The sequence below is a fragment of the Carlito syrichta genome, unplaced genomic scaffold (assembly GCF_000164805.1).
Source record: "Carlito syrichta isolate Samal-C Ts95f unplaced genomic scaffold, Tarsius_syrichta-2.0.1 Scaffold302375, whole genome shotgun sequence".
NCBI classification, from domain to species: Eukaryota; Metazoa; Chordata; class Mammalia; order Primates; family Tarsiidae; genus Carlito; species Carlito syrichta.
Window position 1 is genome coordinate 171,804 of NW_007246471.1, and position 126,936 is coordinate 298,739.

The following is a 126,936-nucleotide window of genomic DNA, read 5'->3' on the forward strand; positions in this document are numbered from 1 at the left end:
TAAGTCCATTCAAGAGCAACCCCACTTTAAGTATATACCCAAAAGATTTGCAATCAGAATGTCAGAAAGACTTCTGCACTCCCATGTTTATTACAACACTATTTACAACAGCCAAGATGTGGAATCAACCTAAGTGCTTCAATGGATATAGAAAATGTAGCTGGCTGGGTGCAGTGGCACACACCTGTAATCCCAACAATTTGGAAGGCTGAGGCAAAAAGGTTCCTTGAGTCCAGGAGTTTGAGAACAGCCTGGGAAACATAGTAAGACCTCACCTCTTAAAAAAAATTATAATTTAATTTAATTTAGTAAAAGAAAATGTGATATATACAATGGAATACTATTCAGTCATAAAATGAAGGAAATTCCAACATTTGTGACAACATGGATGAACCCGGAAAACATTATGCTAAGTGAAATAAGCTAGGAATAGAAAAACAAATCTGTCCCATTCTCACTTATGTGTGGAATCTAACTAAGTTGAACTCAAAACAGCAGAGGATAGAATGGTGATTACCAGAGGCTGAGGTTGGGGGAATGGAGAGATGATGACCAAGTGGTACAGACCTCAATTAGACAAGAGGAATAAGGATTTTTTTTTCTTACAGATGTATTGCACACAATGGTGAATATAGTAAACAATAATGCACATTTCAAAATCACCAAAAAAGCAAATTTCGAATGTTCTCATCACAAAAAAATAAGTATTTGAGGTAATGGATATGTTCATTAGCTTGATATAATACTTCACATTGTATTCATAAATCACAACATCACTTTGCACTCCACAAATTCATTCAACTGAAATTTGTTTATTAACAATTTAAAAATTATACATAAAATAAAATAATTCATCCCTGTTTAAGAAATTTTTTTAGAAATGTTAATTATGCAAAATATAGCTGAAAACTTGATAAAAAGACAAAATATAATTTAAAATTTTAAAGCTGTTGTAATACAAAAGGGATATCAAAAATCTTTGCACTAAAATTTACATACATTATTTTTAGTTAGAATTTCACCCAGAACCTACTTCAGATACTTTTAACATGTTACATCAAACCCTTAACTAGTTTGTCAGTTTATAGCAGCTAAGATACAACAACTTAGGAAAGTTTTGCTGCTAGGCACTGGAATACTAATAGATTTAATGAGTTAAAACCAACATTGAGAGTACAGAGTTTAAAAATGAGAAAATTTACACTTGCCCGTTAAAGTATATAAGCATGGGCAGGCGAGACCTCATCTTTACAAATAAATCAAAAAATTAGCTGGGCATGGTAGCGCACGCCTGTAATTCAGGCTACTCGGAAGGCTGAGGCGGAAGGATCGCCAGAGCCCAGCAGGCCGAGGCTGCGGTGGCCGGGAGCAGCCACTGCATTCCAGTCTGGGCGACAGAGTGAGACTCCAACTCAAAAAAAAAAAAAAAAAGTATATAAGCATACAGCTACTTGAATCTAAAATTATTGTAATTATAACAAAGTAATTTACATTCCTAATGACCTTGCATCATGAAGAAAATATAAAATTACATAACATTAACCTATTTAAGAAGTCCTTAAAAAGATTACTATCAAGAATAATTTTTTAAAAAAACTTTTGGACTTAAAAGGGAAATATTCTATTTATCTAAATAATTCCATAATTATTCTAAATAAATAATAAACTATTATCATTAGCATAGGAAAATTCTATATTACAGTGATATTTTAAAATTAGAAAAATTAAGATAAATAATAAAATACAAAAGAACATAAAAGTAACATAAAATAAATGAAAAGTTACAATTACATTAAAAGTTCAATATGGTCCTAATTACAACCTGTAGAAACATCTGAAATATAAGTACACAATCACAGAAATCACTATTTTGACAGGTTTTTAATACTACTTATTCAGAATGCTGACACATTTTAAAAGAGGGCTCACTATTGAATCAATTTATCTTTTTGGCAAAAAGTTAAATCATCAGTTGAAATGTGATGGGTACAAAATAATTGGGGGGGTATGATAAAATCATTATTCCTCTTTTTTTTTTTTTTGAGTTGAAGTCTCACTCCATCTCCTAGGCTGGAGTACAGTGGCACACTCACGGACATCCCAGCGTCCACCTGCTGTGCTCCGGAGATCCTTCCACCTCAGCCCTCCAGGAATCGTGAACTACAGGCACACGCTACCACACCCGGCTAATTTTTTGATTTACCCTAGAGATGAGGTCTAGCCAAGTAGCCCAGGCTGTTCTCAAACCCTAGGCCTCAGGCAATCCTCTCACCTCGGCCCCCCAAAGTGCTGGGATTACAGGCTTGAGCCACTGCGCCTGGCCCATTATGCCTCTTAATAAGTTTCATTCCAGATAGAAATCCAGGTTAACAAAAGCCAAACAGGAAAAACAAAAATTTTAAAAGTTGACTATAAGAAGAGAAATACTAATTGAAATATTTTGGCAACTATTTTATGCTTTGTGACTCTGGACATTTAATTTTTCTTGCTTAGACTCTCTCTTTCAGTAATTCTTTTTTCTGATATTCATCCTTTCCCAAAGAAGCCCAAGGTCTCTGAAGGAAAAGGACCTTTTCCCTAGCTGTAGGAGGAGACACTGGATCAAACCACAGCAGAAGCTCTCCTACCACTGGATCTTTCAATTACGAAAGCCAATACACTCCTTTCATTGTTTATGTTTTTTGAACTGAGTTTTATTTCATTAAAAAAATTAAATCATATCATACAGATTGTGTATGAAATATGTATATATAGTTAAAACAGTAATAACAAAATGAATACTCATGTACCAGACACACAGCTTAAGAATGAAAACATCAATGCGTCAGAGGCCCCTAAGTGCCCTATCTTTTGATAACCGGCTCCCACCCAACCCTCAGAGGTAAGACACCATCCTGAATTTCTGGTTTATCCTCCCCCTGCTTTTCTGTATCATTTTAGTTCCCATGTATGCCTCCCTATACAAAACTATTCTCAAAATTACACTAAAATGTTATTTGCCTTTTTCATTTTCATTCTCTTATAAGTGAAGAGTGGAGTTTTCCCGACTCTATATGGCATGAGATATTGCAACAGATCGAATACAGAAATGAGATTCCACTTGTCTTCTATTAAGTCAGACTTTAAAGAGATTTGCAAAATGTAAAACATATCACTTTTCTCACTTTCTGTTTTAGAAAATAGTTATTTTTCATAAAAATATATTATTTATGTTAATATGCAATTTGTCTATTGCTATTTTAAAATGAAATCGATAATTTTTAAATTTCTTAAGTTTAATTTCTAAGACAGTAAATATTTATAGAATATAAATTTTTCAATAATTTTTGAGGGTGCAAATAGGTTTTGAGACAAAAATACATAAGGCATATAACAGGAAAAGTATTGCTGGACTGAATACATGGACATGTTTTTGATCATTTTCTTTTCGGATTGCTGCTGTTTTTTATTAACTTGCTGAAGTTTTACTTTTGGAAACTATTTTCTTACATATATTGCAAACGTCTTTTCACAAAGCGACTAATTATTTTTAGTCTTTCTATGGTGTCTTATGATTATAAAGAGCTTTTAATTTTAATGTCAAATGGATAAATATTTTCCTCTATTGGTTTACATTCTTTCATGTGCCTTAATAGATCTATTCATACTCAAGTGACACGAAGATATTTTCTTATTTTTCTCCTTTGAAGTCATTTTTCAGTGTTTTCAAGTTTCCTTTCCATAATAAGTCTTTCATTTTCCTAGAACTGATTTTTGTGGGATAAAATACAGTTTCATTTTTTTCATAAATTATTTTCACAAATCAACATAAATAATAGTCTTTCCTTCCCACGGACGTATAAGTTCTTCTCTGTCATAAATCAAACTCTCTATACCTGAGTTTGTTTTTTTATTTTTAAAAAATATTTCATTGAGGTAAAATATACATATATGAGTATAGCTTATCATCGTTATCATTTTTAAGTATACAATTCAGTGGTAATAAAAATAATTATATATTTTTTTCTTCATCTCCACCCTCCATCTTCCTAGCCTCTGGTAAACACCAGTCTACTCACTATCCTTATGAGATCTACCTTTTCAGAAACCATGCAATATTTGTCTTCCTGTGCTTGGCTTATTTCACTTAACATAATAGCTTACAGTTCCAACCATGTTGCTGCAAATTGCAGGATTTCATTATTTTTTATGGCTCAGTAATAGTCCATAGTGCATACAATACCCCATTTTATTTATCCATTGGGGCACTTAGATTGATTCCACATCTTGGCTATTGTGAGTAGATCTTTATTGCAATAAACATGGGAATACAGATCTCTCTTTGACACACTGATTTCAATTCCTTTGGGTATATATCCAGTAGTAGTTGGATTGCTGGGTTATATGATAATTTTATTTTTAGTTTGCTGAGGAACCTCCACACTGTTCTCTATGGTGGCTGTATTACTTTACATTCCCACCAATAGTTTCCCTTTCTCCACATCTTCGCCAGCCTCTGTTATTGTGCCTGGGTCAATTTTAATGCTCTCTAAGCTGTTCCTGTGGTCTGTTTGACTCTGCTATATCACTTTTATAGCTGTATAGTTAGTCTTGATATCTGGGAGGGTAAATCATCCTGTACTTTTCTTCTTCTCTGGAAATTAAGTGACTATTCTTGACCTCTTGCTCTTCCATGTCAATTTTACAATGTAGATTGTAATAGTGATAGTGATAGAGAGCATTTTTGTCCTGTTCCTTATTTAAGGATGTGCATTCAACATTGCATCAGGAATTGTGAAGTATTCTGTAAGATTGTTTTGCAGACCTGGTAGCAAGTTAAGAAAGTTTCTTGCCTGAGCCCGCAGGTTCGAGATCAGCCCGGGCAACTTGGCGAGACTCTGTCTCTACAAAAAAAAAAAAAAAATCAAAAAATTACTTGAAAGGCTGAGGCGGAAGGATTGCTGGAACCCAGCAGGTTGATACTGGGGTGACCAGGAGCATGCGTGCTACTGCATTCCGGCCTGGGCAACAGGGTGAGACTCCAACTCAAAAACAAAAACAGAAAGTTTCCTCTTATTCATAGTTTACTAAGTATTTCTTTTATAGATGGAGATATGGAGAATGCTTTTCCTGCATATATTGAGATCATATGATCTCCTTTAAGCTGTTGCTATAGTGAGTTATGTTAATATATTTTCTAATGTTAAGTCATTGGCACTTTTTTGTAATAAACTTAGCCACTACATTTTTTTTGCATATATACAGGTTAAAATTCTGCCATTTATTACATTACCTTAACCAAAAACTTTAATGTCTTGGTAATTCAATATCCTCCTCTGTGAAATGACACCAGTCTACATTCTTTTTTTTTTAATTTATATTTTATTTTAAAGATGTGTGGTACAATTCAGGATTAGGTATACAAATGGAAATCTCACAGGTAAAGTTTGGACCTCCCTTTGGTCCCCGCCACTACATATTTTTTAATGGATAGATTGCATTTGTTAATTTTTTTTTAACTTTTGATGTTCAAAAAGAAAATTGTGTTTTTTTAATCTAAACTTCATATCAAGGTGATGCAAGCTTCACAAAATGAGTTAAAGAACATTCTCTCTCTCTCTCTCTCTCTCTCTCTCTCTCTCTCTCTCTCTCTCTCTCTCTTTTCTTTTTCTTTTTCTTTTTTTTTTCATTTTTGAGTAGGAGTCTCACTCACTCTGTGCTCAGGCTGGAGTGAAGTGGCACAATCACAACTCACCATAACTTCGATATCCTGGGCTCGGGCAATCCTCCTATCTCAGCCTCCCAAGCAGCTGGGACTACAGATGCACACCACCATGTCTATGTCTATTTTTTTTTTTGGTAAAATTGAAGTCTCATTATGTTGCCTAGGCTGGTCTCTGACTCCTGGGCTCAAGTAATCCCCCCACCTCCACCTTCCAAAATGCTGGGATTACAGGCATGAGCCACCACACCTGGCCCGTACTGGGTGCTGAAAGAGTTTGTGTTACTCTGGATTAGTCTGTTTATTAATATTGGATAACTTACCTTTAAAGCCGCCTAAGCTTGAATTTGCTTGTTGGTTATACATATAATAAAATCTTGGAAAGATTTTAATTAAAGATTCAATTTATGTACTGGTTATAAGATTTTTTTCCTTGAGCCAGGTTGAGTAAATTATGTTCTTTTTTAATCCACTTATCCAGGTTTGGAAATGTAGTCACAAAAAAATTACTCATAATATTGTCTCATTATTGGTTGATCTTTAAAATATCTATAGTTATATCCATTCTTTCATTCCAAAAAGTTGCTAATTTTAACTCTTTTCTTGATTAAACTTGCTGAAGTTTCAACTGCGTTACTAGTCTTCAACTAATGAATTCTGTTTTTGTTAATCCTCTCTAAAATGACTTTTCCATTTCATTAAATTCAGATTTGATATCTATTATTGTATAGTTTCCACTTTCTTTAGGTCTATTCTACTGTTATTTTTGTTTGTTGATGTGTTAATAATTGAATGTTTAGGTCATTAATTTTCTGCCTTTCTTCTTTTCTAATTAAGCTTGTATGGCTTAAACATCATGCACAAATTTGTATTATTCTCAATATCATTCAATTCTAGATATCTTCTCATTTTCATTATAATTTCTTTCCTGATACAGTAGGGTTTTAGAAGTGTAATCTTTATTTGTTTTTAGTTTTTAGACATATGGAAGCTTTTAGTTGTATTTTTATATCAATTACTAACTTAAATTGATTTTAAATTGGTTTGATCAGAGAATGTGGACTATAAGATATTAGGTACGATTATATAGTTTACCATTAATTTTAATAAATGTATCATATGTATGTAAATAGATATGTCTTTTCTAATGTGAGGATTCAATGTTGAAAATATATATGCATTAGTTTAAGCTTATTAATGATGCTGATTAACTCTACAACTTCACTGATTTTTGGTCTGCTCGACATATTAATGTCTCAAAAAAATGTGTTAAAATCTTTCTATGGTGGTAGACTTTTTTTAAAAATCTAGGCCGGGCTCAGTGGCTCAGCCTGTAATCCTACGCTTTGGGAGGCCAAGGTGAGTGAGTTGCCTGAGCCCGCGGGTTTGAGACCTGCCTGGGCAACTTGACGAGACCTCATCTCAACAATAAATCAAAAATTAGCCAAGTGTGGTAGCGCGCGCCTGTAGTTCCAGCTACTTGGAAGGCTGAGGCGGAAGGATTGCCAGAACCCACCGGGTGGAGGCTGCAGTGGCTGGGAGCGGCCACTGCACTCCAGTCTGGGCGACTGAGTGAGACTTCAACTCATAAAACAATAATAATAAATAAATAAATCGACTTGTAGGATAGAGGATTAAGATGGCTAACATGAGGCAATTAGAGTGAGTTTCTCCTACAGAATAAACCAAGATAGAGTTTCCTCAACACCCAGAGAAGATAGGATCAAGCAGCACACCCCACAGGTCTCCAAAAGGGACTAACCACTCAGAGCAAAGACGAAGAAAAAAAATCCACCAACTTGGACTGGAACTGGCCGGACCACCACAGTCTACCATAACCTCCAGATGCAGTAGGGAATGTAAGTGAGGGGAATTCAGGAGTTCTGTGTTCCTGCAGGGCCCCCTGAGCCTTGTGGAACCCCATTTCCTCAGGAAAATGCCTGACCCACAGCCATGCTCTGCCATGGAGTGGTGCAGGAAAAAAGCCTTGAGCAGCTCCAGCCACCATTTCCCAGGAACTCAACCTTTGCAGTTGCAGACAGTTCCTGGCTGCAGACAGTTCTTGGCTGGGTGGGTTGCCTGAGAACACCTGAGGCTCTGAGGCAGCTGCTCCTTGATATTCAGATCACAGATTGCCTGAGGCTAAGGTGGGAGCCCAGTGGGACAAGTTGTCATAGCCACCTCTCATTACCCTTGTGAATATTTGTATGCCTGCTGGGCACAACAGCATTACCCCAGTGGTCTGGGATGCCCTCCTAATCCTCACTAGGGCAGCTAAGAGCACACACTTGCAGGGTGCCTCAGCTCCTTTCCCTTGCACTCCCCTTGAAGGCCCAAAACAGGCAGAAAACTTGGGAAATCCCGAGTCCTGCCCTTGGTCTAGGCTGGCTGGGCATTTCCTTGGAGCAACACTCACCAAGGAGGAACCCCACAGCCACCATTTTAGCCAGCTTTCTCCCACAAGCACCACTTCCTGGCGAGAGATCAACAGTACAGCCTACCATATCAAATGCAATACCTAAGCTCTGGAGAAGGCCTGATCCCAAACACCATCTAACAACATTTTCCAAGTTGCTCAGGCCACTCAGGATGCCCGTGAGCCAGTGCAAGTACACAGCACAGAACTGCCACATCTGGCAATTGAGAAACTCACCACACCAAGGCTATATATCTCCAAGGGAACACTACAATGCCTACATCAGTCCATTGCCAACCTCGAATAAAAAGAAATCATCTACCCAAATGAGAAGGAACCAGAAAAATAATTCTGAATATATGAAAAAAATAGTTCTCCAGCACCCTTAAAAGACTACACCAACTCTTCAGCAACAAACCTCAACCAAAATGAAATTTTTGAAATTCCAGACATAGAATTCAAAAGGTTGATGATAAATTTGGTGAATGAACTTCAGGAGAAAATTGAAAACCAACATAAAGAAATGTAAAAAAACTATTCAGGACATAGATGAAAAATTCTCCAAATAGATAGACACCTTTAAAAAAAAACAAGCTGAAATTCTGGAAATGAAAGAAGCATTTAGAGAAGTAAACAATGCAGTGGAAAGTTGTAACAGTAGAATAGAACAAGCAGAAGAAGGGATCTCAAAATGTGAAGAAAAGGCTTTTGAATTAATCCAATCAGACAACAATAAAGAAAAAAGAATCTAGAGAATGAAACAAAATATCCAAGAAATGTGGGATTATGTAAAATCCTACCCAATGGCCTTGCTCCAACTATTCTCTATTCTGCATTATCATTCCTGTGCTCTCTACTGGATCTTTCCCCTAAGCATACTTATAGGGTTTTTCCCATCTTAAAATATCTCCTTCTCTGGACCCTACCCTCTCCTTTAGCCACCCTCCATTTCTCTTCTTCACTTTACAATGAAATTCTTAAGAGTTGTCTGTACTTATTATCTAGAATTTCTGTTCTCCCATTCGCTGAACCAATTCCTATCAGGCAATTTACCAATGATCTTCATACTTTAAATCGTATTCTCATTTCTCAACCTACTCAGTCACTCAAAAGCATTCAGTAGGCCCAATTGCTCAGGAGGTTAAGGCAGGAGGCTCATTTGACCCCTGGATAACATAGCAAGAACTCATCTCTAAAATAAATAAATAAACAAAAGAATTTGACACAACTGATCACTCCTCTTTCCTTGAAATATTATTTTTACTTGGCTTATAGGACACTCAATTATCCTGCTTATTCTCTTACCTCATATGTAATTTTTTTAGTTCCCTTTACCCCTTACTTCGTATTTCTTTCATCACCAAACATTGGAATGCTCCCAAGCTCAATTCTTGGAATTCCTCTTTTCTAACTAATCTTACTCCATTGGTGACATCATAGTTTGAATATTTTACATGCCAATAACTTTAGATTAATATCTCTAAACTAGACTTCTCCTCTGAACCCCAGACTCAAACATCCAACTCCCCACTTCCCATCTTCAACATAACAGTCCCAAAACTGGCTTTTGGGCAAGATGGCAACAGAACAGGTTGGAAAGTGAGAGTCTCCACAAAAACGAGTATCCATAAAGACTCTCTGCATGAGTGGGTGTGTGCCAGTGGGTGAGTTAATGTCCATCTGAGGGGAAACTCAGGTTCATTCACCTGGGCTCTCCTCTGGAGGTGACTGCAACCCACCACTGCCCTGAGATTGGAGACCTGGTTGCACAGAATTGTCTGCTGCTCTCAGGGCTCTCTTGAGAATAGGCAGCAGAGAACAGCCACTCCTCACCACCTGGCACCCAGCCCACACCATCACCTGCAGCAGCAGAACAGGCACAAGCAGGAGGAACCATGGAGAAGGCAGCTCATGGAATTCTGGGAAAAAACTCCAATGCTTGCAATGAGATCCCAACGGATGCCATCTTCTCAGTCCCAGGAGCAGGCAGAGACCTGCATTGCTCCATCCAGCTCCACCCAGCCTCCATCTTGGGGCCCAGAGGTTACCTCTCATTGAACATGGAGAGACAGATGTCACTCTTCCAAGCTGGAACAGGTACAGATATGTCAGATCTGAGTGGGAGACTTGACAGCAGCAGCAGTAAGTAGGGTGAGTCTGGATCTGGTCCATCCTCCTCCCACAGTAGTCCATGAGGCATCTGACCCATGCTGACAGCAACTTTATCAACCTGTGCTGAGAGTGGAGGGGAGGAGCTGGAGACCAAAGCTGCTCCCTATGACAGAGGCAGCAGAAAGAAACCTGGAGTTACAGAAATGGCCACAGAACCAGTTTTTTTTCCCCTCTCTCTTACTTCTTGTTTGCTTTTCTTTTAGCATTTGCTCTTTTTCTCTCTCTTTCTTTCTATTTTGTTACATTTTTATTTCTGTTATTTTAATTTTTTTTTTTAGATTTTCTGTCTGTGTATGGGTATTTTTGAGGGAGAGTACACCAATGGAGGGGGTTGTTTGTTTGTATGAGTGTCTGTATATTTTTGTCTTTTCTGTCTTTGTTTGTTTCTCTGTTTATTCATTGGTTGGTACACCTGTCTGTTTTCTCTCTTCTTCTCTCTCTGCACCTTTTTGTCATCTTTCTCCTTCCTTTTTTCCATTCTATTCCTTTTTGTTATCTCCTTTTGCTTTTGGGGGCATGGACAGGTTGTTAGGTAGTGGGAAGTGGGTTTCAGGGGGCCCTGTCAGTGGATACCGGGTTCTGCTGATAGCCTCTGAATCACAGCTCCACCCTTAATTAAATCTCAAAACTGCAAAAAGCACAGACCCCCACCCCAAGTCCAGTTTCATAATTGAGCAAAATCAGAGGCTCTACATAAGGAAGAATAGGAGATTGAGCAAACAGAATTTAAAGCTATCCTCCCATCAGTGAACAACAGAATTAAAGAAGAGGTAAACAAAAAAAGGGGGGGGGGCACAAATGAACAAAAAACAAAATAAGAATATGAGTCACACACAGACCCCTGGGAGGTCAGTCACTGAGAATACAGACTTTGAAACTCAAACAATGAAGAGAACAGAATGACTGGTCTCAGACTACAAACCCAGATATCAAGTTATTAATAGAGAGAATAAATAGAAATGAGGTGAGATAGGAGGTAAGAATGATGGAGTTGATAACTGAAATAACAGCAATATAGAATGTAGTAAATGAAATAAACAACAAACTGATAAGTATGGAAAACAGAATTAACCAAACAGAAGAAACAATCTCAGAGCTTGAGGACCAAAATATAGAACTAGCCCAGACTGTTAAAAACATAGAAAAGAAACTTTAAAAAAAGAACAAAACCTCCAAGAGATGAGAAATTATTTCAAGAGACTGAACCTAAGACTAATTGGAATCCCTAAGGCAGACAGAGAGACAGAGGCCACCCTGGAACAAACATTCCATGAAATTATCCCAGAAAACTTCCCTCATCTCATCAGTGCCACAACCTTTTAAACACACGAGATTCAGAGAACCTCTGTAAGAAAACAAATGAGAAGACCAACTCCTAGACACATAGTAATTCACCTACATAAAGTAGGAATAAAAGAAAAAATCCTAAAAGCAGAAACAGAGAAAGGTCAACTACCAACCGGAAAGACCAATTAGAACTGCAGACTTATCTACAGAAACACTTCAGGCTAGGAGAGCTTGGAGCCCAATCTTCAAAGTTCTAAAAGAGAAACAATTTGAAACAAGAATTATCTATCCAGCTAAGCTAAGTTTCCTCAGTGATGGGGAATTAAAATCTTTCCCATTCAATCCCTAAGAATTTATGCTGCCTCCAGATCAGCTCTACAAGAAACACTTAAGAAAGTATTAAACACAGAAGAAAGAAAAAAAAGAATGACAATACCCTTCACAAGAATGCAGGAAAAAGACTGAAAACACACATGAATCAACACCAAAATCAAAAGAAAGACAACAAACAAATAAACAGCAGCAGCAATAATAAACTCTATAAGAACCTCATGACAGGAATAAGTTCTCAAATCTCAATAATTAGCCTGAATGTGAATGGACTAAATGTACCACTAAAAAGACATAGAATGTCAAGTTGGATAAAATATCATGAAGCAACAATATATTGTCTCCAAGAGTCTCTTCTCACCAGAAAGGACATTCACAGACTCAGAGTAAGAAGATGGGAAATGGCCAGGCTTGGTGGCTCAGCCTGTAATCCCAGCACTTTGGGAGGCCGAGGCAAGTGGATTGCCTGAGCCCATGGGTTCCAGACTCGCCCAAGTAACTTGGCGAGACACTGTCTCTACAATAAATAAAAAATTAGCCAGGCACAGTAGTGTACACCTGTAGTTCTGGCTACTCGGAAGGCTGAGGTGGGAGGATCACCTAAGCCCAGCAAGTTGAGGCTGAAGTGGCCAGGAGCATGCTACTGCACTCCAGTCTGGGTGACAGAGTGAGACTCCAACACAAAACAAACAAGCAAAAAAAAAAAGAAGATGGGAAACAAAATTTCAAGTGAACGGAACACAAAAGAAAGTAAGAGTTGCATTCTTTTTTTTATTTTTTTATTTTTGAGTTGGAGTCTCACTCTGTCGCCCAGACTGGAGTGCAGCAGCCGCTCCCGACCATCGCAGCCTCGACCTGCTGGGCTCCGGCGATTCTTCTGCCTCAGCCTTCCAAGTAGCTGGAACTACAGGTGCGTGCTACCACACCCGGCTAATTTTTTGATTTAATGTAGAGATAAGGTCTCTCCAAGTTGCCCAGGTGGATCTCAAACCTGTGGGCTCAGGCAATCCACTCACCTCAACCTCCCAAGGTGCAGGATTACAGGCTGAGCCACTGAGCCCGGCAGGAGTTGTATTCTTAATATCAGACAAAATACTCTTTAAGCTTTCAAAAATATAAAAATATACAGAAGATCACTACATAATTACAAAAGGTTCAATCTATCCTAAACATGCATGCCCCCAACATTGGAGCAACAACTTTCATAAGGCAGCTTCTGGGTAAACTAAAAACAGATATTGACTCTAACACTATCATAGATGGGGACTTAAACACTCCACTAACAACTCTAGACACATCATCAAGACAAAAAGGCAACAAGGAGATCTGGAACCTCAACATGATGCTTGACCAAATGGACTTAATTGATACCTACAGAACACCACCCAACAACCACAGAATATACATTCTACTCATCACCACACAAATAGTACTCTAAGATCAATCAAATCCTTGGCCATAAATCAAGCATAAACAAATTCCGTATCACTGAAATTCTACCATGCACCTTCTAGGACCACAGCAGAATAAAAATAAATATCAACACCAACAAAAATCCCCCCAAACCCACAAAGATATGGATGCTAAACAGCATGATGCTGAACAAGTTCTGAGTGAACACAGAAATCAAAACAGAGATTAAAAGATACCTGGAAACAAATGAAAATAAAGAGACATCTTACCAAAATCTCTGGGATGCCATGAAAGCAGTACAAAGAGGAAAATTCATATCTCTAAAACACACATGAATAAAATGGAAACATTCCAAATTAACAGCCTAACAAATCACCTAAAGAAGCTGGAAAAACAAGACCACCAAAACCCTAACTTTGGCAGAAGAATCCAGATCACCAAAATAAAAGCCCAAATTCAGAATATAGAAGACAAAAATTTAATATAAAAAATAATTGAAACTAAAAACTGGTTTTTTGAAAGGATAAACAAGATTGATGGACACCTAGCTTGACTTATCAAGAAAAAGAGATAAAAAGTCCAGATAAACACAATCAGAAATGCAAAAGATGAAGTCACAACTGACCCCAAAGAAATACAAAAGTTATCAGAGATTACTATGTATTCCTGTATGGAAACAAACTCGAAAACCTGAATGAAATGGCGGACTTTCTTATATCACACAACCTCACCAGGTTGAAACAAAAAGAAATTGAGACCCTAAATAGGACCAGTAAAAACCCAGGAAATCAAATATGTCATAAGAAAACTACCTACAAAAAAAAGCCCTGGAACGAATGACTTTCCAGCAGAATTCTACAAAACATACAAAAAGGAGCTGATACAATCCTATTGAAAGTATTTTGAGCCAGGCTTGGTGGCTCAGCCTGTAATCCTGCACCTTTGGGAGGCTGAGGTGAGTGGATTGACTGAGCCCGCGGGTTCGAGACCCGCCTGGGCAACTTGACGAGACCTCATCTCTACAATAAATCAAAAAATCAGCCGGGCATGATGGCGCACACCTGTAGTTTTGGCTACTTGGAAGGCTGAGGCGGAAGGATTGCCAGAACCCAGCAGGTCGAGGCTGCGGTGGCCGGGAGTGGCCATTGCACTCCAGTCTGGGCGATGGAGTGAGACTCCAACTCAAAAAAATAAATAAATAAAGTATTCCAGGCAATCAAGAAAGATGGAACCCTCCCCAAATCATTTTATGAAGCTAACATCATATTGATATCCAAACTGGGTAAAGATCAAACAAAAAAATAGAACTACAGGCCAATATTCTTGATGAGCATTGATGCTAAAATTCTCAACAAGATTCGCAAACCAGATCCAGTAACACATCTTAAAAATCATTCAATACGGCCAAGTAGGCTTCATCCCTGGAATGCAGGGATGGTTTAACATCCACAAGACCATAAATACAATCAAATGCATCAACAGATGAAAAGACAAAAACTGCATGATTATATTATTAGATGCAGAAAAAGCTTTTGATAAAATTCAGCATCCCTTCTTTATCCCTTGAACATCTAGGCATAGATACCTCAAGATTTTAGGAGCCATCTACTAGAAGCCCATAGCCAACATATTCCTAAACAGAAAGAAATTGGAAGCATTTCTCCTGAAAACCTGAACAAGACAAGGAGGCCTATTCTCGCTCCTGTTCAAGATAGCATTGGAAGTCGTAACTAGAGCAATCAGACAAGAGAAGGAAATCAGGGGTATCCAAACAGGAAAAGAGGAAGTCAAGTTATCTCTCTTTGCAGACGACATGATTCCATACCTCAAAAACCCAAGAGAATCTGTCACCTTCTTGCACTGATAAAGGACTTTGGCCAAGTCTCAGGGTATAAAATAAATGTGCAAAAGACAGTCGCATTCCTACACACCAACAATAAACAAACAGAAACCCAAATAAAAAGCACAATCCCATTCACAATAGCCACACAAAAAATGAAATACCTTAGCATCTTCTTAACCAGAGACCCCAACGACCTTGACAATGAAGACTACAAAACACTGCTCAAAGAAATCAAACACAACACCAAAAAATGGAAAAATATTCCATGCTCATGGATTGGAAGAATCAACACTATTAAGATGTCCATCCTACCCAAGGCAATCTACAGATTTAATGCAATACCCATTAAGTTACCAGCAGCATTCTTCTCAGATCAGGAAATGACAAAACAGGCATTCATATGGAAACATAAACAACCACGAATAGACAAAATAATCATCTGCAAAAAAAAAAAAGCAGGAGGAATCATGCTCCCAGACTTTAAGCTTTATTATAAGGCTACAATAATCAAAACAACCTGGTATTGGTATAAGAACCGGCATATAGACCAATGGAACAGGGTAGAGATTCCAGAAGCAAAACCTCAATTTCTCAACCAATTCATCTTCGACAAAGCCCCCACCATCAACCACTGGGGAGAAGAGAACCTATTCGGTAAATGGTGCTGGGAAAACTGGCTTACCATATACAGAAGATGAAAACAAGACCCCTACTTATCACTGAGATGGGAGATAGCTAGAGAAAGGTTAGGCAGGCAGACAGACAGCTGAGTCCTCTGGTAACAATGTAGTGAACTCCTGGCAGGCCTCTCAGGCTCACATAGGTAAACAAGCTCCCTGCAAGCCTCTCAAGCTAGAGCTAAAGTCCTCACTGCTGGGACTGAAAAGCAACCAATCAGAACAGCAACAGCACACAGTTAGTGCTAACCAATTGGCTTAGACTTAGGGCTATATAAGCACCAGGTTTTGGGCCCCAGATGGGTAACCCCTTCAGGCCCCCTCCCACTGTGGGAGTTTTTCTGTCCTCAATAAATCCTGCTTTCTCACTTTCTGGCTGTCCATGTCCCTCTTTCGTCCTGGGCATGAGACAAGAACCTCCACCCTGAAGAGCTGCAACCTAAAGAGGGGCAGATCATTGGAGTCAAAAAGCCATGCACCCCAGAGGCTGGCTTGCCAGCTGACAGAGCCAGCTGAACCAGGTGAGCTAACTGAGGAAGACGAGACTCCAAAGCTGAGACACCTCAGGGGCTAGGTTTGCCAGCCCACCAAACTAGCAACACTCTCAGGGCTTGGCTTGCCAGCCCATTAGAGCTGACACTTGTGGGGTTAGGCTTACCAGTATGCCATGACCCTCTCTGGGGCTTGTCTGGCCAACGCATTGAGCTGATACTCTTGAAGCCCAGGCTGACCTGAAAAATCTGCGTCATCACCGTACACAAATATTAACTCTAAGTGGATCAGAGACTGAAAATTAAAACCTCAAACTATAAGAACCTTAGAAAACGCAGGAGACACTCTTATGGAAACTGGAACTGGTAACCAATTCCTGATCAAAACCCCAAGTTCCCATACCATAAGAGAGAAGATAGACAAGTGGGACCTCATCAAACTGACAGACTTCTGCAAAGCCAAAGAAACTATTGAGAGAGCAGGGAGACAGCCCACAGTCTGGGAAAATATATTTGCCAACTTATATCTGACAAAGGCCTAACATCTAGAATCTACAAGGAACTCAAACTTGCTGAAAAGAAAAAAACAGACAGCTCCATTACAAAGTGGGCAAACGATATGAATAGACACTTCTCAAAAGAAGATATACAAATAGCCAACAGATATGTGAAAAAATGTTCAGTCTCACTAGTCATCAAAGAAATGCAAATTAAAATCACACTGAGATACCACCTAACTCCAATCAGGATGACCATCATCAGTAACTAAAAAAACAACAGATACTGGACAGGATGTGGCAAAAAAGGGCACACGTCTACACTGTTGGTGGGAGTGTAAACTAGTACATTTTCTGTGGAAAACAGTGTGGTGATTCCTAAAAGATCTAACAATTGACCTCCCATATGACCCCACATTCCCCCTACTGGGAATATACCTAGAGGAACTCAAATCACTCTGTGAAAAAGATACCTGCACACACATTTATTGTAGCATTATTTGCAACAGCAAAAACATGGAAGCAATCATGCTGCCTATCGAAAGAGGACTAGATTTTAAAAAGTGGTACATATACATGATAAATATTATGCAGCCATGAAGAAGGACAAAATTATGAACTTTGCAGCAACTTGGATGGGCTTAGAGGCTATAATACTAAGTGATCTATCACAGAAACAAAGAACTGAGTATCACATGTTCTCACTCATAAGTGGACCTTGAACAACTATCGTAATACTATAAGAAAGGGAGTGACAGTAGTAGGAAACTGCCAGTGGAGGATGGGGCAGGATTGGCAGTAGTGGGAAGTTGCCAGGGGAGGGGGGAGACACACTTCATCAACAAGGGTACCTGCATAATGAACATTTGTATACCTAACCCTGAATTGTACCCCACATATTCAAATTTTTTAAAAAAGTCCCAAAACTGCACTCCTGATATATTCTCCATCTTAAACTGGTTTGACACAATCTCCACCTTCTCAGCGAATAGCAGCTCCAGTCCTCCTGCTAATCAGGTCTAAAACTTTGGCATTGTCCTTGACTCCTCTCTTTTTTCAGATCTCACATACAACCTATCAAGTTCTGTTGGTTTTTCCTATAGAATATAAGAGAACCCCACATTTCCCCTTACTCCACTCCTACCACCTTAGGCTGTTCCACCATCATCTTTCACCTGTATTGTTACATTAGTCCCCTGACTAGTTTCCCTGCTTCCATCCTTGTTTTCCTTCAATATATTTTCAAACACTGTAGCCACAGTTAGTCTGTTAAAATGTAAATCAGATTCTATCACACTCACTTAAAATACTCCAAGGTTGTTTCTCATCTCCTTCTGCATAAAAGCTAAATTCCTGACATTCTCCTGCAATGCCCTCAACAAACACAGTTCACCTACATCCTCACATCCCAGTCTTTATTCAAGCTCTCAGACGTCACTTTCCACTGGTTGTTCTCATTTAACTTGCTCCTGCCAAGCTGACTGCTCACTGGATATGGCTCCTGTCTTGCCTCAGGATCTTCCCACTTGATTTCACCCCTACCGGGACATTTTTCCAAGGTAGCTACATGGCCCACTTAGACATCTCTCACTTTTTGCTAAAATGTGACCGTGAAGGCTTTCCCTGACTGCATTGCCTATTTCTCTTTCTTAGTTTATTGTTCCTGCAACATTTATCATCATCAAACATACTTTTTATGTATGTATATATGTATTTACCTCACTGGGTCAGAAAAAAACCAGTATTAAATGGCAATACCAATTAATTTTTTTTAATTTAAAAAGTGGCAATACTGCAAGGAGTGCAAACTTTGGCTTTTGAAAATTCACAGAAATGTTTGTGCTCTACCCCCTTATGTTTCTTTTCCTTACATGCTTAGGTAGGGAGAAATTATTGGCTAAGTTGATCAAGGGGACCTGTGAAACAGCAGCTAAGTAAAATTCCAGGTAAAAATGGGATCCTCAATTTCTGAAGAACTTTTGAAATGGCCCATGGAACACTTGGCTGCTCTCTCACACCACCAATAAGAGTAAAGAGCTGGGAACTGGGAAGAAAGAAGTTTATTTTTGAATTTGGAATTCAGGGAGACAAGTCAGGATAGATACCAAGGCCAGTTCAGCTCCTAAAATTTTACAGTCTGTATTTGTAAGGATAAGCATTGGAGTTTGCTAATTGATTAACATCAAACTACATAACTTACAATACATTCTGTAAGATTCCAACTACAATTGTGTTTCCTCAGTAACACTCATTGTTTGCATATTCTTGGTACCCGTTACTGGGAACCTGTCATTTTTGTTTATCAGTAACTCTAAGCAAAGGAGTTAGCAGAATTTACTATACACTAAAACATTATTTATTGTGATACATCATTAGCAAATGAGTACAACAAAACAAAAGAGTGTACTGGTTATGGTAACAAGATTAATATTATTGTATTTCTAACTTTAACTATTGAGCATAGAAATGAATAACAGTCTATTTTGCTAACGTGAATGCAACCATGTGGTCAGTGACTCATTCTCTTCCAGGAAGAGTCAGCACAGTCTTATAATTCTAAGGAATGCAGGAGCATGCAGGGCAGTAGCCCTAAGCAACCAAACATTATAACAATCATGAATTAGTAGTAGTGGGCCTCTTCATTGCTTTCTTATAGAAATGACAAAATCTTACAAAAGCTAATTTAAAATTACAATGGAACATTCTGAATGAACAACATGGCATTTTAGGAAGTGCATTTGAAAATGAAGATTCACAAATTAGTCTTATCTAAAGATGCCTCTTGCTGTGCAGAAGTTTCAAAAAGATTAGCTTAAGTGACTACTACCTTATAAGAAAAAGTATATCTTTTAACCTTTTGGTTCAGTTAGTCTCCTGCTCCTAAGGCAAAAAGAAAGCTATCCTGGATAAAATTTCTATAAACTGTAGGCCGGCAGATAGAGTTTTTTTCTTTTCCAGATCTATCCATGCTGAGTCCAGGCATAGAGAATGCTTTCTTTGCCCTATTCCTTAATAGACTCCACCCTGAACTCAGTGATTTTAGCTAAGAAACAGCAGCTAAGTTAAAAAGATGCCCAATCTAAAACACCCCAACTGGCTAGTTCAAAATCTTTTTGTAAAAGAAACGTGAATCTATAAAGGAAGTTTCCATGTGTAAGGGTGTTCTGAGAGGAAGGACTTAGTCACTAGAAACTCTCAACTTTGTTTTAAATTAAAACCACTTTGTTTTACATTAATACTGCCATCTCATCAAACTGAGCCTTTATGTACATTTTTTCCTATGGTTTGAACAAATGATGATACAACATTTAGGCCTAAACTCTTAGCTCAATGCTTTTGAGATATAAACTGTTTATCTTGTTTCACCTATGGGTTGTCCCTTTAGAAATGCAAATTTAGAGTTACCCAGATAACAACTGCCTAGGACAATAAGATAATTGGAAGATTGATAGTCTAAATGGTGAAAGAAAAAAAATAAAAGCCTACAAATAAAAAATCCTTGATCTGCTTTTGTCTGTGTGTCTGTATGTGCACAGGTGGGAGTGCTGGGTAGACTTAAGGCCCAGACTTCTTCACCACTATACAATGTAACCATGTAACCAAAAACTATTTGTACCCCCAAAGATATTTAAATTAAAAAAAAATTTTAAGATGTAGACAAAACTAAAATATAAAAAGTTTAAACAAAGAACAAAGAGTGTGTAAGAGACACTATAAAAGATTTGTGTAAATCTAGTGTGGTTAAAAGATGACCGAGATTGAATGAATTTGTTTATAAGACTTTATTAAAATTAGCTTTAGACCGGGCACGGTGGCTCATGCCTATAATCCCAGCACTTTGGGAGACCAAAGTGGGAGGATTGCCTGAGCTCATGGGTTCGAGATCCGTCTGGGCAACTTGGCAAGACCTCATCTCTACAATACATTGAGAAAAGTTAGCCAGGTGTGACGGCACATGCCTGTAGATCTAGCTACCCAGCTACTTGGAAGGCTGAGGCGGAAGGATCAACTGAGCCCTGCAGGTCAAGGCAGCAGTGACTGTGAGCGTGCCACTGCACTCCAGCCTGGGCGACAGAATGAGACTCCACCTAAAAAAAATAAAAAAAAAAAATTAGCTTTAGTATTGATAATATATACAAAAGTCAAATTTATTTTTCTCTTTTGAACAAAAATCTCATGTGGTATTAATAAAACAGTGAAATATTTTTGTTCATCTTTTGAGTCAGTTGCAAAAAATAAAAGACATTCTGTCTCATGCTGTCTTTGTCAGATCTTTTGATTGTTTGAAAAACTGAGTCTCCTCTCTATCAAAAATAAAAGTTTTTGATTTTTAAAATATTTGGATTGTCACTTTGGCTAAACAAATGAACTGTGATCCAATTTTGATCAAGTGTTATAAACCTTTGACATATTTGACAGACTTGCCAAAATCAAATTTCAACTTCAAAATTAATTCTTCTTTTTTTAGCTCCTAACTTTAAGATGCTACAGAAGTCCCTACAGCATCCAAAAGAGAAATAAACAAAACTGTTTGATACACTAAATTATATAAGAAACATTGTCAAATAAAAAATAATACAACATATGTTCCAAAATGGTATGGGATTTCTAATATGTCTGAATATGCTATCACTCATAATTATATTGTTATGTTAAATTATTGTAGGCCACAAAAATAGCCACATTTCTTTCTCAGTTGTGTCATTATGACCATTTGAAGTCAATTTGAAAGTTAATTGCTTAATTCTGATACTGTTTCTTTTTTTTAATTTCAACAAATATTTATTAAGCATACACCATGTGCACACCAGCACTTGGCTAGGTACAGAGGTAGATTTAAGAAAGCTAAGACAGGACTCTTCTTATATATACATACAACATTTAAAAAGCAATAATAAATGTCATGAAAAAAGAATGCAAATAACATGCAACAAGGTAAGAAGTTATAATTATACTGTTTCTGAAAACTCCTCACAAATAATATTCTAGAGTATTCTGTCTTCAAAGATTATTCATAGAAAGAATGAAAAGAACCCTGATAAGCACTCTTAAATACAAGTTTTTGATGACTTTAGGATCATATCATTTGGACTGGGAAGAATTCCCAGAACTCTAATAAAGAGACTGACTGGTTATAAAACTGCTAACTCAAATGAGACAGAAATTAATTGAATACCAAAAAATACTTTGCCAGCCTTTCATGCTACGTTAGCCAATACTGAAATTATTCACATATGCAATTTTTAATTTTTATTTTTGAGTCAAAGTCTCACTCTGTTGTCCAAGTTGGAGTGCAGTGGCATGTATTGCGACTCACCACAGCCTCAAATAAACAAAATTATTTGATACATTAAATGACATAAGAAGCATTGTCAAATAAAAATACTATTTAACCCTCTTTGAGTTATATATATAAATATATATATATATATATATATATTTTTTTTTTTTTTTTTTTTTGAGTTGGAGTCTTACTCTGTCACCCAAATAAACAAAATTATTTGATACATTAAATGACATAAGAAGCATTGTCAAATAAAAATACTATTTAACCCTCTTTGAGTTATATATATAAATATATATATATATATATATTTTTTTTTTTTTTTTTTTGAGTTGGAGTCTTACTCTGTCACCCAGACTGGAGTGCAATGGCTGCTCCTGGCCACTACAGCCTCGACCTACTGGGCTCCGGCGATCCTTCCGCCTCAGCCTTCCAAGTAGCCGAAATTACAGGTATGCGCTACCACGCCCGGCTGATTTTTTGATTTATTGTAGAGATGAGGTCTCGCTGCCCAGGCGGGTCTCAAACCTGCGGGCTCAGGCAATCCACTCACCTCAGCCTCCCAAAGGCGCGGGATTACAGGCTGAGCCACCGAGCCTGGCTTATATTTTAATAAATATGTCAGTAATATATATTCCAAGTATGGATTCCTAAAATTCTAATATGCCTGAGTATGGTTGTTGTGTTAAGTTATTATTAAGTTAAATCAAATTGTTTGATACGTTAAAATACATGAGAAGCATTGTCAATAATATTTAACCTTGTTTGAGTGATATTTTAATAAATATGTCAGTAATATATGTTCAAAATGGTATGGGATTTCTAAATTCATGCTAAGTCATATAATACTTTTGCCTCAGACTCCTGAGTAACTGAGACTACAGGCGCATGCCATCACACCCGGCTAATTTTTTTGCTTTGTTTTTTTAGAGAAGAGATCTCAGTATGTCGCTTGGGCTGGTCTCAAACTCCTGGGCTGAAACTATCCTCCTGCCTGGCCACCCAGAGTGCTAGGATTCCAAACATGATATACCAAACTGGCCTGGATATTCAATTTGAATGAACTCCATGGTTCAAGTAAAATTACCTCTAATAACCCATCTAATAAACATTATTATACAACTACATTTAAAAAACAAAATTAGTATTTAAAAAGATATGTCCAATATTAAGCATAGACTCAAAAAGAGCTAGGATGGCTGCCTGGTCCTTCTTGAGTCCATAAAGCTTCCATTATTAAAAACTCTACATTCCAAGATTCATCACAGAAGAGATTAACAATCTAAATTTAAAATGTATATATTGGTGTGGTGACTATTCTAAACTGCTAAAATGGCTTATGACCAATATTTGGTTTGTCAAACCCAAATTCTTAGAAGACAATCAAAACTTCAGGTACATTTTTTCTATCTGATGGGTCATTTAAATGTATATAGAGAGATTTCATACAACTGTCATTTTCAATGTGTGTTTTCTGTTTGTGCAAAAACTTTCCCATATAAAAGGGCTAATGTTATAACAGTAACTAAAAAGTTATTAGAAAATGTGTTTTTCTCATGAGAAATTCCTCGTGAAATCTCTGATAATAGAGGTACTGTTTTCACTAGACAAGCCATAAAATAGTTAAATATGATATTATAGATATAGTAACATTAGGCAAAGCTAACTACATTGACTGAATTGCTTTGGTCAAAGGTAATGTAGACTGATGACAATCAGATCCACTTCCAGTGAAAAACATCATTTGATGCCTTATAAAATAGTCACCGAAAGGCCTATACACTTAATAATAAAACCTCATGTATCTTCCACTATTAAACTCTGATAGGACCAAATGCTATAAGGTTTTAATACATTATGCCAAAGTATACTTTCACCAGGTAAACAAAGCTTTTGATCACTGACTGAAGACAATCCCTTCATGATCTAGAATGCTTTTATTAGGTCATATAAAAACAATCACAAAAACAAAACAAAATACCCTAGCCCCACCCACACCAAAGCAAAACTTTGGGGTCTTGAACCTTGGGTTCATAATCTCAAAACTCAAAAGGGCCCTTCCAGACTTTTAGAACTGTACACCCACTAGAGACCTTAAAGCAAAGCTAACCAAAAAAGTTTCTCCCCAGAAACAGATGGCATCCCAGACATGGACAACTTTTATTTATGGAGGATTTGGCTGCCAACTACTTACAATAGACAGTGTTATGCCTCTATCAATAAATGATAAAGAGCCAATATGGGTAAACATTTTAATGTTACACTTATTGTTTCATAATTGGTTAAAACAAAACATTAGTCCACATCTCTTAACCTACATCATAGGTTAAAGAAAACATTGTTAGGAGGGCTTCACTCTTCTAGATGGACATAATTTGTTACGTCTTTTTCTTCACGGTTTAGAGTAAATAAGACAATAAAATTTATTCTTCATAATAAATTCTATAACAGATTCTACTACAAAGGCTATAGTTACACAACAGACTTTAAATTATCTTGCTTAAAGTTGTGATAAATAATAAAATTAAATGACTTACTGGCTAACCAAAAAAGGATCTGTGCAGTTACTGACACAGCTTATTGCACATGGTGGAATACACTGAGTATTACAGAGATTCAGTTGTAGGAGATTAAGAAACAGACTACTAGCCAGGCTCGGTGGCTCAGCCTGTAATCCTGCGCCTTGGGAGGCTGAGGTGAGTGGATTGCCTGAGACCGTGGGTTTGAGACCTGCCTGGGCAACTTGGTGAGACCTCATCTCTACAATAAATCAAAAAATTAGCCGGGTGTGATAGCGCACGCCTGTAGTTCCAGCTACTCGCCGGAGCCTAGCAGTGGCCGGGAGCGGCCACTGCACTCCAGTCTTGGCGACAGAGTGAGACTCCAACTCAAAAAAAAACACAAACAAACAAAAACCAGACTGCTTAGTTAATATGAATCAATTCTTTATCTGACTCATTCTTTGATCGATTTGATTTTAATTGGTTTGGTTCATGGGGACCCTGACTAAAAAATATACACCTAGTTTTGTTTTTTGGTTTTTTTTTTTTTTTTTTGGTCAGAGTCTCACTCTGTCACCCAGGCTGGAGTGCAGTGGCATGCTCACAGCCACAGCAGCCTTGACCTGCTGGGCTCAGGCGACCCTTCCACCTTAGCCTTCCAAGTAACTGGAACTACAGGCATGCACTACCACGCCCAGCTAATTTTTTTTTTTTTTTTTCTGTAAAGATGAGGTCTCGCCAAGTTGTCCAGGCTGGTCTCGAACCCCTGGGCTCAGGCAATCCTCCAGCCTCGGCCTCCCAAAGTGCTGGGATTACAGGCTTGAGCCACTGCACCTGGTACACCTAACCTTTTTTTTTTTTTTTTTTTTGAGAAAGCAGGATTTATTGAGAGAACAGAAAAGCTCCCACAGTGGGAGGGGACCCGAAGGGGTTGTCTCCACACCTAACTTTTAATATGAGCCTCCTAATAGTCATAATAGTAGTCTCCCTGGTGCACTGTATTCTCTCAAAAGTTTTAAATGTTTGCACGTAGCCATCTCTAAAATGCCAAATGGTCTCTCTTCAACTGGAACAACAAAATCTCAACAACAAAAAAAAATGTGGGCCAGGTACAGTGGCTCATGCCTGTAATTCTAGCACCTTGCAAGACTGAGGCGAGAGAATCACTTTGGCCAAATCAAAGGCAGTCAACTGTACAAATGGGTGGAAATAAGACAAACATCAAGTTGTATCTAATATGCCTGTTTCCATACTTCATCTCCTTTGGCCTTGACTATGATGCACTGCAAATTTGAAGAGGTCGTTTGAATGTAAACTCTTCAGTGACTTACTTTGAGAGGATTGCTTGAGACCAACCTGGACAACATAGCAAGGTCTTATCTCCACAGAAAATCAGAAATTAGACAATCATGGTGAAACATGCCTGTACTGAGGTGGAATTACTTGATTTCTTAAAATTAATGAACAGGCTGGGTGCAATGGTTCATTCACTGCTGTAATATCAGTACTTTGGGAGGCCTAGGCCAGAGGATTACAGGCATGAACCACTGCGCCCAGCTCACACTTTTTTTCTGTATTTCACTTTCCTTTTTTTCTGTCCATAAATCTTCTACCACATGACGGCTCTGGATTTGCTAAATCTACTGTAATTCTGGGGACTGCCTGATTCGTGAATCATACTTCGCTCATTTAAACTCTGTTAAATTTAATTTATCTAAAGTTTTTATTTGAACAAACTCCTCAGCCAGGTGCCTTTGGGAAGTATATTATCATACACATGGTTGACAGCCCTAAATAGAATGCATGCTTCATGAAGGTAGAAATATTTTTTGTATGTTTTGCTTGTTGTAGTGTCCCCAGTCCCTTAGAGAGAGGCATACAAACCCTCAATAAATATTTTTAGAATCAATTAATAGTGTGAAAAAATACAGAAAGTAAAAGTTATTACTATTTTAAAATAAAACACGTCTGCTTAACCAAGTGACATAATCCTGGGAAAGATGGCCTTAAAATATTAATGCTGTTCATAAAATATGTAAATTTACTGCTGTAAAACAGCCTAGAAATTAAGATAATAAGGCCCAGTATATATATAAAATATTTGAAAGTCTGGGAATTTATTAAATAATTACATAATAAAAATGAGAAGAGAGGCCAGGTACCGTGGCTCACAACACCTATAATCCCAGCACTTTGGGAGGCTGAGGGGGAGCAATGCTTGAACCCAGGAGTTCAAGATCAGCATGGGCAACATAGTGAGACCTCATCTCTACAAAAGAAATCCAAAAATTAGCTGAGAGTAGTGACTTCCACCAGTAGTTCCAGAAACTTGTGAGGCTGTGTTGGAAGAATCCAGTAGGTGGAAGCTGCAGCAAGCCATGATTATGCCTGGATGACAGAGTGAGACCCTGACTCAAAAAAAAAAATGTTCTTGGCATTTTTAAGTCAATGACCTATTTCTTCTTTTTGCCTTGGTTATGATGCACTGCAAATTTTATTTTTATTTATTTATTTATTTATATTTTAAAAAATTTATTTGAGTTGGAGTCTCACTCCGTCACCCAGACTGGAGTGCAGTGGCCGCTCCCGGCCACCACAGCCTCAACCTGCCGGGCTGCGATCCTTCCACCTCAGCCTTCCAAGTAGCTGGAACTACAGGCATGTACTACCGTGCCTGGCTGATTTTTGATTTATTGTAGAGATGAGGTCTCGCTGCCCAGGCGGGTCTCGAACACGCAGGCTCAGGCAATCCACTCACCTCAGCCTCCCAAAGGCGCGGGATTACAGGCTGAGCTACCGAGCCCGGCACACTGCAAATTTTAAAGGGATCCTCTGAATGTAAACGCTTCAAAGATTTACTTTGAGAGGAAAATACTTGATAGCTTAAAATTAATAAACAGGCTAGGTGCAGTAGCTCACCCATGTAATCTCAGTACTTTGGGAGGCCAAGGTCAGAGGATTGCTTGAGACCAGCCTGGACAACATAGCAAGGTCTTATCTCCACAGAAAATCAGAAATTAAACAATCATGGTGAAACGTGCCTGTACTGAGGTAGAAGGATCACTTTAGACCAGGAGGTCAAGGCTGCAGTGAGCCAGGATCGTGCAACTGCACTCCAACCTGGGCAACAGAGTGAGACTCTGATTCTAAATAAATTAATAAAATTAATTAACAAACGAAAAGAAATTAAAAAGATCGTGGAAATTGTCTCTTTAATGAAACAGTTTTATATCCTCTTTACTAAAATGTTCATTCAATTATTTTGCACATGTATTGAAATGTAAACTTTTGCTTCTTTTCTTAATCTTTAATTCAATTTACAGCAAACTTTTCCCTCAGTTTATGTTTTTTTGTTTTGTTTTGTTTTGTTTTGTTGAGTTGGAGTCTCACTCTGTTGACCAGACTGGAGTGCAGTGGCCACTCCCGGCCACCGCAGCCTCGACCTGCTGGGCTCCGGCGATCCTTCCGCCTCAGCCTTCCGAGTAGCCCGAACTACAGGTGCGCTACCACGCCCGGTTAATTTTTTATTTATTGTCAAGACGAGGTCTAGTCAAGTTGCCCGGGTGCGTCTCGAACCCGTGGGCTTAGGCAATCCACTCGCCTCAACCTCCCCAAGTGCTGGGATTACAGGCTGAGCCACCAAATCCGGCAGTTGATGTTTTAAAAGAATAAAAGGTTGGGCTCCGTGGCTCAGCCTGTAATCCCAACACTTGGGGAGGCCGAGGTGAGTGGACTGCCTGAGCCCATAGGTTCGAGACCAGCCCGGGCAACTTGGTGAGCCCTCCTCTCTACAGTACAATAAAAAATAGCTGGGCGTGGTGGCACGCGTCTGTAGTTCTGGCTACTCCGAAGGCTGAGGTGGAAGAATCGCCGAAGCCCAGCAGGTTGACGCTGGAGTGGCCGTGAGTGTGCATGCCACTGCACTCCAGCCTGGGTGAAGGAGTGAGACTCCAACTTAAAAAAAGGAAAAAAATATATAGAACTTTTCATTTTGTTGAGTCAAAATTATAAATATTAATATTTGAGATTGCGTCCATCTATTCAAGAGTAAGTAGTCTTTTCTCCACCGGAGACATGACAAATATTCATTTCTGTTTTCTCTAATTTTCTTTTTCATGTGACTTTTAAATGTTAACATTTTGACATAAATATAAATTATTTTGGTGTATTATATGAAACTTGGTATTAAAGCACTTTGCTACTTATAAACACTGTGATCAATTATCTTTTTTTTTTTTAATATAAAGGCAGGATCTCACTATGTTGCCCAGGCTGGTCTCAAACTCTAGGCCTCAAGTAATCCTCCTACCTCAGCCTTCCAAGTGCTGGGATTGCAGGCATGAGCCACCATGCTCAACCTCTGTGATAAATTCTTATAACATTTGTTTAGAAATAAATGGCAATCTCTTTTCAGGGATGGTTGGATTTAGAATCATAAAATTCTAACATTTTACAATATATTTCAGTTTTACCTAAATGTGTTTTAAAAATAAATAACTAAAGATATTAAGAGATTAAAATAGACTCCTGTTTTAATATCTTTTCCATTACTAATCCTCTTTGAACTCTTTGCAGTCATGAAGGTCATTTATGTTTACAGAAACAGCAGTTGGGTTTGTTTCTTAAAGCTGGTTTATTCTATCAGTACTTGACAACAGGATTTGTAATGTTGGAGACAACTTGATTACTCCTGAAACCAACAATTTTAAATCAGGCATCAAAAAGATGATGCAATGGTATGAAACCATGAAATAATGTCTTTATGATTTTTTAAAAATAATAAAATAGAGAAGAAAATAGTCTACAGAAAATTGTGTTTATAACTATATCTTAAAAGGTTTTAAACAATACATTTGAAAGACATATAGAATACATATTATTGATCAAAAAATAAAATGAGTATTTTTTGGTCCTTGTTTTGGTTGCCTATCACTGCATAATAAATTGTCCCAAAATCACCAACTTAAAACAATTTATTATTTTTCACAGCTCTGTGAGTTGTCTGACCTCAGTTTGGTGATTCTTACTTAAATACTTTCATACTTTTGCTATTATGGTAGTTGGGGCTGAAGTCAACAGAAGGTTTGATGGTGTTGGACATCCAAAATGACGTCCTCACACACTTAATTTATGCTTCACCTGTGTAGTCTGGAACACCTGAGAGCTGGTCAAGCATCTCTCTCTTCACATAGCCTTTCTATGAGGCAAGATTGGGCTTCCTCACATCACCAGTCTTAGATTAATTTCTCACGTAGCTACTTGCTTCCTCCAGTAGACCAAGGCAGAACCTGCAAGTCTTCTTGTGATCTATCCTTGGAAGTCACATGGTATCATCACTGCCACACTCCATTTGTCATATGAGGCCAACCCAGATACAGTATAGGAGGAGACAATACAAGGGCATGAATTCCAGAAGGTGTAATTCACTAGGAGGGCATCTTTGGAGATATACTGCCACTGTGCTTTCTACAGCATTTCTATGTACAGGCTGGTCAAGAGGGTGTCCAAAATGGCATCAAAAGAATATGACAGGTTGGAAAAGGTGAAGATGAACACAGCAATAACTCTATAATACTGTGCAGCCAAATGTGAATTTTCTAGTTGATTTTAAAATCTGTAGATAATCAGTCTCACTAAACATCAAAGGTGCAAATTAAAACCACACTAAGATACCACCTAATTCCAGTCAGGATGGCCATCATCAATAGCTCAAAAAACAACAGATGCTGGAGAGGATACAGGGAAAAGGGAACACTTCTACACTGTTGATGGGAGTGTGAACTAGTACAGCCTCTGTGGAAAACAGTGTGGCGATTCCTAAAAGATCTAAAAATTAACCTCCCATAAGATGCTGAAATTCCCCTACTGGGAATATACCCAGAGGAACTCAAATCACTCTATGAAAAAAGATACCTACACACATATGTTTATTGCAGCATTATTTACAATAGCAAAGATGTGGAACCAACCGTGCTGCCCATAAAAAATGTGGTACATATACATGATGGAATATTATGTAGCCATAAAGAAGGACAAAATTATGAACTTCGCAGCAACTTGGATGGAATTAGAGACTATAATACTGAGTGATCTATGACAGAAACAAAGAACCGAGTATCACATGTTCTCACTCATAAGTGGACCTTGAACAACTATCATAATACTATAAGAAAGGGATTAGCAGTAGTGGGAAACTGCCAGGGGAGGAGGAGGCACATCTCATCAACAAGGGTACCTGCATAATGAACACTTATATACCTAACCCTGAATTGTACCCTGCATCTTTAAAATTAAAAATTAAAAAAAGATCTGTAGATAATCCCAATATTATCTACTTCTGACCATATTTCCTTCTTCTACTTTGGGAAATTTAACTGTACATTCAAACTGATCCAGAGAATAAGAAGCAATAATAAGATGAGTGGATTGCCTGAGCCCGTGGGTTCGAGACCAGCCCAGACAACTTGGTGAGACCTCATCTCTACAATAAATCAAAAATTAGTTGGTTGTGGTAGCATGCGCCTGTAGTTCAGATTACTTGGAAGGTTGAGGTGAAGGGATCGCAGGAGCCCAGCAGGTCGACACTGGGGTGGCTGTGAGCATGCCATGGCATTCCAGCCTGGGTGACAGAGTGAGACTCCAACTCAAAAAAAAAAAAGATTATTTGACCATTTTTAAATTGGGTTGTGTTTTTATTATTTATCTCATTAAGTTTTGACAGGATGATACTTCTAGGCAGCAATGCAATGATAAATGTAAAAATCATGGGCTATGAAACTGACTGGTTGTACTAGTTACAAGATGGTCATCCATGAGATTCAGAAACAAATTGGCTTATGTGGATTTTTAAAAAATTATTTGCTAATTTTGTATCTGACAAAAGCCTAACATGCAGGATCTACAAGGAACATAAACAAGCCAAAAAGAAAAAAAACAGAGACCTATTAAAAAATGGGCAGAGACCATGAATAGACACTTCTCAAAAACACATAAGCAGCCAATAGATATATGAAAAAATGCTCAGCCTCACTAATCATCAGGGAAATGCAAATCAAAACTACACTGAGATACCACCTTTCCTAGTAAGGATGGCCATCATTAGTAAATAAAAAAAAAATAGATGCTGGTACAGATGTAGAGAAAAGGAACGCTTCTACACTGTTGATGGGAGTACAGACTAGTCCAACCTCTATGGAAAATTGTGTGATGGTATCTAAAGGAACTAGAAATTGACTTTCCATATGATCCAGCAATCCCCCTCCGGGAATATACCCAGAGGAACACAAATCATTCTACAAAAAAGATACCTGCACACTCAAGTGTATTGCTGCGCTCTTCACAATAGCAAAAACATGAAACCAACCCTACTGCCCATCGAAAGTAGACTGGATAAAGAAAATGTGGTACATATACATGAGAGAATATTACACAGCCATAAAGAAGGACAAAATCATGGACTTCACAGCAAATAGATGGAGATGGAAACAATCATTCTTAGTGATCTATCACAGAAACAAAGAACAGAATACTACATGTTCTCACTCATAAGTGAGACCTGAATATTAATCACATTAGCACAAGGCAGGGATTGGAAGTCATGGGACATTGCAGCGGTGGGGGGAATGCAACACATAACAACACAAAGGGTACCTAGTCCTAAACTGGGGAAAGTGAGGGTCAGTTGGAGGCCCAAACTTCATCGGCACATACATTACTTATGTACCTAATCCTAACTTATACCCCACATCTTTATAATAAAATGAAGTAAATTTTTAAAAATACACAATTCAAAGATTTGGGGTTTTTTTGTTTGTTTTTGAGTCAGAGACTCTGTCACCCAGGAGTGCAGTTGCATGCTCATGACCACAGCCACCACGACCTGCTGGGCTCAAGCGATCCTTCTGCCTCAGAATTCCAAGTATCTGGGACTACAGGACCGTGTCATCATGGCTGGATTATTTTTTTATTTATTGAAGAGACGAGGTATGGCCAAGTTGCCATGGCTGGTCTCAAATCCCTGGGCTCAGGCAGTTTTCTCACCCTGGCCTCCCAAATTGCTGGGATTATAGGCGCAAACCACAGTGCCAGGCCAGATAGAGAATTTTAATATCCTCAAGAATACCTACAGTTTAAACACAGTTCTTTGCATAGACTAAATCCTTACCAATAGGCATAATGAGCTGAGTGTCCTTTGAGGGATGAAATAGGATTTACTAGTGTTCAAAGATTTAAACTCAGTGTATGAAGGTATTTTGTGATACCAGGATATGATTATATTTTTATATTTAAGGAGAGTCTGTCGTCTCATTATCACCAGAAAAAAACTTTATAAAAATGGCTGCCAATATCCATGAATTCTATCCAGGTCATCAAATGTTGGAAGTACATGAGTCAAGCTGACTACCACTATATTTTTTTGCTTACTTTAAAGCTGTGAAGAAATTCAGAGCCCTGCTGAGATATTCAACCCTGATTTATTGCCTTTGAATGCTTGGAAAGTTTTTCTTTCCTGCGGGGATCACCCAAACATGGTCATCCTTACACCACAGCTCTATTCAAATTTTGGCTCCTCTTTCTAACATTGTTCATCAGTCAATTCTGCTGGTCTACACCAATTCCAGATCTACAGCCAATGCTTATATTTTTACTTTTATGTTATTTGTACAGATGATAGTTTCATTATGTTGCCCAGGCTAGTCTCAAACTCCTATCCTCGAGCAATCCTTTCTCTTGCGCGTCCCAAAGTGCTAGGATTACAGACATGAGGCACAGTGCCCACCTTATCTTGACTTTTCTGCATTGTTATAATTTAAGATATTTAATTACCACAAAATTAGTTTAGAAGTATCCATAGAGGAGAAGCATATTGGGAGGGAAATACCTTTAAGGTTCTTTGTGGATTTATGGACTAAAGCTACCCAAACTTCTTCAGATATTTTTGCTGTTTCCTAGGGTAAGTTTAAATTATACACATTTTAAAGCTTCCTTAGTCAACTTTAATTAATATAAATAATACTCAGTACCAATGAGATATTGAATCTAAAAAGATAAAAGTATACACATATTTTTATAATAATTTTTCAAGTGTGTGGAAAGATGGAAATATATAGCCAGAAATATAAAATTTCTTTTAATTTAGTAAGCCCACATTTCAAATTATATCCCAAGGAAATATTCCTTTCACTTAATATTCCAAAGAGTAATCTGTTCAAAGTGATTAAGGCTGTGTTACTCATAATAGTAAAAGAATTAGAAACCGGGCACAGTGGCTCAAGCCTGTAATCCCAGCACTTTGGGAGGCTAAGGTGTGAGGATTACCTGAGCCCAGGAGTTCAAGAGCAGCCTGGGTAACTTGGCAAGACCGCGTCTCTACAATAAATTAAAAAATTAGCTGGGCATAGTAGCACATGCCTGTAGTTCCAACAACTTGGACGACTGAGGCAGAAGGATCGCCTGAGCCCAGTAGGTCGAGGCTGCAGTGGCTGTGAGGGTGCTACTGCACTCCAGCCTGGTTGACAGAGTGAGACTTCAACTCAAAAAAAAAAAAAAAAGAATTAGAAAATAGATTTTCCTGAAGCTCAAGGTTAAGAAAAATATTCTATGCCAATATTAGGAACTATATAGCCATTAAGAATTATAAGAATTTAGCAGAGCACAGTGGTTCAGGCCTGTAATCCCAGCACTTTGGGAGGCAGAAGTGAGAGAGTTGTCTGAGCTCAGGGGTTCAAAACGAGCCTGGGCAACTTGGTGAGACCTCATCTCCACAGAAATAAAAAAAAATTTAACTGGGCATGGTAGCGCACATCTGTAGTTCCAGCTACTTGGAAGGCTGAGGCAGAAGGATCGCCTAAGCCCAGCAGGTCAAGGCTGCAGTGGTCATGAATGTGCCACTGCACTCCAGCCTGGGTGACAGACTGAAATTATGACTTTAAAGAAAAAAAGGTATTATAAAAATTTGAACCATGTTGATAAATGGAAATATGCTTATGAAACAATGCTAATTATAAAATATATGCTTTTTTCAGATGTACCTTCATGTCTTTTAATAGATTTATAAATGTTCCTATGTCATTTCAAACAGATTATTTGTACATGTATAAATCTATTGAAGTATATATATGTACATTGACAAATAAATGTAAGGTAATGTTAACAGGATTTTATGTTTATTGAATCTTTGGTTTCAAAAAATAGCATTTCACAAAATCATTCTATTTTATTATAAGCACTGATCACAAACAGATGTGTTCAAAACAAATTTGGGGTTTTGGGAAATGGATTAAGTAAATGTCTTTACAGTAGAAATTCTCAGATCCTTTCATTCATTAATATTCATGTGGATCTCTAAAATGAAGAGATTCCTCTTATTATTTATCTCAAAGTCTATTGTTTTCATCATGATTTACACTTATTTTATTTGTGTAAGTAAATCTGTATAAATCTTATTTGTACTTGCTTACAGTTTGTCTTCCTCACCAAACTATAAATTCAGGTAACTAGATCTGAATTCCACCATTATTCCTAGAGCTCTAGCCAGGGCATTTAGAAGGCACTCAGTAGATGTTGTTGTAGTGAATGAACTACCAGCAGAGCATTGGGCAAACTACTGCTTAATGCTATTTTGGAAACTACCTATTGCTAAAGATTCAATTGTATAATAACTTCAAAGAAAAAAATTGTGTTAATACCTCTAGGCCACTAGAGATTCATTTAATAAATTATTGCTGCACTTTAGTTGAATCAATTACTATTTCAGGGAACTGAAGAGGTTTCTCAGGGAGCACCTCATGACCTGGAAAAGTCTTGCAAAATCATTTTTACACTCTGGAACACTAACTGAAAAATAATGGTAAAAATTACAGTTAACATGGAATGAACTGCATATGTTTTATACAATAATTTATTGCTTTAGAAGTTAGAAAATGCTGTATCTTTTAATAACTTTTGTGGAAGTTACATAATACCATTGTCTAAAAAAATAGGGAAAAGTTAGATACTTTTTATTAACGACTAAGATTCATGCATTTCCTCCACAAGTTCTTCAGAAGTGCTAGAAAAAAAATAGGTTAATTTCATTATTTGACAGTTGTGTTGAAAAGAAATAATAAAACTTGCTATAAAATATGATTTTTTTCCAGTTTCCAAAATGGAAAGTATTTTATTAGCTGTCAATGCCCTTACACTCTAACACATCACTAAAACCTTAGCTTATGCTTAAACTTTAACCCTTAACAAATTTGGCGGTAGGGGAGAGGTTACTTTTCAAGACAAACAAAGGATGTATTTCCAAAGCAGCATTTGCAAAGGTTAATCTGTGTATGGACTACAAAGGGGAAAGTGCAGTGCCCCAATGATCGAACCAAGACCCCCTCTCGTTTTTGTTTTTTGTTTTTTTCCCCTGGTTAATATACCACTGGAAGGGATAATTTTTAAACTTAATTTGTTGAAATAGGACTCTACTAATGTATGAAAACAATTTCCCCAAATCTGAGAATTTGTGGTAAATTGACTCTATGTTCTAGAATTAGGATCTCTTGCTTCTACTGACACCTTCTGCACAAAAGAAAAAGGGTAACTTACTAGGAAATCTGCATGGAGAAATTTTACAGAATCCCAGAGCCGAAGGTGCCCTTACAGCTCAGAGATTCCCAGAAACATTCAAAGCCACCGCAGCCCCAGAAGGTAAGTGGCTTTCCCAGAAAGTCTCCTGACTCCCGGCCTAACCTTCCTTTCCCCTAGACCAAAGCTCACACGGCATCGGGCTAGCATGAAGGTCAAAGTCGACAGACGAATCCCAGCAATCCACTCTCTGTGAGGGTCTCCCTATCCGAGTTTTAAAATGTGGTTCGTGAAAGGGCAGTTCCTAACATTTTATTCCTAGGACACAGTCCAGTCAAAAGACAGTTAGGGCGGGTAAAAATGTGGTAAAGAACATGCACAGAAGAGAAAGCGCAGTTTCTAGGAGGCTTCTGAGAAAGTAAGACAAGGGAGATGGGAACCCGGGCGCGTGGTGGGGGAGGGAGCGTAATAAAAGCAGTGTCTGGCGCGGAGGGCGACCACACAGAACAAAAGAAATGGAGTAGAAAAGTGGGCTTGACTGTCTCGCGCTGCTTCAAAAGGCATCATCGGAGACCACCGGGAGGGAGCCCCCGGGTGGGCCCAGGCCGAGGGCGGATACATACTCAGCCGCCCGCAGCGCAGAAGCGCGCGCAACTGCGGACCGCGCGGCCGGGGCTCCCCGGGCACCCACTGCTCGCGCCCATAGGTGCTCTTGGTCCTCCCCAGCTCCCCCCACCCCGCGGAGCTCCCCCACTCGCTGCGCCCCACGACTCTTCCCCACTCCGGCAGGCGTCCCCGGCCCTCTCCGCGGTCCTCGTCCTCGGGCGCGCAGCCCCTAGCGGCGCGTCACTGCGAGGCCGGCCTGCGCGCCTCCCTCTCCCCTCCTCCCGCTCGACGCGATCCGCTCGGGGAGGCGGGGAAGCAGCCGGAGCGCGACCGCCGCGGAGCCACCCTGCAGCCGCCAGTCGGAGGTGCAGTCCGCAGGCCCTGGAGCTCGGGCGGGCCCTCGGGGAGTCGGCGCCGCTCCCGGGGAGCTGCGAGGCTCGCCTCTGTCCGGCGCGGGGGGGCGCGGAGGTGAGCGGGTCGGGGAACACCGCCGGAGGAGCTGGCGGCGGGGGAGTTGAGGGTCGGGATGCAGTCGGCGCCACGCGCTGCTTCCATCCTCCCCGGATTCCGCGCCCTCTGCGGGCGTCTGCCCTGAGCCGGGGTCCCTGATCCCCGGGCACCTTGAGGTGGGGAGTGAGAAGGGTGGAAAAGGGTATGGGTTCCGCTGAGTTCGACCCCTACTCCTTGGTCTTCCGCGAGCTCTAGGGAAGTCCTGAGGTCGGGCCCGGGAGAATGAAGGCCAGGAGAGACATCGTCCCAGGTAGGATGTGTCCCAAAAGGAAAAAAAAAAAAAAGATTACTTTCGCCTCCCTGAGTCTACCTGCCACTCTGGGTTGATGCAGGACGTCTCGTTGAGATCATGCAGTGCTGCTTTGCGGACAGGCAGGTATTTCTAGTAGTCATTTTGTTTACTACCCAGTAATGTAATCGTAGCGTGTTTAGGCCATTTTGTGTTGGGAAGTAGTTGGCCTCTACTTTGCGTGTCCTAAATTATCTTTGAGCCCTGTGTTCAGCCTCAGCCAAAACTTGTTGAAAATTATGCCCTAAAAATCTTGCTCTTAAAATAGAGCAGAGACATATAGAGAATTTTTGTCAGGAGATTTCCATTTGTTATACCCCCACCCTGTGGAGAAGGATTGGTGTCCTCGGGCAGTTAGTTTCATAGATGGAAAAACTTATTCCATGGTTAATTATCGCACATCACCATGGGAGAAATAGAATTCAGACTCCTGCCGACCCCTACCCCCCAACCTCATGACTTTAGATTAGATTCCAGTCTTGTTAGCGGCCCCAATGCTTGGAACATTTTTAGTTCTCCAAACCACAACCTCATCCTTTCTCTCCCACCTTTAGTATTTCTTCATTTTGTTGGTCTCTGTTTATTTTTTATTTTCCCTAACACTACTTTTTTTACTCTGCATCTTGCTGTTGGTTTAAAGCTTAGAGGTTATTTAATGAAAAAAAATACTCATCTAGATATTTTGCAGTATGTTTAGAAACATGAGAGGAATTATATATGCTGCCATTGGGATAGCTGTGCTTTCTGCCTCTTAGCTAGTCAAGTTTGTCAGGGTATAGGGAAATGAGACTTTTTTTTTTTTTTTGAGTTGAAGTCTCACTCTGTCGCCCACACTGGAGTGCAGTGGCCGCTCCCGGCCCGCAGCCTCGACCTGCTGGGCTCCGGTGATCCTTCCGCCTCAGCCTTCCGAGTATCCGGAATTACAGGTGCGCGCTACCACGCCCGGCTGATTTTTTGATTTATTGTAAAGATGAGTCTCGCCTTCCCAGGCAGGTCTCGAACCCGCGGGCTCAGGCAATCCACTCACCTCAGCCTCCCAAAGGCACGGGATTACAGGCTGAGCCACCGAGCCCGGCAACAATATTAATAATACATTGAGCTAACTGTGCAGGAAGGAAATGAAAACTTTATCCAAGTCACTTTTTATTGTATAGGTGCAATGGAAAATGCACTTGTAGTGAATGAACAAAATTGTATTTTTTTTGTAATCGGGGTCTCAGGATGTCTCCTAGGCACGATCATGGCTCACCACAACCTCAACCTCCTGGGCTCAGACAATACTCCTGCCTCCGCCTCCCAAGTTGCTGGGACAACAGGCATGCACCACCTTGCCCAGCACATTTGTTGATTTTTCTTTTTTTGTAGAGACGGGGTCTCACTTTGTTGCCCAGACTGATCTCGAACTTCCAGGCTCAAGCAGTCCTTCCACTTGGGGCTCCCACAGTGCTGGGATTACAGGTGTGAGCCATTGTGCCCAGCCCCATAATTGAATTTTAATACTAAAGAGATTGCACAGATGAAGACAATTTTTTAAAGAAAAGATTATACATGAATTAGAAAAGTGAGAAAGAAACACCAAAAGCTTGAAGGATGAGGATGGCAGCGGTGATAAAGGACACAGTCAGTACACCAGGAGATGTATTTATCCCTGCTGGACCAGTAACCATGACATTGAGGTAATCAAGACATTGACATAACCATGACATTGACAAATCACCTACCTCTTTGGAGCCCACATGTCTTAATCAGCAAAAGAGAAGTCTAACCTACAGAACGATTACATCTTTTTTAGTCCTAACATTTTTGATGCATTTAATAACAAAGAGTATTGCATCCTTAGTTACACTGCCAACAGTGTGGAGGTAATAATGGACAAGACAAACATGGACTGCCCTCATGGAGCTTATTGTTTGGTAGGGAAGATAGTAAACAGAAAAGAAACAATTATATAAAATAATTACAAAGGAAATTAACAAGGGCTGAGCAAATCATTCTACTAAAGAGACAGAACAGCATATGCACAACTCCCAAGGTGCAAAAAGTGGCCCTTTCTCCATCTAGAAAAGGGTGCTGTGGCTGGACAATGGGAAATAAGAGTCATTCAGGATGAGACTAGAGAGGTGAGCAGAAGCTACCTCATTCAGGTGACTCTAGTTCTAAGTATAACCAGAAGCCACCAATTTTTTTTTTGAACTGGAGTCTTGTACCGTTACCTAGGCTGGAGTGCAGTGGCACACTCACAGCCACCCCAGCGTCGACCTGCCCTGCTGGGTTCCAGGGATCCTTCCGCCTCAGCCTTCCAAGTAGCCGGAACTACAGGTGCACGCTACCACGCCTGGCTAATTTTAAAAATTATTATTGTTGTAGAGATGAGGTCTCACCAAGTTGCCTGGGCTGGTCTCGAACCCCCAGGCCCAGGTAATCCACTCACCTCAGCCTCCCAAAGTGCTGGAATTACAAACTGAGCCACCAAGCCTGGCCGAAGCCACTGACTTTAAAGAGGGAAGAGACATTTTATGACAATAGCTGTCTTTAAACCATTTTAGGTGCTATGTGGAGAATGGTTTGGAAAGGAGCAAAGGAGAAAGTAGGCTGGTCCATTAGGAAATGTTTACAAAGTTTGGTGAGAAACGATAGATGCTTGGACTAGGCTGGTGTCAGTGGAGAGGGATTTAAGAAATATTTTGTAGGAGTTAGTGTAGGATTTTATGTCAAGGGTGAGGGAAAGCAAGGACTCAAGAATAATTCCCAGATTTCTGACTTGAGCAACTGGTGGGTAATAGTGCCATTTACTGAGATAAAGAGATTTTGAGGTGAATTGGAACAGGTCTGGGTGGAGAATGTTCAGTTATGAACCTGTTAAGTTTGAGATGTCACTGAGGTCATAACCATAACCTCTTGGAAGGGAAAAGGGGTGGTTTCCAGGACAGAAGTAGATGAACGGCCTTTTGATAGGTGAAGTTGCTGATCATGAATCTAAGGTGAAACTAATAAACTCAGTTGTCTGATTTTTCTTCAGCAACCATCACCAACTTGGATACAAATACAGAGAGAATAGATAGCCAGGTTCTTCCAGACTAGAGTTTTGCCAAGTGAACATGATGGAGAGTAGGAGAGGCGAGTATCTTTTCAAGGGAGTGACTATAAATATATATTATGAAGTCCACACTGGGCTTAAAAAGAAATCAGAGTAGGTTGATGGAGAATGGAGGACGTTAAACAGTTAGAAAGGTAGAGGTCAATGGATCAGATTTATTTTGCTGTCTAGATATATCAGTGTGATTATTTAAACTAAGATGATGGAAGTCTAGGAGATAGTGCTTGGAGATTCCCAGAAGTGAGTGACTGAGGTAAAGTAGGGGCAAAGATCCATTGCCTTCGATGAATATGTGAAGGAAATAAAGCTGAAGTTGAATGGTTTATCCACTAGAATGATGAAGTTCTGAAGAAAGATGACCACTGCGTAGGTACTGGGGGCCAAAGTGTAGTCATACGGGATAAGTTAGAAGTCAGTGGATGACAGCAGTGAGGATAGGTAGAGGATATGATAGGTGCCATGAGTCTCAAAGGATCTGGGTGTTTGCAGGAGAGATAAAGAAGAAGAGATGGTCAGATGTGGGCTTAGAAAGTCAAGAATACACCTACCCCACTTCATGGCCCTGGAGGATTACATTTTCTTTGTAACCTATCCAACTCAGCAGATTGTGAATGCCATCAAAACCTCTGGGGGCAGCCCTTTAAGAGTTACTGTCACCCAGTAATTAATGCCCTAGATGTTTATGTGAGAAACAAATTAGATTGTTTTTCAAAATGAACGTAGCACAATAGCTACCATTCAGCTACAGGAATGTCCAAGAAATTCTTCTAAACTGAAAACCTTAGAAGGCCATATAGCTGAGTATAATTGAATTTCTAACCATGAGAATATTTAAATGCATACAAGTCAAATACCCATTCAAGAAAACTGTGACCCTGAAATTTCAAGGAGCCCTTGGGTTACTTGAATCACACATTAGGTTGAGCTCCCAAAGTTAAATTGTTAAATATAAGGTGTTTATATTACCATTACTACATAACTTCAAGACTTAGAGACACAAGAATTTTAGTGTTGGGAAGGACCACCGCAGTCAAGTACCCCTTTGTTTTCCATTTAACAAAGGAAAGTGAGACAGAGAATCAGGATGATTTCAGGAGCTTAGGTTGCTCTTTTGCCTTGACACCACAAAAACAAAACTTTCTATAAATGACATAGTTTTATCAATTATTTAACTTGAACCTGTGAATAACATAAGGTGAAAAGGCAGACAGATTCTAGGATTTTTTTTTAATCAAAAGTGAGGCCCAGCTCTGTGGGTATCACCTGGGAGCTTGTGAAAACTACAGAATATCTAACCTCACCCCAGACCTAAAAATCTAAATGTGGGTGAGGTGTGGTGGCTCACGCCTGTAATCCCAGCACTTTGGGAGGCTGAGGTGGGAGGATTGCTTGAGCCCAGAAGTTTGAGATCAGCCTAGGAAACAGCGAGATCCTCTCTCTACAAAAAATTAACAAATTAGCTGGGCATGGTGGGGCGCCTATCGTCCCAACTGCTCAAGAGGCTGAGGTGGGAGGAGGATTGCTTGAGCCCAAGAGTTCCAGGTTGTGGTGAACAGTGATCAAAAAAAAAAAAAAAGAATCTGAATTGTGCATTTTATTTTATTATTTATTTATTTATTTATTTTTTCCCACTCAGTCAGGATCAGTATCAGAAGGTCCAGTCACTATTTTGCAATTTCCTCTCTTCAGTTTCTGGGAAGGGCAATGCCATTCCTTAAAATGTGTCATCCCACTGCTCAGCACTCTTTGTTCCTGTTGTTTTATAACATTCAAAATTCAGAATGCTCTGATGATAGTGTCTCTTCTTTCTGTCCTACAAGGGGCTCCTGTCCTCAGTTCTCCAGGCATCATAGGTGCTGCTGACCTGAGCAGACCAGAGTTTGCAAGTAGACTGACCTGCTAAAAACAGCACTTGTCAAACTCTGATGCATATGTGATCATCCAGGATCTTGATAAAATGCACAGGATCTTATTAATATGCCACAAGCATATTCTTCATCTTCAAGGGTAACTCCTATCTCTTAATAGTGTAATTTTCCATTATTACAAACAACAATGTAGAAATAAACATAAGTGAGGGTCAAAAAAGCCATATCTGCCCTTGCTAAATACCAAACAAATATTAGTTTGAATCTTAAATCTTTTAGTAGAATTGTTTTTAGACTTACAAAAACACCTGATAATCTTTTAAAAATTCAGGCCAGGTACAGTGGCTTATGCTCGTAATCTCAGCACTTTGGGAGGCTAAGGAGGGAGCATCACTTGAGTCCAGGAGTTTGAAACCAGCCTAGGCAACATAGCGAGACCTCCTCTCTACAAAAAAATTTTTAAAATAGCCAGGCATGGCAGTGCGTGCCTGTAGTCACAGCTACTCAGGGGGCTGAGGCAGAAGGATCACCTGAGCCCAGGAGATCAAGGCTGCAGTGAACCTCGGCTCTTCCATGATAGTACCACTGCACTCTAGCCTGGGTGACAGAGCGAGACCCCAGCTCAAAAAATAAAAAAGATGTTGATGCCCAGGCTGATTCCCAGACTAATTAAATAAAAAAACTTGGGGGCTAGGAGGAAGTAACTGGAGATCACTGTGTTTTAAAGCTCCCCAGGTCACTATAGAATACAGCTAGGGTTGAGAACCACTGCTTTAGTAGTGGTCATTCAAGACCCTTATAGGAAGAGGCAGCTCTGAGATTGCAGTTCTGCCTCTCTGTGTGGCAAAGCAGTGAAGCTCTCCATCGCTATCATAGCACAGCACCATGCTAAGTGAAGAAAGTCAGGATGCATGCTTGCTGGCCTGTGGGGTTTTCAGAACGTTGAGGGAGGTGTGATTTTTTTTTTTAGAGAGTGTACCCTTAGCTAGTTTTTTAAAAATTTGAGTCATAACAGTTACTGTTGATGAAAAGGTTCTACATTGGATTGTGGTGATGGTTGCATAACTGTAAATTTACTGAAAGTTATTAATTTGCAAATTTAAAATGGGTAAAATTTATGATATGCAAATTACACCTCAATAAGGTATTTTTTTAAAGTTGCTTTGTATGCTTTAACATTTATAATTTCATCAAACTGATTAGATAACCAGGAAGCCAATGCTTGTTTTGTGTCATTGGCTCATCAGCACCTAACCCAATACCTAGTGGATAGGGTTCAGTAAGATGTGTCATAGATGAGTGGATGGGGGTTGATGGATGGATGAATGGTTGAGTATCTTTACAATCTGTGATAGTGGACTGATTCCTAAATTGATGTCAACCACCAGAGGTCCCTAAAGTGATAGTGTTTGGTGGGCATTGGTGCTGTTTCTAACCACAGACATTTGTAACCTATTATATGATACAACATTTAAATGAAGGAGACAGATTTGCATAAAGGATAGGATGCCAGGTCTTTCACAGAAGATTGTTTATTTACAAGTGAATTACTGCAACACAGAAAAATTTGTATTTGCTAGCCAATAAATATTCTAATCACAAAATACCATCTGCAACAAAGTTATCAGCTGGGGAAATTATTTCAGCCATGTTATGACATGCTACTCCCAGCTTCATTTTAGACATGCCTTCTGGTCATGTCAACTCGCAGTGTTATGAAAGCCCAGCTAAGCACACGGCACATGTTCTGCCTGAGATAGAATGGTACACTGTGAGGTGGGTGGATGGATATATACACATTCTTCTTTGTTCCATACATAGAGGAAAAATGGGTGAGTAGGCAATGGGGGAATGTTGTTATTTTAATTTTTTGAAGAGGATTCTAAAATGTTATTAGCTGAAGGTCTTGGGGGAAAAATTTTTTTTAACTAAATTTCTGGACTAGTCTAGATCTAATCAGAAAACTTTCTTGTTTAGCATACATCAGAATCATTTGAAGGGCCCGTTAAAACACAGATTGCTGGGCTTCATCTCTGATTGTGAGTGTCTGAGGTAGGGCCTGAGAATTTACTTTTGTTTTTTGTCAGAGTCTTACTCCGTCACCCAGGCTGGAGTGCAGTGGCACATTCGTGGCCACCCCGGCATTGACCCGCTAGGCTCCAGAGATCCTTCCGCCCCAGCCTTACAATTCTAAGTTCCCAGGTAACACTGATACTGTTGGGAACCTCACTGTGATAACCACTACATTAGAAAATTACACTATTTCAAGCAGAATTGTAGCTTTACTTTTGGGGCTTTCTAAAATGCTTTAGAACTTCCTCCAAAAAAATTTGTTTTTCTCCTAAAGAGACTCTTTATTATCATAGATATGAATAGTTGGGTTTTGTTTGTATACATAAAAACCAAGAGATTAGAGATTACCTTACTTCAGCCCAAAGGTTGATAGTAAAAATCACCATCTAGTTACAGAAAATTCAACTGGGATATTTGATATTTCATCTTCAGAATGTCCCCCTACCCTCTGAGTATTAGGGAAATGTCCCCAGTTGATAGGGACTTGCTTGAGTACCTTCCTCTCCTCTTCTGAAAGATTTTCCCTCCAGCAGGCTGAAGAAGCACTTTCACGGAGAACTTCCTAATGTCTAGGAAAGCAATAGTCTTGTAAATAGACTTGTAAATTTTACAGACCAGTGAAATAAAAAGGAGGAAAGGGATCTATACAGGATTGCCAATTCAAACAATTGTAATTATCACTATCCTTTTATGAAAAAAGGACACTTTGACTCCAAAAGTAGGAAAGACATAGTCTCTGAATAAAAGACAATTCTTTAAGTTAAATAATTTTATGAAAAATTCCCTACTCTATGTATTTATTAATTGCTATTTGGGAACTTGTACCCTAGCACTTTCAAGGTAAGGTCAAAGAAAGCCAAATTTATTTATTTATTTTTTTTGAGTTGGAGTCTCACTGTGTCACCCAGGCTGGAGTGCAGCAACATGCTCATGGCTACCACATCCTCGACCTGCTGGGCTCAGGGGATCCTTTCGCCTCAGCCTTCCAAGTACGTAGAATTACAGACATGTGCCACCATGCCTGGCTAATTTTTTGATTTATTGTAAAGACGAGGTCTCGCCATGTTGCCCAGGCTGGTTTCAAACCTGTGGAATGAGGCAACCCTTTCACCTTTGCCTCCCAAAGTGCTGGGATTACAGGCATGACCCACCACACCTGGTTTGCCAAATTTAATTTTAGGGCCTTCTAGTTTTAAGCTATAATGAATTTATAGTGCTACTGATATCAAATTGATTTGTGGAAGTTCTGTGTGAACTAGAAATTATTTTGTGGATACAATTTTAATACCTCTTTTAATGTCATTAAAGAATGACTTGATATAAGGGAACAAACACCATGTGATACTCTCTTCTCTGAGTTTCTAGACTAATTATGCCCTGATCAAACAATCTGTTTTTTTGTTGTTTGATTTGTTTTGTTTCGTTTTGTTTTTTTGAGTTGAAGTCTCACTGTCACCCATACTGGAGTGTAATGGCATGCTCCTGCTACCGCAGCCTCGACCTGCTGGGCTCCAGCGATCCTTCCGCCTCAACCTTCCAAGTAGCTGGAACTATAGAGGTGTGCTACCACACCTGGCTAATTTTTGATTTGTTGTAGAGATGAGGTCTTGCCAAGTTGCCCAGATGGGTCTTGAACCTGCGGGCTCAGGCGGCAATCCATTCACCTCGACCTCCCAAAGTGCTGGGATTACAGGCTGAGCTACCGAGCCAGGCTTGTTTTTTTAATTATATGCTTGACATAAGGTTTTTCGTACTCTGTACTACAAGTAAATCCTGTCTCTTCCTAACTAGAATAGTCTACTATTGCCCTTTATCGCTTACGTACAAAGCATGCAGTGGCCTGAATAAATTCATATTGGGCCACAGCAGGGTAGATCTGTCTTTAGATTGTAGTTGCATCATTCCTTGTCAATGGATATGTACAATATAAGGTTTTCAGTATTTTTTTTTTTTTTTGAGTTGTGTTCTTGCCCTATCACCCAGGCTGGAGTGCAGTGGCACACTCATGGCCACTGCAGCCTTGACCTGCTGGGCTCAGGCGATCCTTCCGCCTCAGCCTTCCAAGTAGCCAAAACTACAGTCGCACACTACCACACTTGGCTAATTTATTATTATTATTATTGTAGAGACGCGGTCTCACCAAGTTGCCCGGGCTGGCCTTGAACCTGTGGTCTCAGGCAATCCACCGCCTCGGCCTCTCAAAGTAACGGGATTACAGGCTGAGCCACTAGGCCTGGCCTTTTTTTTTTTGTAACTATGTAAACCTCCTTTATTTTCATGGCTATCCCAGGTGTTAATTTCAGCTCAGCCGTTAACCGCATGACCCAAAATAGTAGATTAGCAGATTATAATTAGCAGATTAGAGATTTTGCTCCAGTGTCTCAGCACTAGATAGTTACTTACAGCTTGTGGGATAAGGATTGCTCTTATATCTGGGCATGGGTGAGTCCAGCGTGATATGGACACACATCTTGGCCATTTTTTCCTTCCCCACAAATGGTGGCTACAGAGTTTCCAGAAGACATATGAGCTGCTATCTGAGATTCTTTCAGAGTTACACAGCAACCAATCATATTTTGTTTTATAGTATTAGTACATTTAGATCTTCTTTGGATTTGACCCCAAAATAGGGATTATTTCAACCATATTTTATCATTTTATAGCTAGAATTCCTGAGTGTTATAGCTTTGGATTTCTCTAAAACTATCCTAAAGTTTTATATTTTATCTGAGCCCGTGGGTTCGAGACCAGCCTGGGCAACTTGGCAAGACCTCGTCTCTACAATAAATCAAAAAATTAGCCAGGAGTGGTGGCGCACACCTGTAGTTCCAGCTACTTGGAAGGCTGAGGCAGAAGGATCACCTGAGCCCAGCCGATCGAGGCTACCATGGCCATGAGTGTGCCACTGCACTCCAGCCTGGGCAACAGAGTAAGACTCCTATGCAATCAATCAATAAAAATAAAAATAAAGTTAGTATTGTTTTTAGAAAGCATAGTTATGGATGATATCTGGTGATGTTAAGGCATTTTGAGTTAAGTATCCCCAAATAATGTTTGCACTGCAGTTTAAGAATAGGTATAGGTTGGAAGCATAGGTTTGAATCCTGGTGTGTCATTACAAACTACACTGTAGGCAAATCGCTAAAGTTCTCTGAGCCTCTGTTTCATCATCTTCAAGATGGGCATAATATACTCCACAGCTGGTTGAAAATTAAACAAGATAATTAAACAAGATAAAACAAGAATTAAACATTCTATGAACTATGAAATAGCACACAAGCATATGGTATTATATGCTTTCAGCAATAAACAAGTAATTCATCTCTCAGGCCCATAAAAGTTTTTGCTTTTTTTGTTCTAGCTCATGAATGTTTTTATATTCCTTAAAGCTGTAATGAAAATGGTCTTATTTATTAGGCCAACTTCTATTCATAGCCACAGCCACATTATTAAAGGGGTCAGTTAAAACTTGTCATTAAAAATACTAGGTGACTAAGGCCCAAACATGTTAAACTAGAAACGCAAGGTCTAATGAGGGCCCCATAGGTGACATTATTAGATCCTAGTGTATTTTTACCTGTTCACATTCTCAATTACAGAAGAGGTTTAATTTTGCTTTGTGAAATAAGCAGATAACTGATATTGTCTTTAGTTTTTAGTTTGAAAAGGTCTAGGCCATTATGATCATTAGATTTGAAGATTTTGCAATTCTTATATTTTGGGAACACCACAGAATATACTCAGAAGAACCCTGGAGTGGGATATAGGAAACTTGGATCCCTGTGTATGTATCTAATAAACTTTTTTTACCCTTAGATAATGCATGTGATCACCCTTAATTTTCAAACGAAATGAGCATGGATCTTATTACTTCTGCTTCCATTATTTAATTGCTCCTGATTCCCAGCTTTTCCAGTAACATCTCTAAGAGGATGTTGACAGTTTTGTACTGCCCTGGTGTCTCTGGCCCCTGCAAGCCCTTCTGAGTGCATGTGACCACTCCAAGGGAAAGCAGATAATTACAACCCCTTCTATCTTGAAAGGTGTGAAATGAAATGTATAGTAGATTTTAAAACATTATGTTTTTTCCACTTCCAGGATCTAAGTTAGATCTTAAGACCATTAGGTAATGCTGAGGAGCAGTGACATGGCCAAAAAAACAAAACAAAAAAAAGGAATAAGGTACTAATATGAGCATAGCCATAATTCTTCCATCTTGACCCCCATCTATCCCCCAAAATTGCCTCTCTTAAATTCCATACATGCATCCAAATGAAACAGTCCTTAGCTGGACTGCCTGGGTTCTAATTCTGGCTTTTCCGCCTTCTCTCTTATGATCTTGGACAAATTAATTATCCTCTGAATGTTCCAGTTTCCTCATTTGCAAAATGGACATGACAATATTAATACTTGGTTTGGGGGAATTCAGTTCGTTAATATATGTAAAGCACAAGACAGCTGAAACATAGTATGTCCTATGTGAGTATTAGGTAACATCACTATCATCATTGTCTTTCTAAAGTTTAATTTACTGATGTATTTGGTGTCATTTGTAGGTTAAAAAATGTGAGTTTTCCTGGCTCTACTAATTTCAAATTCCACTTAATAACCCAAAAAACCTCAAAAATGTTTTGAAACGTTCCACCTGTGCCTGTAAAGTCCATTAAATCCTCTGGAGTGATCCACATCTGCTGTTAGCATAAAAGCAATTATGCAATGGAAATAGATGAGTATTTTTCATTCAGACCCGACAGTGACACTAATTCAGGGCAATCTGATTTGTATTCTTGAGCAAGTTATTACAAATATGATCATTTCAGATGTTAGTCTCTTAATTAAAAAATAACTTGACAAATTTTTCTAGGAAGAATAACTGCATCATAGTCTATGCAGCCAATTAATAAAAGGGGAAGAAAAAGATTTCATAAGTATTATGTAATTTGAGACTAAAACCAGATTACTAACCCCTTTTCCATTATCTTTCTCAATAAGTTATAAGATGGAGGCTGAATAATAGAAGTCTTTCTAATTTAATTAATCCTTTATTATATTTTGATGCCTACTTTCCTTACAATATTATTTAAGTGCCAAGGTTTATTTTTTATTAGCTAATTTCTTTCATTTAATGATAAAGTCAGCAGGTGCTAGGCGCTGAGGTGTATAGAGCAGTTTATAGCCTCTACCCAGAGTGACTCTAGACAGTTTTGGTTCAACTGGCTTTTTTTTTTAAGTGGTTTATCTGTCTTCTGTTGTTTTGTGAGCCATCGCTTAGTATTATAGTCATGTCTGCCCCCAGCAACATTTCTGATTTGCTGCCTCTAATTTGCTGAGAAACTGGATAATCATACTTGCTAGAAGTGTGTGTTTTTGGTTTTTTTTTAAGTTCTGAGTGAAAACTCCAGTCTCTTTCTTCATGTATTCTGGTGCCTTGCTATTCACAGAGGAGTCTGCAGACAGCATCAGCATTACCTTTGTTAGAATGCAGAATCTTGGGTCTCCCTCCAGACCTACTCAAACAGAATCTACAGTTTAACAAGATTCCCGGGTGATCTGTGTGCATGTTAAAATGTGAGAATCCCTACTTTAGCACATCACCCTTGTGATAGTTAATTTTCCTGTTGAGAGATGCTTTTTTTTTTTAAAGGCGAGAGATTTATACGATCTGAACAGAAACCACAGTAAAGATCCATTTTTAGCTTACAAATTGTATTTTGGGCCAGGCGCGGTATCCCATGCCTATAATGTCAGCACTTTGGGAGGCTGAGGTGGGAGGATTGCTTGAGCCACAGGAGTTCAAGACCAGCATGGGCAATATAGCAAGACTTTGTCTCTAACTTCTTTTAAAAATTACAATTAAAATAAAAACAAATTGTGTTTTGCTGTTTCCTGAGTTACATAGCACACTAAAATATTTTATCTCCAGAAATGTAGGATGTTATTATAACATCTAGAAGTGTTTTAATGTTTCATAGTATGTAATTGATGAACATTTTATTTTCTCTCCTCTAGGATATTCCTGGTGATCTCTGAAGAGTTCATATCATGGAATCGATCTCTATGATGGGAAGCCCTAAAAGCCTTAGTGAAACGTTTTTGCCTAATGGCATAAATGGTATCAAAGATGCAAGGAAGGTCACTGTAGGTGTAATTGGAAGTGGGGATTTTGCTAAATCCTTGACCATTAGACTTATTAGATGTGGCTACCATGTGGTCATAGGAAGTAGAAATCCTAAGTTTGCTTCTGAGTTTTTTCCTCATGTGGTAGATGTCACCCATCATGAAGATGCTCTAACAAAAACAAATATTATATTTGTTGCTATACATAGAGAACATTACACATCCCTGTGGGACCTAAGACATCTGCTTGTGGGTAAAATTCTGATTGATGTGAGCAATAACATGAGGATAAACCAGTACCCAGAATCCAATGCTGAATATTTGGCTTCATTATTCCCGGATTCCTTAATTGTCAAAGGATTTAATGTTGTCTCCGCTTGGGCACTCCAGTTGGGACCAAAGGACGCCAGCCGGCAGGTATTAAATTCTATCCTATTTATCTGGTATTCTGTAGACAGTTAATCAAATATCAGACATTTAAAAACCAAATTCTTTTTTTTTGTAATTTTAATTTTTTTATTTTAAAGATGTGGGGTACAATTCAGGGTTAGGTATATAAGTAGTCATCATGCAGGTGAAGTTTGGGCCTCCTATTGATCCTCACTTCACCTGGTTTGGGATCAGGTAATCTTATTAGTGTTATGTGGACCCCTCCAAACCTTCCCTGGAAATGATCCACTACTGCCAATTCCTTTCACGTAGTATTATGGTAAATGTTCAGGGTTCACTTATGAGTGAGAGCATGTGGTACTCAGTTCTTTGTAAAAACCAAATTCTGATACTCGAATGACTATCATTTTGAAAACGAAATGTGAGCACCTGAAGATTAATGTCCTGATCTTGTAAGGGCACATTTCTATTCCCAAAATGATGTGGAGAGTTTGAAACATAACTTGGGCTATTCTGTCCTAACCAGTTAATTAAAGAAAAGGTGAGATTGGCTTGGCTGATGAATAATGTGACACATTACATTGGGTCTCTCCTGTCTTCCTCAAAAACAGGGGCAATAACAAACAAGTATTTTTTCCTCTTCCTTCCCTCTGACCCTTGTTCTTTCTTCTTCTCTTCCTTCCTTGCAGCAATTTAGTACCACAGTATCCCATCTCTGAGTGAAATAATATTTAATATGATCCTCAAGAAGAATGCATTAGAAGTACCTTTTTATTTTACATGGATTTAATATTCATAGAATTTAAAGTAGTACACTTTATTTTAAATGTATATTTTAATCAGCCTGCAAAAGGTAGTGGCAGACTGCATTTCTTGAATTCTCTATTGGCATTTAAGTCTATGGATTAATGTTTTATCTAGTTTAATTTGAGAATAAAGCAGATGGGGAGTTCTGTTCATGCCATTGTGGAATGAAAGCTTTTGTAAGTAAACATATACAATAGTGCACTTCAAAAATCCTTTAGGCTGGGCACGGTGGTTCACGCCTGTAATCCCAGCACTTTGGAAGGCTGAGACAGGATTGCTTGAGCCCAGGAGTTTGAGATCAGCCTGGGCAATATAGTGAGATCCTGTCTCTGCAAAAAAATTAAAATTGGTCGGATGTGGTGTCAGGCACATGTAGTCCCAGGTATTCAGAAGGCTGAGGTGGAAGGGTCACCCAAGCCCAGGAGGTCAATGCTGTAGTGAGCAGTAATTGTGCCATAGCACTCCAGCCTAGGTGACAGAGTAAGACCTCAACTAAAAAAATAAAATATTTTTAAAGTGTGTTTATGTATTATAAGTAAGCATGATGATAATTACTTTTTTCCATAGAAACAATTTATTAGATTCTTTAGAAATAAGTATTGTGTCATATGCTGCATATCAGAGTCATGATAACCCTTCACTCTCTTTTTTTTTTGAGCTGGGGGGGGGTCTCACTGTGTTTCCAAGACTGGAGTGCAGTGGTATGATCACAGCTCACTGTAGCCTCGACCTCCTGGGCTCAGACAATCTTTCCACCTCAGCCTCCTGAGTAGCTGACATGAGCCTCTACATCTGCTAAATTTTTGATTTTTGTAGAGACAAGGTTTAGCTATGTCATCTAAGCTTATCTCAAACTCCTAGGCTCAGGAGTTTGGTATAATGACTTCTTTTAAAAGTTCACCAATATTTGTGTAGTAATAAAGAATTTCTCATTCATCTGGCTAATGATGACTGAGACTAATAATCCAAAGAGCTCTATTATTTTGTAAATAGGTTAACATGGAATATTTCAGTGTGGTCTGTTTCAGAGTCCTTATACAAACATCCTTGAGGATATGTTTAGGAATTTATTTTCCCCAAACATTACTTGGAGACATTATAGCAAAATTTTTCTAGCCCTAAGTGAGTGATAGTAGCTCACTCCAGTAATTAACTTGGTGTTCAACAAATAATTGTTGATTTCAACTGTATTACAATCTCTAAGAGGTTTTGGTAGTTTGAAAGCCTACACCACACATAACATCATTAGAGTTCCTATAAAAGTAATATGTTATTCTTAGAAAGTGGCAGTTGCTATTCTATTTAAATTAACCTAGTTTTATGATAAATTATATATGGTAAATTCATAATTTTTCCTTGCTAGGTATATCTTCATTGTTTGAAGATTAAAGAATTTCATATACTGACAAATGAAATAATATACCTGAGATTATTATTTGATGTATTGGTTTCCAATCCTAAAGATAAATTTTATCAAAAGTGTAGTATCATGACATGAAGTAGAGGTTTTAATTGCAAATGCCATCTAGAGCCCATGCTTATCCTGCTAAATATCTGTAAAAGGCACTGTTTGCCATCACACTAGGCAGAATTGCTGCAGTCCTAGAACTAAATATTATCCATGACTGCAACCAATCCCACAGTGTCTTCTCTGAGAGACAGAGAACCAAAGTGGTCAAGGGCATGGCCAGCAGCTCAGACTCCGCCTAGACCCCTTACCTGGCTGCTGCTACTGAGCCACATGGCTTAGAAAAGTACACCTTTCTTCCTACCTGTCTCCTTTTCCCTGAGGACTTCCCTCTGAGGATCCCAGGTTACAGCTAGATTTTACTGCATTTTATTTTCATGTCATCGTAGATGACAAGGACTTTGTGTTTTTATGACACTACTTACAATCTATTAATAATAGTTAATATATGCTTTATCGCCTTGACTTTAATCATCTGTGTCACTCAAGGTTGTCACAAGTTATGCTCCATAGGTTAAGTGGTGCATGTGATTGTTGCCATTTTTATAAACAGTAGTAATGATTCATCTTTTTGTTTTTTCCACAGGTTTATATATGCAGCAACAATATTCAAGCTCGACAGCAGGTTATTGAACTTGCTCGCCAGCTGAATTTCATTCCCGTTGACTTGGGATCTTTATCTTCAGCTAGAGAGATTGAAAATTTACCCCTACGACTATTTACTCTCTGGAGAGGGCCAGTGGTGGTAGCCATAAGCTTGGCCACGTTTTTCTTCCTTTATTCCTTTGTCAGAGATGTGATACATCCATATGCAAGAAACCAGCAGAGTGACTTTTACAAGATTCCTATTGAGATTGTGAATAAAACCTTACCTATAGTTGCCATTACTTTACTATCCCTGGTATACCTAGCAGGTCTCCTGGCAGCTGCCTATCAGCTCTATTATGGCACTAAGTATAGAAGATTTCCACCTTGGTTGGAAACCTGGCTACAGTGTAGAAAACAGCTCGGATTACTAAGTTTTTTCTTTGCTGTGGTCCATGTTGCCTACAGCCTCTGCTTGCCGATGAGGAGGTCAGAGAGATACTTGTTTCTCAACATGGCTTATCAACAGGTACTGAATATGCTTGTTATTTATCTGACTCTAGTAAAACACTTTATTAGTATAAATTGTAAAACAAAATTTTACATGACTCGTAATGGAACCTTTCTTTTGATAAACAATGTTTAAGCAATCTTTTTGCATAAGAATATATGGTAAATTCAAAATTATTTTGGGGTAAAAGTGGCTACCATCCCTTTCTTTGCAGAATTAAAGCAGAAAAGTGTTTCCCTCTTTTTTTACATGTTATAATTGCAATTATTGCTTTCAGCATTGAACAAGTAATTATTTTAATGTATTGTAATTGGCCATGCTGCACAAAATGAGGCAATTCTCAGTAAATATATATAATAAAATTAGAGCTAGTGAAAACATAAAACAGAACAGGAAGTCAAGATCAGGAGAAAAAAGTAGAAAACACCTCTGCTGGCTAAGAGTGTCTACACAGCTTCTATTTTGGCTTTGAGATTTCTAATATGATGATAAAGGAGACAGTGTTGCTTACAAGGCACTTGTTATCCAAAAGCAGAAAAGATACTAGTTCCATGGGTGAAGCTTTTTTAGCTCCGGTTCTCCAAAAAAAGTCAGGGAGAGTTTCATGGAAGGGGTTTGAGGATGAGGTAGACTAATTTTCCCCAATAATTCCCATTCCACAAATATAACATAAAGGGTTTCAATGAAGCTCTTTAGTGTGCTAACCTTTCAAGAGGTGCTAACCTCTTGAAAGCTAAGGACATTGCACCAAAATACATGTGTAAAAAGCATTTGTTTTATATGGATCCAAGGCATTGTGATCCAAGTATGTAACATCTAATACTCAAGCTTGTTTTCACAATAAAACCTAAAATAATTTTGTAAAAGTTAATGGATTGCTGTGTTAAGCCATTCATCTCTAAAAATACCATTTCCCTTAACTGGACACTAAGGCTTTCATAGTTGCTCTGCCAACTCCCTCACCTCCTTGTAGTCACCTTCATATCCCCATGTCAGATACCACTTTAAATGGGGCTCCCTGCCCTCAACTCAACCCCAGTATTCCTAGTCCCTCCGACTCACTTGCTCTACTTTTTTTTTTTTCAATAGCACTTACCATCTTCTAACACACTTTGTTTTCTTTGTTGTCTGCCTTATTATGTCAGAATGTAAGTTCATGAGAGGAGGGATCTTTGTCCATGTTGTTCAGGATATATGTCCAATGCCTAGAACTGTGCCTAGACATAGTAGACACTCAATCCAGTGTATCTGTGGGATGACTAAATGAACTGGGAGGGCAGATACATCCATGTGGTAGTTTCTGAGCATACCTGGGTATGCTGTTAGTCTGTATTCTATAGATATTGAACAAGAAGATGGTAAGAGCCTTTTTCAACAAAGGAGTTTTACGGTCTCTATCAGGATGTGGCTATGATTGCTTCAGGGAACTAATGACTAGGAAGCAGCTTTTTTTTTTTTTTATTTCAAGTGTGTTTTGTTAACTGCAAATGGACAAAGTTAAACTGGTGTTAAGTTAGCATCTGTTTTCCATGAATAGAGCCTTATTTAAGTCAAAACTTCAGCTGAAGGAGTCCATCCTTTGATTTATACAAATTATTGTTTATGTGTAAATAGAACTAAAAATAGTACCTATGCAAAACACCACAAATTCAGAGTCAACTGTCTTGACTTGATTTTATACACATTATCAATGTAAGGAAAAGACATGTGGAAACATACTATATATGAATGAGGCAACCGGATAGTTGGAAAAGCGTATTGAAGAGGCAATTCAAATGGATGAGTTTTTGAGTTCCATAGGGCTTTATGGTCAGGGAAATCACAGCTTTCCCTGAAGGTGAGAAGAAAGAGATAAAGTGACACAGATAAATCCTTCATGTGAGGGAGGAAGGTACAGAAGTAGTTTAGAAATTCCTTACCTGCATCTGAGTTGCACTAATACCAGAATATATCTCAAATATTCAAGTTTAAACCAGCTTGTAAAAGTATCTCAAAACTAAGTCTAATTGCCAGTAACTTCTTTTTTGTCACTATGGAACCAACTACTTGGCATTTCGTGGTCTTGAACACTGGAGTCCCTGTAATGATGATATATTACAAACAAGATGGCAAAGATTTGTCCCATCTTGCATATATGCAAGGAAGGAGAAAGTCTTAGTCATCTTTTTTATTCACTCTCCCTTTCCTTTCCCTTACACCTGGAACAATATCACTCAGTAATAGGTTCTCTGTAATGGTTTGTTAAATTTAAGTTGAATTAAGACAATTTAAATATATCCATATATTACCTGGTTCTTATGTCAAGAGTGAAATCTATGCTGAATCAGTTAATGTTCTACCAAATAAAGGAAATTCATGTTTGCTTTCTTGTTAGGTTCGTGCAAATATTGAAAACTCTTGGAATGAGGAAGAAGTTTGGAGAATTGAAATGTATATCTCCTTTGGCATAATGAGCCTTGGCTTACTTTCCCTCCTGGCAGTCACTTCCATTCCTTCAGTGAGCAATGCTTTAAACTGGAGAGAATTCAGTTTTATTCAGGTATGTGAGGTTTTGTTTGGTGAGGAATTTGGCAGCATAGAATACTTGTTATGTAGAGTTGAATTGTTTCTTATAAAGAGTGCCTTTGGGGGCCATATTATGCACCTAATTACCCATTGCTAGAGGCCAGTCTAGGATCAAGATAAGTAAGTGAAAGAGCAATACATGATTGTACATGTAGCACTGCCTATGATGTTAAGTATGAAAACAAATGAAAGTGAGGGAAGAGTGACCTTAGATAAAATTTAATGTTGAAAGTCAATTTATTATTAGCCAAATGAATGAAAAATTATTTTGTTTTCAGTATTGATCTGTCCAGAAAAATCTTGATAATTTGAATTCAAGTGAGAAGGTCAGTGTGAATATTACAAAGGAATGTGTGTGTATACACATGCAAATATACACAGTGGCAAACTAGGTAACTAGGTTAATGGATTATAACAAGCAATCAGTCTTATAAATCTTGTTAGTACATGTGTGTAGTATATCAGTCATATATTAATGTATATGAGTTTCTGTACAGGCATTTCAAAGCACCATTGTGTTATTTAATGAGTTCAACATTCACCTCCAATAATATGTAACTAATACATTTGCATATTTTAAATATGTATAATTCAAACTTAGACCCATCTGTATTTTCACAAAATCTATATTGGTTGTATCCAAATGGTTTACAGCACAATATACAGATCCTTTGGTGATACACATGTTTTGTTTCATTTCTTTTCTTATTTACTTGAGGGTTTTTTTTTTTAAGTCGTAAAAATCTCATTCAAATTAAGGACATAACCCTTGTCTAAATTCATTTTTTTCTTTTTGGAAAAAAAATGAATGTGAACACTTTTCCAACAGCTAGTTAATTCACACTTGAAAATAAATAGAAAGCCCTCTGCTAGAAGGTTCTAGACAGGTGCAAATTGTCATACATTTAGATGAGTAATTGCAGGTATTTTGCTTGCTAAAGAATTGATATTTTCCCAGTGGAGTTAGACATTACATCACTTTACTGATGTATTATTACTTTTATGTAACATAGAACATGTCTCAAAGTAAGCAATTTTAAACATAATAATTAAGGGAACCAAAGAATGCTGATCTTTGAGTGATTTAACCTGTAAACTGCCCAACTGAAGTACTCTTAATAGTCTCATTTACTGTGGTCAATAAAGCCATATGTTTGAGTTGCTATTTTTATTACATATTAATACTATAGGGTTTTTTATACTTACCTATTAACTGGTATGTATATATATGTGTGTATGTATGTATGCCCATGAGGATGTCCTTCAGTATTTTGTTTTATCAAACGTGTTTATGTATTTACAGTCGTGCATCACTTAACAACAGGGATACATTCTGAGAAGTGCATTGTTAGGTGATTTCATCATGCGAACATCACAGTTAGTGTACACAAACCACTGCCAATTGCTCCTAGGCTGCAAGCATGTATAGCATGTTACTGTACTGAATACTGCAAGCAATTGAAACACAGTGATAAATATTTGTGTATCTAAACATATGCAAACATAGAAAAGTACAGTAAAAATATGGTATTGTAATCTTACGGGATGACCAATGTATATATGGTCCATCATTAACCAAAACATCCTTATGCAGACCATGACTGTATACACACACACACACACACACACACACACACACACACACACTCACACACACACACTCACACAGTTTTTAATACACAACTGGTGGGAATATGGATAACTTTTAAAAGAAGAGTTTAGCAGTCTGTGTCAACACTCTTAAGGAAAAGCTGGATGCTTTGACCAATAATACTTTCGTTAAAAAATCAGTTCTAAGAAGATAAACCAAAAAGAGGTTTAGCCTAGTATGACATTTATAGTTGAGAAAAGTTGGAAACAGTAAATTACCAACAAAAAGTAATGGTTTCATAAATTATGTACATTCATTCAATAGAATATTATATAGTATTAATGTCATTTTCATATTTAATGATATGACCAAAATGTTCTTGATATAATATGTAAAATAATCAGAATACTTGTACTATATGCAGTATGGCATTATTGGCATAAAATAAAGTGTAATATTAAAATTGTTCAATTCAGTAGAGGACAAAGAATAGTTCAATTATTTAAACAAAATAGTTTTATCAAAATATAAACAAAGTATATCTGGATGGGTTAATTTATGGGTTTGAATTATTTGTTTCTCACTCTTTGTTTTTTTTCTTCCTCCTTGCCCCAAGTCTACACTTGGATATGTTGCTCTGCTCATAAGTACTTTCCATGTTCTAATTTATGGATGGAAACGAGCTTTTGAAGAAGAGTACTACAGATTTTATACACCACCAAACTTTGTTCTTGCTCTTGTTTTGCCCTCAATTGTAATTCTGGGTAAGATAATTTTACTGCTTCCATGTATAAGCCGAAAGTTAAAACGAATTAAAAAAGGCTGGGAAAAGAGCCAATTTTTAGAAGAAGGTATTGGAGGAACAATTCCTCATCTCTCCCCAGAGAGGGTCACAGTAATGTGATAATAAATGGTGCTCACAGATGCCATATAAAGTTCTACTCATGCCATTATTTTTATGACTTCTATGTTCAGTTGCAAGTGTGCTGTCAAATTACTGTGGGTTGAAACTTGTTAAATGAGAGTTCAGCTGAATTAGTGACAGGATTTTTTTCAAGTTTCACAGATGTCATGTTTTGCCAATATAAACTTTTGTAGTCAACATATTGTTAAAATTTAGATATTTTTTGTTTTGTTTTGCACAGCCAAAACACTATTGTTATTTTAACTATGTTTCATAATCAGGCAAAAAATACTTATAGTTAATAATATAGATATACTGTTTAAAGCAATTTGCCAACCTCAGAATTTTAGGCTTTTAAAATAACTCAGTGGGTATATTTTTTTTTCTGAAGCTTCAGTAAGGTTTTATAATACAACCTAAGAAATAGAAATGCATAATCATACATTATTTTTAAGAAAGGATACATTACATTAGCATCTAGGTAAGGGTGCATGGTAACCTTCCTCTGTTTGTCACAAGATAGGATTTGAAGAAGGTAATTAATTGCATGAGGCAATGTGATTATGTGAACAAACACATATTAAAAAGACAAATTAAACTTAAAATTATATTTAAAATACATTGGAGACATGAAATACATACTGATAATGCATACCTCATGAAAGCTTTTATTCTTTATCATATTACAGAACAATTTCATTTTCATATTAATATGGGAGAGAACTCAGTAATATTTGGCCTCCAAAACTGCTATCTCTAATACAGTACCAATCCTGGGAATGGTATAATTATTCCTTGTTAGAGCAAAAGTATCAAGTATACAAGTAGTTGTTTGTCAGCTGATCTATGTTGTTGCCCCTTAGCCAGTCACTACTCTCTCTGGCAGGGGATTTTACTGGTGTTCATTGAGGAATTGTGACATGCCAGGCATAGTTCTAAGCACTTTACTTGTATTATCCCGTTTAATACTTAGAACAAACCCTACTGTGAGATAGGTAGTTATTATCCTAATTTTACATTTGAGAAACTGGAGGATAGAAAAGAAATGTTCCCAAAGTCTCACATTTAGTAAGTGGCAGGGTGAGCAGGTAGTCATATTCCAGAGGCTGTATAACCCTGGCTCCATCCTCATGCTCTATGTTCATAATGTCAATCTCGATGCTTTCTCCTTTGTTTAAAGGCATTGACATTCTTTAGAGTGAGTTGTGTACAAGAAGATATATAAAAATATTATAGTTATAAATTTATTATTGCTTATGGGATAATTCATAGTACTTACCCCAGTCTGGCCTAGGACATGAGCCTGGAGAGTCTTGGCATTCCATTCAGTGAAGCAGAGAGAAGACCATAGCAGTGTTCATGAATTACTGAGGTCCTACAGAATCTTTAAAAAATCTCTGTAGAGCTGCTCATCTCTGTTTATCTTCCTGAGAAGTCCTCTGCCTGAATAACCATTCATTAGGGAACATTTATAAGCACGAATGATACTAGAATAAGTATTAATTATAAATTTACTCTAGAGATTTATAAACATACAGATTATTCATAAAATTTTTTAGTAGTGGCATTCCACATTTAAATTGCATTTTGTTCAAACCTTAGTTAGAATGCTCTACATTTTCCCCCCACTTACTCTTAAATAGAAAGTTGCAGACAAGATATGATTACATGCATTCCTTTTCCTGAAATTATAACATTTCTAAGCCTGTTCACAGAGGTACTATTAACTACAGCTGCCAAAAATAAAAGGACTTTAGTGGAGGCTACCTTTCCCACCAATGGCTTTTTTCCTACTACCGCATTGTCAGTTTGGTAAATTATTCATGATTCTCTGATGTTCTCTTTTTGATCCATTTTAATATCTTGTACTTTCTAATTGAGCTCTCCATATTCTTTAATTTTGTTTCTTCCCTCTTGATAACCACTTTTAGTTCTTAGTAGGAATTCAGTTGAGTGATAACTTTCAAAGGTTATCCTAATACCTAAACATACTATTATAATTTATTAGTGAAAATAACAGCATTTTTTTTTTTTGAGTTGGAGTCTCACTCTGTCACCCAGACTGGAGTGCAGTGGTTGCTCCCGGCCACCGCAGCCTCGACCTGCTGGGCTCCGGCGATCCTTCCACCTCATCCTTCCAAGTAGCTGGAACTACAGGCGCGCGCTACCATGCCTGGCTAATTTTTTAATTTATTGTAGAGATGAGGTCTCGCCAAGTTGCCCAGGTGGGTCTCGAACCCACGGGCTCAGGCAATCCACTCACCTCAGCCTCCCAAAGTGCTAGGATTACAGGTTGAGCCACCGAGCCCAGCTAATAGCATATTTTCAGTATTTTCTTATTCCTTAAATTTCACTCCCTTTAACCATTTACTGTAAAAATACAGTAAAATACTTCCAAAAGTTAGATGACTATTGAAGTATATATTGTTGCACATATATAATAAGTAGCCAATAATATAAATAAAATTATCACTATTACAGATAAATGGAATATGAGCAAATATGAAAATATGAGCAAACATTTGAAAATATGAGCAAACATTTATGAAAATGTATAAAAGATGCATCTCTTGCTTAAAAAGTCCTACAAAAATTGAGTAATTTTGAAGTTTTAGAATAAACATAATATATTCATTATAATTCTAAATGTTTAAAAGCCTTTCTAAAAATGCAAAACTATTGATTGACTTCTAGTTGCTTTATTTTACTTCTTATGTGATTATTTTTCTTAGTTGTTATTTTTCAAAATCATGATTTTTCTGAATGAGTCTTCTGGCTTCAGAATTCTGAATTCTGCCACTGTTGGATGTGAGAAAGTGGTGGTGGGAACTTTAGAACAGTGAACCAAGATTTGTTGCCTGATCTGTTGTTTTGAGAAGTGACCCTTAGAAAATTATAAGAATGTAGGAAAGATACCCAGTCTTAATCCTATGCAAAAAAAAGAAAAAAATCAAGTAATTTTTTTCCTGTGAGGAAAATAACCATGAGCTGTATCATGCTACTAAGGTTTTGTGTACAAATTTCATATGTCTCCTCTATTATGAATATTTAAAATCACATTTAAATATGAATATATACATGCTAACATTATTTTTCAAAACAGTTAGCCCAGATTGTCTACATTTGAAATTTTTATTTAAATTTTAAAATATTTAAAGTGTGAATAAATTATATTTATAAGTATTTATTGGAGATAATTATTTTGTGCTACATACAGGTTGGCTAATGAGCTCTAGTGTTAAACTACCTGATTAATTTCTTATAAGTCAGTGTAATCTTGGCTTGATTAAGAAATTTTACTTTCAAAATTAATTTGCTAATATCAATTTAATGTATATTTATATTTCATTACAGTCAAATTATGGAAATTATTTGTGTAAAAGGGCTTCAAGAATATATCAATTTTGTATTATTTATTCTTATATAATATAACACTTTAATTCTTTTTTAATTGACATTTGCCATTAAGCTATTTCATAATAAATCCTGTGGAGAGAATTTCCCCCTAAAAAGAGACTTATATATGAAATCTAAAGTTTCTTATGTGATATTTTAAATAAATTATCATAAAAATAAGTCATAAGTATTTCTTTAGGAATATTGTAAACACTAAACTAATTATACCTGCATCAGTCTATAAAAGCCCAGTTTGGAAATAAGGAAACAGCTGAAACTGTTTTGTTGAAATTATTTTCTAAATTTATGACTTAAAGCAGTGCTGCACATAGTATAACCCATCTAAGTCCAGTGTTAAAATTTATATTTGTGATGTGTCATTATGAAAACAAGATGCTCCAACCTCAATTGTTCATCATTCAGTAAAACAAATTCTAGCATACATTCAGTATATGTAATTAGCTCTAAATGAAACTTTAACAATTTAGTGGATACACAATCTCTTCTACCTTGAAATAGTGAATTTTACAGGAATGAATAGGTTTTTCAGTTATTTTTAGTGTGAGAAAATTATAAAGTGCTTAGATTTCAGGATTCCGTCTATATGTACTAAAAAATGTTTTGTTCAACCTAACATACTGAGATTTTTTTTTTTAACTTTCAAAATTATTGAATTTTCACTGTGCATTCCATCCAAAAGACATACTGTATGGATTCTCCCAGTGGCTTGATGAGCTAAATTAAATCGCAAAAGCAGATGCTTTTAAATGATCTCCAAATTGTCTCCTTTAAGGAAGTGTTCTCTTGAGAGTTTCTCTAAAGGTCTTTTGTAGCTTTATAGATAGCCAGCCTGAACAGGGACTGGAAGTTGCCTTTCAGTATCTGTTTACCCAACTTCTTTAAAAGCTGCTGCCCATCACACTCCTCAGCGGCCTGAGCAATTAGGTATTCCTATGACAAGTGCTGGCCAATGATGGGAAGTCTCCTCAGAGGAGAACAGCTGTGTTCTTGATCATCCCTTCCTCTTGCTGCTTGGATTGTGGCTATCATTGGAGCCCTGCAGCTGTCCACAGAGTACCATGGCCACATCCCAAGGAAAGCAGAGTAGAGACTAGAAAGACCTTGACTACTTCACTTCTTCCACGATTTTTTCCTGCATTTAAGCCACTGTAAATGTGGATTCCTTTGTTCATGAAGGCAAAACTAATTCTTTCTGATCTTTAGTTCTTTGTCTTGATACCGTTTAACACTGTTTGGATAAAACAGATTGCAATAATTCTTATCTTTAAAAGCTTTTAATGCTTTTCTTAATCTTTAAAAGCTTTTAGATAATATGCAGTTCACATTAAAATTGATTTTCCATTGTTAATTAATTTACTCATTTTCTCGTCTTGATCTTCATTTGATATTTTGTAACTGTTTGGAATATTTTGTCTTTATTTATAACTGTATAATTGATATTTATCAAAAACTCTGTAATCACCAAAATATCGCAATTAAATTGCATATGATGTTTTCTATAATTCTCATAGATCTGCCTTATAAACATTTAAATAAAAGTTCTATTTAATGTTTTAACTTCTTTTTGAAATGTTGTATATAAATTAATTTTTTTCTTACTAAATAATCATTCCAATATTTGATGGGGGCCTTCGAACACTTTTCCAGTGTTCCTTTTTAGAAGCATCCAGAAAGCAATACATGTGATAGTTTTGTTTTGGAGGGGTTTCATTTGTTTTTACCAAAGTAATCACTTAGAAAAATCTCCATTTAATGAGGTGGTAATTTTTTTTTTTTTTGAGTTGGAATCTCACTCTGTTGCCCAGGCTGGAGTGCAGTGGCACACTCAAGACCACTGGAGCCTCGACCTGCTGGGCTCAGGCAATTCTTCCTCCCCAGCCTTCCAAGTAGCTGGAACTACAAGCGTATGCTACCACACCCACCTTATTTTTTGATTTATTGTAGAGATGAGGTCTCACCAAGTTGTCTAGGTTGGTCTCGAACTCCTCAGCTCAATCTTTTTGCCTTGGCCTCCCAAAGTGCTGAGATTACAGGCTTGAGCCACTGCGCCTGGTGAGGTGGTATTCTTAAATTTATTTCATTTCACTAGCATTCATTATGCATCTTTAAATCAGGAGACACAATATTGAAGTATTCTGTAAGCTCCCTGATAGCAGGACTTTTGTCTTATTCACTACTAAATCCCAAGTGTCTAGTACAGTATGGTCTATGGTAGATACTAAAAATATTATTATGAGTCATGATTCATTTTTACAGAAAATTATGTCTTTTATCACCCTACATCCATGCAGCCATGCCTATTTCCTCCTGCCTCCTTATCTCACCCCTACCCATCACGGCCAGTGGCCCAGAGCTGCCCTGTTATCCTAGAGAAGAGTCATTGCTGTGTCTGCTGCTGCCACTGCCACTGTGCCACATTGCTATATGTGGAGCAGTTCCTGTGCTGTGCCCCTGACCAGGAGAGACCGGCCTCTGTGCCTGTGCATTGAATCTGTGGAGGTTCTGGCCTCCCCAGCTGCTGCAGGGAATGCATGGGTGTTAACATCCTGAGAGTAGGAATGCCAGGTAAAATACAACACTCTCAGTTAAATATGAATTGTATACAAATAACAAATAACTTCTTATCATAAGTATGGGAACTTTTTTTTTTGGTTAAATCTGGCAGCCCTACCTAAAGAGTGAACTTTGACCAAGGAGATGGATCATAAGATGAAGCTAGTAGATACATTCTCCCTTCCTTTCCCCTAGATGGGGTATCCCAAAGGGCAATAATTGATAAGATCACCATGAGAGTCTCCTAAAAGACCAAGCAATTTACTACACTTGTTTCAGAGCTATGACAAGCTCAGTAACATCTATATTTGTGCTGTCTTCACTGCCTCACTTCCATTTTTTCCTCACTTGTTTCCCCAATAGCGCTCCCCAATAAAGAGGCAGCAGATGAGTGTTGGTGGTTGTCTGTGTATGGCAGATTCAGAGAACTAGGCTAGCACAGTAATTTTGCTAGTGATAAAGAAAAAAGAAAGTGAAATATGAAATAAACAATGATTTTGACAGGCACAGGACACTGAAGGCTCAAAATCCAGATTTGTTGAGACCCTGAGAGTAGGCACATTCCTCAGGGTCAGACTCACATCAATCAAATGTACAGTGATAGACTGTTAAATCAGAATAGTAATTCATCACTACTGTGGGAAATTTCAATGTCTTGTAGATAAGAGTATCATTATTACCTTAAATAACATTCTATTCTTGAATCTGTTATGTGTAAAAATTATAATCCAAAAGATATTGGGATCTGTTATAGGCTGAATTGTGTACCCCCTCCCAAATTCTTTTCTTTTTTAAGTTTTTAAAATTTTTTATTTGTTTCATTTATTTTATTTATTTATTTATTTTTTGAGTCGGAGTCTCAATCTGTTGCCCAGGCTGGAGTGCAGTAACACATTCATGGCCACCATAGCCTTGACCTGCTGGGCTCAGGCAATCCTTCTGCCTCAGCCTTTCAAGTAGCTGGAACCACAGATGCGTGCCACCATACCTGACTAATTTTTCTTGATTTATGGTAGAGATGAGGTCTTGCCAAATTGACCAGGTTGATCTCAAACCCGTGAACTCTGGCAATTCGCTCACCTTGGCCTCCCAAAGAGCTAGGATTATAGAAATGAGCCATTGGGCCCGGCCTCCAAATTCTTACATCAACATCCTAACTCCATTCCTCAGAATGTGACTGAATTTGCAGAAAAGATCTTTAAAGAGGTGATTAAGGTAAAGTGAGGTCTTGTGGTTGGGCCCTAATCCAATATGATTGGTGTCCTTATATGAGGAGGAGATTAGAATACAGACATGCACAAAGGGATGACCATGTGAAGAAAAAGGGAGATGACAAGCTAAGAAGAGAGGCCTTAAAATGAAACCAATCCTGCCAACACCTTGATCTTGGACTCCTTGCCTCCAGAACTCTAAGGAAATAAATGTCTGTTGTTTAAGTTCCTAGTCTGTGGTATTAACTACAGCAGTCCTCAAAAACTAACATAGTTTCCATGGAATTAGAACAAGTCTAGTTTAGTTATAGAATTTGAACAATTAATGTCATTGGTATAAACATCTCTGATTAATTAATGCTGCTCTACAATAAAGACAATTCTATCCTGGGGTTACTTCACTACAATCTCCCACCATGTAAACACAATAAGCAGTTGTTTGTTCTGAAGGCTCAGTGACATTTTAAATTAATGAAAATATTCCTATGTCATGGAACTGAAGTTTTGATCAGTAAAAGTAGCTCTGTTTAAATTCTTTATTTCATTTCATCAACCATGTATTTAGTTTTCCACTAAGCACAAATAGCTCCTACAGCTTCTATTTAAAAATCAGTTTGTGATTTCGATTACTGTTAGCACACTTTTCATTAGAATGGTTGACTTCAGGGGTAGCTGTTCTTTTACTTTTGTTTTCTGTTTCACGCACCTATATTTCCAAATACGCATTAATGATTCTGTTGGAAAGAGATAATTATTTTTGTTTTGTTTTTAGGCTTTGTTTCTGCACCGTCGACCTGAAGTAACTTTTAAAACATTGAAATATGTTAAATTCCAGTTTTATATGTATTTATTCTGTTACAAAATTCCCCTAAAGCTAACCTACTAAAACTATCCTTTAATTAGATTTCATATGTGCTATACAGATTCTCTATTTACAGCCAGGTGCACACACTCACACCTGTAATCCCAACACTTTGGGAGGCTGAGGCGGGAGGATTGCTTGAGCCCAGGAGTTCGAGACCAGCCTGGGCAACACAGTGAGACCTCATCTCTACAAAAATTAAAAAAAAATTAGCCAGGCATAGTGGTGATCTTGTTAAAATGGAAATTCTGATTCAGTAGGCCCGCTGTGGGGCAAGAGATACTGCATTCCTAACAAGTTCCTAAGTAATATCTGTGGAAGTAGTCCAAGGTCCCCATTTTGAGTAGCAAGGACCTAGAGTATTTATTTACCTTAGTCTGGAAACTTATGAAATATTTTAACTTGGCTTCAGATCAAATTAAAAAGTAATTTATAATTCTTTAAATCTTTTAATTAGGCCAGGCTCGGTGGCTCATCCTGTAATCCCAGCACTTTGGGAAGCCAAGGCAAGTGGATTGTCTGAGCCTGCGGGTTTGAGACCAGCCTGGGCAACTTGGAGAGACCTCGTTTCTACAATAAATCAAAAACTAGCTGGGCACTATAGCACGCGCCTGTAGTTCCAGCTACTTGGAAGGTCGAGGCGGAGGATCGCCAGGAGCGTGCCACTGCACTCCAGTCTGGGAAACAGAATGAGATTCCAACTCAAAAACCAAAAAATCTTTTAATTAACATTTATTGAGTACCTTGTACTCTGGACTAGGAGGTCCCAAAGTATGATCTCCATGAGGCAGAGTGGGCATAGCTCAGAGACAGATGAGTTTTTTGCAGGCAGGCATAACTTAAATAATTAAACCAGATGGTCAGGCATCCAGCTAGGACATAACTCTCTAGAATAATACCTGTGCTGACTAGGCACCAGAAGCACTGGGGAATGGTGTTCTCAGGAAGAAACTTAATCAGTAAAACAGTACTTTTTTACTATTGAGATTTTCACAGGATGCAAGTAAGCTCAGAAGTAGATAATAAGAATAGGAATTTGTGATCATTAGATTATAACCCACCACGTAGTACATAAATCTTAGTTTAAGAGACAGTTCGCCGCTGGGCTCGGTGGCTCAGCCTATAATCCCAGCACTTTGGGAGGCCGAGGCAAGTGGATTGCCTGGGCTGGCAGGTTCGAGACCTACCCAGGCAATTTGGCAAGATCTTGTCTCTGCAATAAATAAAAAACTAGCCGGGCGTGGTAGCGCGTGCCTAAAGTTCCAGCTACTTGGAAGGCTGAGGCGGAAGGATCGCTGAAGCCAAGCTAGTGGAGGCTGTGGTGGCTGGGAGCGTGCCACTGTACTCCACTCTGGGCAACAGAGTGAGACTCCAACTAAAAAAAAAAAAAAAAAAAAAAAGAAACAGTTTGCTTAATTATCACTAAAAAAATATACATAAGCACTCAATTAACAGCAGGTTGGGGTGCCCTTTCTCTTAGGCATCCATGATGCTTTCTTGAATGCATCTTTTTCTTTCTGATAAATTCTGCCTTAAACTATGCTTTGGACTTGCTCTAAAATTTTTTCTGTGGCAAAGTGAAAGAACCCGTGGGGTAACTATACCACATGCCACCCAGCATCATCCAGACCAACAGCATCAACATCACTTGAGAACTGGTTAAAAATGCAAATTTTGGGGCCTTATCCCAGACTTACTGAAGCAGACACTCTGGAGATGGAACTCAAGAGTCTGTTTTAACTAGATCTCCAAATGATGCTGATACATGCTAAGTTTTGAAAAACTGCTCTAGGTAGTATGCTGAGGATTTGGGGTGCATATCTAAATGACTCTACTTGCTTTCAATAATCTCAGTATAATAGAAGGAGTTGTGTTGCTGAACCAGTAAACACCATTAAATATGTGGTTAGTACAAAAACAGAATGGTCGTAGAGGATGTAAAGGGGCTTTCCTAGAAAAGGTCATGTGAGCTGAGTTTCACAGTGCTGATGAAAGATGCCAAACTCTGTAAAATATTTTAAGATGGTCTATTCATGTAAGTCAAATGTGAATGACCTAGACCTAGTCAAATGTGAATGATCTGGTCCCAGGAGGTCCTGAGAATGTGTGCCCACTGAGGTTGAATTGTAGCTTGCTTATATACAAGGGGGTAATCCCCCTAAAATGGGAATTATCTTTTGGAGAGTGGGTCCCTTGAAGTACAGACTTCCCCCGCTAGGTAAGTATTCTAGGAACTGATCAGCATCAGTGTACTAGCTACCATTGTTATGAGAGGCTACCTTTGGCTTCAGTGAAATTTTTTTGGAGAGTTTTTTAACGCACTTGCCCATTTTATGATGGGTGATTTATGAGTGCACCTGTTCACATTGCCCTGAGTGTTCAGCAGTTTTTGACCACAAACAGCATGATCCCCATGCAATTTGTAATCATTTCACCCTTTCATCCTTCTGTGTTTTGGTGTCATAACAGAAGAATTTATCATGATTAAACCTAAATCCACATACTTAATTTAAACAGTTAAAGCTTTTATAAAGCTTAAGCATGGGTGCAGTTACCAAGAATAATAATAAATAAGCCCAATATTATCAGTAAGGGAACAAAGGACGTGGAAAATGCACAAATGGAATAATTAATGAAAGCAAATTTCATGGAGATTGTTAAAACTGCTCCAAAACAATAGTAACAAAAACATACACACTAGAGCAGTGCTTCTCACATTTTGGTATGTATACTAATCACCAATCTTACCCCAAGTGACTTTTTTTGTTTTTCTGGATGAAAAAAGTCCTCAAAGGGAAATGTTTTGTCAGTATGGAAGTGGTGAAACAAAAAACAGCAGAAGTACTAAAAGACATCAAAGCTGATGAGTTCAAAAACTATTGAGAGTGGAAAAAGCATTTGATAGGTGCATCACATCAAACAGAGAGTACTTTGAAGGTGACTGAAGATTAAACATGAAAGAATACACAAATTTTTATAGATAGATTCCATTTTGGGGGGTCCCCCTCATACAATTTAGGAGGACAGAAGGTACAAGGAACTATAAATCAATACATATGAAATTTACACTGGTTCTGTCTAGGAATGTGGGACATTTTCAGGGGTGGAGGACACAGGCTATAAGTGGATTCAAAGAATTTCTGACTGACCGCTAGAGTTATCTAAGGAATTTTGAAAGAAGTCAAGAAAATGGGCAGTTTGAGGAACAATAAGGGAGTTGAGTTTCTTAATATGTAGATGAGGCTTTATGGGTGATGGCAGTCTTCAGAGAGAGCAGGTGTCTTAAAAGGAGCTAGGAGTTCCCAAAAGATCACTTTACAGGGTCATAAAATACTTTGATTTTCCTTCTTCCTCTGTTACTTGATGTTATGCCAGAGCCAGGTTGGAAAGTAAATCACATTAAATAGTTAATTAAAAACCTGTCTCTCCAGGCTCCTTAGGAATTTGGCAAGGTAAAGAAGCAAGGACACAGGTTAGTCATCTGAAGACAGTGACATGCACAATATAATGCAAAGCTAATGCAGGAGAAAGCTTGGTATCTTTGGAAAACTACAAGTAATCACCTCAATATAGCTGACCGGAAGTTTGAGGACTTCTGTCCTCATCCTTCTTACCATGGTGAATAGAACACACCATCAAAACTTTAAAAAAAATTAGCGGCCCGGCTCGGTAGCTCAGCCTACAGGGAGGATTGCTTGAGTCCAGGAGTTTGAGACTAGACTGGGCATCATAGCAATCCAGCACTTTGGGAGGCCGACGTGAGTAGATTGCCTGAGCCCGCAGGTTCAAGACCAACCCAGACAACTTGGTGAGACCCTGTCCCTATGATAAATAAAAAAATTAGCCGGGTGTGGTAGCACGTGCCCGTAGTTTCGGCTACTTGGAAGGCTGAGGTAGAAGGATCACGAGAGCGCAGCAGGTCGACGCTGGGTGGCCATGAGTGTACCACTGCACTTCAGCCTGGACAACAGAGTGAGACTCCACTACAGAAAAAAATTAGCTAGGTCATGAAGAATTTCACTGAGGAGGAAAAATCTGGGCTTTTTAAGTGTTAGGGAGAATTTAGGGAATTTATGCTAATTAAGCATTAGAAACTGGAGCTCTGCATATAAGATAGAATGAAATATATAGTTCTGTACACAGTTGTTTAAAATAAAATAAATACCCCATTGTTCCTTAATCAGGAAAATGCCTTCAGTTAGGTCCAGTGGGGAGGGTGAATAAAACACAACATATCCTTTGCACTCTCTCTAGGTGATGGCAACATTAGACCTACTGAACCAGCCTTTAGGGTGACTCTAAAGATACCTATGAGTAGCTGTGAAGACAAAAGAAAACTAAGAATGTGGAAGCCGAGTCAAGGAAGTTTCAAGAAGGGGAGAATGGTCAACAGTGTAAAATACTGCAGACAAACACAGCAAGAGAAGAGCAGAAAAGTGTTCACAGACTTTGACCACAAGTGCTGGTGATCTCAGCAGTTTCAGAGGATGAAGGACAAAGAAAGTGGAAGAATGACTATAAGTGTGGAAATGGGAACTGGAAGTATTCGGTACTCTCTCAAAGAAACTTTGTCTCTGCCGGGTGTGGTGTCTCACACCTGTAATCCCAGCACTCTGGAATGCCAAGGTGGGAGGATTGCTTGAGTCCAGGAGTTTGAGACTAGTCTGGGCATCACAGGAAGACCTCATCTCTACAAAAAATTCAAAGTGGTGGTACCTGCCTGTAGTCTCGGCTACATGGGAGGCTGAGGACCAACGATCTCCTGAGCCGAGGAGGTCGAGGCTACAGTAAGCCACGACTGTGGTACTGCAACCAGCCTAGGGGATAGTGTGAGTCCCGACTCACAAATAAAAAATGAAACTTCTTCTCTTTGGCAATGATTTACATTAAGGGCTGCCAGTCCTAATCTAGTGTTTCTCCGCGACAACCGAGACTTCTATTTTAAGGTCAGAAATGGTATTCAGTTTTGAGGTAAAAGGAACATTAGAAATCACTGATCAACCTGCTCATTGTACAAATGAGGAGAGAAGCCCTGAGAAATGAGGTGACAATTGCTTTCATTGAGTTTATGTGTCATTTGAAATCCATAAATTCTACAGAAGATATAAAAATGCTTGTTCGATTTTTTTTTTTTTTAGTTTGGGTCTCATTTTGTCGCCTAGTGCAGTGGCAACGTAACAGCTCATTGTAGCCTCAACCTCTTGAACTCAGGTGATCCTCCCACCCTCAGCCTCCCAAGCACCCAGGACTACAGGTCCGTGCCACCACTCCTGGCTACTTTTTTAATTTTGTGCACAGAAGAGGTCTCACTATATTGCCCAGCCTGGTGTCAAACTACTGAGCTCAAGCAAACCTCTCCTCTCACCTCGGCCTCCCAAAGTGCTGGGATGACAGGCGTGAGCCACTGCACCCTGCCCAACATTCCTATTTTACAGACGGGAAGAGGGGGACTTTCAGGGGTTAACATGCTCTAGAGTCAATAATTTGACTCCAAACCCTTTTAACACTGTGGCAAACCCTTTTAACACTGTGGCAATGCCTTGTTTGTTTGTTTAATGATCCGGTTGGGCCACTATAGTACAGAAGAAATGAAAGCGGGGGGATTTAGGTGAGACTTTATTTCCCCGGGGCGAAGTGAGCTGCGCTTTTCCACACCATCTGTCCATCACATTACCCCTAAGGCATCCTACACACCTCCCAACCCTCCACCCACCCACGCCAGTTTTAAGCAAGGATACTGAGACTGAAACACACGCAGCGCCTGAGGTACTCCTCCCAGCCGTTTATTGTGGTCTTCCGCCTCCTGACACGCCGGCAAACCCTGTTAATTAGAGAGCGGAGGTAAAGATTCGGCTTTCGGGTAGTTTGGCTCTCCGGCTTTCCGTAAGAACCCCGGCTCCGCCCCCGCCCCCGCCCCTGGCTTCGGCCCCGCCCCCTAGCAACGCACGGGCTTGTGTTCACAACTGGCTGGCGAGCGCCGAGGTTCCCAGGTGAAGACAGCGGCGCTGAGCGGACGGCGTCGCGGTGACCCAGGCACTGCCGGACCCTCGGAGCCTTTCGCGACCCTTAGCGGCTCTCAGGCGGCCTTTCCTCCTTCGCGGCGGAGCCTCTGCGGCTGCGGGCACACGGTAGGACAGGAGGATCCCACCTCCCCATCCCACCGCCTCCAGCCATGCCATTCCGGGAGGCTGCCGCGAAGGCCGAGACCCAAGAACCTGGCTGCACGAGCAATTCTAAGAGTCCCCGCCAGATCCCGGTGGTTGAGATGGTGACGGACGACGAGGAGGCGCCGGTATGAGCAGGTGTCAGTGCTTTGGGAGGTGGGGGAGGGGTGGGGATGAGGCCTGGGGGCGGCGACCTGGTCTGGGGCGGGCAAGGGTGGAAACCGGGACCCGAGTGAGGATGGGGAAACCCGCGGGACGGAGGCTCCAAACGCAGAATTGATCCCCCTCCCCCGCAGCCCCTGGAGATCTGCCCCGCCTGCGAGGGGGCCTGACTGTCGTCAGCCAGCCTGTCAGGGGACTCGTGCCCTATGGTCCTCCTGGAGCGTTCCGCTAAACTCTTAAGAAAGGCGGTGCTTTGCCCGGTTGGAAAAGTGTGAACTGGGAGGGAAGGGACCATTTCTAGGAAAATTCGATTCGGTGACCTGATCACTTTCTTTGTACTGGGCTTTTATATGTAGATCCCGGTTATCGAGTGTTGTTCTTGTTACAGGCGTAAATTCTACCATACTTAAATGTGCTGCTACTAAAGCCTGCTACTAAAGCCTGAGATGTGGGAAATACTGTTAAAATTATAAATTAAGCATCTTTCTAAAAATATGAAATTGGAAACTCGTTGTTATAGGTTTGGTTGGAGAAAACAATTGATTTGTTTTTATTGTGCTTGTATTGCATTTGGTTTGGGGTTTGCTTTTGTTAAGAATACAAAATTATTTCAAGTTGGTCTTGGGACATTTCACTTGAGACCCTTGTTTGGATCTTTATTCGTGGCAGGGTGTTTAGAAACCCCAAGTCGTGTGTTTCGTATTAGGGCTCCATTGCTCCTTCAGAGAGCCATGGTTGTGTCTCAAAAGACGTGAATTCTGATCGGGTACGGTGGCTCACATCTATAATCCCAGCACTGTGGGAGGCCGAGGTGAGAGGATTGTCTGAGCCCACGGGTTCGAGACCAGTCTGGGCAACTTGGCGAGACCTCATCTCTACAATAAATAAAAAATTAGCCGGGTGTTGGTAGCGCGTGCCTGTAGTTCGAGCTACTTGAAAGCCTGAGGCTGAAGAATCACCTGAGCCTGGGCGCCAGAGTGAGATTCCAACTCAAAAAAAAGAACAAAACACGTGAATTCTATGGAGGAACTCTGCCCCGCCTCACTAACGGAGTGGGGCCAGCGTGGGAATTCCTGTTGAGGCTCCACAAGTCTCGGGCTACGTCAGGAGCTTTGTCCTGCGTTCGTCCTGGAACCTTGGAGGGTTCCTTGGGAACAGCCAGTTAACTAGGGACCGCGTCTACTGGGGGAATTAGGTTTGAGTTCTCTGAGGGTGAGACGTTTACACAGTAATCTGCGAAGAAACAGCACTTGGCATGAGGAGAAGCAAGTGTTAAGGGAAATCTACCTACTTGGTTTTGTGGAAATATTCTAATCCAGGGGAGGAGAAGAATTTTGAGAAACAATAGCTCTCCATTCCCGAGGCTACAAGATCAACCCAACCACGCACAAAACTGAGAAGTAGGTGAATTTGGTAACTGATGGATGTAAGAAAAATATGGCAATGTTGCATGAGACAGGCAAGCAAGGGTTAAAACGAAAAAAGGAGAAATTATTTTATTTTATTTTATTTTATTATTTTTTGAGTTGGAGTGCAGTGGCATTCTCCCGGCCACCACAGCCTCGACCTGCTGAGCTCCGGCGATACTTCCGCCTCAGCCTTCCAGGTAGCCAGAACTACAGGCGCGTGCTATCACGCCCGACTAATTTTTGATTTATTGTAGAGAGGAGGTCTCGCCAAGTTGTCCAGGTGGGTCTCAATCCCGCGGGCCCTGGCAATCCACTTGCCTCAGCCTTCCAAAGTGCTGGGATTACAGGCTGAGGAGAAATGATTTTAACAAACCATTGCCAAAATAGTCCACTACATACGAAGTAAAACAAGCATACCTGTGTGTTCTCCCTTCTCTTTTCTTCCTCTTCTTTTTTTTTTCAAAGCAGGATTTATTGAGAGCAGAAAAGCTCCCACAGTGGGAGGGGCCTCGAAGGGGTTACCCTCTTTTTCTTTTATTACTACTCCTCTTTCCAGAGCCTAGGATTCTCTTCCAGAAAGTTATTAACCAATTAGCATTAATTCATGTTCTTGCCTTGTTAAAAAGGAGTATTAACATTTTTGGAGTATTGGGGAAATAGTTTCTTCAGAAAGAAATGAAATAGTATGGGAACTTTTTAGAGCTAAGCTAAGTCTTAGTGATCACTAAACCTTTTTGGTTTTGTTTGCTTGTTTGTGATTGCTTTTACAAATGAGGATTCTAAGGCCATGAGAATCATCCACTTTCTTCACTCATAGAGTGGGGTCCAGAGTTCCCAGAATGATAAAATGATAACCTTTTAGACCTCTGGAATGCTTAATGTTTCCAATTCTTTCAAACCATTCGGCATTTGCATGCTTCTCCTCTGACTGTGCTTCAGAGACTATATGCTGGTGGCTAAAAGGGAGTGTCAAGTCTACTTCAGTTCATTAAGACAACTCTATCACTTACCAGCTATGTGACCAAAGGCAAGTATCTTAACCTTTTGGTCAAATGGAGATAATAGTAGCCAGGTCCATTGTAAAGAATACATGAAGCAGGGCTCAGTGGCTCAGCCTGTAATCCCAGCACTTCGGGAGGCCAAGGCAAGTGGATTGCCTGAGCCCGTGGGTTCGAGACCAGCCCAGGCAACTTGGCAAGACCTCATCTCTACAATAAATAAAAAAAAAATTAGCTGGGCATGCATGCCTATAGTTCCAGCTACTTGAAAGGCTGAGGCAGAAGGATTGCCGGAGCCCAGTGGTCGACGCTGGGTGGCTGTGAGCATGCCACTGCACTGCAGCCTGGGTGACAGAGTGAGACTACAACTCAAAAAAAAAAAAGGATACATGAAATAATACATATAAGCAATTTACACAGTGCTGTATATATTAAAAATATGCAGTTATCAACATCAGTATCGTTGTTATCACTATCATCATCCTTTATTCAGGGAGCTGCAGCTCCTAAATATTATTTGAACCTTATAGCTAGAGATTCTCTGGAATTCTTATCATTTCCATTGGTTTCTAGGATGTGAAAGTAAGACTAGATCCCTCTGAAATACAACTTGCTATAATTTCTGTCTGCTGTCTTTATCCCTCGACAGATGTTTCTGAGAAGCAGCTTAGATTTCCTAATATGGAATGCCACTTTTACTACCTGTGCTTTTGACATCTGTTTTGTATCATTTTCTTTATTATAAACCATTTGAAGCATTTCAGTTATGCCAAACTGAGTTTATGTAATTGAAGAAATAGCTTTGGATATTTATCTGTACAAGGTATTTAACCTTTACTAGGTGCATTAATAGGGAAAATCAAGTAGATAGTTCTCAGATTGTTTTTCTAGCATTAATCCTAGTATTTATGTAGCTCTGACTTTCTTTAGGAAGGTAAGGGGTAATATACATTAAAGATAAAACACTTCACCGCTGGAGAGTGATGAGAATGGCAGTGAAATTCACCTTCATCATATGGTGAAATCACAAAATCCCTAACTGGTGACACCTTATTTTCGATTTATTTTAATATTCCTTTATTCTAAAGAATTCCAGGATCCTTTAAAGCAGTGCTTCTCAAACTTTTAATGTGTATATAGAGCACATGAGAATCTCACTCAAATACAGATTCTGATTCGTAGGTCTGGGGTAGAACCCAGGACCTGCTTATCTGACAGGTTTCCAGGGGATGTTTGTGCTGGTAGTTGGAGGACCCCATTTCCCACTTTAAGTAGCAATGCTTAGTAGTGCATTATAGCTGCAGGATGGTGTGAACAGTGCTATAGAGTTTCACAATAATTAATTCCTGGAAAGCAGTAGGAGATTGTTTAATCATCTGAATCTACATGAAACTATCAACAGCAACAACAAAATTTCAAACCTTCCCCACCAGGTCAGATGAAACAATTGGCACCAGATGGGACCTTAAAAGAAGTACTTGCTCTCCTTTCCTGTCAGCACAGTGCCTCAGTAGATCCTGGATTACTGTCACGTCCTTCTACGTAGCCCTTTGTAGGAATATCTTACACTCTCCCCAGTCTGTTTTCCTTAAACACCACTGAATCATCCTCCTCCTTCCGCCTGAGTCCCACTCTCTTCCTTTCAGAATTCCTCAGTAGGTTCTATTGTTTATCTAATACCTTATCAAATATAATTACATTGACTAAATTACTTAACCTCTCTAGGTCTGTTCCCTTTTCTATAAAACCAACCTGTACTTGATGGGTGTTCCCAAAACCGTCACAGTCATTTGAGGAACTTTTTAAAGAAACCACTCATAGCTGGGCCTTACCACAGATGTACTCAGTTATAATCCCCAGTGTGGAACCAGGGACACTTTGAGCCCTGGAGTTTGAGGCCAACATGGGCAACACAGTGAGACCCTCATCTCTTAAAAAAAAAAAAATCTCTATAGTCTTAGGAGTTAGGAGAGAACTAAGCACCCTCAAGTGACTTGCCTCAGATCTACTGAATTAGATAATATCGAAGGTCTCTCTGCCCAGCCCAAAATGCCTCCATTCCATTTCTATGTCTTATACTCAAGGTTTTCCAATACACGATCTATACTGTATCCTCGGCTTAGTGCCACCTCTGTGAGGACAGAAACCTCATCTTTTTTTTTTTCCTGTAATATTCCCTGATATAGCACCCAGTCTAATACCCAGTGCACAAGAGAAGTTATTAAATATTTATTAAAGGAATGCCCTCCCTTCTTTTCTGAATTTTATGAAATCTTACTTGAACTCAGACCTTGCCTCTCCTCAAGAAGTACTCCTTCAACAGGAAGTACTTCTGATTTATTTTCACTCTCATAGATCTTCTCATGAATGGGTATGGTCCTAGGTCCAATTCTTCATCTAATTATCACTTGTTTAATGTTGGTTATTGTTTCATTTGTATCAGGTTTGTTTCTCCCACTGGAGTATGAGTTCCTTAAAAGCAGAAAATATCTGAATAGTTTTGTGTCCTTCCCAGAATTTCTCTACTCTTAGCTCAGAGCAGAAATCTTCCTTCCTTTCCTTCCTTCCTTTCCTTCCTTCCTTTCCTTCCTTCCTTTCCTTCCTTTCCTTCCTTCCCTTCCCTCCCTTCCCTTCCTCCCTTCCCTCCCTTCCTCCCTCTCTCCCTCTCTCCCTCCCTTCTTTCTTTTTTTCCTTCTTTCTTTCTCTCTCTTTCTCTTTCTTCATAGGATCTTACTCTGATACCCAGAATAGAGTGCAGTGGTGTGGTCAGAACTCACTGCAGCCTCAAACTCAAGCTCAAGTTATCCTCCTGCTTCAGCCTCCCAAGTAGCTGGGACTACAGGCACATGTCCTAATACCTGACTTCAGAGTAGAAATTCAAGTCCCAGCTTCCAGAGTTTTTGATGCTCCAGCCACTCTGGCCTTCTGGCTTCTCCTCTGCCAAGTGTCTTGACCCTAAGGGCCTCTGCACTTGCTATGCCTACGATGTTTTCTTCTTGATAACCATGACTTGTTTCCTTACTTCTTTAAGACTTTACTGAAATATTACCCACTCTATGAGTCCTTAACTGACTACTGGGTGTGAAAGTATACTCCTTGAGCATCTCAGTACTTCTTATCCCCTTTTTTTTCTCCAGAGCATTATTATCTTGGTAGATACTATAGAACTTATTGATTTTGTCTCCCTTGAAGCATATAAATTCTTTGTGAGAGCTGGAGACTTAGTTTCATTCACTGCCATACCTTTAGTACCTAAAATAATGTCTAACAGTGTGCGCACTCAACACACATTCATAGAATGTATGTATATATAATTGTGATTAGTTGACTTACATAGACATCATGACTGAGCTTGCTTGATCAATCCACTCTTCCTCTGAGAATCTCTGAGAATTCCCACAATCTGCCAGTTGATGTCATATCCTGCCACTGTATAAAATACTGCTATGGACAGTGTACTAAAAATTACCTGCTCCTTTTTAGGGCTCTTGTAAGAAATAACCTCTATGGTCACCCAGGCACAGTGGGGTCATGCTTATAATCTGAGCTACTCAGAAGACTGAGTTTGGGAGGATCACTTGAACACAGGAATTCGAGGCTACCACTGGGTAACATAGTAAGAACACATACATCTTTTTAAAAGAGAGAGAGAGAGAGAGAGAGAGAGAGAGAGAGAGAGAGAGAGAGAGAACCTGTGGTCTTCATCTGAGGAATCAGGCAGAGAATTAAAGTTAGGTAGGTCCCAATACCTCAGTTCACCAACAGTAGTGCTATCTTTATTTGGTAGATTTGAAGATTAATTGAGTTAGAAAGTACCAGACACCTGAAAGGACCACTGTAAGTGTTAGTCCTTTGGCTATAACTAATTATCAAATGATCAGGATTTTTTCCCTTCTGAAACGTTCCTTGGTAAAGTGGGAAAATAAGTTTATCCTGTAATTTGAAGTAAGTAGAGGTCTATTTTTCTTCAAAGCAGCTTATTAAACTTTTGATTTTAAAAGGTTTTATAAGTTTTTTTTTTACAATTTCTCCATAAATATCTTAGGATGGTAATATTTAGATATTGACATGTATATGCTCTGTTCTGTTTCTATTCTCTGTGTGATCTCATTTACCCAAAATCTTCTATTATCATTTAAGCCTATGATTCAGGAACCTCTGCTCCAAATTTATCCCATCTCCACCCCCTAATACAAATCTCTTCTTCCAGCATTCCCTGTCTCTGTAAATGGTGAAACCAATTATGTAATTCCTTAAACCAGAAAGTCATCACCACCTTTTTCCTTCTTTCTCCCATGCATCCAGCCACTCATTAGATCCTGCTAAGTCTACCTCCTTGCTGTTTTTACCTCCATTTGCTGTTGTCTATGCCAGTTGCTGCTACTGTAGTCAAGGGCTGAAGTTACAGTCTGGTCTTCTACCTCCAGTCCAGTCCTCTCCAGTTCAGTCTCACACAGCAGACAAAATGATCTTTCTATTATTACATTTTTCTGGTTAAATATTGTGGAAATAAATGAAGACTACCCCAATAAGAGCACAGACTATTTATTCCAAGCTTGCTGTAGGGAGGGAGTTAACCATCATCCCTTACCTTTGGTGAAGACTCCAAGATAGGCAGGGTAACTTTATTGTGGAAAAAAAGGAAAGGCTTCCAATAGGCTTTTTTGATTGAAGGTGTTGCCATGGGGATGCTGGAAATAGACTGGCTTGAAGGGGATATGCTATGTGATTGAATTGGGAAGTGTATTTGGCTTCCTCTGGTTGGTCCCTAAATTGAAAGCAGGAGGATAAAATTCTGGAAGGAAAAACTGGCAGTCATTGACCAAATCCTGACTTTTCTGGGCCAATTGCTACAGAAGTTGTGACTAGGCATCCTGGGTTGGTGCTGCAGAGATTGTGGGCCAGAGTTCTTTTGTCACATATAATCCAACCATTGTTTGCATATTCAGTTTATTGAACTGTTTAAAGGCTTCTTAAGATCCTTAGTATCACATACAAAGCCTTCTGTAAAATTCCATGCCAGACTGATAGCTACCTGAGAGCAGGATAGTGTGTTTCCCACACCTGGCACAGTTTGTGAAACAATACACACACGCATACACATACACACACGTACATTTACATATGTATATGTGTGTTATATATACATATATATGTATAAACACACACACATATATACACATGAAATCTGAGTACATAGAAAGAAAAGGGAAATAACAACCAAGGTAGTGGCAGATGGTACTGTTAAAACTTTAAACCTTAAAAGACATAATTATTTTTCTTTCTTTCTTTTTTTTTTTAGAGACAGAGCCTCATTCTGTTGCCCAGGCTGCATACAGTGGGGCAATCCTAGGCTCAAGCAATCCTCCTGCTTCAGCCTCCTGAGTAGCTGGGACCATAGGCACATACCACCATACCTGGCTAATTTTTTTTTTTTTTAGAGAGAAGATCTCACTATTTTGTCCAGGCTGATCTTGAACTCCTGGCTTCAAATGATCTTCCAGCCTCGGCCTCCCAAAGTGCTGGAATTACAGATGCGAGCCACCACATCTGGCCAAAAGACAAAATTCTATTTACCAATTTTTTTGGTAACAATACAATTTTTTTTTTTTGAGTTGGAGTCTCACTCTTGTCGCCTAGGCTGGAGTGTAGCAGCACACTCACAGCCACCACAACCTCCACCTGCTGGACTTAGATGATCCTGCCACCTCAGCCTTCCAAGAAGCCGGAACTACAGATGCATGCCGACCCATCCATCTAATTTTTGTAATTTATTGTAGAGACAAGATCTCACCAAGTTGCCCAGGCTGGTCTTGAACCCGCAGGCTCAGGCAGTCCTCTAGCCTCAGCCTCTTAAAGTGCTGGGTTTACAGGCTGAGCCACTGCGCCTGGCCTGGTAACAATAAATTTAATAGTAATATTTAGCCTTTTTAATGCTAACCATGATACCAGGTATAAATAAGTACTTGTGGCGAGGCTCGGTGGCTCAGCCTACAATCCCAGCATGTTGAGAGGCCACTAGTAGATTGCCTGAACACGCGGGTTTGAGACCAGTGCAGGCAACTTGGCAAGACCTCGTCTCTACAATAAATCAAAAATTAGCCGGGCATAGTAGCGTGTACCTGTAATTCCAGCTACTTGGAAGGCTGAGGCGGAAGGATCGTCGGAGCCCCTCAGGTCGACGATGGGGTGGCCATGAGTGTGCATGCCACTGCACTCCAGCCTGGGTGACAAAGTGAGAGTCTGACTCAAAAATAAATAAATAAATAAATACTTATATATCCTTTAAAAATTACTTTTAAAAGTAAAAATCATTTTGAATAAATAAATTCATTCAAATACTTATTCTGTAGGCTTAAAGTCAGAATATTGAATTCAAAATTGTTTCTGAAAGAAATTTCTTGAGGCCAAAATATATGAGTTTGTAATTGTGAAAGACAAATCTAGACCTAAGATGCAATGTAGTAATGACTATGTAGAAATATAGATCAAATTTTTTGTTTGTTTGTTTGTTGAGTAGGAAGTCTCACTCTGTTGTCCAGGCTGGAGTGCAGTGGGCTGCTCACGGCTAATTTTTTGATTTATTGTAGATACGAGGTCTCACCAAATTGCCCAGTTTGGTTTTGAACCCCAGGGCTCAAGCAATCCTCTCACCTCTGCCTCCTAAAGTGCTGGAATTACAGGCGTGTGCCAGTGCACCCCTGGCCATACATTACAGTTTTAAAATTCAGAAAATGCAATGAACTTAACACTAAGTGAAATTATATATTTATACATGTAAACAAAATAAAACATATGAACATTAGAATTGATGTATTTAGATGATAGAAATAAGCAGGATTTTTTTTCCTTTTGAATATATATATTTTGAGACTTGGTCTCATGCTGTAGTGCAGTGGCATGATCACAATGATTACAGATCATGGCAACCTCAACCTTCTGGGCTCAGGTGATCCTTCCACCTCAGCCACCCAAGTAACTGGAGCGACAGGCTGTGAGCCATCATACCTGGCTCTTTTTTTTTTTTTTTTTTTTTTAAATAAAGATGAGATTTTGCTGTGTTCCCCGAGGCTGGTCTCAAACTCCTGCAATCTGCCAGCCTTGGCCTCCCAACATGCTGGGATTTTGCTGTGTTCCCCAAGGCTGGTCTTGAACTCCTGCAATCTGCCAGCCTTGGCCTCCCAACATGCTGGGATTACAATTGAGAGCCACTGTGCCTGACCTCCTTTTGAATATTATTTTATTATTTATTTATTTATGTATTTATTTTGAGTTGGAGTTTCACTCTGTCACCTAGGCTGGAGTGTAGTGGCACGCTGATGGCTACCATAGCCACAATCTCCTGGGCTCAGGTGATCCTTCCACCTCAGCCTTCCAAGTAGCTGGGACTATAGGCACACGCTGAATATTCTTTATATCATTATTACATTATCTTTTCAACCAGTTTTTTTAAAGTAGAAGTGTGAAAGCATGAAAGAGGAAACAAAGAAATCTGGGATAGTTTCATTCTTGTAGTGGGTGCAAGTGGTATGATACAACATTTGAATTAAAAATAAAATGTCAGGCAACAAAGCATTGGTCCTCAAGATAAATGTGGCCAAAACTGCATTCAGACTTTGGAGATTTCTATATCAACATAAATACTTTAATTTGATTTGCTATTGAGTTGAGTTCCTTGTATATCCTGTTTATTAATCCATTCTCAGGTGAATAGTTTGCAAATAGTTTTTCTCATTCTGTAGATTATCTCTTCACTCTGTTGATTGTTTCCTTACCTATGCAAAAGCTTTTTAGCTTGATGTAATGCCATTTGTCTATTTTTGCTTTAAGGCCTATACATTTGAGATTTTACCCCAAATACCTTTACCCAGAACAATGTCCTGAAGTGTTTTCTTTCATTAATTTAATAGTTTTAGGTCTTATACTTAAATCTTTAATCCATCTTGATTTGATTTTTGTGTATGATGAGAGATGGTTTATTTCTTCTGCATATAGATATCCAATTTTCCCAGCACCGTTTATTGAAGAGGCTATCCTTTCTTCAGTGTATGTTCTTGGCACGTTTGTTGAAATGAGTTGGATATGAATGAGTGAATTTATTTCTAGGTTGACTATTCTGTTCTATTGTTCTATTGCATCTGTTTTTAATGCTAGTACCATGCTGCTCTGGTTAATATAGCCTTGTAGTATATTTTGAGGTCATTAATGTGATACCTCCAGCTTTGTTCTTATGCTCAGAATTGCTTTGGCCATTCATGATCTAGCACTTAAATTTTGGATGATAGCACCTCCTCTTTCCTTCCCTATTTAACTATAAATAACTTTATTATAAAATAGCTTCTTCTTGGCTGAATTTTCTAAGCATTTATTAAGCAACTAACGATACTGTGTGTCAGGTCCAGTGTTGAATACTGGGAATGCCAGAACACAAAAATCTTTGCTCTCAAGCAAACTTTTGGGTAGGAAGTGGTAGGGAGAAAAACATGTAAATTCTTTCAGAACAAGGTGATGGGAATTATAATGGATATATGCTTAGAGTGCTATGGGAGCACAGGGGAGACATTTATCTAGCATTTTTCATCCTTTGGGGAGGTAACACCTGAACTTCATCATGAAGGACCTGTGGGAATTAACCATGGTGAGAATTTTAACAATGGAAGTGAAAACAGAGGGGGGGATGAGGGGCATAAATGGAGAGTCATTGAATGTTTTGGATGACTTATGTTTAGATTTGAGTCGTATTATTCTGACTATTGAGAGAAGTGTTGAAAGCTGTAAGAATGTGAACTTGTGTGAGAGATGAGAACTGAATAAATTAGTAAGATGGGATATAGATTCTGTGGAATTTGAGCTTCTTGTTTTCTCTTGTGGATGACTAGAAGAATGCTGGGACCAACTGAGAGAAGGAGATACCTTGTTCAGGACAGCAATCTCCTACCTATTGTTTAGAAGTTACTCTTGTCATAGATTTGTATAGGCAAACTTAGTGTGGTGTGTGTGCAAGTACAAAATAATTTTATTTCTGAAGGCATGGGAGTGCTGTTATTCCAACTGTTCTCTTGAGCCTTTCGGTGCTAATTAAATTTTAAAACATTAAGATAAGAGCCCAGCATGGTGGTATGCCCCTGTAGTCCCAGCTACTCAGGAGGCTGAGGTGAGAGGATCACTTGAGCCCAGGAGCTTGATGCTGCAGCAAGCTATAATTGTGCCACTGCACTCCAACCTGGATGACAGAGTGAGATTTCATCTCCATAAATAAATAAGTAAACAATTCGTGACCCGCCTGGGCAGCAAGACCTCATCTCTGCAATAAATCAAAAAATCAGCCGGGCGTGGTAGTGCATGCCTGTAATTCTGGCTACTCGGAAGGCTGAGGCGGAAGGATCGCCAGAACCCAGCAGGTCGAGGCTGCAGTGGCCAGGAGCGGCCACTGCACTCAATTCTGGACGACAGAGTGAGACTCCAACTCAAAAAAAAAAAAAAAAAAGTATTCAAGCAAACAAAAATTGAGATTATAAGATAATACTAGAATTTCTGAATTTTTAAAAATTTCTGTACATTCTCATCTGCTTTTCATTCTCCCCTTACTATCTTATTGTCATATTTTTAAGTTATGAAGAGAAAATGTCACATAAAATTATTGTGTTTGATGTAATTTTTTTATTCTTATGACATAGAATACTAAGAGTTATGTGTGTTTTTAGGGTGTTTTCAAGGCTCTGGATCTTAATCATATCATCAAACTTCTTGAAAAGACTGGCAAAGTAAGTAAGCTTTGAGAGGAAATTACTCTGCTACATCTCTTATAAACTTTTGTTTCCCTGAGTGGTAACATGTGTTTTCCCAAATGTCTCACTTATCTCTTTTTGTTTCAAACAGTATATATCTTACGTTCAAGGACTGTTTAAATTTAATATAAATATATTTAATGACTTAGGGAGGCTAGAGAAGAACAGATTTGCATTTATGGAATGGGTAAACTCATGGTGTATGTAAACAGAAGCAGTTATAACAGTAGAGAAAGGGTCATTGAGCCTCTGTTAAGTACTTACTACCAAGTAGGATTGGAGAGGGGGAGTAGTAGAAAAAGATTATCGTGATGTACTAATTAAAATTCCCTGATATGAAATTAGGATGGATACACATACACACACACACTCATAGATACTTTATTTTGAGAGATATATTATATAAAATGAATGAAAATAAAATTATTTGAGACACAAGATTAAAAATTGAGAGTTTAGGCACTGGGAGAAAAGATAACAAATATGCATGCACACATGCACACACCACATGATGTTATCTAAGAATTGACTGCCTAAAAGCCTCCACACACTGTAAAATTATGTAGCAATTTCTAAAGAAGAGTGTTTTCTTTGTGGTTTGTTTGTTTTTGAGTTGTGTTCTCACTCTGTTTGCTACCCAGGTTGAAGAAGTGCAGTGGGATGATCACAGCTGATCACAGCCTCTACCTCCCGGGCTTAGGTGATCCCTTCACCTCATCCTCCTGAGTAGCTGGAACTACAGGTGTGCCACCACTCTTGGCACATTTAATATGTACGTTTTAATATGTGGTGAGTGACTCATGCCTGTAATCCCAGCATTTTGGGAGGCTGAGATAGTAACATTGCTTGAGCCCAGGAGTTCAAGACCAGCCTGGGCAACATAGCAAGACCTCAATCCTACAAAAAATAAAAAACAATTAGCTAGGTTTAGTGGTGCTCACCTGTAGTCCCAGTTACATGGGAAGCTGAGGCATAAGGTTCACCTGAGCTCAGGAGGTCAAGACTGCAGTAAGCCATGATCATGCCACTGTACTTTAGCCTGGACGACAGAGTGAGACCTGAACTAAAAAAAAAAAAAAAAAAAAAAGAAAGAAAGAAAAGGAAAAAGAAAATGGGTTGTCCATGGTATAGCCTATCAAAACAAAATGATGTCCTATAATAGTAGGCACAAAAATTTAATCATTGTTTTAACACTTTTTTAGTCACTACTTTTTTACATAGGAAGAAGAAAAACATAAAATGATAATAACTCTATAAGAATAATTTACCTTTTACTGGTTATGATTTTTGTGAAAAGTTGTTTTTTAAATTGTGACACTATCTGTATTAAAAAAGAAAACATAACTTCATAGAGCTGCTATTAGCTGTTTATTAAGGCTAGGAAAAAGCAGATAGATAATGTCACAGCTTCTAAGCAACCATTTAAGAAGATTAAAAAGACAGAATTCAGTCATAAAAACACTTCACTGTACCACTGAAGTTTTGTTTAATTATTTCCATTTTGGTTTATTTTAAATTTCCATTTCTAATTGACTGAAGATGTTTGGTTTACACAGAACATTGAGCATATCTTAGAGGCTAAAAATACTATTTCTAGAGTCAAATTGCCAAATTTGACTCTTAACATTCCACTTTTTAGCTGTGTTTTTGAACATATAAGTGTTTTACTTTGTGTTTCCTATTCTGGAAAAGAGGGATAATCATGGTATCTTCTGACAGAGTCATTTTGAAAATAATTGAAGTGGTATGTATATAAAGTGTTTATGTGGTACATGGTATAAAAAACATGTTCATTGTGCTTCAGCTATTGTTAATACTATTTCTGGAAACAATTACTGTTTTTATACTACCCTAGTTTTGATTTCCAATTTCCTAATCAAATTTAGATGATAGTTTATTTTTTATTGATACATAATATCATTTTTACATATTTATGGCTACATGTGACATTTTTTTACATGCACAGAATGTATAATGATCAAGTCAGAGTATTTAGGATACCTATCATCTCGAGTATTTATCATTTCTATGTGTTGGGAACATTTCCAATTATATCTTCCAGCTATTTTGAAATATACATTGTTTAACTATAGTCACCCTGCTGTGCTATCAACCTTTAGAAAGTATTCTTTCTATCTAACTGTATATTTGTACCTATCTTACCCTCTTTATCCCTCCCCACACCCTTCCCAGACTCCTGCAATCATCATTCTAGTCTTCAACTCCATGAGATCAACTATTTTAGCTCCCACATATGAGTAAGAACATGCAATTATTTGTCTTTCTATGTCTGGCTTATTTCACTTAATGATTTCCAGTTCCATCCATGTTGCTACAAATGACAGGATTCATTATTTTTTATGACTCAATAATCCATTGTGTATATATACCACATTTTCTTTATCCATTCATCTGTTGATGCACACTTAGGTTGATTCCTTATCTTTGCTATTGTGATTAGTATTGCAAGAAGTGTGGTGCAGGTATCCCTCTGATATACTGATTTCCTTTTGTTTACAAATCCCAGTAGTGGGGTTGCTGGATGATATGTAGTTCTGAGAGTTTATTTATACCTTCACTGTTTCAGAAGACATTCTATAATGCTTACATTAAAGTACAATAATTTAGGAATTATTTGATAATTTAAATGTGCCTACTGTCTTTTTATATATTGAAGAATTTTTTAAAAAATCTCAACAGATTTAATACACCAAAGAACTAAAAAAGATTATTTGTTTTAGGATTTGGAAGAAAAACAACTTAAATCTGTCAAGAAACTGGTGCAGTATTATCAGAATGGACTTGTATCCTTTACATATATATGTATATTTGTTTCATTTATCCTGAAATGGAATTTTTGTTAGAAAATGTATTAGTTTGCTATTGCTGCTGTAACAAATTACCACTAATTTAGTGACTTAAGACTACATAAATGGCTCTATTTATGAATGCCTCTCATAGGCTGGCTGTAGAAGTTGCAAAACTTAGCATAGATAAGTTAGGGAAGTATCTTGGTCATTTCTCTAGGAAGTTAACAGACCTTTATACATCTAGTATATCCAGCTCTCCCATCTCTTCCTATAAAAATCCTAGAAAGAGGCTAAAAGTAATAGGATTCAACCAAGTAGTCACAGCTACTATGATTTTTTAGCTATAAAACAAAACCAGTGAAATTTGTTTATGTGTCAATAGGATTTTTTAAAATAGACTTTTTACCTGAAGACCTAGAAAGGCTAAATTTTGCTTTCACATTAGTTTTAAATGAAATAAAATCCCAATCCATTTAAACTTTAAACACAAGAAAATGTATCTCAATTAAATATTAGTAAAGTAGTGCTATGAAGTAAGATTTAGCTTGCTTATTCTGAGACACTGTATGTTTTTGTGTATGGGGTTGGAAATGAAGCATATTGTGCATAATCAAGAAGTTAATTTTTCCCATGTACTCATTGCCATTGGAAGTTATTGATCAACTGAATCTGTATTGTGGTAGTTTGTAATCTAATTCTAGAGTTGTGAGAGGAAAAATAATTGAACTAGCAGTTACTAAGACAAAAATTAAGTAATATTTCTAAAATATGATTCTAGGTTTTCTTCTTTAGACTTCAAAGTAAGAGTAATTAAAATAGTTATCTATCACATTCAACAAAATAGGTGGAATTTTAGACTTTCTTGGAAGAAATGCTATAAAAAATGTTATTTATTTTTTTAATTTTATGTTTATATACAGATGGGGGTCTTGCTATGTTGCCCAGGCTGGTCTTGAACTTCTGACTGCAAGCAATCCTCCCGCCTGGGCCTCCCAAAGTGCTGGGATTATAGGCGTGAACCATCATGCATGACCCAGAATATGTTAATAAAGATAATAATCTTAATTCTGTTTCTTAACCAAAAATATTAAAGCCTTTAAGGGATTTAGCACAGATATTTAAAATTCTGAATCTGTGTGCAGGAAAAATTAAAAACCGGCCTCATTTTTTAGAATCTGCATATGATATCATAAAATTGTGTGGGTAAGTTGTCTTTCTTTAACTTTATTTTGTATTAACTTGTACTATTTTATTATGTTTTATTTTGTATTACAAAGATATTATGCATTGCAGTGTAGCAGAGTGATACAGAACTCAGAAAATTTTCATTGATAATATGATTCCAGCAGTTGATACTTTAAAGGTAGTCCATTTTATTGTAGTCTGGTTGCTAGCAATAAGACATTAAATTCTAAGTATACTAAAATCTTTTCATAGAATTAATGCGCTCAAGTGATGAGAAATATTACACGAAATTGCAGTATTTTTAGAGAATCCTTGAGTAAATTTGTAGATAATAACTATAGTTTGGTCTAGTTTTTTTTTCTCTGTCTTTAGAAAATTTGACTCTATAAGATATATTAGGTTCAGCTGGGCTCGGTGGCTCAGCCTGTAATCCCGTGCCTTTGGGAGGCTGAGGTGAGTGAATTGTCTGAGCCCACGGGTTCAAGACCCGCCTGGTCAACTTGGCGAGACCTCATCTCTACAATAAATCAAAATGAGCTGGGCATGGTACGCACGTCTGTAATTCTGGCTACTCGGAAGGCTGAGGCGGAAGGATCGCCGGAGCCCAGCAGGTTGAGGCGGTGGTGGCCGGGAGCAGCCACTGCACTCCAGTCTGGGCGACAGAGTGAGACTCCAACTCAAAAAAAAAAAAAAAAAAAAAGATATATTAGGTTCTGTATCATGTTTTATTTGATTTTCTAAATTTGAATGAAAAATAAAATATCACCAATTATGGTTGGTATATATTTTTAAGTATAAATTAGTGGTAAGAATTATAAAATTAATGTCTCTCATCCTCTCTACTGTTGTTTCTCCAACCAGTTCTGGGAACTATGAATATATTGTGCTTCTTTGCTGCCACATAGTGGCTAATCTAGGTATATATTAAAATCTCCATTTTTAGTTGCTCAATATAATATAGTAAAGGAGACTTATTCAATTGGGAATAAGTCTTCCTGACAATTTTACCTTCTAAACCTTTCTACCAAGTTAACTTTGTAAATAGTATTTTTTAAAATAGACAAATAGTAAAAAGGTTTCGTGGGACTGTATAATCATGGTCTCAAACTCCTGGCCTCAAGAAATCTTCCTAGCCGGGGCAGTGGCTCACACTTGTAATCCCAGCACTTTGGGAGGGGGAGGCGAGAAAATTGCCTGAGTTCAGGGGTTTGAGACCAGCCTGGGCAACTTGGCAAGACCTCGTCTTTAAAAAAAAAAAAAAAAAAAATCCTACTGCCTTGGACTCCCAACATGCTGGGATTACAGGTGTGAGTCACTGCACGCAGCCTATGGTAGATGCTAACTCTCACGTTTAGCAGCAGTAATAGTTAAAATTTTAAAGCCACTTACATTTAATTTTTTGATATCTGAATAAAATAATCAAAATAATATGTTGAATACCTGCAGCATGCCTTTACTTTTTTTTTTTTTTTTTACCTCATGTCTCACTTTGTCACCCAGGCTAGAGTACAGTGACACAATCTTGGCTTACCTCAGCCTTGACCTTCTGGGCTCAAGTGCTCTTCTCACCTCAGCCTCCCTGAGTATCTGTGACTAAGGCATGCACTACGACGCCTGGTTAATTTTTTGATCTTTTGTAGAGACAAGGCCTCCCCATGTTGCCCAGGCTGGTCTTGAACTCCTGGGCTCAAGCAGTTCTCCTGCCTCGGCTTCCCAAAGTGCTAGGATTACAGTCATGAGCTACTGCACCTGACAAATGCCATACTTTTTAATAGGGAATCATGAAAAATAAACAAATTATTACTCTAGTGTTTTCAAGGAACTAATTGGAAATTATTGACATGATATTATATTATGTAAAAAACTTGCCAATTTCAAGGCTGTGCAAGTCGAATTCATAAGCATTGCTTTCAGCATCAGTGCTCCTGCAGTGCTCTGCCAGAGCTGGCTCTCTGTGAAAACTTATGTCTGAGTGTTTTATTGCATAATAGGACAGTCTGCTGAACTGTAGTCTTCACTTTTCCTCATATTTTATAAATATTCACATTATTTTTCCTACTTTGCTGATTTCTACTTATGTCCAAATAATTTCTCTACACCTTGCCCTCACTTGTTTCTCTATTTAAGACATTTTTGGGAGAGCCAAATGTTGAAAATAATAAGGTCAAACCTTCCTGTTTTGGCCTCTAAAGTTATATCTTTTTCACATTGCATCAGAAGTATAATGCTAATTTTTTCATAATCTTTTTGGTTGAAAACTCTTCTGATGCTTTATCTTATAGGTTGTCTGTTTTGGTAGAAAAGGAAAAAAGTTTGGGGACAAAAGTGACTGTTTTTAGAGTTCTTCAAGTTCTTCACCTTTTTTTTTTTTTCCAGTCAGGGTCTCACTCTGTCTCAGGCTGGAGGGCTGTGGCACAATCATGGCTGACCACAGCCTTGACCACCTGAGTTCAGGTCATCCTTCTGCCTCAGTCTCCAAGTGGCTGGGAGGTGGAGGTGCATGCTATTATTCCCATCTAATTTTTTATTTTTTGTAGAGACAGGGTCTTGCTATGTTGTCCAGGCTGGTCTTGAACTGCTGGGCTAAAACAGTGCTCCCACCTTAGCCTCCTAAAGTGCTAGGCATGAGCCACCATGCCTGGCACTTTAATGATCCAGTGGTCAGCTGGATAACAAGTAATAAGTTATTTGTTTCAAATGACCAATTCTGACAAACACTAGAAATGAACTTCTGTGGCATTAATAAAAGTAACCTTTTTTATAGTTTTCCCTCCAAATATCTGTAAATTCAAATTGATCTGTATATTTTACAGCCTCATGTGATAGTTCTCAATGCCATTTTCAACCATTTGGTTAATTTTTCTTGAAAAATGTGAATTCAAAGTCCTAAATATATGGAATATACTTTAAATTACCTAAGAGGTTCAAATTTTGAATTCAAAATGGTTTTGGATTTTTTTTTTTTTTTTTTTGTGAGTCAGGGTCTCACTCTGTCACCTAGACTGGAGTGCAGTGGCACAATCTTGGCTCCCCACAGTCTTGACTTCCTGGGCTCAGGTGATCCTTTCACTTCAACCTCCTGAGTAACTGTGACTACAGGAGAGCACTACCAGTCCAATTAATTTTTCTTCCTTTTTTGTATAGACGAGGACTTGCTATTTTGCTTAGACTAGCCTCGAACTCCTTGGCTCAAGCAACCTTCCCACCTCAGCCTTGCAAATTGCTGGGATTGCATATGTAAACCATGACATGCCAAAATCGTTTATACTCATATATTTTAAAAATAAGTTTTATAATCTCCTTTGAAATTTAGACTAATGATCCAACTTTGTGTGCCTGATCTTTTTATGATTTGTAAATAAGTTATTTTCAAATAACTTAGGTGACAGTAGCAATGCACTTCTAATATTTAATGTTTGTTAACTTGAATTCCTTAGTGTCTGCAAATGCATTTTGTTATGGCTAGAACTCACCCAGTTAATAAGGAAAAGAGCACTGACCTCTAAGAGCAAATAGACTATTGATCTATTGACTAGAATTTCAAAAACCTCAGAAAAAGCCCTTAAACAGTTTTTAAGTTATAGGTGAGCCTAGATCTTTGTTTTATATCAGATTGTTCAATGTTTTCCTAACTTTGACAGAATTATGACTATAATTCATTATTATTTTGCCCTCAAAGAGAAAAAAGAGTCCTAAGTTGTTTGTTTATGTAGTGATGCAGCATGGCTTTCTTAACCCATGCTTTTTATAGCCATCTCGCTTCATTTTTGTAAACCTATTTTATTTTCTCTCCAGTCAGTTAGTTAGAAATACTTAAAAAAAAAATAGTTGTCAATTCTCCAGGGCTAAAGAATAGGATAATATCCTCATTTTATTCTTTTTCTTTTTGTTTTTAAGTCAGAGTCTTACTTTGTCATCCAGACTAGAGTGCAGTGGCACATTCACGGCTGCTGCAACCTTCACCTGCTGCGTTTAGGCAATCCTTCTGTCTCAGCCTCCCGAGTAGCTGGAACTACAGGCACATACCACCACACTCAATTAATTTTTTCATTTATTATAGAGGCAAAGTCTCACTAAGTTGCCCAGGCTGGTCTTGAACCCTTGGGCTCAGGCAGTCCTCTAGCCTCCCAAAGTATTTGGATTACAGGTGTGAGCCACCATGCCCAGCTCATTTTATCTTTAGAAAGGAAATTCTCTTCATTTTACAAATGATGTTTCAATCAAGGACTTTATTAAAAATTACTCTTACATTCTTCATTCTTATTGAAGCTTGCCATTTCTGAAAAAGAAAGTATCGGATGAAATAACTTATGCTGAAGATACTGCTAATTCAATTGCTCTTTTGGGTAAGTTTAGATATCCTTAAGGTAGAGGGGTGTGACATATGACAGGGCCTACAGACAAGAAGAAAATGTCTATTTTTACTATAGAAAAAAAGTTTCACTAACAGTACTTCTCCATATCTCGTATCTTTCCTTATGTTCAAGTTGGAAATTAACCGTAATGTGCTTGGTGATAATTCTTGGTGATAATTCTTATTTTCTGCTCAGGTGTTTCATGATACCAATAATAGTTGTTTTTTAAATGCAAGGGCTGGTAGATACTTCTTTGTTTGACTTGATATTATTTAGTCTAATGAAATGTTTGTTAACTTTTTTTGTAAATCAGAAAGTATATATCCCCCTCTTTTAGTAACCACAAAAGTATTTTCAACTTTGAATGCTAATACTTAATTGCTAGAATCATTGATCACCTAATTTTTCTTTAAATGTTCTTAAATGTTAAATAAAATCATAAATAGTAGAATATTTAGAACTACAGCTTAATGCACATAAAGATGCAGATGCCAGTACTTTGTACATAAAAATATGAAATGTATTATAAAAGAGTAGGCATTTATATCTGGGTTGTTGCTTGATTTTCTAGAGAAAGAAAATAGTTTCCTAGAAAATGAGATCAGTGATAGTCGGGTGCGGTGACTTATGTCTATAGTCCCAGCTACTTGGGAGGCTGATAATGCAGAAGTTCACTTGAGCCCAGGAGTTGGAGGCCGCAGTGAGCCGTGATCAAGCCACTGTACTCCAGCCTAGGCAGCAGAGTAAAATCCTGCCTCAAACAAAAAAGAAAATGGGATCAGTGAAATACTAGCTCTTTGAGTCAACGCCTGAGACATGACAGCATATTCCCCAAACAAATCTTACATTAAATTTATACTTATTAATTTAGATCTTTATATTTACAGGAGAAATAAAAGATATACAATTGATCCAATAAATTAAAAACAGTTTTACTGAATAGTTAGATTTCCAACATTATACTTCATACAGAAAGATATTAGTGGTTCAACTGAAATGAATAAAAAAGCTTTTTTTTCTTTTCTTTTTTTTTGAGTTGGAGTCTCACTGTTTCACCCAGAATGGAGTACAGTGGTACATTCATGACCACTGCATTCTCAACCTGCTGGACTTAGGTGGTCCTTTCACCTCAGCCTTCCAAGTAGCTGGAACTACAGGCATGTGCCACCATGCCCGGCTAATTTTTTATTTATTGTAGAGATGAGGTCTTGCCATGTTCCCCGGGCTAATCTCAAGCCCTTCAGCTCAGGTAATCCTCTCGCCGCTACCTCCCAAAGTTCTGGAATTATAGACGTGAGCCACCACACCTGGTGCATTTTTATTTTTAGCATAGACACTAACCCTTATATATCTAAATAAGGTTTTTTTTTTGTTTTTGTTTTTGCTTGAATTGGGGTCTCACTCTGTCACCTAGACTGGAGTGCAATGACATGATCACGGCTCACTGCAACCTAAACCTCCTTCCACCTCAGCCTCCCAAGTAACTGGGACTACAGGCACAAATCATGCCTGGCTAATGTTTTTGTTGAGACAGGATATGCCATGTTACTAGTCTCGAAAACCTGGGCTCAAGCAATCCTTCTGCCTCAGCCTCCCAAAACGCTGGGATTACAGGCATGAGCCACTGTGCTGGGCCTAAATAAATTTTATAGTCTTTAATTGTAGTTACTTTGAGAAAACTACCCAGAATCCATAGCCTAGAGTAGGCGAAGGAATCATGAAGAATAGATTAAACATGGGTAGTTAAAGACCACCACCTTAGGAAGCAGGCAAGTTGAGACATGATGGGAAATCTTAATTCTTGAATCTCTATCATCAGTGAAAATTTGCAGTGGGAAGCCAACCCAGAGAAGGACATGATAGTATTAATAGAAAAAATTGTAGTTTTTGTTGGTAACATTATTTTTTAAATGTCCCTGTTGCTTTTATTATTTTTAAATGTTGTCCCTAAGAGTGTTGACACACATTTGTATTATAAATACATAGCCCACTTCTTACCAAATGTCGGCCTGCTCTTTGCTTTAATGACTGGTCACCTACCTACAGGATGTATCACTGTCTCATATGAAGGTAATATGAGCCCTTAGCTTTAAATGAGCTTCCTTCACAGAAAACTAACTGCAAGTACTGCTATTCTGTCCCTTAATTTTTTTAATTGCTGGAAACATGAGTTAAAACTGAAATCATCGTATGTGGTATGAAGTGCTGAACAAAGGTTATTTCTGATTTTCACTAATAACTTCTAGTTTCTACCCTATACTGGTAAGTTATGTTTTCTTCCAAATGATACATAGATATTTCTAACTCAGGAACTGAATTCTGGAAATAGATGAGGGAAGAAGTTGGTATTCTGCCCTGAGATTACAAAACAGGAAACTATGAGACATTATCTAAACTTACAGAAATTAAAAGGGTGAAGAAATAGATGAGAAACCCTAGAATTTCCCATAAAAGCATATTTAGTTTTGCTGGAAAAATTTAGTTGTTCCTGTTGCCTAAAGTTTTTAAGACCTAACTCCAAAAGAAGGGTCCAAAAACATTAAATTGAGAGAATACTCTTAAAGCTGTCTTTCTTTGTGTCTTTTGTGAATAGACTCTCCTAAGGCCAGGGTCACGTTCTCCTTTGTGCTTCCTCCTGTGTACTTGCTTCTCTATAGTTACTGACCACCTCCAGAATATTGAACACTCTTGAACACTGTGCAAGACCCAAGGCATGGAGCAATACCTAACTATTCCTTTACTCCCAGAGAAACCAGCCAGATATGGTTCAGTCCCAAAGCTGGTACAGAACACAGATCATTTCTAGAGTCCCACAGATCAATAATTTTTAGATGCCCCTGGGATCATACCTGTAAGACTTCAACAGAGTAGATACAATCCAGTTTGAAATGCAGGCTGAAGCCAATTCAGATATGACTGAAAAGGAGCCCTGTCTATTCCCAGATTCCACCCTGATAACCTGAACATAAAACTATTACCTTTACCGATAGGGAAAATACTGAAAACTCACTCTCCTCTAGTATGCCAGCAAATTGAAGAGCAAAACCACCTGGAACATCTCTAAGCAAAGAATGCATTATTAAAGACAGCAAATTACTGACTCTCTAGTTAGGGAGAAAAATGCTAACTCATATCTTGCCAAAATAATAATAGTATTTGAGTTATGTAGAATTTACTATAAGCTAGACACTGCTCTCAGTTCTTCACTCATATTAACTCATTTATTCCTCACAATTATCTTCAATGTATTAACTTCTGTTAAACCTGTTTTATAGACGAGAAAATTAAGATACAAGTTTCTACAGTTAGTAAATGACAGAGCCAGGGTTTTATCTTAGACATATTAGCTCCAGCATTTATGTTATTAGTTATCATTCTTTTCTTTCTAGAAAGTAAAGACTGAATTGATTGAGAGGCTAAATATATAAGGACAGATTCATGTACTGTGTATACATATATGTATATATGTGTGTGCATGTATATGCAAATATATATATATAATTACAATCCAGTTTGAATCTCTGAGAATATTTTTTGAGAATCATCATATTATTAATATTTTATGCTCAAATTTTGCAAATAAGCTTATTGCAGTGTTATTAAAAGGACTTATTTATCTTTCTGGTAGGTGACTTAATGAAAATACCAAGTTCTGAATTGAGGATACAAATTTGTAAGTGTATTGTTGACTTTTATCATGCAGAACCACCAAAGAAGCATATTCCAGGTGAAGTTTACAAATTTGGTAATAACTTGTGTATTTAGAAAATAGAAAATTCTCATTTGTCTTTGAATTTTAAGGCGACAGTGAGCTCATAAATGTAGCACATTGAAAGAAAATTCTTTTGTAGTCTTGAGCTCTTCGATTATCTTAAAAATTTGTATATATGTATTTGTCTTGAATTTGCATGTTTTTATTTTGATGCTAAATATTCATGACACAATTTGTAAAGTTACACCCAAATTATTTTAATTATAATTATTACTATTATTTAATGCTGCTTATAACATTATTTTCTAACATATTTTATAATTACTCATAATATCTATCCCACCCAGTTAGATGTTAAGTTACTAATGCTGATGCTATTCTCCATCATGTTTGGGAAAAGAGTTCTATATGTCACAACTAAGGGTCTTAATATATAATGGTAAAATGAACCACTGAAATGGGTGGTTCCAAGACGGGGGCACCTGTACTGTGAAGATATAATGTTTTTTAAGACATACTCCCTACCTTCACAGTTTTTGTAATTTATAATCAATCTAGGAAGAGAGAAAAGATAAATAATAGAGTTATTAAGTTATATTTTCCCTAGGAAGTAAGAGACCATGGTAGTTCGAATGAAAGGTTATTTATGACTATAGTCCAATGGGATGACATTAAACTAAAGAAATGAGTAAGGAGTTTAATAAATCCCAAATTTGACTGTGGCAGGAGAATTCCTTGAGAATCCCTTGAGACTAGGAGTTTAAGACCAGCCTGGGCAGCATAGCAAGACCTCATCCCTTAGATAGATAGATAGATAGATAGATAGATAGATAGATAGATAGATAATTAAAATGTCAAATTTTGACTCCTGATGAGATGGAAAGATGAAAATGTTTGGTAGATAATACATACTGGATACTAAAAACAGAAGGGACCAGAAATTTACCCAAATAGAGATGAAAATTGGGGCTAGGCATGATGGTTCACACCTGTAATCCTAGCGGTTTGGGAGACCAAGATGGGAGCATCACTTGACCCAGGAATTTAAGGCTGCAGTGAGCTATGACCATACCACTGCACTACAGCCTAGATGACAGAGCAAGACCTTGTCTCAAAAAATTTTTTTCTAAGTGAAGTTATTAGAATAATTGAGTTTGCCAGAAGATAAAGCACATAAACAACAAGGGACCAAGAACGGCATCATGGAGGTACTAAGGTTTGAAAAACATTATGTAAAGAAACTGGCAGTTGGCCTGGCATGGTGGCTCATGCCTGTAATCTCAGCACTTTGGGAGAACAAGGCAGGAGGATCACTTGAGCCCAGGAGCTAGAGACCAGCCAGGGCAACATAGCAAGGTCTTGTCTTTACAAAAAGTAAAAAAAAACAAATTAGCTGGACATAGTGACACACACCTGTAGTCCCAGCTACTTAGGAGCCCAGGAGTTTTAGGCTGCAGTGAGCCATGATGGTGACACTGTACTCTAATCTGGGTGAGAGAGAGAGAGAGAGGAAATTGGCAGTAAAGGGAGATTCAAAGAGGAGGAAGAAAGCTAAACACTGCCTTGTCTCTTGTACCAATCAATGAAATGTTTGGCAGAGGAAGACAAAATAGTCCCTGTGTCAAATGCTGCAGAGGCTTCTGAATTGAGTAATGAAAAGACCAAGTTAATGTGACATTTGAAAAGTTGTAGTTAATCTTTGATAGCTCTATTAACAAAAAGTCATCAGGGCAAATGCAAGATTAAATAAGTATATTGGAGAGAAGAGGCTTGAGAGAGTAGAGGTTTGAGAGAGAGGGAATAGAGGCAGTTCATGAATGTAGACATATATGTGCATGCATATATATTTATATATGGTACAGTATAGTATTGTTATGCAGACTTATATTTTAAGATTAAATGGTGAAGAGAAAGAAGGGAGATGGAGAACAACTCAACTGGTAGCAAAGCCAAAGAAAGGTTATTTGGATTTTGTTGTTTTTAGGATAGGAAGAAATGCTTGTAGGAGGAGGAGTTGGAAGCTGAGAAACAGGAGATGGGAATTCAAAATTCTCAAAGCACAAGAAGATGGAATTAAGATTACACACTTAGCGTGAACCTTGGCAAAATACAGGTGTGCTTCAGAGAAAGGGAGACAAATGGTATATGACTTAAGACCAGAGAGAGAATATTGTGGTTCAAGTAAGTGAGGCTGACCTTAATTTGACCAAGTTCTAAAAATTAAGAGTCAGTGGTTTCACTAACTGTTATACAGTTGGTTTTAAGTGATGAACATGGCTAGATATCTGGTATCACAGCTTAAAAATCCTCAGCAGAGGAGTTGGAAGAGACATAGTTCTGGAAACAGTCATCAAGTTTTTGACCCTTAATAGTACTGTAACCTTCTATAGAGATGTACTCTCATTAAAAAAATACAAATATAAAGTACATATGGCCCATCCATATGATAGATTATTATGCAAATAAAAATTGTGATTTTGGAAAATGTTATAGAATGGAAACAGCTTACAATAAACATTTTAGTACAGTAGATTGCAAAATCTTATAAACTAGTATGTTGTTAAAATTGTATGTATACATTAAAAATATCAGTCAAAAAAATAGAGCTAGGCATGTTGGTGCATGAATGTATTCCCACCTATTCAGGAGGCTGTGGTAGGAAGATCGCTTGAGTCCAGGAGTTTGACTCCAGCCCAGGCAATATAGTGAGACCTTGTCTCTTTAAAAAAGAAAAAAAGAGAAGGAAAAAAGAAAAGAAAAAAGGAATAAATACGTAATAAAAAATAAATATACCAAAATGTTAATATTGTTATCTCTAGATGGTGAAATTATAGGCAATTTTTGTCTTTCTCTTTGTACTTTTTAAATGCCTTTTAAAATCCATAGTGGGCTAAGGCATACTATGGAGCAGGGGTCCCCAGTGTTGCCTATTAGGAACTGGGCCGCACAGCAGGAGGTGAATGGCAGGCCAGAAAGCAAAGCTTCACCTGTATTGACAGTTCTCCTCATCATTCACATTACTTCTGGCTCTGTCTTTTGTCACATCAGTGGCGGCATTCGATTCCTATAAGATTGTGAACCCTATTGTGAACAGCACATGCAAGGGATCTAGGTTGTGCACTCCTAATGAGAATCTAGTGCCTGGTGATCTGAGGTGGAACTGAGGCAGTGATGCTAGCGCTGGGGGTAACTCCAAATACAGACTAATGTTAGCAGTAAGATTTGACTGCACATCCCCTTCCACCTCCTTCCAGTCTATGGAAAAATTGTCTTCCATGAAACTGGTCCCTGATGCCAGAAAGTTTGGGGACCACTGTCATAAAGAATTCATCACAGGATTGGACAGAGCCTTGTCCATAGCCAGAAATCAAATTTAGGAAGATGAACTGTCATACATCTCAAAACTAGGACAAAGTTAAGGAATCTAATTGTCAAAAAGGAAAGAAGTCAGGTAGTTAGAGTTTTTTCTAAGAGAAAAATAACCTCCTCTTAGTTAAACAAGTACCCTTTGGTGTTTATTTTATCCCTCTCATTGAATGTAGTTAGTCAGGCACCTGTGCACCTGCGTCCAAAAAAAGGCAGTGTTTCTCACAGGCACTGAGGCAGAATGAAATTCTTACAAGCCATAGCCCCAAGAATCAAACTTCCTTAAAGTACCACTAAACTTACTATTAAACTTACTATTACCATTAAACTTACGAGAGTATACTTTTCACCTCGTATTTTATTGCTACACCACATAACTGTTGCCCTTGAAAGCGCTGAAGTAGTTTATTGACCTGAATAGTGAAATCATTCAGTATTTGTGGTCATATCATTTTCCTTTATAGAAAGTTGTATCTACCTGTTCAGGTAAATATAAAAAATAAATAAATAATTTTTAAAAATTAAAAAAAAGAAAGTCATATCTACTGACAAGTAAGAAATATTGTTCTTTTTTAGAATTTAATGTGTCACCAAAGTTGTGGTCACATTTTAAATGCTACTCTAGGGATCAGCAAACTATGGACCCCAGGACCCCAGACCAATATTGGCCCACTGCAAATAAAGTTTTGTTGGAATATAGCCATCCCTGTTTATTTTTATATCATTTATGGCTGCTTTCTAGCTACATCATGCTACAGTGTTCTATAGAGTTGACTAATTTGAAAGAAACCATATAACTGCAAAGCTTAAAGTACCACCTAGCCCTTTACAGAAAAAGCTTGCACATTCCTAAGTTATACAATTCTTAGATGTCATACATTTTTTTTTTTTTTTTGAGTTGGAGTCTCACTCTGTCGCCCAGACTGAAGTGTAGTGGCCGCTCCCGGCCACCGCAGCCTCGACCTGCTGGGTTCCGGTGATCCTTCTGCCTCAGCCTTCCAAGTAGCCGGAATTACAGGCATGCGCTACCACACCCGGCTGATTTTTTTATTTATTGTAGAGATGAGGTCTCGCTGCCCAGGCCGGCTCAAACCTGCGGGCTCAGGCAATCTACTCACCTCAGCCTCCCAAAGGCACGGGATTATAGGCTGAGCTTTTAAAAAGCTTTGTTGTTGTTGCTTAATGGTAATTTACTCATTCTTGGTCAATATAGTGGCTCACAAATGTATTCCCAACACCTTGGGAGGCCAAGCTGGGAGGATTACCTGAGCCCAGGAGATCAAGACAAGCCTGACCAACATAGCAAGACTCTGTCTCTACTTTAAAATTTTTTTTTAAATTAAAAAATAAATTACTAATTCCTTTGTCTTAACAATAATTTTGTGAGATAATTGTATATATTAATTAACTAATTGTTGATAGGTTACCAGCAAGCTAGTTCATCATACAAGATTCAAATGGCTGAAGTTGGAGGACTGGCAAAAACAATGGTCCAGTCAATGACCTTGCTTGAAAATCAACTTGTTGAGAAACTTTGGGTACTTAAAGTTCTACAGCATCTCTCGACTTCTGGTTTGTATAATATTACTAAGTTTGAACACTTCATTGTCAGCTATTTTTTGTTTCCTTTTAATAAGGTCAGTATTATAAAAAATACTTTTAAAAATCTATTTTCAGAAGTTAATTGTACTTTAATGATGAAAGCACAAGCAGCCAGTGGAATCTGTGTTCACCTCAATGACCCAGATCCTTCAGGACAGCTTCTGTTTCGTTCATCAGAAATACTTTGGAACTTATTGGAAAAATCTTCAAAAGAAGAAATTGTTCAACAGCTTAGTAACTTGGAATGTTTGTTGTGAGTATATGTGGTTAGATAGGACTGTCATTTAGCCTTAAAATGATAGTGGCATAATTACCACCTTTGTTTGAATCTTTGCTTAGTTGGGCTTTTGATTTATGTAATGGCTGTGTTTTGGGACATCTTTTTTTGTGCCATGGTATAAATTAATTTGCATATAACAAGCCATGCTTTTCTAACAAGCTCTTAAAGTGGCTTGTTAAGACTAAATTAGCCAGGCACAGTGGCTCATACCTGTAATCCCAGCACTTTGGGAGGCTGAGGCGAGAGGATTGCCTGAGCCCAGGGGTTCGAGACCAGCCTGGGCAACTTGGTGCGACCTCATCTTTACAAAATCAAAAAATTAGCCGGGCATTGTGGCACATGCCTGTAGTTCCACATACTTGGAAGGCTAACGTGGGAGGATCGCCTGAGCCCAGCAAGTCAAGGCTGCAGTGGCTGTGAGCATACTACTGCACTCGAGCCTCCAACTCAAAAAAAAAAAAAACCCAAATTATGCCCTCAAATACAATATAGAAAGTAAAATTAGACATTAGAAGAACAATTTTATTTATTCATTTAGCAACTCTATTATCTAGTGCTTACTATCTTCCAGATATTGCAGTAAGCATTAGCAATGAAATGTGAATAAGCCTAAATTACTGATTCACTTTTTCAATGAATAATTATCATCTGCTTTGTGTCAGGGTTAGTACTAAGCCATAGAAATACAACTGAAAACTACAGGCATGGTCTCTACTTTAATAGAATGTATATTATACTAGGATAGATGGACAAGTAAATAGGCAATCAAAAGGGAATATACGAAATATTATTAAAGAGAATATGGAGAAATGCTACATGTTCTTCAGAAAAAGATGAAGTAGTACATTTTTGTTTGCAAATGACTGCAAGCTCAACCCAACTGAATTAAGCATACGGAAAATGTATGGGTGCATGTAATTACAAAGTCAACCATAAAACTGGCTTCATGTGCAGCTTTATTCAAAGCTCAACAAATATTAGGAGTGGGTCCTTTCTTCATCTCTCTGCACTGTCTTCTACCCTATAGGTTTCATTTAGTGAGACCTAAGGATATTCACATCATCAAGCAGAGGAGAAGCCTTGATATCCTGAAAGCTCAAAGAAAAGTTTTTGAATTTTGTCTCTTTTGGCCCCAAATGTTCTGATGTTGGTCAGATGCCCATTCCAGAGTGAATTATTAATGTCAGAGGAAAGAATGCTCTGACTGGTGAAAAGGCAGCTGAAGGCAGTCTCACAAGACACGAATTTGGGAAGGAGTGAATGCCTCAGTACAAATAAGGGCGCTGTTATCATAAAAAGGGCAAGTGGGCCTCAGGAGGCAAAGCTACAAGTGTCTACTGTAGAGGGAATCTAATCTAGATTCGGAGAGTTAAGAACTGCTTCCTAGTGAACCCTAATCTAGTATCTGAATGATAAGTGGGAATGCAACATAGAAAGGTTTTACATGCAGAGAGTATCCTAGATGGGGGAACAGAAGTGAAAATAGAATTTAGCAAAATTAAAAAACTGAATTTCAGTATGATGAGAGCAAAAAGAACAGGGTAGAATAGTGAGAGATGAGGCTAACAATGTTAGCAGGGACCGTAACATGAAAGACCTGATAAGCCTTCTTAGAAAGGTAGGAGTTTATTCTGAGAACAAAGAATATTATTTAAATAGCTTAAAAAGAAAAATGACATGATTGAATTATTTATTTTAGAGTGCTCTCTTTGACCACTATGTGTAGACTGGTTTAGTGAATTCTTATCAAGTACATAGTGAGAGGCAGATTTGGAGGTGTAGGAAAGATTACGAATACTTTCAAATGAATAATATAATTTTAAAAGGGAGAGTTGGTTGGTAGACACTTAAGTAGTATTTCCATGGATGTGTGTGCTTTAGTTTGCACTGCTATAACAAAGTACCATAAACTGGGTGGCTTATAAACAACAGAGAGTTGTTTCTCGCAGCTTTGAGGGTTAGAAGTCTGATATCATGGTGCCGGGATTGTTGGGTTCTGGTGAGGGTACTCATTTGGACTGCAGACTACTGACTTTTCATGTTCTCACATGGAGAAAAGAGAGCTCATGGAGATACCTTCTTAAGGGCACTAATCCCATTCACAAGTGTTCCATCTTGACCTTCTGATCCCTTCCTAATACCATCACATTGGGGGTTAGGATTTCAACGTATGACACAAGCATTCAATCCATAACAATATGGTTTTTACTTTCTAGGACTTTGAAGGAAGTATTTAAAAACCTGTTTGTGAGAGGTTTTAGTCATTATGATCATCAGCTTAGAAATGATATATTAGTGATCACTACAGTTATAGCTCAAAATCATAGTGCACCAATGATTGTAAGTATTAATCAAATTGCATTCATTTAAATTGTGGAATTGGTGGGTGTTGTAATATTTATTATGTATTTTGTTGTAATGCCAAGTTATGATGTAATATCATAATGGTCATCAGTATACTTATACACTGCCAATTCTTCTTTGCATTCCTTTGGAAATATGGAGTCCTTCTCATAGTTTATGATTTGCATGTATATTTACCACTTGTAATGTATTTCTCTCCTTCCTAATGATTCAAGTTTCCATCTGGCATCATCTCTCTTCATATTTTATGATTTACATTCATATTTGCTACCTGTAATGTTTTCCCCTCCTTCCAAATGAGCCAAGTTTCCATTTGGCATCTTTTCTCTTTCACTAGAAGAACTTTACTATTTCTTGTGGTGTAGAGCTTTTGGCTGTAGCAACAAATTCTCTCAGTTTACTTTTCTCTGAAAATAACTTTAGTTCATCTTAACTCTTTAAATGTATGTTCACTGAATACTGAACTCAAGGCTGAAAAAAATTTTCTTTCAGCATTTTTCTTTTAGCACTGTCTTTTCTTTTGGCACAGTCCATTGTCTTCTGGCCTCTATTATTATTTCAAATCATTGTTCCCTTGTATACAATGTATCATCTTTTTTACTCTGGCTATTTTCAGGATTTTTACTCTATCGTTGGTGTTTGGCAGCTTTTGTTGGATGTGCCAAGGTATTATCTCCTTTGTATTTATTCTGCTTAACCTTCATAGAAAAAGAATTAAAACATGAAGAACATTTTTAAAAACTAAAACATGAAGAATATTTTTTTAAAGTCTCAAACCCAATTTGGAGAATTTTTGGCCGTAACTTCCTCAAGTTCTCTTTCCCTTTTCCTTCTAGGACTCTGTTTACTTATGTTTTATTTCTTAATATTGTTTCATAGATTTGTGAGGTTCTGTCATTTTTTTCAATTATTTTTCTCTATATTTTTTAGACTGGATCATTTGTATTAGTCTATATATTTAAATACACTGACTATTTCTGTCATCTCCATTCTGCTGTCAATTCCGTCAGTATATATTTATTTCCTTTTTTTTTAGTTTTAGAATATATTTTTGATTTATTTTTATGGTGTCTGATTCTATACTGAAAGTTCTTATCTTTCCATTCATTATAAGTATCTTTTCTGTAGATTCTGGCTTGCTCCTCTCAAGAGTATTTTCTAAATTAACATGTATTTAACTTGGCTATACTCATCCCTGTGGTGGATGGAAGTCCAGCTCAATTCAATTCTTCTTACCTGGGATGCCTGAGTATTTTCTGCACTTTTGTGGTTCAAGCAATAGCTAGAAATTTGAAGAGTTTATACATAAAATTTGGTGTTCCCACTCTCTGACTCTCTCTGTTAGGGGGTTTCTCCCTTGACTTTCCAGTGTCTGTGGTTGCCTCTGTCCGCTAGTTCTTTAGACCACAGTGTTACTCTTGAGTTTTAGTATCTCTACAAGGTGCAGAATATGGCCTGCTCTCAAACCAAAAGCCATTAAATAAATAATGGGAAACTCACTTAACACCATTGCCTTCTTCAGAATCCTGATTTCCTTCCAGTGTCTACTTACTCTTAGTCACAAGGTGGTTGTTTTAGATTTTGTTCTGAGTTTATCATTGTTACCAGCAGGAGGATTTATCTTATAAAAGCTACTGATCCATACCAGAAGCTTAGCCTCCTCATATTTTATATTGTAAAAAGCATCGCTTGAAATTCTGGAATAGAGATCTTTTGCAACAATATTTACAAGTCATAAAATACATACCATAAAATACATACTTTCTAGTTGTGCTTCAAAGAACTGGCTGTGAAGGCCTCAACCCTCTATCAGTGGGCATCAAGTTGTCCAAACATAAGAGTGATGGAATTCATACTGTGCAAATAGGGAAACAGTCCTACATGGCATCCTAGTTAAGGCTGCAATTTATAGGTGGACCTTTGTGTTTCTTTGGAAGCCCCTGGTCAGTTAGTAAGTTCTCATCACTGTCCTTGCAAACATTCAGATAAATTTCATGAATGTGAGCCAAAAGAATAACATCTTCATCATTTAAAAAACCATATGAATCCTAAAATTATAGGAATCCCAGGGTTTGCCCCTCTAAACACTCCCTAATGTTCAAAGTCCAGCTAGAATATCTGTCAGGAAGGAGTTCCCTCATGCTAAAACAATTGCAACTCTAGTAATTCTTCAGGGCTTTTCATGTTAAGTAGGAACTATTTTGTTATATCTCTTGACCAAACATTTGACATAATTAGAATGACTGGGGTAGGAGTGGGGATGTTTAAGAAGAAAAGCTGTTGTAAATAACTGAATTTTACCTCCTTATTGTGTCACTTGAAGGTATAAATAATGAATTATAGAAGTAACTATAAAGATCTAATATGTTTGGGGTTCTTATCAATTTTTAAGCAGTATCTTTTAAAATATACATAGAATCATGTAAGATATTTTTAGAACCTACAACAGTAAATTTAAAATTGAATAAATTACAAGTTTTTCTGGCTATATGCTTTTATTTTGTTTTTGTTGGGTTTTATTTTGCTTCAACTCTTACTATTTTTAATGCTTTATGAATTCAAATGAATAATAGGGGAATTTGATAAATGTACTTAAGTAGTAAGTAAATATAGGTAATTGTATCTTAACTTTCATCTGATTAATTCATCCTTCTGTTTGTTTTATGTATTTATAATAGGAATGTGGCTTTACCAAGGATTTGATACTATTTGCAACCTTTAGTGAAGGTAAAATTCATAACTTCTTACATTTATCTTGATGAGTCTGTATGTCATTTCAGCTTTCATTTTACTCCTTTTTTTTCCCCTCACAGTTAAAAGTCTAAATCCTTTGGTAAAAGGACTTAAGCTTTCTAATTCCCATGAAGATTTTGAGTTGAAGAAATTGCTATTCAATATAATTGTGATCTTATGTAAAGATTTACCTACCATACAGGTAAAGAGTAATCAAAACAGGAACATTAATATAAGTTGTCTTACTTTGTAGTATAACTTGTTTGCAGTCCTGACTGTAGATCTTTCCTCACCTCATATCTTTACCATATAAAGTAACAAACTCTTACTGGCTGATTTTTAGCTTTTAAAATTTTTCTTTGCTTATCTATTATTAAACAGTGAAGTACTTACATTTAAACCACATAAACCAAAGAAAAATAGTAGAACCTAAGAGATTTGATAATATATTTAGATCTCCTGAATAAGAGCATAAATGAAAGAAGTTCTACACGGGCCCATCCAGTGTGATAGTTTGTCTCTGGCCATAGCAACAAGGGATGATTTAATATTGGAGGAAATTGTTAACCTCTGTGATGTCAATCTCAAATGCTTATGAATCTACCTTTTACCACACAAATCTGGTGTCTTTAATTTTTAAAATTTTCTGTGAATATATCTTAATGCTTTGTTTCCTACATAACAGCATGATATAATTTGAAGAACACTGGAACTGAATTTCACTTTTGGCTTATCATCTGCTAGCTGTGTGACCTTGGCAAAATTACCTAGTCTCTCTGAGGTTCAGTTCCTCCTTCTATAACAGAAAGTTTATAATACTTCGGCCTTGCTCACACAGCTGTTGTGAGGTTGGAAAATGTATTTCTAACAATTCTGTTGGTAGTTTAGTTACTTGCTGCATTAAGAAAAATTTCTTTTTAGTCCTAAAACTCTTCTAAACTCCAAAGGATTACCACAAAAAAGAGGTGGGAGGTCATTCTATCAATATCATTATCGATAATATAAAGATGGGATAGTATAGCGGGAAAGGCGTTAGTTAGGCAGAATCCCAGTGCTGTCACTTTCTAGTTATATGGTGTTGGACAGATTGTTTGGTTTCTGTAAATCCCAGGTATCTCAACTTCAACGTGGGGATAGCAACTACCTCATGAAAGTATTGTGAGGATTTAAATAAGCTCAGCATTTTCTTAGTAATGCCACTTTGAAAAATATGATGAGGGACCCCCCGAAAACACAGAATTTATTTACAAAAAATTTATTCTTACATGTTTAAACTTCAGTCACCTTCAAAGTACTCTCCATTTGATGCAGTACACCTATCAAGACACTTTTTTCACTGCTCAAAACAGTTTTTGAACTCGTCAATTTTGACACTTTTTAGTGCTTCTACTGTTTTTTTTTTTATTTCACCTCTTTCACACTGACAAAACAGTTCCCATTGAGGACTTTTTTCACTCAGGGAAACAAAAAGTCACTTGTGGTGATATCGGGTAAATAGGGAGGGTGGAAGAACATGGGGGTCATGCCATTTTCAGTCAAGAACTGCAGAACACAGTGTGGTGTGGGCAAGTGCACTCGTAAATCACCCATCATGAAATAGGCAAATGCATTGAAAAAAATCTCCAAAAAAATTTTCACTGAAGCAGAACGCTTCCTCTTACATCAATGCTGGTACACTGAAGCTGATGGGTTCCTAGAACACTTACCTAGTGGGGGAAGCCTGCACTATGAGGGGCCCGCCTTCCAAAAAATAATTCCCTTTTTTTGGGTCCCCCTTCATATATATGTACACTTAAATGCTCAGAAAAAGAGGCCAGGCACAGGTCTCACGCCTGTAATTTCCAACACTTTGGGAGGTAGAGGTGAAAGGACTGTCTGAGCCCAGGGGTTTGAGACCAGCAAGACCTCTTAGCAAGACCTCGTCTCTGCAATGAATCAAAAAATTAGCTGGGCATGATGGCACATGCCTGTAGTTCCAGCTACTTGGAAGGCTGAGACTGAAGGATCACCTGAGCCCAGCAGATCGAGGTTGCGGTGTCCATGAGTGTGCCACTGCACTCCAGCCTGGGCAACAGAGTGAGACCCCTACTAAAAAAAAATAAATTTTGCCTTTATAATTATAATTTTGTTATTTGTGCCAAATATATAGAAAACTGTATAGAACCTAAATGAATTTTCTGAAATGCCAAATAGAAAATCATTCTGTAAAATATAGTTTATTATAGTAGAAAATCATATAACTATTAAAATGATAAGCATAAAGATAAAATTTACACTACAGTTTATAAATCAATTTTAATTGATAGAAAATTTTATAGACAAAAGAGTCAAGTAGCACATAGATTATAGTAAGCTTCCTAAATCACTTTGTAAGTAGTAGAATCACCTGTTGTATGTTATGTATTTATGACCCAGTAATAGTAGTGATGATATGTGTACCATCATTTACAGTTCCCAGGGTATCTTAAAAACATGGCCCACTTAATTCTCATGATAAAGCTAGAACTCTTGTATTCTTTCCATGTAGACTAGTAGGAAATTTAGAAAAAAATTTTAAAAAGGTTTAGCTTCAAAGGGTACACTTGCATGTTGTTACATGGACATATATTGTGTAGTGGTAGAGATTGGGTCTCAGGTGAAATTCATAATTGTTAATGTTTAAAAGGCTTGTAAAAATTAAATATAGCATATGATGTTTTAGTCTCTCGTAAACTATAAATATGCATCAGTCAGAATCAGCTAAGCCAGGCATGGTGGTACATGCCTGTAATCCAAATACTTTGGAAGGCCAGCACAAAAGGATCACTTGAGTCCAGGAGTTGGAGACCAGCTTGGCAACACAGCCATACCCTATCTCTACAAAAAATTAAAAAAATAGCCAGGCATGGTGGCACACACCTGAAGTCCCAACTACTCAGGACTCTGAGGCAGGAGGATCCCTTGAGCCCAGGAGTTCAAGACTGCAGTGAGCCAAGATGGTGCCACTGCACACCAGCCAGGGTGACACGCCAACTCAAAAAGAAAATAAGCTATAATATTAATTCTGTTGTTATAATAGCTATGTATTTTTATTTTATTTTTATTGAAATGATGGATTCAATAAAAGTTTTTAAATTAGGCACATAATTAAACATGACTTGTGACCTCACTGACATTTATTCGACAATGTTTATATAGATTCTGTTGTGTGTAAATATTCACTGTAGTCGTGTACTTCAGACAAAATTGTTTTTGTAGTTTACAACTGACTCTGTTAGATGTTTCCATTTAAAAAAAAAGAGTAGCTGGGCTCAGTGGCTCAACCTGTAATCCCGCGCCTTTGGGAGGCTGAGGTGAGTGGATTTCCTGAGCCCGTGGGTTCGAGACCCGCCTGGGCAGTGAGACCTCATCTCTACAATAAATAAAAAAAAAATCAGCCAGGCATGGTAGCGCATGCCTGTAATTCCGACTACTTGGAAGGCTGAGGCGGAAGGATCGCCGGAGCCCAGCAGGTCGAGGCTGCAGTGGCAGGGAGCGGCCACTGCACTCCAGCCTGGGCAACAGAGTGAGACTCCAACTCAAAAAAAAAAAAAAGAGTGAGGAAAGAAATGTTAGCAGTTTGTTTGCCCCCGATTTTCTACTCCTATGGTTTTACTGTAAGTAGGAACTAAATTACATAAATGAGCAGCATAGACAAAAAATAATAATATTGTCAGCTAGAGAGTACACACCTCAAAAAAGAGGATCAACTAACTGTTAGTGTTTTTTTGTTTTGCTCTGTATGTGTGTACCTATCATAATTAGGGACATTTAAGAAGGAAATATTTTGAATTGATCATCAGTAAAACATCAAAATACAGATCTTATATTTCATTGTCTGAGATTAAATTTTGTTTTGTTTTGTTTTTTTGAGACAGAGTTTCACTCTGTTGCCCAGGCTGGAGTGCAGTAGCATGATCACTACCTACCAAAGCCTTGAATTCTTGGGCTCAAGTGATCCTCCTGCCTCAGCCTACCAAACGACTGGGACTACAAGCATGTGCTATCACACCCAGCTAATCTTTCTATTTTTTGTAAAGGCAGAGTCTAACCATTTTGCCCAGACTGGTCTCAAACTGCTGGCCTCAAACGATCTTCCCACCTAGACCTCCCAAAGTGCTGAGATTATAGTCAGAGCCCCCACAACCGGCTTGAATAAAGTTATTTTAATTATGTTTCTAACAAAGTATCTTTTGCCCTTTTCTCTTAGCTATTAATAGAAGGCAAAGTTGTTCTGGCTTTGTTTACCTATGTTAAAAAACCTGAGAGACACAAAATAATGGAATGGTCTCCAGCACAGCATGAAGAATTACAGTTGCATGCAATTGCCACTTTGTCATCAGTGGCTCCTTTATTAACAGGAGAATATATGTCACATGAGGGAAATGCTCGAGTCCTTGCTTTTCTGGAATGGTGTGAGAGTGAGGGTGAGTGACCTGTTAAGATTCTTGTCAAAATTCTAATCTGCATATTTCAACTGAAGTCACAGTATGTGCATAGAAAAAGCAATAATGTTAACTAAAGTTAAGAGAAATTAAAATATGTAGACCTTCTTTTTTTTTTTTTTGAGTTGGAGTCTCACTCTGTCGCCCAGACTGGAGTGCAATGGCCGCTCCCAGCCACCGCAGCCTCGACCTGCTGGGCTCTGGCGATCCTTCCGCCTCACCCTTCCAAGTAGCCGGAATTACAGGCATGCGCTACCAGACCCGGCTGATTTTTTGATTTATTGTAGAGATGAGGTCTCGCTGCCCAGGCGGGTCTCGAACCCGCGGGCTCAGGCAATCCACTCACCTCAGCCTCCCAAAGGCGCGGAATTACAGGCTGAGCCACCGAGCCCGGCTCTGTCTTCTTTTTAATGTTGTTTTAGGAAAAAAACAGATTTCATTAAAAATAAAACATTAGTAAATGTTATAACAGTAGTTGATGAACATCTAAGAAATCATATGTGTAATTTGACTTAAATCGTTGTATTATTAGACCTATCCAAAAATAATATATAGGAAGGAAATAAATCCTGGCAGTGTTTTAATGCATTCATAGCAAATGTTTATCAAATGCCTACTGAGTACCAGATATTGTTTCAGCTGCTGAAAATACATTGGTGCTTAAAATAAATAAAAATGCTTACCTTCATGGAGCGTAAAACCTAGATCTATGGCAAGAAATAATGACTCTATATGTAGTCTACAAAATTAGCAGAGCCCCAGTTTGTATTTGTATTTTATTTCACTTCTTAGAAAGGAGATGAAAAATACATTAATGAGTTTAAAATTTTTATAAGGAAGATGCTACTTCTTTTTCTTTAATTTGGCTCTAGAAATAATTGTATATGGTGCATTTTTATCAGATCAGGAGTATCTATAAAGAAGGAAAAAATTCTTTTATTTTTTAGTTTCCATTATGTTGAGCTATTAAATTTAGCCTAAATTTCTACTAAATAAAAAAATCATTCTGCCTTTTTTTTTTTTTTTTTTTGAGTTGGGGTCTCACTTTGTCACCGAGGCTTGAGTGCAGTGGCATGCTTGCAGCCACCACAGCCTCAACCTGCTGGGCTCAGGTAACCTTCCACCTCAGCCTTCCAAGTAGCTGGAACTACAGATGCGCACCATCACTCCTGGCTAATTTCTTGGTGTATTGTAGAGATGAGGTCTTGCCAAGTTGTCCAGGCTGTTCTCAAACTCCTGGACTCAGGCAGTCCTCTCACCTCAGCCTCTCAAAGTGTTGGGATCACAGGCATGAGCCACCACACCTGGCCTTCTGCTTATATTTTATTTTGTTTCTTTTTACAGAAGACTGTAAGGCAAAAGGGAAGAATGCTGGCTAACAAGTGGAAGACTAATAGCTAACAGTTACTGAGAACCTACTATGTGGTAGGACTTGAACACCTCACAAATATTAGGTCCTCTCCACAATCCTCGGAGATATAGGTATCATTATTATTCCTGCTTGTTAGTTGGGTTGAACTCAGTCTGAGAAGTTAAATAACTTGTTCCTGGCCACTGGAGTAGCCACAAGTGGCAGAGCAAGGAGTTAACCCAGGTTCTAGAACCCACCCTTTTAACCAGCAAGCAATAGTTAAAACAGTATTTTAAACTGTTTTTAGCTTGAAACATAAGCTACTTCTGAAAGAAACTTTGAAAGAAAGCATATTATAGAGAAGGGACAATTTGCCTTGCTGTTTATCAAGACTTATTATAAAACTCTAGTAATTAAAATTATGTGGAACTAAGTCATAGATAGACTAATAGCATGGAATATATGGAATTCTAGCATTAGAATTGATAATGCCAGTCAGCAAGAAAAAGATGGTGCTAGGGCAATAGGCTTTCCATGTGAAAAGTAAAAATCAGATCCTTTCCCTTTGTTAAAAAAAAAGAATCAATTGCAAAAATGAATTAAAGACCTAAATATAATTGTACCCCACATCTGTTTAAAAAAAAACAACAACATAAAGCTGAAAAGTTAAACTGTGAAACTCTTAGAAGAAAACATGGGAAAATATCTTTATGATAGACATCAGGGTAGAAAAGGCTTTCTGTAAAAAAAATTCATGAGCAGCCAGGCTCAGTGGCTCAACCTGTAATCACAGTACATGGGGAAGCCAGGGTGAGTGGATTGCCTGAGCTCACGGGCTTGAGAACAGCCCAGGCAACTTGGTGAGACCTCGTCACTACAATAAATCAAAAATCAGCGGGGCGTGGTAGTGCTTGCCTGTAGTTCCAGCTCCTCGGAAGGCTGAGGCGGAAGGATCGCCGGAGCCCAGGGGGTCAACGCTAGGGTGGCCGGGAGCGTGTCACTGCACTCCAGCCTGGGCGATAGAGTGGGGACTCTGACTTAAAAAAAAAAAAAAAAAAAAATCATGAGCTTAAGCCAAATAAGAAAAGATTGATGTATTTTTAAATTTCCTGATGTAAAGTAAATTATTAACTTTTCTCCACAGAGCCCTTCCTTAGTCATGGTAACAGTTTTCATGGTACAGGTGGTCGCGGCAACAAGTTTGCCCAGATGCGTTACAGTTTAAGACTCCTGAGAGCCATGGTCTTCCTTGAAGATGAGACTGTGAACACAGACCTTTGTGAAAAGGGAGCAATTCAGCAAATAATAGGTAAAGTATAACATGGTGGTTTACTGATAAAAGGGCAACATTTACAATACTAGAGGTTTTGTTTGAGATATTTTTCTACAAATTTATTTTGTCTTTATGGCTAGAAACTCCTGAATATTTTCTTAATTTTTGTTTCATATTGTTGCTATAAATCAATTTGTCTTCCTGTTGAAACATCATAATCACTAATTGTTTAAACATTCGTTTTCTCAATTCAGATACCATTTCATTTAGAATTATCATCATCACTCTCTTTTTAATGTGCTAGGTTATGTTTCATTCTTAGTAATAAGATCGATTTTGGCCAAAACTTTTGGAACATTTTAAAAGAGGACAACAGGGCCAGGTGTAGTGGTTCACATCTGTAATCCCAGCACTTTGGGAGGCTGAGTGAGGCAAGAGGAATACCTGAGCCCAGGAGTTTGAGACCAGTCTAGGCGACATACTGTGAAACCTTGTCTCTAAAAAAAAAAAAAAAAGGAGGATAACTTTACATTTTCCAATTCACCTGGCATACCAGAACACTGGTACACTGGTATATACAAAAATATACAAAGGAGCTTCATTTCTGGTGTGAAATATCAGAGTCTTCTTGATTTTTTTCAAACTGGCAATTGACTATGCTAAGTCAACTTATTCAACTTATTTCAAAATACATGCAATCCTAGTGTAAAATTCAGAACCCACAAACAAAAGCTGCTTTATCTTTTGTTATTTAAAAAATAAACAGTTCTCCAACCCTCACCTTTCCTTGACTTTGAAAATTAAGTACAATTTCACTCATTTCTATTCAGTGATTGCTTAATGAGTAAATGATATAATCTGCTAGATGTCAGTTAATTACCTATGCCTACTCAAAAACTCTTCTACTCGTTAAAGTGTCTTCTATCATTAGAGGACTGGTGCATTGCCCTCCAATAGTGATAATTGTGAGGAAGAAGAACCATATGGAGATGGGATCTAATCTGAAACATTTACCTTCTTGCCAGGTTTGCTTGGGATGACCAAACTTAAGAGTATATGTGTCACTCGTGCACATTCCATTGCACAGAACTGTTATAAGGTCCCAGCCTAACAGAGGAAGTCCAGGAAATATAATCTTCCACATGTCCAGGAAGAAGTCTTAATCCTACCTGGGCTGGGGATGTAGGATAGGGAAAAGGGAAAATATATAGTAAAGGTTCTTCTCTTCTTAGAAGCATTTCCCTTTAACTGGAAAGAAGCTGGTCTTTAGCATGTCAAATTCTTGGAGGCAGGGCCCTTGTCTTACTGAATCTAATGGGACTTTGTGGTAGTAATAATTATATTTTACATATTTTTTTACAATTTTAAGTGAAATGTTCATATACTTTCTGTGTAGGTGCTTGAGTTACAAACATGTATAGAGCAGAACACTGGATCCTGCCCTTGGTGAGAACAAAAGAAAATACGTATATCATAGAAAGATGGCATGTATTACCGTGTGCCACAATTAGGTATTTAACAAGTAATATAGAGAGAAGATGTTACAGAAACAAAGAGGCTTGGGTATTTTTCAAGGCTAGGTAGTCTTAATAGGATCCTGTAATAAAGGTGTAAGGGTAGTTCCAAGGGGCAGGGACGAGGGGAGGATGGCCATCAAACAAGGGAATAGCAGGAGAAGAGACATGGTACTGAAATATGGATCTTGATATGTTCAGAGCTAGTTTAAGTGGAGCAAAAGTTTTATGAAGACAGATGATATAGGTTAATTGTATAGTCAGAGGTCAAACTGGAAAGAGTTTTGAGTGATCAACAACAGTTTGAACTTCATCCTCTCTAGGCATGGAGAGCCACAAGGGGTTTTGTTTAGTGAGGTTATGTACAATTTTAGGAAGAGGAGTCTGAAAGAAATAGAATGATTTAGAATACAACAAGGGTAAAGTCAGGGAGTTAAAGGGAACTTAAATATGGAGCAAATATTAATATTCTGTGTGTTACAAGCAGCAGGGAAAGTTAACACGCCTGCACCTAGGAAGGAGGGAGAATGAAATGATTGAAAAGAGAAGCAGACCTGTGACTTAGCCAGGTTGAATTCCTAGATGATGCTCCAGATAAAGGAACATAGGCCCTTCTGTCCGCGATATGCCCCTGCATTGAGCCTCCAGTGGTATCAACTAGCAGCTCTGATTCCACACCTGTGATTCATCCTGACAGGACCAAGAATAATCAGTCCCTCAGGACCAGCTATAGGGATAGGATGTGATGTCCCTGGCCCTTCTACTTTGGAACATAGCTCCCTACTTTCCAGCTAATGCCAGTGATTCCTTTAAAATATTTTTTCATTACTTTTGTTTCTCATTTAAAGCTTAAAGGAAAATTCTTTTTTGAGGCAAAATTTTATTGTGAATATCATTTAATCAGCCTTAGTGGCTTTGTTTGTTTTTGGAGTCAGGGTCACACTCTGTTGCCCAGACTGGAGTACAGTGGCATGATCAAGGCTCACCATACCCTTGACTTCCCAGGTTCAGGTGTACCTTCCACTTCAGCCTTCTGAGTAGCTGGGACTACAGGCATGAGCCACCATGCCTGACTAATTTCTTTTTTTTTTTGTTTTCTGTGGCGATGAGGTCTTGCTATGTTTTCCAGGCTGGTCTCAAAGTTTTGGGCTCAAGCATTCCTTCTGCCTTGGCCTCCCAAAGTGCTGGGATTACAGGCTGAGTCACCAAGCCCAGACAAAGGAGGGATTTTAAACGACTTGGTATACTGCTGTCTAAAGTTGTTGAAGACACTTTCAGGTAGATATGAGGAGAAGGTACAGGAAGAAATAATAGGACTGTAAAACTAGTCCTATTACTTAGAGAGGTCTTCTGCCTTTGCTTAAAATTAACTATTAACTCTTAACTATGAGCAGAGGAAGAGATGAGGCAAACTACTTAGGCGTTTTGGTCATATATTTGGAAAGACACTCATCTCTGTCTTATGAAACTATATTTTTAAACAGTTTGCTGGGAAAAAAATTTCAGGCTGTTATGGCTTCTTTTAATGACACTCCATGAATTCTGTTCTAAAATTTCTATATATGTGGGTCTACTGATTGTGTTGAGAAATTCTGTATGTGTGGGTCTACTGATTGTATTGAATGCTCAAGGAATTCATTTAGTATCCTTTGTCCACAGCTTCTAGGTTACTGTGCAATGAAAGTATCGTCTTCTAAAATAATTTATATAGCAGAAGAAATTTGTAAATGGGATTCCCAAAAAGTAATTGATCAAAATAAAACATGTCCAATAGCTTCCATTCTTTAAATTTTTTCATACCAGGAATCTTTAAAAATATAATGAGCAGGCCTAATGAAAAAGAAGAGGCCATTGTTTTGGAAATCCAGTCTGATATATTACTTATCTTATCCGGTCTTTGTGAGCATCATATTCAAAGGAAGGTATGTATGCCTGTGAAAGCTTTGTTCAAGCCTTCCAGTCACCTCATACTATGAACTTCCCTTTTTAGTAAGTACCATAAATCTTTTTAATCTTGTGAAATTTTAATGTTCTTTTTTATAATTAGAGTATAATATATATACAGTAGAAGGTACAGGTCTTGAATATATAGTTGAAAAGGTTTGGATGAATGTATATACCCATTTAACTAATACCCCCAATTAAAACATATAATATTGCCATCTCTCTTTAAAATCTCTTCACCCTCTTAAAAGCCATCCCCTCACCCACCTCCAGACAAACCACTATTTGGTTTTCTATTCCTATAGATTGGATTACCTATTCTTTAACTTCATACAAGTGCAGTCACACAGTATTTACTCATATATGTCTGATTTCTGTCATCCAGCATCATATTTCAGAAGTATAGCCAAGTTGTTGCATGTATCAGTAGTTCATTTCTTTTTATTGCTGAGCAGTATTCCACTGTATGAATATACCAGAATTTGCTTATCCATTCCCCTAGTGCTAGGCGCTTGGGTTAAGCTTCAGTGAACAATCTTGTACTACTCTTTTTGTAGACATAACGCTTTCATTTCTCCTAGGTAAATATCTAGGAGTGGAATTGATATATCATAAAATATGTGTATATTTATCTTTATAAGAAATGATCAAATAGTTTTTCAAAGTGAGCTGTACCATTATAAATGTTTGAGGTTTCGGTTGGGTTCATACATAAAACTAAGTTAGAAAAAGATTGTAATTCCTTTCCTTTTTTTCCTCTCTTGTTTTTTCCCTTTTTCTTTTCATTCTTTTCATTTTCCCCTTTTTCTTTCCTCTTTTTTCTTTTCTTCTTTTCTTTTTCTTCTTCTTTTTCCCAGCTGTATCACACAAATAGCAAATCTCTTCATGTTCCTCCTATCTTTTTTAGCTCCATAGTAAACTCTAAGTCTCAAAGGTTGGTAATTTAAATAGCAAGGAATACAACTGGAAAGATAAAATAAAAAACTGATTAAGGTTTCAATACATAGATTTTAAGTGAATGCATTCTTAACTCCAAGCTTTGATGCACCTTCTCCTTATATCCTACCATTTACTCTGGCTTGTGCTCTTTTGGAAAAATAATCATCTTGCTTACTGGGAACCAGAACTGAACAACAAGGCAGTGAGAAAGGTAATCAGTAAGGGAAACATTAAATGGTAGAAACTTTACATAAATTATTAAAAGGTTTAACTACCATATATGCTTAGTTCTCTCTTGGGATTATTAGAAAATCTGCCATGATAGTTATTATTCTCTAAGTATTGATCTGACATGATGGTAGACCACACTTATTATAACATGGAAGAAGATCAAGGGACAAGTCTTATGGCTTTTTAAAAATTTTTTTATTTTTTGAGCCGGAGTCTCTCTCTGTCATCCAGGCTGAAGTGTAGTGGCATACTGGACTCAGGTGATCCTTCCACCTCAGCCTTCCAGGTAACTGGAACCATAGGCATGTGCCACCACACCCAGCTGATTTTTTTGACGTATTGTAGAGATGAGGTCTCACCATGTTGCTCAGGCTGGCCTCAAACCCCTGAGCTCTGGCAATCTTCTCAGCTCCACCTGCCAAAGTGCTGGGATTACAGGCATAAACCACTGTGCCTGGCGGCTTTTATTTTTAAGAAAAAGAGAGAAAGGGGAAAAAGTTAAAAATCTAAAAAGACATTAATTTTGCCTGTTTATTGATACCCTCTCAAGATGATTGCCTTTGCAATAATTTGTCTTAAATTCCTGAGAAAAAGTGCACACACATCTTTAAAATTGTATTATAAAAACTATTTTCCAAACAATATTACTGTATTTCTCTGATAGAAAAATAATTTTCAAGGATAGGATAAAGAGGGGAAGGGACCGATTATTTATTTATTTCAATAAATAATTGAAAACAAATCTCTTAAAACAGGAAATTTTTGGAACTGAAGGAATAGATATAATTCTTCATGTAATGAAAACAGACCCTAAGAAGTTACAGAGTGGCTTAGGCTATAATGTACTTCTTTTTAGTACATTGGACAGCATTTGGTGAGTATTACTGTAACCAAGTTAGAGATAGAAATCACATCAGAGTGCTGCTTAATGACAACGGGGATACATTCTCAAAAATGCATCCTTCGGAAATTTCATCTTATGTGAGCATTATAGAGTATACGTGTAAAAACCTAGGTGGTAGAGCCTACTACACACTTGGGCTATATGGCAGAGCCAGTTGTTCCAATACAAACCAACAAAGCATGTCACTGTACTGAATACTATAGGCAGTTTTAACACTATGATAACTATTTGTTTATCTAAACACACGAAAGGTACAGAAAATACATGGTATAAAAGATAAAAAATGGGTACACCTGTTTAGAGCACTTACCATGAATGGAGCTTACAGGACTAGAAGTTGTTCTGGGTGAGACAGTGAGTGGTAAATGAATGTGAAGGCCTAGGACATTACTATGTACTACTGTAGGCTGTATATACACTGTACACCCACACTACAGTAAATATATTTTTTAAATATTTTTTCTTTCATAATAAATTAACCCTAGCTTACTCTAACTTTTTTACTTTATAAATGTTTTAATTTTTTTTAGCCTTCTGGCTCCTTTGTAATAATACTTAACTTGAAACACAAACACATTGTATAACCATATAAAAATACTTCCTTTACATCTTTATTCTGTAAGCTTTTTTCTCTTTTAAACATTTTAAAATTATTTTTACTTTTTAAGCTTTTTTGTTAAAAAAAACAAACAAAAAACTAAGACACAAACAAACACGTTAGCCTAGGCCTACACAGAGTCAGGATCATCAAGATGCCACTAGATGATAGGAATCAGCTCCATATAGTCTTAAGAGAAAGCTGGCAAATGTGCAATTTTATCATCATTGACCAAAATGTCATTTTGTGGTATATGATGGTATAAGAAAATTACCTCTGCAACTATGGATACCACTTTTCTTCCCTCAAAATCACACCAGAAAGATAACTCTGATCATGCTTTTTTCTTTTTGATAGTCCAAAAATGATACCAACATTCTTTGAAAGTAATTTTGCCCACTCAAAGCTACTCTTCTAAGGAGGCAACAAAAAATAAACCCAGAATTTATTTATTAAAAAATTGTATATGTATTCTTACATGTTTAAACTTCAGTCACCTTCAGAATACTCTCCATTTGATGCAATACACCTATAGAGATGCTTTATCCACTGCTCAAAACAGTTTTTGAACTTCTCAATTTTGATACCTTTTAGTGCTTCTGCTATTTTTTGTTTCACCTCTTCAACATCGGCAGAATGTTTCCCTTTGAGGACTTTTCTCATCCAGAGAAACAAACAAAAAAAAGTTGTTCGAGGCAAAAGCTGGTGAATGGGAGGGTGGGGCATGGAGGCCATGCCATTTTTGTTCAAAAACTGCTGAACATTCAGCCCAGTGTGGGCAGGTGCCACACATAGTTCATGTAAATCAATCATCATGAAATGGGCAAATGCATTGAAAGAATCTCAAAAAAAAATTCACTGAAGCCAAATGCAGCTTCTCACAACAATACTAGGTGGTGCGCTGATGCCAATGGGTTCCTAGAACACTTAACTATTCAGGGAAGCCTGTACAAGTATTTTTTTATGGAGATCCCCTCATATATCTAAACTTAAATCCTTGTATTCGTGATTTAAATTAATTTCACTCTGGCATGATCTAAGAGAAACACAAAAATCTATTATTGCTCATATAGTGTTCTCCTTACACTGGAAAACTATTCGATTCTCTATCCATATACCTTTCACACACTTGAAAACCAGTTGATTAGGCACTTCCTCATTAATATAGTTTCCCAAACTTTTTAACATTCCCAAGGGCAAAAAAAAAAATACTGCTTTCTTAAGCATTAATTGGCCAAATTTTGTCACGGAGAAAATTACTTGAGTTACTTATATCATTAAATTTAACACAGTTATATTATTCTGTTTGGGTCACATGTATGAGAGACACACTGCAACACATTAAGTAACAAAACTCTGACGAATATTACTTTCCATAAGATCAAGAAACTAGATTTACCCACTGCAAATTCTCTGTTTAAATAGAGAGCTAGACTTCTCAGCTCTCTAAGTACACATATGAAATGCAGCTATTCCGCTATCTAGTTTGTTTTTTACTGTAGAGAAGAAAGGAACATAGTAATATGATCTTTTTTTAACTTTCAACAGTAAATTCTTTAAAAAATTTTTTTTCATTTTATGATGATGAGATTAACAGCAAATTCTTGTTGATGAAATCACTGTCCTAAGCATCATAAAAAATTCAGAGATGAGCTTTGATGAGTACCACTCTTACAATTAAACAATATATTGGGATTTAGAGGTTACTACACAAAATATCTTGATGTTTCCTAATCCCTTCTTTATTTATTGCATCATAATTTTACTAAAATAAAAATATGTTAATTTTATATATCTGTGGTTTTTATTATAATTTTAAATCCTTTGAATAAGAGATAAGGAAGAAGTAACAAGTAAGTAAATGAAGTGTAAGTCATTTTATTTCGATCATATGAGCACCTAATCCATACCTCATAGCATTCCAATTTGGCACAGGAAATACCTCTAACAAACGTCAGGATAGAATTTCCTCATTTGTTCCTGATTGCTTTAAAATACCTAAAACATCCTAGAGCATTCAGAATTACTATTTCATTAACACATAAAAATTAACTCCAAGTATAATCTACTTGTCACCCTTTTGGGGCCTAGTAAATACATAATTATTTTCCTGTCACTACTGAGTATAATTAATTCAGGTTTATCACTTGCATTCTTATAGGTGGCTTGTGTTTTTTAAAATGTGTTTTCCAAGTATTTTTCTTTTTAATGTGCATATCATCCTAGTTTTAGTTTTTATTGAAATACAATATACATGCAAAAACATAAATTATATATATATATTTAATAGCATATTTTCACAAAATTCTCACCAAAAATATGCATGCAACCACCATTCCCATTAAGATATACAGTATAATGGCAACCCTGATGTCTTCTTCATCCCCCTTCCATCTCAATTCCTCTCTCCTCCTCCCTAAAGGTAACCATGCTGATTTCTATAATAGGGATTCATTTTGCCTGTTTTTGAATTAGTGAAATCATATACGATATATTCTTTTGTGTCTCACTTCTGTCTTCATGTTTGTTGAGTATACCATTAGTTTGCTCATTTTTGTTGCTGGGTAATATCCCATTATATGAATATACCACAAGTTATCCACTCTATTGATGGGTATTTAGTTGGTTTTCTAGTTTGGGATAATTATGACTTATACATAAGCAAATATTTTGTGCATATATTTTATTACATGTACATACATATTTCTATTGAATATATACCTAGATGTAAAAATGCTAGATCATACAATATTTGTTCAACTTTAGGAGATAATGTCAAACATCTTTCCAAAGTTCTTACATTACACCTTCCCAGTAAGTGAGGAGATTTCTCATTGCTCCACACCCTTCCCAAGACATTGCATCATAAATATTTTTAATTATAGCCATTCTTATGGACTTGTGCCATAGTCTCCTTGTATTTTATTCACCATGTGAATATCTTCTTTTTTGGAAACTGCCTATTTAAGTCTTTTGCTCACTTTTCTACTGTATTTCCTATGTTTTTAAATGTACTTCTTTGTATAGTAGATATCCTGGATATGAGCCCTTTTCTGTTAAATATATTCTGCAACTCCAAGGCTTGCTTTTCACTCTCTTTTGTTGAACCAATAATCCTAATTTTAGTGTGGTCCAATTTATCCTTCTTTTCCTTTATGATTAGTACTTTTAGTGCCCTGTTTAAGCAATCTTTCCTTAACCCCACAGTCATGAAGCTTACCACCTGTTTTTCCTCAAGAAGCCTTAATGTTCTACATTTCACATTTAGACCTATAGTTTACCTGGAATTGATTTTTCTATGGTGTGATGTGAAGTACAGGTTTTGTTTTTTTAAGTCAGAGTCTTACTCTGTCACCCAGCTTAGAGTGCAGTGGCATGCTTACAGCCACCACAACCTCAACCTGCTGGACTCAGGCAATCCTTCCACCTCAGCCTTCCAAGTAGCTGGAACTACAGGCATGTGCCATGATGCCCAGCTAATTTTTTTTACTTATTGTAGTGATGAGGTCTCGCCAAGTTGCCCAGGCTGATCTTGAAGCCCTGGGCTCAGGCACTCCTCTCTCCTCTGCCTCCCAAAGTGCTGGGATTACAGGCATGAGCCACCAGGCCCAACCCAAGTTTTGCTTTGTTTCATGTGGATGTAATCCAGTGCTGTTCATGGATAAACCATCCTTTACCTACTGCTTTGCAGAGCTTTCTTTGTACAAACCAAGTGTTCGTTTTGGGGGGCCTATTTCTAGGCTCTCTGTTCTGTTGATCTTTTGTCTATCTTTCTGTAACATTGTGCTGTTTTAATAATTAGGGCTTTTTTATTTTAGATTGGAAAATATAGTTTATTTAAAAAGTAGATTAGAGAAGAGAGAGGAGATTCACCTCCTCAAGGTAGGGAAGTGGGCCAAAGCCAAGAAACATGGTGGCCATAACTCAAAGAGCCTTGTGGACACATTAGAGTTTAACAAAACAATTGCCAATTAGATCTTTTTAAGAAGTCCGAACATCTGGCAGAGTAAGTCTTCCTAGTTGTTTCTTTTCCACTAAGATTGCCTTAGCTTGTGTTGACTGTTTACATTTAATATTGTATCTCAAGGTTCTCCAGAGAGACAGAACCAATAGGAAAAAAACACATATACATATATATACACACATACAGGGTGCCAAAAAATGTACAATTACAAAAAATGAATACAAGTCACATTTGACTTATGAAATTACAGGAGGTACTCAAAGTGGTTATCATCAGCATCCAGACACTTCTAATTATAGCTAACTACTGCAGGACTTGTTGCTGTGCGAGGCCTCCTGGATCTTCCCTTGTGCACATCACACACAGTACCATGCATCTCAAACTTATCACAAATGTGTGCAGCTGTTAGGCCTGTTGGAGGTTCTGTTGCGTACTCACTCTTCCATTGTTATTATATTTCCACAATGTTCTGAAATTCCAAATACCACTTCAAAATGGTCTTGCACTCCTCCAACAACAACCGTGCTTTCCGCCATTTTTGTTGACTGTCCTGCCTGTCGCATGGTGACACTAACAGTCATTTGATTATTGCCATCTTTTGCACGAACATTGTACTATACATTGCTACTGTAATTAAATTCAACTTCAAAAAATAATATATAGATAGTATCTCTTAAAATGTGTATACTTTTTTGGGCACCCTTGGGGGTGTGGTATGTGTGTGTGTATGTGTGTGTGTGTGTGTGTGTGTGTGTGTGTGTATAGAGAAAGAGATTTATAAGGAGTTGGCTCATACAATTATGAAGTATGAAAAGTCCTAAGATCTACAGTCAACAAGCTGAAGACTCAGGAGAACCCATGGTGTGGTTAGTTCTAGTCTGAGACTGAAGGTCTGAAGACCAAAAAACCAGTGTTCTAAGTACCAGTCTGAAAGATGGCATGCTTGAGACCTAAGAAGAGCACATATTTAGGGTTTGTTTTTTTTTTAATCAATATTTTTTATTATGATGTTGTAGGGTACAGTTAAGAGTTAGGTATACAATTATGTTTCATTCAGGCACCCTGTTAATAAGAGGTGTTTCCCCGTACCCCGACAGATATTTGCTACTGTTAATCCTATCTCCCTCCCCCGCCATAGATCCCAGTACCATCAGTCATTTTCTTATAGTATTACATTGGATGTTCAAGGTTCATTATATGAGTGAAACTTGTGATACTCAGATCTTTTGTTT

The 126,936-nt window shown here is 38.0% G+C and overlaps 2 protein-coding genes across 2 annotated transcripts; both read left to right on the forward strand.

The window, feature by feature from the left end:
• The first annotated feature begins 36,963 nt into the window (after positions 1-36,963).
• On the forward strand, positions 36,964-60,063 carry STEAP2 (STEAP2 metalloreductase). Its single transcript, XM_008056467.2, has 5 exons — positions 36,964-37,245; positions 50,624-51,148; positions 53,983-54,510; positions 56,867-57,031; positions 59,265-60,063. The coding sequence occupies exons 2-5, from the start codon at positions 50,657-50,659 to the stop codon at positions 59,550-59,552; spliced, it is 1,473 nt and encodes a 490-aa protein (XP_008054658.1). The 5' UTR covers positions 36,964-37,245; positions 50,624-50,656; the 3' UTR covers positions 59,553-60,063.
• A 13,725-nt stretch (positions 60,064-73,788) lies between these two features.
• CFAP69 (cilia and flagella associated protein 69) lies at positions 73,789-121,116 on the forward strand. Its single transcript, XM_008056469.1, has 15 exons — positions 73,789-73,887; positions 86,033-86,092; positions 88,858-88,920; positions 90,020-90,123; positions 94,381-94,457; positions 98,095-98,193; positions 102,967-103,116; positions 103,222-103,399; positions 105,643-105,766; positions 108,469-108,517; positions 108,604-108,725; positions 112,752-112,968; positions 115,482-115,646; positions 118,928-119,046; positions 120,994-121,116. Exons 1-15 carry the CDS (start codon positions 73,861-73,863, stop codon positions 121,114-121,116), a joined length of 1,677 nt encoding a protein of 558 aa, XP_008054660.1. The 5' UTR covers positions 73,789-73,860.
• Positions 121,117-126,936: the final 5,820 nt, after the last annotated feature.

Excerpts from the sequence above, each read along its gene's own strand:
- STEAP2 (XM_008056467.2), top strand. The coding sequence starts at position 50,657 with ATGGAATCGATCTCTATGATGGGAAGCCCTAAAAGCCTTAGTGAAACG. Across the intron at positions 51,149-53,982 it reads CAAAGGACGCCAGCCGGCAG|GTTTATATATGCAGCAACAA; the intron begins GTATTAAATTCT and ends TTTTTTCCACAG. Across the intron at positions 54,511-56,866 it reads TCAACATGGCTTATCAACAG|GTTCGTGCAAATATTGAAAA; the intron begins GTACTGAATATG and ends CTTTCTTGTTAG.
- CFAP69 (XM_008056469.1), top strand. The coding sequence starts at position 73,861 with ATGGTGACGGACGACGAGGAGGCGCCG. Across the intron at positions 94,458-98,094 it reads TAATTCAATTGCTCTTTTGG|GTGACTTAATGAAAATACCA; the intron begins GTAAGTTTAGAT and ends TCTTTCTGGTAG. Across the intron at positions 105,767-108,468 it reads ATCATAGTGCACCAATGATT|GAATGTGGCTTTACCAAGGA; the intron begins GTAAGTATTAAT and ends TATTTATAATAG.